The sequence below is a fragment of the Mytilus trossulus genome, chromosome 3 (assembly GCF_036588685.1).
Source record: "Mytilus trossulus isolate FHL-02 chromosome 3, PNRI_Mtr1.1.1.hap1, whole genome shotgun sequence".
NCBI lineage: Eukaryota > Metazoa > Mollusca > Bivalvia > Mytilida > Mytilidae > Mytilus > Mytilus trossulus.
Genome location: NC_086375.1, coordinates 9,190,032 through 9,299,620, shown reverse-complemented (window position 1 = coordinate 9,299,620; position 109,589 = coordinate 9,190,032). Strand labels below are relative to the sequence as shown.

The window sequence follows — 109,589 nt, the reverse complement described above, 5'->3', positions numbered from 1 at the left end:
AAGAATCTGTTACGAACTAAAACGACTTCGTTCAGACCATTCCAGATAATTGAGGATACTAATCCTACTTTTACACTTTTCGTGTCGTATTGCTGTCTGATCTCAAACGGGAGCAATAATCGGCAATGTGTGAACCCCGCGTTAGCTGTATTTGGCAACACTTTTTGAATGTTGGTCCTCAACGTTCTTTATTGGGTCTTAATTCGAGCATCACTGATGAGTCCTATACAGACGAAACGCGCGTCTGGCGTAAATTTGAGGAGCTAAAAATTTCTAGAATTAAACTTTTTTTATCAACCTGATTTTTGGGTTAATATGACTGAAAAAAAATAATTGGTGAAGAACAAAGCATATGATGGTGCACTTCTGTTTTTGCTACGGCCCTTCGAAAATACCAAATTTTGATGATTTTCCAATTTTTCATTAATTTTTACCTATTTTGGGGTTATTTTCATGAAAAAAAATCACAGTTTCACTATTTAATTTTTGTTCATACTTGCTATACAGATGAAGTGGGCCAATCTGGATTTGTTTTTCATTAATTTATACTTTTGGGTTATTTTCATGAAAAAAAATCACAGTTTCACTATTTAACTTTTATTAATACTTGCAATACAGATGAAGTGGGCCAATCTGGATTAATTCAACTTAAAAAAAATATAGTTAGGTGTTAATATAAGACAGATTTATCATATTTTGATACGTTTTGTGTCAAATTTACCATGCTGTTAATTTTGTAAGTTTGATTAGAATTTTTTTTTTAAATCATCGATATTTTCCACTTGTATCACATATTTTGGAAATAATTCCAGAACGAGATTTCAACGAGACTGAAACGTCAGAAGAATACCTTAAGGCTTAGCTATTTTTGTGGACTGTCCTACACTTATTTTACTTATTCGTTGTTATTCTGTGGTTAACCTGTCGAAATGTTTTATTATATTATTTATTTCTCTGTCTTGTGTGTTCGTCCATTTATTTGCGTTGTGTTCCCGTTATGTAGTGTTGTCGTTTTAGCGGTATATTTAACATTGACATATAATGCAGAGGTTTGGCTAGCCACATCACTTCTTAAAATGTCATGTACTAAGTCAGGAATATGGCATTTGTTATCTTATAGTTCGTTTCTATGTATGTTGCATTGTCGTTTGTTTATGTTGCACTTCCGTGTTTTGTTGATTTGTTGTTTCGTTGTTTTCATCTTATATTTGATTCGTTTCCCTCAATTTCAGGTTGTTATCCGGATTTGTTTTCTCTCAATCGATATGTGACTTTTGATCAGTGGTATACTTTTGTTGCCTTTCTTAATGCTTTTGATAATGTATTTGCTGTTAACTGTTATTGAAAATTGGAATGTTAGCATTTTTTTTACAGTCAATATTCGGTATAAATTGAAGATCATTGGACATTGGGGTCTTCCACTTCTTATATGTTTGTCCCGTATTCAGAGAAGGATTCCATTAACATATACCCATCCCAGATGTGAGGTCAAGTATATAAAAGAGGGACGAAAGATACCAAAGGGACAGTCAAACTCATAAATCTAAAACAAACTGACAACGCCATGGCTAAAAATGAAAACGACAAAACAGAAAAACAATAGTACACATGACACAACATAGAAAACTAAAGAATAAACAACACGAACCATCGAGAAATAAGACCCTGTAAAGAGTAAGGCAGCAACTATTTGATTTTCGGGGGGGGGGGGGGGCTATGGGTTTTTTTTGGAAAAAAAAGTTTGTTCCCAGTTTTGGGAGAACAAAATAATTTGTTTCTGATCCTGAAAAAAAAATAATTGTTTGTTTCACCCTCAGCTACCACTATATGTTATGCTAAAATTGAAAGAAAAAAAATGTTTTCGACTTCTCGCCAAAAAAATAGATTGTTTTTCGCCGAAACGTTTGTCCAGAAAAAAATCCATAGCTCCCCCCCCTCCCCCCCCCCAAGTAAATCAAATGGTTGCTGCCTTATATATTGGTTATTTGCTCGATCTAGAATGAAAAAAGCTGAACTTATTGTTTCTGTTTTTAATTATTTTTTTTTACTCCTCAACCTGACACATCTTTTTTGGAATACTCATTTATCCCATGTCCATGTGTCCTGTACAAAATGTTAATCCAAGGTCGAAAACGTTGCGTATTTGATCACTTGGACAGCACAGTCAGAAATGTACTGTATTATACTTTTAAGATTGTCAGATATATAACTTGGAACTGCAATAAAAAAAAAATACGTTAGACAGAGAGTAACGAACATAATAAGAAAACAAACCAAACAAACCAAAAATTTGCTCATTAATGGCCAAAACACATTAGCCATTTCTCTTTGAAAAGCATGTTCAATTATATTTCCTTCTTCTTCATTCATTTTTACGATTGTTTGTTCACGCTGTAACATCCCAGAAGGTTTTGAAATGCTTTCACTAGGAATGTTTATCACAAGCTTGAGTTTGGACGTTTCTTTTCTTCTCTTAACATCATGCAAAGAAATATATAGACTTTTTGTAAACAATGAAACATTGTTCCAGGGAATGTAAAACTCGATGACATTTTTAATAACCTTTGGTGTAACTTCAACTGGAGAATTATTTACAGTATCCCATATCATGACTTTAATATCTGATTCATCTGGTATGTAAGAATCTTCTGTCAAAACGATGACACATGGGTCGCTTTTTGATATTACCATTTTTGATGTTGACGAAATTTTGTATACATCTAACGTTTCACACTCCATTTTTAAACCGACAGAGCCTTTGGTATTAATTTCTCTAGGCTCCCGATCGAACACTAAGTGTGAATCCTTCGATACCGTATTTTTTAAGACGTAAACTTCCTTTTCTGTAAGTGGGCTACAAAACTTTAGTTGGACAACTATAGTAGATGCTTTCTCCGTATCAATCTTTCCAGCTTCAACAATATCGCACAAAATTGATTTTAAAGCGAACTGCAGAGATTGTTCATCTTTTAACACATTTGGTGAGCATACAAGATTTAAAATAATGCAGCTCTGATTAGCCGATAACACTTCAAATGTGTCTGTGTTTTTACCGGTTTGTGTATTTTTCATTATGTTTTCAACAATTAATGCATCATCTATTCCGTCGTCATCGATTCGAAGAACTGCAGCAATCGATCTCTCTGTGGGTCCTCTCTCGTGATTTTTTGTGACGTGATTATTTTCAGCATACAAATGAATTTCTGATAAAAAAGCGTCTATACGTTGAACTACAATTCCAAGTTTATCCAGTTTATCATCAGTTTTTTTCAGATCACTAGAAAGAGCCATCTGTCCCTCTTTCAAAACTTCCACTCCATCTTTAACACATATTCTTGTATCATCAGAGCTAGCAATTATTCGTTCTTCTGTTTCCTTTATGAAGTCCTTTGTTATACTATTTTGATTGATAAATTCGTATATTTCTTCTAGCATCTTTTCCTCGTGTTCCAACTTTTCTTTCAATATTTTGATATCACTATCGTCAAATTCAACTTTTTTTAACATTTTGATCTGTTCACTCAAAAGATTCCTATATGGCAAATCAATCAGGGTTAAAGACGCGGCACTTAACAATATCCACATATTTTCAAGTTCTTTAGAATCAAAGCAACTTGTTTTCTGTGCATGGCATATCGAATTCCTTGTAGAAACAATGTCTTTAAAGGCGGATGTTTCTATAGACGAGAGGCTGGCAAAATGTTCTATAAGAAACGAAAGACTTGTAATATCTAAATTATCAACCTTCAAATTCGAATTGGCTACAAAGCAATGAAGGCAATATTCTGATATTCTGTGCCCGTGTTTTTTAAGATGGCCTTTAATTGGAGTACCGTTGTCTGAAAACATTTTTTTAAATAACCAAGCTTTCAGTTTTTTTGATTTTACCAAAGTACAGCCAGCTGGTCGACATTCACAACATGGTACGCTTCCTTGCCATTGGTGGAATAGAAAATGTTTGTTGTCGTCTAAGAATTTCTCCAGAGAACCCCCATAAAGTGTTAGTAACCTCGAATCCACAACTCTCCTTAACACTTCCGTAGATATGTCCATCGATAGTTTCATTAACTGAAGAAATTTACGACTCTCTGTATTACTCTCTGTTTTATCTGTTCTTCTGCGGTGTGTCCATGAGTGTCTGGTCAGATGGAATAAAAGAAAAAAAGCCCCTAATAAGGCTATTATCAATGTCGTTGTTACGGGAGGAAGTTCCACAAAATTACATACAGTACCAATGATAACAGCAGATACTAGTAATAAAAGAACAGAACATGATACTAAATTTGTTCTCATACTTGCAAGTTGTCCTGTGAAAATGTGCACAAGTCCTTCAAAAATGTTCGCCAGTTGCATCGTTTTGAACATAGGTCAAAATGGTTATCGAAGACAATACACATTATCGCTCATCCCGGCTGACCCGGCCGCTTGAACTTTTGACGTCAACAACAATCATTTTTCCATTGTGGCGTCAACTATTTTGTTTTATGACGTCAATATTTTACTAGAACCTGTGTGATATCCAGCAATGGCGGACAAATAGCGATAAGGTGTATACGAAATAGGTAATTCCCAATTCCAAAAATAACTTTCTTCCTTGTTTGTCTTGTTTTGACCTAACTGAACATGAACAGGATTATACGAATTTAAAGTGGCTTGTAGTCTAATACCACCTTGGTGATTTTTATTATTTTTTGCTGTTGTTGTTACCATTAACCATTTATTTTCTTCTTCTTTGCCTTTGCTTGCTTTGTTTTTTCGAAGAAACCATAGTGAAAATGTGAATTACAAATCAATGCCAGACTTAAATTCCGGATTCACCTTTAATTATTTAAAAAAATTAAAATACTTTGTGTGTCTGAATGATGAGTGTTTTCTCAAATGAACAACGAAATCAATAGTTGAATGAAAACAACTTGAAGGTATAATATTTGTTCATTCATACCCAAATTTTAATATAGGATTAAACACATTTTTTCTACAGGTTATTGATGTGTAAACCGGGGTGATTAACTCACAAACTGAATAAAAGTCCGAACTTTTATGTCGAGTTAGAGAACCGGTTTACACATCAATAACCTCTAGAAAAAAATGTGTTTAATCCTTATAATTCTTCAGCAAAACATACGTGATCAGGGGCGGATCCAGCTATTTTAAAAAAGGGGGGGTCCTAACCCAGGACAAAAGGGGGGTTCCAGTTACATGTCCCCATACAAATGCAATGATCGTCCAAAACAAAGGGAGGGTTCCAACCCCCGGAACCCCACCTCTCTGGATCTGCGCCTGGTGATTATTAATTTACATTATTACTTTGATGGCTACTATATGTACCATCAGAAGCACATTAGCATGTCGTAACTAAGGAGAACGTCGCCATCTTGACTTTCTAAAAAAACTTAAATGTTCGATAATAACAGCAGAATCTAAAATGAACCAGCATCTACCTCAAAAACTTCGTTTTAATTATAAACTATCCGAATTTGAAGCGTACAAGTAACGAAATAATCTTCCGTCTGAAAGTTTCAATCGTATGACGTCGTGTTTTGCAATGACGTAAATTTCGGCGCCAAATTATTCGTGAAATTTCCCGGAATTTTATTTAAATTTAAATTCTATACATTAATTTTCGAAGCTTTAGTGCATTTATTTTGTTTATTTTGGTTTTTGTTATATATGCATTATAATAGAAACAACTGTTATGCAATTGTTTTATAATCTCAAATTCCTAAAAATCCCAGTAACTCTGCAAGAATGTGTATCGCGCATGAATAGATTTACAAAAGTAGTTTCGGAAACATGGTTTATCGAAGTGAAAACCTAGAGAAAAATTCTAATTGACCAATCCAATTCAAGTATTTATAGATATGCAAATGATATAAGAATTATTGTTCAATAATGACCAAGGTAATCTAAAATGAAACATAATTGTGAGTATATATATATTTCCCAACTTATTTAATATTCAAATCTAATTAAAATATTGATCTATGATTACGTTATACTACATATGAGCTCATATGTAGTATTACGTAATCAGAGACCAATATTTTAATTAGATTGTTAATATTCAAGAGCTTGCAGCTCCTACTCAGACTTTGTAAAACTTCATCAGTGTCTGAGTAGAAATTTGATGAACCAGGGGTAAGAACGTCTCATCCTTTTTCTAAAAAAGTTCATCGGAAGGTACAAAGACCTTGTTGATAAATATTCCGTATCAACTTCACAAATAATACATGCTGGTCTTGATGTATAGATTTTGCGTACTGATGTTGTTTATCATCTTAACAACGTGTTTTATTAGGTCTTTCCACCTTTCCGTGGAAAGACCTATTGAATTTGTTCTGATTATTAGGTCTTTCCACCTTTCCGTGGAAAGACCTATTGTATTTGTTCTGATTATTAGGTCTTTCCACCTTTCCGTGGAAAGACCTATTGAATTTGTTCTGATTATTATTATTATTATTTTTTTTTTTTTTCTTCCGCCTAATTTTTTTTCTTGCGTAGTATTGATGTTTCAAAAGATGTCGCTTAGATATTTGGAATATGGTATCGTATAGTTTATACGCTTTAAAATTTACAACTGCGTAACAAAATACTTAACATTGTAAGAGTTATCTCCCCAAACACTGTTTTTCTTGTGGCCACTACTTCTTCGTAACCGTAAAAGATTACGACAAATTTATTTTACCAAATTGCTCGTTATATCTTAAGGATTAGGATACTCATTTGGACCGAAGCTTTACGGAGACTCCATATGAGAGTTATTCCCCCTTTTCCATTGAATTAAGTGATATGCATTTCTAAATGGTAAACCATAAGTGATAGAGACCTAGGGTCTTCAGATTTGAGGTCCTTGGTCCAAAAAAATGAATATGAGGTCAAGGTCAAAGGTCAAGGTTATATTCTAAATTTTGATTTTGGCTTATTTTCACTTATTTCCAAAAACCGTATGACATATCGACAAATAATTTTTCATAAATTGTTAGTTGCGACATGTCCTTACTTGTATATTTTGGTTGAAAGGGTGCGCAGACAATAAATGGGATTTTTTGCCAATCTTACATTTAGAATTATGCGTAAAGTGATATTACTCATTAACCAAACATATTAAAGACCTAGGGTCTTTTGATTTAAGGTCCTTGGTTTGTGACCTTGAAATTGAGGTCAAGGTCATAGGTTAATAGGACGTTCTAAATTTTCACCTTTGCTTTAAATTCACATTAATACATCATAAAGCCATAGGAATTAACATTTTAAACTGATTTTTCATATTTCAATATCAAAATAGATCTTTACTAGTGGAAAGACCTTCAATTGTTCTCTGAACAATTGGTTTTTAATTATTATTATTATTATTATTATTTTTTTTTTTTTTTTTCTTCCGCCCAATTTTTTTCTTGCGTAGTATTGTTGTTTCATAAGATGTCGCTTAAATATTTAGATTATGATATCATGTAGTTTAAACGCTTTAAAAACTGACAACGGCGTAACAAAATACTTTACGTTGGAAGAGTTATCTCCCCAAACACTGTTTTTCTTGTGGCCACTACTCCTTCGCAACCGTATAAGAAACCGACAAATTTATTTTTCCAAATTGCTCGTTATATCCTTAGGATGTTCTGTTTCATTTCAACCGAAGCTATCCAGAGACTCCATATGAGAGTTATCCCCCCTTTTATATATGATATCAGTGATATGCATTTCTAACTGGTAAACTATAAGTGATAGAGACCTAGGGTCTTTTGATTTAAGATCCTTGGTCCAAAAAAATGAAAATTAGGTCAAGGTCAAAGGTCAAGGTCAAATTCTAAATTTTGATTTTGGCTTATTTTCACCTTTTTTCATTAACCTTATAAGATATCGACAATTTTTTTTTACTAAATTGTTAGTTGCGACATGTTGTAACTTATAGATTTGGTTCCAAGGGTGCGTAAACAATAAAAGGGAGTTTTCGCCCCTCTTATATTAAGAATTATGCGTAAAGTGATTTTACTCATGAACCATACATATTAAGGAACTAGTGTCTTTTTATTTGAGATGTTTAGTCTATGACCTTGAAATTGAGGTCAAGGTCATAGGTCAATTAGACGTTCTAGATTTTGACCTTTGCTTAAAATTCATATTTATACATCATTAAACCATAGGAACTGACATTTTCATCTGAATTTTAATATTTTCATATCTAAATAGATCCTTATTGGTTGAAAGACCTTCAATTGTTCTTTGAACAATTGGTTTTTAATTATTAGGTCTTTCCACCTTTCCGTGGAAAGACCTATTGAATTTGTTCTGATTATTATTATTTTTTTTTTTTTTTTTCTTCCGCCTAAATTTTTTTCTTGCGTAGTATTGATGTTTCAAAAGATGTCGCTTAGATATTTGGAATATGATGTCGTATAGTTTATACGCTTTAAAAATTTACAACTGTGTAACAAAATACTTTACGTTGTAAGAGTTATCTCCCCAAACACTGTTTTTCTTGTGGCCACTACTCCTTCGCAACCGTAAAAGATTACGACAAATTTATTTTACAAAATTGCTCGTTACTTCTTCAGGATTAGGATATTCATTTGGACCGAAGTTATCTGGAGACTCCATATGAGAGTTATTTCCCCTTATGCATTTGATATAAGTGATATGCATTTCTAACTGGTAAACCATCAGTGATATAGGCCTAGGGTCTTTAGATTTGAGGTCCTTGGTCCAAAAAAATAAAAATAAGGTCAAGGTCAAAGGTCAAGGTCATATTCTAGATTTTGATTTTGGCTTATTTTCTCTTATTTTCAACAACCGTGAAAGATATTGACAAATTCTTTTGACTAAATTGTGAGTTGCGACATGTTGTAACTTATAAATTTTGGTTGGAAGGGTGCGTAAACAACAAATGAGAGTTTTCGCCCATCTTATATTTAAAATCATGCCTATAGTGATATAACTCATTAACCATACATATTACAGACCTAGGGTCTTTTTGTTTGAGGTCCTTGGTTGGAAACCTTGAAATTGAGGTCAAGGTCAAAGGTTAATAGGATGTTCTATATTTTGACCTTTGCTTTAAATTCATATTTATACATTATAAAGTCATATGAACTGACATTTTAGATTGATTTTTAGTATTTTGATAATAAAATAGATCTTTACCTGTGGAAAGACCTTCAATTGTTCTTTGAACAATTGGTTTTTAATTATTATTATTTTTTTATTTTTTTTTCTTCCGCCTAATTTTTTTTCTTGCGTATTATTGATGTTTCAAAAGATGTCGCTTAGATATTTGGAATATGGTATCGTATAGTTTATACGCTTTAAAACTTTACAACTGTGTAACAAAATACTTTACGTTGTAAGAGTTATCTCCCCAAACACTGTTTTTCTTGTGGCCACTACTCCTTCGCAACCGTTAAAGATTACGACAAATTTATTTTACCAAATTGCTCCTTACATCTTCAGGATTAGGATATTCCTTTGGATCGAAGCTATCCGGCGACTCCATATGAGAGTTATTTCCCCTGATGCATTTGATATAAGTGATATGCGTTTCTTACTGGTAAACCATCAGTTAAATAGGCCTAGGGTCTTTAAATTTGAGGCCCTTGGTACAAAAAAATGAAAATAAGGTCAAGGTCAAAGGTCAAGGTCATATTCTAAATTTTGATTTTGGCTTATTTTCTCTTATTTTCAACAACCATGAAAGATATTGACAATTTTTTTTTACTAAATTGTGAGTTGCGACATGTTGTAACTTATAAATTTTGGTTGGAAGGGTGCGTAAACAATAGATGAGAGTTTTCGCCCATCTTATATTTAAAATCATGCCTATAGTGATATAACTCATTAACCATACATATTACAGACCTAGGGTATTTTTGTTTGAGGTCCTTGGTTGCTGACCTTGAAATTGAGGTCAAGGTCAAAGGTTAATAGGACGTTCTATATTTTGACCTTTGCTTAAAGTTCATATTTATACATTATAAAGTCATAGGAACTGACATTTTAGATTGATTTTTAATATTTTGATAATTAAATAGATCTTTACTTGTGGAAAGACCTACAATAAAAGAACAATTGGTTTTTAATTAGGTCTTTCCACTTTTCCGTGGAAAGACCTATTGAATTTGTTCTGATTATTATTATTATTAGGTCTTTCAACCTTTTCGGTTGAAAGACCTATAGGTTTTGTTCTGATTATTAGGTCTTTCACCTTTCGGATGAAAGACCTATTGTTTTTGTTCTGATTATTATTATTATTATTTTTTTTTTTTTTTCTTCCGCCTAAATTTTTTTCTTGCGTAATATTGATGTTTCAAAAAATGTCGCTTAGAAATTTGGAATATGATGTCGTATAGTTTATACGCTTTAAAATTTTACAACTGCGTAACAAAATACTTTACGTTGTAAGAGTTATCTCCCCAAACACTGTTTTTCTTGTGGCCACTATTCCTTCGCAACCGTAAAAAGGTACGCCAAATTTATTTTACCAAATTGCTCGTTACTTCTTCAGGATTAGGATATTCATTTGGACCGAAGCCGTATAGAGATTCCATATGAGAGTTATTCCCCCTTTTGTATTTGAAATTTTGAAAAGTATTTTAAACTGGAAAACCATAAGTGATAGGGACCAAGGGTCTTTTGATTTGAGATCCTTGGTCCAAAAAAATGAAATTTAGGTCAAGGTCAAAGGTCAAGGTCGTATTTTAAATTTTTATTTGTCTTTGATTTCCCTATAACTTTAGAATTGTTATAGATACAGAAAATTTAGATAGTGAAAAATGCTTGGTACTCCAAGGGGCAACTTTGTTACATTATGACTGTATTGATTTTACCATTGTGTAAGGGACATAATCCCCATTAATGGTTTATATAAAGCCATTTTTAGGCAAAACTTTTAACCAAATGTCCTTGACCCATAAGATCTTTTGCAATGACATTGTGAAGCAATGACCTTGACAAAGGTCACAATGTCAAAGGTCAAGGTCATGTACATATGTGATTTGGGGCACTACTTGAAGAGTTTTATGTGTTTGCCAACCAACCAACCAACCAATCAATCAATCAATCATGATCTTGATCAATCAACCAATCATGATCATGATCAATCAACCAATAATGATCATGATCAATCAATCATGTTTCCGTCTCATGTGTTTATTATAGGGTTCAAGATCTTCTTTGTTTCTTTTTCGCTGTTTCAATTGACCCTATCCAACGTGTTTAACTAACCAACCAACCAACCAACCAACCAACTAATCAATCAATCAATCAATCAATCAATCAATCAATCAAACAATCAAACAATCAATCAATCAATCAATCAATCATGATCAAGCAATCATGTTTCATGAAAAATTGAAATTTAATATTGTTCTTGCGTCACTTCTGAAAAAAAAAATCCACATGTACTCTGAAACTACGAGTACAATCGACCTCAAAATTTGCAGTCAGCAGGGCATACATGTACTAAAAGTTTATAAAAAAACTTGATGCAGATATCTTTTAAAGCTTTTCCTGGAGAAAAGAAATGGCAATGCCGTAAAAATCGCTTGCTAGGTCCGTAAATCTGAGTAAAAACCTACAATAAAATGTCCGCTCCGAGATTGAAATACTAATCTGTGTTACAAACAGGTGCTGAAAAATGTACAACACAGAAAATAATCAATAAATGTGTTTTAAAGTTACACCGGATCAATTAAATCCAAAACATGCACTGCCCGTGAACTGTCATCAAGATGTCAATTTCCTACAATTACAAAAGAAATTACATTGTGTACATTCCATCTCTATACATGTTGTCTGTTCAACGTCCCGACCTAAAAAGAAATAAAAAGACTAAGTTTTCGTTATTATAAACCCGTGTCACGTGATGTCTCGTCAATCTGGCGCGCGCGCTGTACCTAAAATAAAATAAAAACTTTCCAAACTAAACATGAAACTTCTCCGGTAACACAATAATATAGACCCCATACCGAAACAAACAAACGAACAAACAAATAAACAACACCCCCCACCCCCACCCCCCTAAAATCAATTTCAAAGGGGGAAAGACCATGCACAATTGCTTTTCTAAAGCAATTGATTTATATTTATTATTCTTTTTTTTTTTTTTCTTCCGCCTAACTTTTTTCTTGCGTATTATTGATGTTTCAAAAGATGTCGCTTACATATTTGGAACATGATATCGTATAGTTTATACGCTTTAAAAATTTACAACTGCGTAACAAAATACTTTACGTTGTAAGAGTTATCTCCCCAAACACTGTTTTTCTTGTGGCCACTACTCCTTCGCAACCGTAAAAGGTAGCAACAAATTTATTTTACCAAATTGCTTGTTATATCTTAAGGATAAGGATTTTAACTTTAACCGAAACTATCCGGAGACTCCATATGAGAGTTATCCCCCCTTTTGTATATGATATAAGTGATATGCATTTCTAACTGGTAAACCATAAGTGATAGAGACCTAGGGTCTTTTGATTTAAGGTCCTTGGTCCCAAAAAATGAAAATGAGGTCAAGGTCAAAGGTCAAGGTCAAATTCTAAATTTTGATTTTGGGCTTATTTTTACTTATTTTCATTAACTTAATAAGATTTCGACAATTTTTTTTACTAAATTGTTAGTTGCGACATGTCGTAACCTATGAATTTTGATTGGAAGGGTGCGTAGACAATAAATGGGAGTTTTTGCCCCTTATATATTTAGAATTATGTGTAAAGTGATATTACTCATGAACCATACATAATACAGACCTAGGGTCTTTTGATTTGGGATCCTTGGTTTATGACCTTGAAATTGAGGTCAAGGTCATAGGTTAATTGGACGTTCTAGATTTTGACCTTTGCTCGAAATTCATATTTTTATATCATAAAGCCATAGCAACTGACATTTTCAACTGAATCTTAATATTTTCATATCGAAATAGATCCTTCTTGGTTGAAAGACCTTCAATTGTTCTTTGAACAATTGGTTTTTAATTATTTATTTTTTTTTTTTTCTTCCGCCTAATTTTTTTTCTTGCGTATTATTGATGTTTCAAAAGATGTCGCTTAGATATTTGGAATATGGTATCGTATAGTTTATACGCTTTAAAAATTTACAACTGCGTAACAAAATACTTTACGTTGTAAGAGTTATCTCCCCAAACACTGTTTTTCTTGTGGCCACTACTCCTTCGCAACCGTTAAAGATTACGACAAATTTATTTTACCAAATTGCTCGTTACATCTTCAGGATTAGGATATTCATTTGGACCGAAGCTTTACGGAGACTCCATATGAGAGTTATTTCCCCTTATGCATTTGATATAAGTGATATGCGTTTCTAACTGGTAAACCATCAGTGATATAGGCCTAGGGTCTTTGGATTAAAGTTCCTTGTTTCAAAAAAATAAAAATAAGGTCAAGGTCAAAGGTCAAGGTCATATTCTAAATTTTGATTTTGGCTTATTTTCTCTATTTTCAACAACCGTGAAAGATATTGACAAATAATTTTAACTAAATTGTGAGTTGCGACATGTTGTAACTTATAAATTTTGGTTGGAAGGGTGCGTAAACAATAAATGAGAGTCTTCGCCCATCTTATATTTAAAATCATGCCTAAAGTGATATAACTCATTAACCATACATATTACAGACTTAGGAACTTTTTATTTGAGGTCCTTGGTCGGTGACATTGAAATTGAGGTCAAGGTCAAAGGACGTTCTAGATTTTGACCTTTGCTTTAAATTCATATTTATACATTATAAAGTCATAGGAACTGACATTTTAGATTGATTTTTAATATTTTGAAAAAAAAATAGATCGTGACTTGTGGAAAGACCTTCAATTGTTCTCTGAACAATTGGTTTTTAATTATTATTATTATTTTTTTTTTTCTTCCGCCTAATTTTTTTTCTTGCATTTTCTTGATGTTTCAAAAGATGTCACTTAGATATTTGGAATATGGTATCGTATAGTTTATACGCTTTAAAAATTAACAACTGCGTAACAAAATACTTAACGTTGTAAGAGTTATCTCCCCAAACACTGTTTTTCTTGTGGCCACTACTCCTTCGCAACCGTTAAAGATAACGACAAATTTATTTTACCAAATTGCTCGTTACATCTTCAGGATTAGGATATTCATTTGGACCGAAGCTTTACGGAGACTCCATATGAGAGTTATTCCCCCTTTTCCATTTAATTAAGTGATATGCATTTCTAAATGGTAAACCATAAGTGATAAAGACATAGGGTCTTTAGATTTGTGGTCCTTGGTCCAAAAAAATAAAAATGAGGTCAAGGTCAAAGGTCAAGGTCATATTCTAAATTTTGATTTTGGCTTATTTTCATTCATTTTCAAATACCTTATGACATATCGACAAATAATTTTTCATAAATTGTTAGTTGCAACAAGTCCTTACATGTATATTTTGGGTGAAAGGGTGCGCAGACAATAAATGGAAGTTTTTGCCCATCTTACATTTAGAATTACGCGTAAAGTGATATTAGTAATAAACCAAACATATTGAAGACCTAGGGTTTTTTGATTTAAGGACCTTGGTTTGTGAACTTGAAATTGAGGTCAAGGTCATAGGTTAAGATGACGTTCTAGATTTTGACCTTTGCTTCAAATTCATATAAATACATCATAAAGCCATAGGAACTAACATTTTAAACTGATTTTTCATTTTTCAATATCAAAATCGATCTTTACTAGTGGAAAGACCTACAATTGTTCTCTGAACAATTGGTTTTTAATTATTATTATTTTTTTTTTTTTTCTTCCGCCTAATTTTTTTTCTTGCGTAGTATTGATGTTTCAAAAGATGTCGCTTAGATATTTGGAATATGGTATCGTATAGTTTATACGCTTTAAAATTTACAACTGCGTAACAAAATACTTAACATTGTAAGAGTTATCTCCCCAAACACTGTTTTTCTTGTGGCCACTACTCCTTCGCAACCGTCAAAGATTACGACAAATTTATTTTACCAAATTGCTCATTATATCTTAAGGATTAGGATATTCATTTGGACCGAAGCTTTACGGAGACTCCATATGAGAGTTATTCCCCCTTTTCCATTGAATTAAGTGATATGCATTTCTAAATGGTAAACCATAAGTGATAGAGACCTAGGGTCTTCAGATTTGAGGTCCTTGGTCCAAAAAAATGAAAATGAGGTCAAGGTCAAAGGTCAAGGTCATATTCTAAATTTTGATTTTGGCTTATTTTCACTTATTTCCAAAAACCGTATGACATATCTACAAATAATTTTTCATAAATTGTTAGTTGTGACATGTCCTTACTTGTATATTTTGGTTGAAAGGGTGCGCAGACAATAAATGGGAGTTTTTGCCCATCTTCAATTTAGAATTATGCGTAAAGTGATATTACTCATTAACCAAACATATTAAAGACCTAGGGTCTTTTGATTTAAGGTCCTTGGTTTGTGACCTTGAAATTGAGGTCAAGGTCATAGGTTAATAGGACGTTCTAAATTTTCACCTTTGCTTTAAATTCACATTAATACATCATAAAGCCATAGGAATTAACATTTTAAACTGATTTTTCATATTTCAATATCAAAATAGATCTTTACTAGTGGAAAGACCTTCAATTGTTCTCTGAACAATTGGTTTTTAATTATTATTAGTAATTTTTTTTTTTTTTTCTTCCGCCTAATTTTTTTACTTGCGTATTATTGATGTTTCAAAAGATGTCGCTTAGATATTTGGAATATGGTATCGTATAGTTTATACGCTTTAAAAATTTACAACTGCGTAACAAAATACTTTACGTTATAAGAGTTATCTCCCCAAACACTGTTTTTCTTGTGGCCACTACTCCTTCGCAACTGTTAAAGATTACGACAAATTTATTTTACCCAAATTGCTAGTTACATCTTCAGGATTAGGATATTCATTTGGACCGAAGCTTTATGGAGACTCCATATGAGAGTTATTCCCCCTTTTCCATTTAATTAAGTGATATGCATTTCTAATTGGTAAACCATAAGTGATAAAGACATAGGGTCTTTAGATTTGAGGTCCTTGGTCCAAAATAATAAAAATGAGGTCAAGGTCAAAGGTCAAGGTCATATTCTAAATTTTGATTTTGGCTAATTTTCATTTATTTTCAAATACCTTATGACATATCGACAAATAATTTTTCATAAATTGTTAGTTGCTACATGTCCTTACTTGTTTATTTTGGTTGAAAGGGTGTGCAGACAATAAATGGGAGTTTTTGCCAATCTTACATTTAGAATTACGCGTAAAGTGATATTACTAATAAACCAAACATATTAAAGACCTAGGGTCTTTTGATTTAAGGTCCTTGGTTTGTGAACTTGAAATTGAGGTCAAGGTCATAGGTAAATATGACGTTCTAGATTTTGACCTTTGCTTTAAATTCATATAAATACATCATAAAGCCATAGGAACTACCATTTTAAACTGATTTTTCATATTTCAATATCAAAATAGATCTTTACTAGTGGAAAGACCTACAATTGTTCTCTGAACAATTGGTTTTTAATTGTTCTTTCATTTGTTTTTTGGTTCTGTTGTTAGGGATTTTAGTTGTGACGTTATTTAAGTTATGACGCCATATTTTATACTAGACTGATAAATAATATATATTTTACTCAAAGTTTCATACAAACGACACCGGAAAAACGACGTGCATTGTAGATTTCTGCATTAGTACAATGAAAAATTCGGGATATTTTCCCGAATTTTTTTTTATTGAATTTTCTACTGTTATTAGGGACTTTGTATATGAGGCAGGCATTACCTGTAAATGGGGACGAAGTCTATATGAATTATTGTTTGTAATTTTTAAAACAAAGAAACGGAAATACCGTGACGTTTCCGATTTTGGTTCTGTTGTTAGGGATTTTAGTTGTGACGTTATTTAACTATGACGTCATATGCAATGTAAACAAAGAAACGCTTTCATCAGGTCATCAGGTTACGTTTTTTCATATCAAGGAATTATTTAAAAAAAATGAAATTGGTATTGCATTCCTTCCTATTTATACTAGACTGATAAATATATATTTTGCTCAAAGACCGGAAAAAGGAAGTGCATTGTAGATTTCTGCGCAGGTCCGGGATTTCAAAACATGACATAAAAAAAATTGAACGATTTTGAGTTCATTAGTACAATGAAAAATTCGGGAAATTTTCCCGATTTTTTTTTTTTATTGAATTTTCTACTGTTATTGGGGACTTCGTCCCCATATTAGGGACTTTGTCCCCATATTATTGATTTTTCTACCGTAATTGGGGACTTCGTTCGTCCCCATAATATGAGGCAGGCATAACCTGTGAATGGGGACGAAGTCTGTATGTATTATTTTCTTAATTCAATCATGTTGATAAAAAGAAACCGAAATACCGTACGTAACGTTCCCAATTTTGGTTCTGTTGTTAGGGAATTAGCTGTGACGTTCTTTAAGTTATGACGTCATATTAGATGTAAACAAAAGAAACGCTTTCATCAGGTAACGTAACGTTTTTTTTCATATCAAACAATTATTAAAATTGAATTTGTATTGAGATCCAATCTTATGTTTTACTAGACTGATAAATATAAAAAAAAAATCAAAGTCTCATGCAAACAAGACAGATTTCTGCGCAAATGCGGGAAAACCGGAACAGGAACTAGATCTGAAAAAAAAGTGAACGATTTTGAGTTCATTAGTACAATGAAAAATTCGGGGAAATTTCCCAGAATTTTTTTTTTTTTTTTTTTCATTGATTTTTATACCGTAATTGGGGACTTCGTCCCCATAATATGAGGCAGGCATAACCTGTGAATGGGGACGAAGTCTATATGTATTATATCTTTAATTCAAAATGTTGATAAAAGAAAACGAAATACCGTGCGTAACGTTCCCGATTTTGGTTCTGTTGTTAGGGAATTAGCTGTGACGTTCTTTAAGTTATGACGTCATATTCGATGTAAACAAAAGAAACGCTTTCATCAGGTAACGTTTTTTTTTCATATCAAACAATTATTTAAATTGAATTTGTATTGAGATCCAATCTTATGTTTCACTAGACTGGTAAATATAAAAAAAAATCGAAGTCTCATGCAAACAAGACAGATTTCTGCGCAAATGCGGGAAAACCGGAACAGGAACTAGATCTGAAAAAAAAAGTTAACGATTTTGAGTTCATTAGTACAATGAAAAATTCGGGAAATTTTCCCGATTTTTTTTTTTATTTTTTTTTATTGAATTTTCTACCGTAATTGGGGACTTCGTCCCCATATTACGTTTTCTGTTGATTGTTTTATGTAATAGTTGATGTGGCTCGGTACTTATTTATACATCCCGTCAATGTGTTTGTATTGTCTTTAATTTTTTTGTGATGTGTTTTGTATATGCAACTTTTTGTGTTTCTTTGTTTCTTATAACGTGACTCTGTACTTTATAAGATCCCGTCAGTATGATATTGTTATATTTCATGTCATTATGATATATTTCTATTATGAATTACAAAATGCGTTGTACCATAAACGTCAAAATCTTTCAATAGCGTAGTGGAATAGCTATTTGTGGATACTTATAAATTCTATACATAACTTTCGAACTATATTAAATTTCGGTGTATTTCTGAAATTTATTCTTACAAACTTTTGATTTTATAACCCTGTATGCTAACATTGCCTTTGTGAAAATTTAAAATTGTTTGTATGTACATTGAACGAAAAATATATGTGACGTATACAATTTTCTGACGTCAGACACGGAAATCAATGAATGTGTTTGTAGATAGATGTTTTTGTGTTCTGTTAAATTGTTCCTTTTAAAATTGTTACACGATGATGACTGCTGTTCCCATATTTTGACTATTTTATTTATTGTGTCTGTTTAGTTAACGCATCATTGTAAGTATAACGGAAGTTGATGAGACTGTCATCAAAGTGAGAGGGTTAGCGCTATAGGTTTAATCACCCATTTTCTACATTTGAAAATGCCTGTACCAAGTCAGAAATATTACAGTTCTTGTCCATTCGTTTTTGATGCGTTTTATATTTTAACTTTGCTATGTCATTATGGACTTTCCGAATTGATTTTCCTGTAAGTTCAGTATTTTTGTGATTTTACTTTTTGATAAACACATTATATTCGTAGTTTTTGGCTTATGGAAGATTCATTTAGAAATAAGTATGAATTGGTAATATCCAGAGGATTTCAATAGCTGTGGAACATCTGTTTGGATATAAGTTTGTGTTTATACTATCCAGAGGATTTCACTAGCATTAAAACTTTTATTTATAAATAAGTTTGTGATATTACTGCCCAAAGGATTTTACCAGCAGTAAAACTTCTGTTTAGAAGTAAGTATGTATTAATACTATCCAACGAATTTTACCAGCTGTAGAACTTCTATTTAGAAGTTAGTATGCATTGATACTGTCTAAAGGATTTCACCAGCAGTGGAAATGCTGTATGGAAATAAATATGTATTGATACTTTATATAAATTAACTGAAAATGTTGTTTAATAATTCGAAAAAATGACTTTTTCTACACCCTAGATAGACTAAGGTATATATGGTGAAACTTCTCGAAAATTTTGGTTTGATGCATTTTAACTTTGTTCGTAATTTTAGTAGTAGAGCCCCATATATGAGATATATCCTTTCAAATACAGGTTTTTAGCTATTGCATGTCTACGTGAAACACGGTAAACCCACCGCTAATTCCATTATCAATTATTATCAGCATGTCTGTCAGGTAATTTACTTTCAGTGCTGCATCGTTGGGCTAAACCCTTAAGTACCAGGCGAAGTCGGTTTTATGATTCTCTAGAAATATGTTCCATACATATCAATTTTCAATCACACTCATGGTAATCCCACATGGTGGTTGTCTTTTTTCTTTCCATACTTGACGTATCTTTGGTACTCTGCACTGGTGTTTTTATTAGTGAGCTTGTTGTAGAACTCCTCCTTCTGTGGGAGTTTGATCTCTTTTCACTTGTCAAAACTGTTTATGTAATGATAAGGGTACACTGCTGTTCACAGAAGATAGCTCAATAAGTATTTTCTTTGTTTACTTGGAACAGGTTGGTATGCCAAAACATGTGATATGTGTTCAATACTGAATGTGACCATTAAGGATGTCTGCTTGTCATGTTTAGAGTTTTTGTCAGATTTTCGGAATTCTCTGGTTTTATCCTTTTAAATGCCTTTAAAAAAAAATCCCCATGTACCCCCATTTTTCTTTTTATTAATCTTTTACATGTATAATTATAAGTCATTTGTAAAAGTCCTATAATTTTTTTTTATAGTATTTGAGAACTTTAACTGGTCAATGATAAAGCTATGAAAATTCAAGAGAGAACATTTTCCCGCCAAAATTCCAATGGCTATTATCTCGAAAACAAGCACATTGACCCCTAATTTTTTGGCTTTTTGATTCCTCAATTTATTCCCTATCAATACATACTAGTTTTATGAAAAGATATTTATTTTGAAACTGAGCAGCAAACATCCTTAACTACTATGTAATCTTTTACTCTCATGGAATCTGTTGTGTGATAAATATTCTTAACAAATCATTAATCATTCGAAAACCAAGGATACTACTTCACTCTTTTCCTAAGTAAGATAATCAAACACCGATTTCAAGTTTACAGTATTCTACAGCAGTTCCAACAATATTGTAGGTCTTTTGTATTCTTCTCTTTCGAAAATAAAAAGCAAGTTGAAATAAATCTTGGTTAAATTTTATAACTTTCTGTATGTTTAGAAACACACAGGCTGTGACATTATCTAAAAGTTTCTGTCTTGCACTAATGCGTTCACTTTAAAACTGTAAATGAAGATTGAGCGATGTTAACCGTCTCATCTTCTCATCCAAGCTCGTTGATAGATTAATTTGGTTTTTCTTCTCATTATATTCTGAAAATATACCAGAAATGCAATCCCTCCAAATTTTAAAATGTCTTCCAACTGGTATTTGACCCTAATATTGGTTCTGGTTTATATTCTCATGGTGTAGATCCTTTAAAATCACCCACTTTGAACATTGCTCCTCATGGTTTGTGATTGAATGTATCAGTTGATACAACAATAAACTTAATAGTCAATAATCCATGCAATTGATTTCATTGTCACTTTATCCCATCAATGCAGATATGTACAACTTGCAATCATTCCATGCACTAAATACAGTTGATATATTGCTTACTAGTAACTGATAGACAAACTTCACCTCAAACACTTAAAAGTTGAACCACCATGATAAGGTCAAGGTCAGGTGAAAAATGCAACACTCTACAATGATTATTTACATCAAACCATCTGCTTCAAGTATCCAAGAAAAGGACCTAATCACGATATTTTTACTTTGATAACTGATCCATGAAATGAGGGTGCAGTCGGGTAAACAACGTATGATTGGCATTCAAGAAGTTTTATGACATTTTGAAGTTATAACCTTTTAAACCAAATGCATGATACTGTTGCCATAGCGACATTATTTTGATAGAACTTTTTTTAAATTAGATTAGATTATGCAGAAGTTTTAATGCCAATAGACTTTTTTTCAGGGAACCTACACCTTATACTAAAATGAGATGTGAAAATGCTATAACAACTGCATTACAAATATTATAGTTGTCAAACTGATGTGAACTAATAGAAATATTCATACAAATTATCATTGATATATCACAAATAGATCCTATCAAACTATTTTAAGCAGAAAACTTAACATTGAAAATTGCTTTTTTATTTAAAGTCATTGAACCTTGTCTTAGGGGGTAGGGCTTCAAAATAGTTGTCAACCTGGTATAAACTGATAGTAATGCAACTTTATATTAAATATCAATGATCTATCACAAGTAGTTCCTATCAAGCCAGTTTCAGCAGAACAAGACACATAATTCATGTGGCCATCACCACAACCAGGAAAGCAATCCCCAAGTCTTGCTTTCCATCATTTTCATATTCCGGTAGACAAAATATCTTCAATGTCATAATATTTTATTTGTATTCAATCAACTGAATGTAAATGCATAATGAAGGTAGACAAATTAAGCCATTAGGAAGTTCTGCTACATACAGTGCATGAACAATAATTGATCAGAAGTAAAAAAGCTATAATGAGATCTGAACATAAAATGTATAAAAGTTTTATATGATAATGAACATACAGGTCTGTATACTTTATATATAATGCTGATATATACAAAATAACCCCCCATAAAATACACCCATCAACATTTCTAGCCCATTCCTGAAAATATCGAGATATTATATTTAATGTTTTGTGGTCCATTCCTGAAGATATCTGGTTTAACGTCTACTGGATTATTTCTTTCAACTATTTGTTAAGTAACTAAGAAAGCCAAACATGTTGACCCTGACCTTTTATTACAAATGTTCTGAAACTACAGAAGAGTTCAAATTCATCTGTTAAATACTCAACTCTATTTACTGAAATAACTTGGTCCTTAGATAGCTTGTTTCCGCTGATCATTGAACCAAACATATAGTAAAATATTTAATACTAAACCCATTTCCATTACATGTGATAAAATGTTGATAGGTGTCTACTTTCAACACAACTTATCATGAACTCTGATTATATGTTTCGGATGCAAGTTTTCAGTTTATTTCTTATTGTAGTACTCTGTACAAATTTTGCAATTAATTTGGGTGAAAAATGGTACTTTTATTGATAGATATGTTAAAAACTTGAACACCATTAAAGGTATGACTGATTCCTGATTATCAAAAACTAGAAATGTTTAGTAAATTAAGCTAGATAAACTAATGATTTCACCAATGGTGTCACAAAATCCACTGATGCTTTAAGTCAAAATTAATTATTTACTTTCCAAGAATCCTTTCTAATTTTTTTGAATCAGCTTTAATTTGTATTACTTTTATGGCCACAAATTGAGGAAGGGCAATGCGTTTGAGCTAACACTAAATCCTTGGTTGAAACACCAAATAACAATATACATCCATATACGTTTGGTTTCATTTTATGTAATCACCATTTGGTATTTTTGAAATGTATATTTAAATAAAACAAAATCTGATGATAAAGAAAACAGTGGTTTTAATTTTGAAAAGTTTTTATAGGTTATTTGGTTCATGTTTTATTACAGTTACCAACCCCTTTGAGTAGACCTTAGACCTTTCAATAACTCTCCCTTAAAATTTCAATTATTTCTAAGTTATGCAACTATGGTTACTATGGTAACTTATAAAAGAAATAACATGTATGATATTTGCAACCGCAAATTTGTCAAATGAATACATTAAACAAAAATAAATAAATATTCAACAATAACAAACATTTAATGTTTATACCATGATAAAATGTCAGTAGGACAGCATCTCTCAAAGAGTACATGTTATTTGTATAGTCAACTAACATCTTAGAATTAGCTTTAAAAAAAAGCTACACTATCTTGTGCTTGAGATAACAGCGCTAGCTTGTAAATAGAATGAGAAATGTCATTTTTGAGTTGAAAGAGAGGCATTTCCAGAATTTATTATTTTCTGCCAAACATTTACTAAATTCCTCATACCCAATAAACACATTAACCCTGCAGATGTTTAGTTATAGAATTTTCAGAGATAGTTATGTGAAATTCATATTTATTTTAAATTGACGAAAAAATGCAGTGTTGATGTGTACATCATTTTGCACTTAAAAATTAATTCATTGTTGATAAGTGTATAATATATTGATAAAAACAGACCTGTGTAGAACCAATTTTATTAAAATAGTATGAAAGTTGTTTTCCCATAATATTTTAAAAAGGGAGATAATTTGTAATATTATTGTAGATATTATTTTATTCATACTGTAAACGATTTCACAGAACAATTTGTGAAGTTGTTTATAGTGTGAATATGTTGTTTTTCTGGATAAAATTTGAAAAACTATTGTTGCTAAACATTGAAATTTAGAAACCAAAACTTAGAGAAAAAAGGCCAAACACAAGTCAAACATAAGAACAAAATTATATAAAATATTTATGGTATTTATCTATGGTATAGTATAAGGAACATGTTTTACAATTTAACTTCTATCACAGTACAACATTTAAATCTGTAGTCATCAAGGACATCTGTAGGTTGTGTATCAATGTTCAAATTATTACTTCCTGGTTGGGTAAAGGCTCCAGCAATGGACCAGCAGCAGATAAATAAAAACAAAAATATTTTTACTCTTTAATGAATATCTTCAAGAATGAATGTACAGACACTGCAGAAAAATATTTGGCTCAGTTGTCTTTTTTTACAAGAGAATATACTGCAAAGTTTTGACTACCAAAAACATTAATCGTTAAAGAAACAAGATTAATAAATTAAAACATTTTCACAAAAAAAAGTTAATAAAACAATTTGTTTGGAGAACAATTCTGATTTTTTTTTTTCGTCAATAATTTTTATTAATTTATATATGGTAGTTTTTATGACATTTTTTGGCAATTGCAATGCCTGGTTTTAACAAAAATCCATCCTTGACCTTGACATAAAATTCAAATAGCTGATCCTATCTGTCAATATCAGACCACAACACAGGATGTATAATTAGAACAATGATACACAAATTAATAATTTCCTGACAATCTGTAAAATATTTTCATTCCAAATTCAGCTAACAAACATCACAACGGTACCGTCTATAAACTCCTCTCTACAGCTGCATGCAATATCAAAAATCTTTTACACATTTGATGTGATTGTTTGTATGATAAATAGTGAATAATGATTTATATCTTATATAGTCATTTTAATAATTTTATTGTCAAAATTTAAAACTTCCAGACCTAACTTAGCAAGTCCTTTCCTTTTCCTGAATGCCCTGCATTTTTCCAATATGGCTGAACGACCTTCAACTGAGGCACTAAGGTCAAACATTTAAAATTTTTACTTTCAGTTCCATCCTCCTGTTAATTTTAAGAATAATTCTTCGTTTAATGTCTGATTTTTGTCTGAGGATCTCATAGAAAGGAATATATAACCACCAATAAATTCATGAACTGTCTTACAGCTAGCACTTTGTGTTGAAAAGTTTAATGTTTCTTCCTCAAACTCAAGAACTACGTGTCGTATTTCCCAGTTAACCCGCCATGATTTTAAAGTATTGTATCTCCACGTTTTTACTACATCACCAGAATTCATGTCTACTCTCATAATACGGTTGTATGCTACACCAAGTATTTCCTGAAAAATTAAAAATTAAATTACTAAGTGTGAATGATATATCTTCTATACTGAAACAACATAAAGTATAAAAGTTTCATTAAAATCCAGTCAATGGTTTAGACATCAGAAAATGCTTGTACCAAGTCAGAAATATGACAGTTGCTATCCATTCTTTCGATGTGTTTTCTTGAGCTTTTGATTTTGCAATTTGATTACCTAATTACTGTTAAGAATTTTCCTCTGATTTTTTTTTTTTTTGTAATTTTCTTTTGAGAAAAGTTGTGCATTCAAGATACATTCTCCATTGTTTATATGTATCCATGTTCTTATAAAATTCATTTAAATCTAGTCAATGGTTCAGAAAAAGTTGAATATTTGGCCTTATGTATATCAATATACTTATGTATCTTAAAGTTTTAAATAAAATCCAGTATATATCTTGCTCACTTGTAAATCATTTATCAATTTTCTCCAATTTTCACTGAAAACTAGTCACTTTTTAAGGCAGAGTTGCAGATGCAAATTGCAGAAGGAGAGCAAACCTTTTGACAATGATCAATCTCAGATAGCAGGGGTATTGTAAAAGTATGAAGAGTTTGTGTGGAATTTTCTCCTCATTTATCACAAGGGTGTTCCTTTACATTCAATTTCTCAAAGAATGGTCTTTAAGGTTGTACCTAACACTACAGGGAGATAACTCTATAAAATCAGGTAAATGTTTTAATCACGTTGTGTTGTTTAGGAAATATTAAACTTTTCAATGATCAAAATTAGTGTTTTTCAAACTGTTATATAACCAGTGTAATATTTCTGATAAAATGCTTGGTTCTATTTTTTTGAAATTTTTGTATTTTTGTCAAAGGGTCAACATAAATACTTTTGTCAAAATTTTATGAAAATTAAACGAGACAAATTAATTTTAGTGAATGTGTTGGGTACCACCTTAAACCAGACTGAAATTTTAACTTCTGTTTTCAAGATTTTGATTTTTACGATCAAATCTTTAGTGATAAATTTATACATGAGAGGTGGTAATAGGGACTCCCATCTCGAATTCATGAAAAGAAATAAACCATTCTTTCCAAGATCCAGAGAAATTCATCTTTAATTCATGAGTTCTGATAAGGGTTAAATCTGATTATCCTGTGAAAATAAAGACCCAATATGGAATTCCCACAAGAAAATTAACACCTCATCCTGAAGTCCTTCAACCCATTGTATATGCTTTATCCATGTTTTTTTTTAAAAAAATCTATATCTTGTTTATAACTGTACATGCTTATTTTTATGAATCAGAAAATAATTCATGTAAATCATACTTACTTCTTTTTTACTGTTCTTTTGTTTAATAACAAAATAAGTAATACCAAAGTCTGGTAAAGCTTGCCATGCTTTTATGTACGCCATCTTGGACTCAATTAAATTTAAATTCTGTACATTTGAATGAGCTTCCATTATTCTTTGTACTAACTGAAAATATAAATATTATATAAAAAATCTTGAATTTAAAATTGATACAACAAGTCTGAAAAGCGATACAATACAATATTTTTAGTTTCTAAATTAAAGGGCCCATTATGAGAATAACATTAATTACAACATGCCATAAACATTCTAGAGTGATAAAAGAAACATAAAATAATAATTTAAATGCACGAGGAAAGAATCAGTGGTCAAGGGGAGATCATTTTGATATCTATTAAAGTATTTAAGTTAACTATTTTTTTTATTTTCCAAGTTGCAGGCCTTTATCGAGGTATGCACATAAAATAGATAAAAAAAACCTGCTATCTTCATTAATCATGATCCATGAAAAAAGATCTTTTCTGTTTAAATTATACGGAAACAGAACAAAATAAGCTAAATACATAGATAGGTTAGGGAGCTTGTTTTCTAGATATTTTTGATTTTTTAAATATTTTAGTCTGTATCCTAAAAAGAACACCATCAAAAGTCAGAACATTTGACACAGTTTCCTAAACCTGATCTCAGTACATCCTTAACAATAGACAGTATCTTGATCAAGTCAAGCTTTCTAAACTGAATGAGGTTTAAAAAATATTTAATTTCCCTATATGCAATTGAAAGGTAATCTGATAGTATTATATAACATGACATTATTTTAGCTTTTTCAATCTTCTTTGTCAATAATATGGTTATCCTCTTGTTCAAATGTGATAATATCAAATAAAAGAATTTGGAACAAATGAAATTGATATTTAAGTTTCAGTTCAGATATCAGTTCAAAATCAGACAAAAAAAAAGATTATAGAAATTCTACATTTATACTGTGCTTTGAATAAATTAGCTGGCTTTTTAAATTATTGACAGAATGATTTTCAAGCAAACATCTCTTACATTGTTAAAAGTATTTGGAAAACCTGTATATTTTTTTTAACAAAGATGATTTTTACTCATGGTTGAATGACGTATAGTGACCTATATTGTATGTAATCATGAAAAGATTTTTTTTATTAAACTTTTGAATTCTTTATAAGGGTTAAACAAACACCAACTATTGAATAAAATAAAACTTTGATATGACCTGTGAAACCTTCATACAAAAACTCCCCCCAAAAAAGTTGCATCAAATTATCAATATTGAATCAAATTTTAAATTAAACAAATCTGAAAAAATATATATATTTCTTACAGTTTTATTTTTTATCCTTTTATGGTATCGAGGTGCGACAAAGTCTTCAGCATTGACGTTGACATCAAACTGTAATTGTACTGGAGCTGGCGACTGTGACGGCTGTTGTCGACTTAGTAACGTCTTTATAGATTCTACTTCTGTAACATACGAACTGTCAGCCATCGTCTTCCCCTGAGATGCTAGTTTACAAGCTGCCATCCACTTGCAGTATTGTTCCTCCTGTGAAAAATAAATGAACATTGTTGATGGGAAGAAATGTGGGGTATAGCCCAATAGACAGCAACTTGTGGATAGAGGGAGGTGTCTACCTAATATTTCAAGCTCTTAATTGCCCAGGCTATATAAACTGTGTGTCTATTTACTTTAAATTTGAAAATTATTGTGATTTCGTTATTTTTTTAGAGTAAAATTCAATTTTTATTTTTGCGATATTGAGATAAATCCTGTTTAATTCAGCTTTTCATCAAGTCACTGAAATAACCCTGAAAAGATTGCTTCAAGGTTTCTTTGGTTGGCATAGAGTTTAACACACTAAACAAATGTTTTAAAAATCCAATTCCAATCAGAGGCGATCAGTTTTATAAATGATTGTTTTCTTACATTTCGAAGCAAACAGCCTGGTGTTTCTGAAGACAACAAGTTTTGGATTTAATTCTCTTGTTATTTTTTTTGTGTGTTATCATACCTGCCAAATGTCACTATTTGCAGGGGATTTCCCTGATAAAGGCTTCAAAATTGAAATTTTGAAAGAGCATTTTTGTCCACAATTTAAACAAAACAATTAATTTTACAATGACTTCAGGCTTGTAATAGTATGAAGAAGCAAATAAACAACATTAAAAAGTATTTGCAGGCCCCCTTGAAGGTTTTTTTCCCCCATGGGCAGTTTGAAAAGTTGGCAGATATGTGTTATTAGTATGTTTTTAATAGAAGCACTTTCTATTGTGTATGTTATCACTAATAACTAATCAAAAAATCTTTACTAAGAAAAAGTCCATTTTCTTCTTTACACTATTAATGTTTGGGACATAATTTATAGTACTTACACTGTCGAACCTCAGCCATATTTCTGACATGCCGTCTGAACCAGGAACAAATAATTTAATTCCATATTTCTGAGATGCCAGGTTAAGATCTGGATGGGCTTCACATCCTACAAAAAAAAATGGTAAAATAAAATCAAGTTTTTTATTCAAATTATCTGAAAAAATGCCTGAGATTTATATTCAAGTAGTATGGATTTGTTTGTATTTAAGTAGTATGGGTTTGTTTGCAATTAATGTTTTTCATACCATCTTTCTCATATCCTTTTTATTAATTTGCACGATTTTTGGGTATGAGAAACAATTCCGTTCAATTGTTCCTATAACAAGATTTCATATTACTAAACAGTTTTTAATCAAGAAAACTTAAAATATATACTGTGTACCTTTCTCAAGGTTTAAATATGGCATTAAGTACTTATTTCTACTTTTATGAGAATAAAAGACGTCTGAACTCATATTGAGTCTGTTTTATGAGTGTAATTTCATACTTTACAAACAAACATAAAATACAAGTAGGCGTCACAGTCATTTATCAAAGCAAATTATAACAATTATTGTTTTTTTCTAGCTACAATTCTTCAAATGGATTAAAAGTACTTTCTGCTATTTTGTATCCAAACGCATGAAACTAATATGGTATTTATCTGTTATTATATAATCACAAAGTACATCAAAGGAATGTACTTATATGCGGGTATTACAGAAAAGTACATGTTATTAAGTAATTACATTACAAAGTGCACCAGAAAAACATATCTACCTTCTATTACTCTTGGTAACTGAGGAAAGTATGTGTAATTAAGTAATTTTTAACTTTCAGTATTTATAACATTACGAGAGTACTAGAAAGACATATTTACTTTCTATTGTTATTGAAATGTGAGGAAAGTTTGTGTAATTAAGTAATTTTAAATATCATCATAAAATACAGGAGAGAAGCATATTCCCCATTTCCATTCACAAATTTTATTATCTCTTTTGGTTATTGTATTTGAGAAAAGTATATGAAACAAGGTTATTTTTACCTTAGTGTAGGAGAAAGGCATATTCACTTTCTATTTTTATTGGCATTTGAGAAAAGTATGTGTAATTTTAAAGTAATTTTACAGTAATGTATTTAAAAATATTGTAAAGCGTAGGAGAGAAACATTTTAATTGTTATTGATAGTGAGGTAAGTACATGCCATTTAGTACGGATTTATAATATCACTAAGTGCAAGTAGAAAACATATTAACATTCTATTGTTATTTGAGGAAAGTACATGTATGTAATCAAGTACATTTTTTATCTATCTTTACTTATATTAGAGAATGGTATAAGAAAGACATATTTACCTTCTATTGTTTTTTTTGGTATTTGAGGAAAGTACATGTTATTTAGTATTTTTTACAAATCATTACGTAAAATAGAATGTATTTCAAAGATCATGGGAAAGATATAATTATTTTCTATTTTTTTTGGGGGGAATTTGAGGAAATATATTTTTTGTATCTTTATTTAATCATTTTACAAAGTGTACCAGAAAGACATATTTACCTTCTGTTGGTATTTGGTATTTAAGGATAAGTACATGTAATTTAACCCTTGACAAGGAGCGTTATGTGAGGTATGACAAATAAGAGGCAATTGAAACCATCATGTGTCACATTATTGTTATTTTAACAGGATCAACCGTAATTTGATATCATAATTAAACGTTGAACGTAGGTATACAACAATGCTGAACTGAATCTTTTCCTGTTTATATCTGACATGTATCAATGGTGCACTTAGAGTGACCTTTTTATATCCGCTCGTAAATATGACCTGTATTTTAATAACAGACTTCTTTTTATTGCAGAAATTAATTTTATGTCCTTTTTATAGATGTTTTAAATGTTTCACATATAAATGAACTGATAAAACAGGTATGTAAGTTTGTAATTGTTACAGGGTCAAAGATCATTAGTTGTAAAATAGTGTGTTACAAAAATCCTGAACTCAAAGGTAAATTAATATATGGAAAAGTCCATAAAACCTGATGAATAAAAACCTCAACTCTACCAACAAACAGATAGAAAGAAAAATAAATGTCTTATTCCTGACTTTGTGCTGGCATTTTTCAAAAATAGTGGGTTAAACCTGATTTTATAGCTAGTTAAACTTCCTACTTGTATGACAAAAGTTTGATGTCTGCTATTTTAACAAAAATATTCGTATTTGATTGTTTTTGGTATCATTTCCTTAAATGTATTTTATCATATCCTTATGTATTTTTTCTACATGCATGTCTTTTTATCATATCCTAATATATTTTTTAAAGTATCCTTATGCCTTTATTTATCATTTCCTTTTGTCTTTTTTTTATGTCTTTTTTTCATATCCTTAAATGTCATTTGGGCCAGGAGAATACACAGTTCAATTGATTCACAACTATACTGAGGACAACTACTTTTTTGATATTTTGCCAATATAATGGAGAGAAACACAAGATATTTTAAATAAGTATTTTTTGTATCAATTCCTTAAATGAATTTTTATCATATCCCTCTGTCTTTTTTTTTACTTATCCTTATGGTTTTTCTTATCATGTCTTTTTTTTTATCATATCCTTATGTTTTTATTTTATATATGAATATCAGAATATAATTTGGAGAATTCTCAGTTCAATTTATTCACAACTTTTAAACAGGACAAGTTCTTTTTTGATATTTTGTCAATTTAACAAACAGAAACACAATTAGTTATTTTATATACTAACTGGGGGACTCCAGTTGGGTACCCTCCCCCTTTAGGTCATTACGACTACATTAAAAATATCCTCAGGTCACCAGGTCACTTGGTGGAATTTGACTATGTTGCAGCTGGTATCTATACAAATGGAAGTTTTTGACGACCTCGACTGGCTATACAGCCCTTGCACAGTCGGTTGATATCTATAACTGTATCCTACCTTTTATATTGACTTTCATGGCAGGTGTGCCGTTAGAATCTTCCTCTGTTTTATAGAAGGCTATGTGAGTATCCTTACATCTACAAAATGCTTTTTTATAACTCTTCAATGTTAATTTCTTTGGTCTGAAATGAAACAAAAGTTTTATTATCAATAATAAAGCAAAACTGGATTGATTGCATACTTCAAAGTGATTATTAGCCGAATTCATAACAGAACATGTTTGATTTCTTTGCCAGATTTGTTTTTTGTGATATTGATTCAATTCACCATAACGTTGCGATCTTCGGTTTGCAAAGAATCCAGCTGAAACAGGTGCTAGGTACCCTCAGATAAGTTTTTTTTGTTGCATTGTGGGCCTTGCTATCACTGTGACTTTAATATGAAGAACAGCAAGGAAAGCACTGTTTCTTTGCATTTTGTGTTTTTTGTAGTGCATGTACTAATCTTGTGTAATTGATTGATACCCACATCTTTTCTTTTATTGCAATTTTAAATCTGTTTTTTTTTTTGTGTTCTATAATCGTTACTTCTATTTCTTTCCATTATAAACTTTGTTTATCAGGGTGGATTTGTCACTTTTTTTTTTTTTTTTTACTAAATTCAGAAAGTCATGCATGCATGCATTTATAATAGCTAATCACTGATTACTATTGAAAATGATGAGATCTAATTAATGGGATTTCACAAATTCTAGGAATGAAAATCACTGAAAATTTTACATAGTCATACTTTTCATATTTTTTAAAGCCTCATACCTATTTCTGAATTTAGTAGTATTTTTGCTGCTGTTGTGAATTTACAATGATGCATATCTATTTAAGTACGTGTATATCTATGCAAATTTCTTTTGTGACTATAAATGTGCCAACTTTTTTCTTGCATGACTTTCTGTTTTGGAAATTTCCAACATTACAGTTTTTGAACAAATTTCTCAAGCTTACTTAAAATATCTGACATTTCCACTGAGTTCGGGAATGGAGGTAATATCTCCCGCTGATGATAACACTGTACTGTCTAATGATTCCTCTAAATTTGTTAAATCAGCATCAATGTCATCATTTGGTAGATGATTGGACATCGTAGATGAATCCATCATGGATTCACTAGGCTGTGGCTGTCCTGCCTGCATCTGGACCTGTAGCTGTAAAAGAACAACAATTCTTTTATTATTTTGAATTTATGTAAATTTATAAATAGTGAATCAAATATGGTACAGCATAATTCAAATACAACATGGTGACAAATTTTTCTATACCAGTTTATAAGTACTATTGCACTCTACATTGTACATTACACTGTTAAAAAAATTGGATCCAGAATTTTAAAGGAAAGTAGTGATTTGGTCCAGCTGAAAAGGTTAAAAATTAGCACTTCAAAAGCTGTCAAAAGATTTCAAGACGCCCTAAACATAAAATTGACCATATTTTGAGTTAGAACCAATGAAGTTTTCTATAATTTTGATATAATTAGTCCCAAAAGTATTACAACACACTGTAAAATTTTCATTGAGAAAGCGCAGGTGGGATTTTTTTTTGATTTTTGATTTATGTTCTAAAAGAAATGCACTAAGTAATAATTGTGGTCTAGGACCTTCATACAGTTTAATGCCTATTTTCAAATTTTAGAAATTAACTCTATTTGGTCTCTAGTGGAAAGTTGTATCATTGGCTATCATACCACATCATTTTTTTTTGTATTCGTTTCACTCCATATCTTAACACAATGGCTTTCCAAAGTTTTGGAAATTTTGGTTTTAAGTACAACTATTCCAGACAAAATCAAAAGCAAACTCTGAAACTGCCATAGCATTACATGTGATTCCCTCTAGAGCATTCAAGTAAAAAGTACTCAGAAAAGCAACAAGTTTGCGTTAGCTATATATCATGTATATCAATTCCTTAAATCATCATATAACAACGGTACTGACATACCTGAAAAGCTGCAAACATCATCATTTCTTCATCTGTACAATCTACATCTTCTGACAGCAGTGACCACTTGGCTTGTTCATATATCTGGTTAATTCTGACACCATCATACTGAAAAATAAAATGTTAATGGTTGCAATAAAATATTGTGATTTCCCTGTAAAATAAAGTTTATTTTTAGGTGTTATAAATCTAATAAATTAAATTCCCTTGACTACTTTATTTCCGTATATAGTACATGTTTAATGTTATGAAAAGGATAAGTTATCCAAAGACTGCTGACTGAACATTACAATGCAGATGTTCGTTAATAACATAGTTGCACTAGAATTCACTGAAACACTTTTTTAATTTACATCATAAAATATCACAAAAATATCTTTTTAATATGTGCTTAATGGGGCACCTGTCATAAATTCTAAGCAATTAAAATTTTGATATGTTAAATCCTGAACTTCTGCAATCTGAAAGTTAGGAAAAATGGAGAATGTAGATTTGTAGAAAGGGGATATTTTCTTCAAAATAAATAACTTGACGGACACAAATATTGTTTGACAGGGGAAACGCCAGGAGGGAGGATTTCAAAAGTATGTCACAGAGATAAATTCATTGAGAATTGAGGATTGAGGGAAAAAAATATTCATTGATATGCTTGGATTTCATGAGTTGGATAATTATTCATACAAGATCATACAAGCCTATAGGAAATTCACAGTTTATTCAAATCTTAAAAGTTGTGGTTCAACCCACTAAATCCACAAAAATTAGTGCCCTACCAATTTCATTAAATCCTCAGTATTTTGTTACCATGAGGATAATCCCTTAATCATCTCCCCTTCTTATCTCACCTAAATTATGTATACAGGGTTACAGATAAGACAGAGATTTACAAAATATAGCTATTAATTTGTAAATTATGATAGAGTGGTTTCTAGGCAATTTGGTAATTAAGATAGGGATAATTTATAGATAACCAGTTATATACAAATCACGCTCTTCACAACATTTGCCAGATATTTGGTTCTATTTTTAGAACAGTTAAGATCCTGCGGGGTTATCATAAGCTTCAAAAGAAATTTTATCAAACTATAGACAAAAAGCATCTCTGCATTCTTTAAATAAATTCCATCTTTACATAATTAACCAATTAAATTAAGTAAAAAAATTTCACATCCTGTGGCTGTCCTTTGACCGACTGCTGCTTTTTTTCATTTTAATAATGTGTTTATAGATACACAAGGCTAGGAATTTAAAAATTGTTCTGTAGTGAAAAAAATCTGTAAAACACATTAATTACAAGTTGTATTTAATATACCTGGAGAAGTTGTAAAATTCCTAAGCTTTCGCATGAATATGTAATTTAGTAAATAAGTGTTGCATGAAAAAATGTAAATTTTTTAGCTGACATAGCAATTTTTGGTAATCAATATTTAGTGTATACCAGACTCCCAATAGTGAGGAAGGGTGATGTAATTAAACAGATAAGATTAGGCTATAGCTATTATTCTCAAATTCCTTACTTTTATTGATTGTTTTAGAATAACAATATACTTTCCGAGAATATTATAGGAACGTAATTTTCATGACCAAATAAGTATCTATCTTGATTGTAAAAGAACAACAATATGTTTTACAAGAGTACATTACATATTCAAGACCAAATAAGTAACTACCATATAATCTTATTATACTTGGTTCAATGAAATGGTGATCACTAAAAGCTTAAGTAAATGGAAGATAGTCTTGTATATCAAAAAGTCTATATCAATATGCCTTTGATGAGAGAAATTTAAGTGTGAAATATTATATTCTTTGCTAAGGACCTAATTTTTGTAGACATATTAAAAAAACATGATAAAAAATTTAATACTGGGTAACTTCATTCAGTTTATTGATACAGAAATACATTTACACATTTTTTCCTACCTCCTAGCACTGTTGTTAGCAAATTGGCAGAAGCATGTTAGATTTTTTTTTTTGGTTAAAATTTAGATACAAGTTATCGCCTACTGGTATCGCTCCTGATGAAAAACTAATTAACTAAGAGGTATGAAGTCAAATATAGGGGATTATATTCCTATAAAAGTAATTAATTCATTGATCGGATTGAACTATAGAAAGACCTGAAGAGGCTTAATCCCCTGACCTGACGCTGACTTCTCTTATGTCTATTATCTGTGTCTCTATACAACTTTATACTCAAATCTGAACTCAAAGACTATACCACAGGAATTATACTATTTCAGATTTTCCAAATTTATTTTCATTTCAATTGCCTCGATCAGACCACATTTATTATAAGAATATATAGATTTTAATTTTAAATTTCATCAAGAGGAATTTCAATTGTCTTATCAGACGACATCCATTTACAACTTATATACTAATTTTTGAACTCCAGGACTATAGCGCAGGAAACCTGTACTCAAAAGGTTTTAAAGACTTTCTAATTTCAATTTCATTAAGAGGGATTTCAATTGTCTTTTTCAAAGGACATCTATTGATAACTTTTATACTAATTTCTGAACTCTAGAACTATAGCGCAGGAAACCTGTACTCATAACAATTTAAAGACATTCCAATTTTATTTTCATTAAGAGGGATTTAATTGTCTAGTTTAAAGACTTTCTAAATTTATTTTCATTAAGAGGGATTTTAATAGTCTAGTTTAAAGACTTTCTAAATTTATTTTCATTAAGAGGGATTTTAATTGTCTGATCAGACGACATCTATTTACAACTTTTATACTAATTTCTTAACTCCAGGACTATAGCGCAGGAAACCTGTACTCATAACAATTTAAAGACATTCTAATTTTATTTTCATTAAGAGGGATTTCAATTGTCTTATTCAAAGGCCATCTATTGACAACTTTTATACTAATTTACGAACTCTAGAACTATAACGCAGGAAACCTGTACTCATAACAATTTAAAGACATTCCAATTTTATTTTCATTAAGAGGGATTTTAATTGTTTAGTTTAAAGACTTTCTAAATTTTTTTTCATTAAGAGGGATTTTAATTGTCTAGTTTAAAGACTTTCTAAATTTATTTTCATTAAGAGGGATTTTAATTGTCTAGTTTAAAGACTTTCTAAATTTATTTTCATTAAGAGGGATTTTAATTGTCTGATCAGACGACATCTATTTACAACTTTTATACTAATTTCTTAACTCCAGGACTATAGCACAGGAAACCTGTACTCATAACAATTTAAAAACTTTCTAATTTTATTTTCATTAAGAGGGATTTCAATTGTCTAATTCAAAGGCCATCTATTAATAACTTTTATACTAATTTCTGAACTCCAGGACTATAGCACAGGAAACCTGTACTCATAACAAATTAAAGACATTCCAATTTTATTTTCATTAAGAGGGATTTTAATTGTTTAGTTTAAAGACTTTCTAAATTTATTTTCATTAAGAGGGATTTTAATTGTCTAGTTTAAAGACTTTCTAAATTTATTTTCATTAAGAGGGATTTTAATTGTCTGATCAGACGACATCTATTTACAACTTTTATACTAATTTCTTAACTCCAGGACTATAGCGCAGGAAACCTGTACTCATAACAATTTAAAGACATTCTAATTTTATTTTCATTAAGAGGGATTTCAATTGTCTTATTCAAAGGCCATCTATTGACAACTTTTATACTAATTTCTGAACTCTAGAACTATAACGCAGGAAACTTGTACTCAACAATTTAAAGACTTTCTAATTATATTTTCATTAAGAGGGAATTCAATTGTCTAGTTTAGAGACTTTCTAATTTTATTTTCATTAAGAGGGATTTTAATTGTCTAGTTTAAAGACTTTCTAATTTTATTTTCATTAAGAGGGATTTTAATTGTCTGATCAGATGACATCTATTGACATTTATTCATTTCAGAAGTACATTGTTTGTATATCAATTGACCTGAATACATTCCCTGTAAGTTTATATGTAACATTCTACAAACATTTACTTGTCAATGATCTTTATTGTAAGAGAAAGGTAAATACCTTTAAACCATTTAAAACATACAGAATACACAATTATGAGTGACAATGATTATTAATTATATATGTTATCATATTCTCATCTTTGGTGATGAAATTCTTCATAGTTACCGCATTTGTCCTAATGTAAATGATACATTTCAATATTAAAGTAGATTTTTGATTTTTTTTTGTTATTCTCGACTTCTATAGACATTTTGATTTTTTTTATACGAGTTACCAAGATTTTTCTAATTATTGAATACATTAAAGAGGGGTGAAAGTACCTTTATCTGGACTCCTGGTCAGGATCGGGTGTTTTTAAGCTTGGGATTTTGGGATTGGGATTGACCCTTTCTGGAGCAGGGAATTCTTTATTCGGATTTCGGGACCTCTGGATTTTGTGTTTTTAAGTCTGGGATTTCAGGATTTCGTGTTTTTCAGTCTGAGATTTTGTGATTTCGTGTTTTTAAGTCAGGGATTTCGGGATCAGGACCCCTCTTATCCCCCCTCATTAAAATCAAATAAATTGACGAGTATAAAACTTCGCCAAACTTGAAACTACTATTATCTCCTACTAATTGTATATATAATATATATTTGTGAAAGATTTTCAAACTATTATGTATGAAACCTGATATGTGAGATCTGGTATATAATTTAAAACCAAAAATAACAAGAAAATCACAAGGAATGCTTGCTACAGTATGGAATGTTCAGTTCACAATTATTTTTTTTATAAAAGCATTTGTTTGTGGCCAAATAATAACATTTATCATAAACTTTTATTTTGCTGCACTAAGTGAAGGTGACTTTAATATACAGAGCTTTTACTGGGATATATAAGGTAGCTATTATTCTTTAAGCTTAAGGCAAAGGTATGAAAAGATATTTTGTTTTAAATGTTTAGGTCATGAGACACCTGTTTTTCTTCCTTCGTTAATTGATGATAAATTGTGTATTTGTTTTTACCTAGGTAGTAAATATACATTGTCTGATTTATAGCGTAAACAACCAGAGATGAGGGTACGATAAGTTCCAGAACGTAACTTGTGAGCGGATGTTACGAGGCTGAAGTAGAGGCTTGGCCTTCCTCCAATCTTTTACAACAGCCTTGCCAAGTATTTCCTCCCCACACACTTGTAGAGCATATTTATAAATGAAGAACAACATCTTTAAAGAACAATTAAGACATCCTCGTATTAGTCATCTTATTAACATATTTATCTGTTAATATCATAACCGTTAAGTACATCTATGTAGTTGATTATTCCATCTAATTGATCAGCTTTATAAAAACACCTGTAGATCGCTGAATTGTGGAGACTTGAAGATTTCGTACATCTCAAATGATGCCAGGGAAGTATGCTAACTATGTGATGAAATGGTGGTAGCTTCTGTTACAGAAACAATTTATAGCATTGAAAACACGTCTGCTTCTAAATTTATATTTTTACAGTTTCATTGTATATAATGATGAAAACATTTGCAACCATCAATCAGTGATTTTTATTCCTAAGAAAAGTACAATGTATTTATAATTACAGATGAAAAATGCTGATTCATCTGAATTCTTGGAAGAGAATGTATTTTAGAGGGGAAAAAATTACCAGGATGTACAATTTAATGCATTTTCATCATAAAGCATCCTTTATAATGATACAATGTCATAGCCTATAAAACAACTACACAACAAGAATAAATGGCAAAAATGTGAACATCTCATGTTATATTTTGCCAAGTTATCTTGTCTAAAACTTTACTATTGTTTCTTAATTGGTCAAGGCAAAAAATAGCTTAATATCTTAGATGCTTTACCCTGAATATATGTGCCTTAATGCACAGCTGTAGTCTATTCCAATCTATTCGGGTTAAGAATTTAATCAAAACTGTGATATCAGCTATCTTGAATTTCAAGTGAAGCATAAACTGCACATTGAGTGCCTTACTTGAACTGCAAGATGAACAGGGGAAAAAAGTTCATCATTTGCTTAAAACAAAGATGTAGAGGTTTCCTGTCATGAATGAAGTCACTTTATTCCTTATTTTCTTTGTTTTTTTCCCAAATCTGTAGTTTGTGACATATAGTTTGGTTTATCATTTCATTTTAAAGTTTCAGAGAAACACAAATCATGAAGATTGACCTGTCCATTCAAACTAATGTGAATATAATTTAATAAATTTTCATTTTTTTTGCTTTTTCCCACACAGTATGTTCTTTAGAAATCTTAATTTACACTATCAATATGTTAAGTACAGATATAACATGCACAAGTCAACGCCCAGCTGTATGATACTATTCTTTACAAAAATAGTAAATTCATGAATGAATACAAAGAAAACAATGTACCCAAACCTTGTATTTTCTATTGAATGAAAGTTTTACCCCGAGACCAACTGTGACGCTGAGGACAATCAGTCTTGACCACAAAAACCACAGGTATGAGATTCAATCTTACCTTAGGATTCAGGTCATAGAATGAGAAGTATTTAAACTTGACGACAACAAATTCATTTTCTCTCACACCCTGTTCCATCAGCGATTTGGATGAGTCTAACCATCTGTAATAAAAATAAAATATTTTATATTTATTTTAAAAAAAAAAATTGAGAGAAAGAGGATTTGTTCATGTTCAGTTTGGAATATGACATGCTCTCTTCATGTAACAGAACACTTTTCATGTTTTCAGACGACCTGTACACGGCTTAATTTTGACCTAATTTTTAAAGAATGCTTGATTTATATTCTTAGTATTTTGTAGGTACACCATAAAGATCTTAGACTACGTGATATGAGTATTTAAGCATATACATACAAATCTACATTTTAGTTTAACTCAAGACCATGAAGTTAAAAGTAACACTCTTGCTGATGGTATACATGTATCTATATAGCTGTGCAAGACATACAAATATACATTAATGTCCAATCAAAGACTTTACATCTTACAACAGTAGGAACATTGTGTAACCTTTAAATAAAATACTATGTAGTACAGTAACTATTTTTTTATAACCATGTCTACACCCTATCAGATCTCATCTACAGGAACAAAAGGCCTCATTATCATATATGTAATACTCTGCCGATTTAAAGTACCGATTTCATGATGCATGTAAAATCAGTAATTTTACCAGTCACTGCACATAGCTGCAGATTAATCTACAACCAACACGTTTTTTTTTAAACTCAATCTGTCACACCAATGTATTTATTGATCGTGAGGAATTTTGGGAGGTGATATCATTATGCAACAAGATTTTGACGTGCATAACATTCATTATTCCCTAGAATAGTTAGATCAATTTCAGTTATGAATACCAATATCATATTTCTACTTAATTTGGCTCGGATGTAAATCTGAATGACATTTTTGTATTACATAATATGAAATACATGTAAAGTAAAAGTCAAGGTCGTCTCGATAGTATGTTTTGAGGCCATAAACAAAAGATATAATGCAAAACATTGGGACAATAGTGGAGTTATATGAAAAATATGAATATATGTCTAATTTCATCAATGTTTAAATTTGAAATGAATCTAGTCATATATTTCCAGAAAAAATAGACCAAAGGGTTAAATTTGTGTTTTCATTTGATGAATAACAATATAATCACAATATTTCATTGCATTACTTCCGAATAATGATGTATTGCTATTAGTATTGTTTGTGAACCATAGCTTTAACCATGTTAACCATGTATTGTTATATATATTCCATCCCACATCTTGATGGATATGTATAAGATGACAGAATGAATTCAATTAGACATCCATGTAAAAAGGGGGGATTATAAGAGGCTGAAATTTGGTAGAATCCATTTTATTTACCCAAAGGTTCAAAGCTTATCAAGAATTTGGAATTTTGCAGACAGCAACCAATGAAAAACACTGGATTACATGTTCTTGGCTAAGGACATGCATACCAAGCTGCTATTTGTATAATTCATCAGAAAAACTATGTTACATCAACTTACATGAACTACTGTTGATTTTATAATTAACTCTAACAGATGTAGAGACTATGATAGTAAATATGCTTTTCTGTTACTAAAAGAATAATCTAATGTGAACAATTCTCCAATACATTAGAGTTCAAAGTTGTAAACTCAATTGGTAATATTTTTATCTCTCTAAACAGACTTCATTCAGTTATTGGATCAAATTGTCCACTTGGTCACTTAATATGGACATTGTTCTACTAGTCTCCTGACAGAAGTGTTCATTTAACTGCTATTAACTACTTGTCCACAGAGATGACAGACCATATGTATATGCTACTAAAGCGACACTTGATGTGACAATCATTGAACGGTCAATCTGTGGTGTACAGAAATAGAATTATGAAAGTTTCTACAATACTTCTTTCTTCCTTCCCTTGTTAAAAGAAATATGTATATACTGTAAGGTTCGTTTAAAAAAAAAAATCTTTTGAATTAGTTAACGTGAATATGGCCTCAAATCCCCTCAATTTGACAAAACATGTATATAGCAAAGAGTGCTGGAGAACTGCTGTTTGTTTTCGCATGACAAATCAATGCATTTCGTTTCTTAACAAGCAAAATGTTTTTTGGAAGAGCTTTCTCAAAATACAAATTATGCATAAAAAGATACCAAAATCTCGTTACCAAGTGCCTATATAATACATCCAATAAACACTTTAAGACAGTAATTAGAAACACATGTATTACAACAGTTAGCTACTTTAACAATGTGAGGTTCTTATCTCCTACTCATTATATAATGTCAGGTATTTGTTATTCTGTACTTTTAAATGTTTTTTGAGTTGATCATTACAGAAATAATTCTCAAATAGATCTCTTCTACTCTTGAGGGTTTTGACTTTTTATACTTCCAGCTCTATGCTATATGAATGGGACAGCCTAACTTGACCTATCACATGGTAGATTTATGCTATTGAGATACCATAAGAATAGGAGAAATAATTGGGTGTTATTTCATTGACTAGGCCTTTAGACATTTATGCAGCATTCACAACTGAAAGAATTGAACATATATAAGATACCCAGTGTTTGCAGAGCAGTTAAAAACAAACAGTCAGGGTTTGGTCATACAATTTCCTGTTTTTAAAGCAACTAAAACTATATTCTTAAAAATGCTTGGTAAATTTTGAGTCATTCCAATACTTTGTTAACCCAGAGTTATTCAAAAGAGTCTGTAAAAAAATGTTTATAAGTAGAAATTCATGTCCTCTACTATTAAGGTCTAGACTGGCTTGCCAATGGTTAACCATGACAAGTAAAGTTTGACGAGAAACTGATGACATTTAGAAAATATTTTCTCATATTTACAAAATTATTTTTCCGTCTGTATTTTAATTTGAAATTTAATATATTCATCCCCAAAGGATTGAAATAAATATTTTAGAACACTTGTCAGATAAAGTCTTATAAACCAGTACATGATTTACTTCAACTAGACTAAGATAGCTAAGTAATGTCAGAATTTCTTATCAAAACATATGGTTACATAATCATATCAGATAAGTTCCCGTCAGTATATATACAATCACTAACATTATCTATTACAGTTCCAGCTTTTGAACACAAAAACAGAATTACGTAGAAAACATGTAATCAGACATGTAGAAATGTTTTGATTGCTTTCAGGAAATACAAACATACCTAAATTGTTATAAGTACAAAATGTATCATACTACTCAAATAGATTATGTCATTTCCACCTAATCACAGAGGGAGTTGGCACAAAGTTGACAAAACTTTTAGAAGGGTTTACTCTGTTCTTCCAATGAAGTGGCCATTCCATTTCTGTTTCTGTCTCCCAAGATGAATGGGGAATAAAAATATGATTTTCGTCTTTTTCTGACCAGCTAGATGTAGAGTGTGCAGTCATGTCTGGTCAGAATGGGGATGTTTAACCTGAAGCCTTATGTAATATAGTGCCAAACTCTCTTTAATAAACCTTGCAAAAACTTGTTAATGTGTCCATTAAGATAGGGGGAAGAGGGTGTTACAATGCAAGACTTCTATACCTGTCCATAGAACACATTTAACAGGTGGCAGTCAGAATTCCCCCCAATCTTTATCACAGCATCCTCTAACTAATGCAGAACCTTCTTAATGTATTAATTGTTCAATTTGTTTTGTCCTAAACATGCATGTAATATTTGACACTGGACATAAAGCAACCAACAACAATTAATCAGTCTTTTTCTTTAGACAAATTACTTGGAAAAATTAATAAATCTTTTTCACAAAATCTGTGGTAAGATTTGAGAGTGGGTAGCTAGATATTACAACATCCACTTAAGTTATAAGTGTAAATATTTGAGGAATTTATATGCCATTTATTTATAGATAGTTTTGGAGAATTCAATCACAAAACATTATTCTTTGGAACACAGCTTGGTTCTTGGTAATATACATGTATATGTGCACATACAACAGCCATTAACAAATCTCCATTAAAGTACATGTATTGCCTGAACAACTTTCTGACACACTTTAGGATACCTGAAAGGCTCATTTTGTCAACCACAAATGTTTCCATGTACCATACATGTATTTGCAAAAATAACATTTAGGCCAAAATTTCAACAATAGAACTACATTATAATATTACTGACAGGTATATGACCATTTTGGAAATTTGTAATAAGTTGTCTCAGGGGTGTAAATTTTTAGATGCTCACCGCAATGATTTGGAACCTTTGACTTCTTCATTTGCAATACATGTACTAAGGTACATCATGTACATAGAGCACTATTTTTTTAAATTATGTAATGCATGGAAATCATTTAGATAGCATTGAATTATTGGCTTCAGGATTATATTGACCAACATTTGTCAATTTGCATTCTCAGGCAATCTACCACACAGAGAGAATTTCAACATTTATATCTAACATGTCTTTTGATTCCCTGTGTAACTTTCAATTAATTTGTTATTACATGCAGTAAAACCAAGTTAAATTCATTTATCTGGTAATTAGACATACCATAAACTATGATCTAATTGTTTATTACCTGTATTTACCTAATTAGATACATGTTTGCGTAATACACTGGCTTATCATCTCCCAATGGGGTTCACCACTTTTAAGTAGTGAAATGGCACATTTTAGAAGTGCATCTCACAGCATATAAATCTTTGATTTGGCAATTCTTCCAATTTCAACTGACATTCAAGAATCAAAATTTGCCAAAAAGTAGAATAAAGTAGCCAATAAAGGGTTACATAACAATGACTCAGATGTAAAACCTCCTAACTCTACCTCAGATTCCAATAGATTTATTTGCCCTTTGCTAGAAACAGACACTATATGTCTGTGCATAAACAGTTAAGAATGGACTTTGCCAATTTTTCACAAAAATATATCAACATGCAACTATATAGTAATTGAGCAGGTACATGTACTTCAGCTTCATTTATTTCCCAGGGTACCAATATTCATTGATTGAGGAAAAAGTTTATTTTTGCAGAAATTTGATTTTGATGTTTTTTTCATGGATACCACTTTTCAAGCATAGAAGAAATATTGTATTTTCACAGATATGAATTTGTGGTTTTGCTTAGATAACAGATCAAGCTTATCAAATAATTGTACCTAGTTGAACATTTAACTTTGTGGTTCATGTATACCTACGACATCCACCATAATTGGTATTCCACCAATAACATGGAACCCAGAGTATTATATTGTGAACTCTGCTATACTTTGCCAACATTAGATTCTGCATTAAATAAATAAGATTACTTACGCATAGTTTTGTCTTGCTTTTTCAATCAGATTTTTTGGTTTTTGTAAGTACTGTGCAGCGTCCTTGACACTGATCTGTGGACTATTTGCCAGGGCATTTTCCATGACACTTTCAAACGATAAACTGTACATAGATCCTGGGGATAATGTTCCATTTGCATTTAATGTATTGTAAGGTGAAACTGAATTAGCAGTATAATTAGCATTATATCCTGGTGTTCTTCCTATAGTATTCTGAAAGGGAAAAAGAATTACATATATAAGTTGCTGACCTCAAATGGCATCTCCCTGTATAAGTATGCAGTTACAATAACTGATATATTTATAGACAGCTTTTGACCTCAAATGGCATCTCCCTGTATAAGTATGCAGTAACAATATCATATATATTTATATACAGCTGCTGGCCTTAAATGGCATCTTTCTATACTTTTCAAGAATATAACATCCAGAGTTATGCATAAAACTGTAATATTTCAATACATTTAAAAACTTTCCATCTAAACAATGCTAAATAAAACTTACTCAATTAACCATTTCCTGACCTGTTGATTATTTATTACTTAATCAACATGTGGTTCATCATATTGGTCCCTGAGAGAGATGTACTTACTGTAGGTGAGGGTCCCGCAGGACTTCTACTGAATGGACTCAGTCTTTCCATGCTCCCTGAAGGAGAATGATACTGTACTCCATTGCCATTTACACCCAGGTTTTCTGTTGATCCCTGTTTCTTTTTCTTATGGTTTAAATTCTCCTTAATATTCTTTTTTAAATCATCCTTATCCATATATTTCATTACAGACATTTCTTCTGAATGTCTTATACCTGAAATTTTAATAATAGCTATAGATGTTGTGTGGTTTGTCAAAACTATGATTCCCTATTTAGCAGAGATGGTCACAATTGGATGCAAATATGTGGAAACTTGACAAAATAAAAGCCATGCAATATTTCTCTCTCAACAATTTCTAAATAAAATGACCATAACCATGATTACAAAGTCATCTTAATCCAGTTTTCCCTACAGTTTTTTTTTCATGCAAGTCTTGTAAATATTTTGATATTATAGTGAAAATCTACCCTAATCTCAAACATAGAATACACAAAATTCTTCTTCTATGATTATATTTTTTGTTGTAAGAGGACAATAACCTGAAAAATTATTTTGTAAACTTTTTTTGATTTGGTACAAAGTCCATACGAACTCTACAAAATGAGTATAAAATATAATAAGTCTCACGCCTTTCCCTGTTTAGTAAGTAGTGACTAAGCAGTATATAAAGAATCTAATGAAGACTTGATATCTTTAACATCGATGCATGAGATTATTTGAAATCATGACATCTTGATGATGGTATTTTTAGCATGGAGCATAATTTTAGAAAGTATGGCAACATTACATACAAAGTGAATCAGTTAATATTATTCATCACTCATTGTGCCAATTATCTAAAATATATATATACTGGTTTGTTTGATTTTTTTTTTTGTATAATTTTTTTAACCTGACATCGTTCAAAATCAGACCATTTCCACAAGAGGATATCCCTAGTATGATTGATGGAAGTTAATTGTCTGTAATATCATACAAAAAGAATCAACAATGAATTGATGCCAAAATATTTTGTTTTTTTCTAACCAAGGGATCTCTATCATGTCTAAATTGGTCACTGATTACTCTAAATTGACAGGAACTACTTTTAAATATATTTTAGTCTGACAACATCGGACAGCATTTTTTGATGATTTGATGCCAAGATGTTCCTCATCTATAAATTTCGATTCTACATAAATAAGAATAGGTACAGTGAGTGTGGAATGAGATTAATTAGCTATTAACCCAGTCTCCATCTTAATATTTACTGGTAAAAGCCAATGTTTGTTTTTAATACACTTCAACTATGCCAGAACTATTCGGAAGTATGAAGCAATTATTGTTTTTGGCCGGTGATCATAGTAATCCATTATCATACTGTATGATAAACGATAATTACCTAATTCTTTACAGAGCTGAACCACAGCGGAGAAAACTTTACATGAAAAGTCCATTCTCAGCTCGAGGATTTGTAAATCTGGGATTTGTACTTTCAGTACTTTGTGCATAGGTGTGAACAAAAGGCGTGCATCAGCCCCTACTCCGTACTGATCTAATGTTGTACGAGGCCTGGATAACCACACATTTTTATCTGGCCACCAGAGGGCATGATCTGACCAGTCCATAGCAATATCTGTAAAATAAAGTTTGATAAATATTCAAAATGCATTTAAAACATGGCATATATACACCTTGGTATCTTGGTATCTAATATCATACTATCTTATCTACAACTTGATGAAAATTAAATTATTACTATGGTTTGCACATAAATACAGAACAGTACACTCCGCTTAAGCTTTGATTGGGACTCTTCAAGATATTTCATGAGAAGTCAGTTCATTGGTGTTTATTTATTGCTCTTTCTCATATTTTGAAAAAATTATCATATATAAATTAATATATCAATAGTTTTCTGATTATACAAATGAAACAAACTTTACATCCATTTCATGTACATGATGTACAGTACTAGTAGTAACAGTGGGTAGGTTGGAATACCATAAAATCTTGTCTAGTTTTGTGGTCAATTCATACTAAGGACAATTGATCACCAAAATAAAACCAACATCTGCATGGCTAGTCATGATAGTGTAGTTGCTGCGTGCAAACAACTTTGTCTCTAATATCTTTATCAATAAACGCAAAACTTGAAATGCAGCACATTATATCATCAACTTAGAGAACATTTAAAACAATTTTACATGATTCAAATGCAACTTTAATCTAAGGCAGGCTGCAATAATGAATGAATCATGTCTTTGACACCTGTATGGACTTATTCTAAGACACCAAAACAAGATTCCAGTGCAAATGTATATCTATAAATTTAGAATAAATATGTAAATACTATCTTTTAAATCAGATAAGTTTCATCTGTCCTTTTATTACATGTATTATGTCATGTACATGTACATGTACATTGTATGTGCACTTAATTTACTAAACTTTAATATTGGAGTATTAGTTGTTTGTTCTTTTTAGTGATGTTCATTTTTTACAGGACAGTGTCAGATTTTCTAAGTCTGACTTCAAGTTTTATTAGTCCCTTTCATGCCCTATGATTTTTTGGGGGGTTAATATACATTCGTGATCCATTGTACATTGTACATGGAAAAACTATCATGCAAATTGGTGTATTGAAAATTTAAATGAGATTGCAGATGTGGTATGTTTGCTGCTTATCACACAACTGTAGCTATATCTTACAGAGACAGACCAATGCAAGTCTCCTTTGAAGATGAAAGCCATTCTTGGACAACATGGTACTTTAACCTCATTCAGAGTATCAACAACAAAAACACACTAAAGAATATGATAACATCTTGAGATGAACTCATTTAGAAAAATGATAATACTGATAGCTTTATTTCTAGATCTGAAGTAATCTTTCAAATTGCTCCTCTTTATTAGAGATGTTCTATTAATGCCCATCATTTTTAATAATCTTTTGCTCCTCTTCACAAGAGAGGTTCTTAAAATATTGATTTGCAGATTAAAAACTGTTGACTATAAATCTTAAAACAGACAAAACAGCAGTCCTTCCTGTTGATAATGTTGCGATAAGGGAGATTTGATAATCTGAAATAATCTTTGTATAACATTCATCCTCCCCCGCTATGTTGACATAATAAGGTTAAAATATTGAGGCCAAATTTCTATAACCAATATTTTTAAATACTCTTTTTAACTAGATTAGAATACATGTACATCTATAATTGTGAATTTTGGCATTTCCACACCCACTTACAATGTATTGTGATGAGTGGCCAATCGATGTTTGCCCAAATTCTAATTTTAATTCTGTTGAAATATTGAATAAGCAAACAAGATTCTCAAAAATGAACCCATGACTGCTACTTTATGACCTACATGTATGAGCACATACATGTATATGACAGCATTTGTTTGTACATTCATGATTGTTGATGCATTCAGTAATCATCACTTCTTTGAAATGGCAGATCCACTGACTTAACGGCTATGTAATCTTTACATAATGAACTTTTAACTCCTACATTGTAAGCCTGCAGAAAGTGTTTATCTTCTTGCAATGGCCCAATTTACATTAAACTGGTTTTTACCAACTTTAAAATATCCTACAATAATGTATATTTGCTGAATAAATATAAATGCTATGTAATACACAGATTTTTAAAGCTGATTGTATGGGAGATCTGGCATTTGCAATAGTTACAATGATACAACAGTACTAGTTTGTAATACATTTTCAAACATCCAGATTTAAAATTTCAAGGACATTTGGCAAATGAAACTTATAAACGCCACCCAATATTACATTGTACATGTATTTTTTGTCTGGTTATCTAGCAGGAATCAATGTTCAATAATGAATTATCGTTTTAAGTACAGGAATAAATGAATAGAAAACAATGTTAAGCTGTGTAATTGATTGTCGGAGGAAATTAGATCATATCAAATGCTTGCTATTAATCTAATCAATAGAATTTGATATGAATGAAATTGATTTTTAATCGCAAAAATCAGTACTAATACTATGTTTAATTGGATTCTGTGTAAAACATTTCTATCATATTCTATAAATGAGGATAAACAATCGAATCAGAAATATCAAATTTCATCCTTTTATAATATTTATATTCTAACTTTTTGGGGACATAAAAGTCATATGGACTGCGACAACATGTGTCTTTGAAAACACTAGCCCAAATGATGACCATCATGTACATGACCAGATGATGTACAATGTAACCTTCCATAGTGAGCAACCTCATACAATTAGGTAATAAAATAAGTAAGCTAAAAGAGGCCCAGCCATGACAAAATGTGAATCAGTTAAAAATAGTTGGCCTAAATCATGACGTATAAAAAAACAAACAAATATTATTGTCAGCAAAAAGGAATAAAATTTGAAGCGAATTTAAGTTGATAATTGAAGGAAGTCACAAAATGTACTGCACTATCCTACATGGAAATACATCAAAGAAACTGTTACTTAAAATAAACAAATGTACCAAGAGCATCCATTGTACACAAATGTATTTAAAAATATTAATATGCATTTATGTAAATCTCTAATGCATTTAGAATTTTAACTAGTATACAAATATTTCTGAAATGCATTTGTGCATATTAATATTACGTTTTACAATTACATGTTTTTATGCTTGAGCATAAGCTGCACATAACACTTATTGTATAAATTTGGTTTTGAACTTGAGTTTCCTACATCATATTGTACCTGTCCATCCAACATTAAAAAAAATTAAATCGTGAAATATTTGTTCACCTCCGTGAAACATTTGTTCACCTCATTAAATCATAAGAACGTTGGAAGTTCAACTCAAATAATAGACATACAAGAATATAATGTATATTATTTGACCTATAAATCATAACTAAACATTTTTATTTGTTTAAACTTCTTGGTCCATTACACATAAATAGGCCAAGATAGGTAACTACCAAATTCCATATCCTTTATAAATAGTTTATCTAATGGGCGTCATTTAATGGGTCACTGAGTTATTGTAAACTAAAATATCCCACTATCATTGCGAATGGTTGATAACACTATCTTGTATATATCTCATGATTGGGCTAATTATCAGCTTGAAATTAGCAATTAAATTTATCCATACTATTAGGTCCTATACAATGACCTTTAAATGATGTAAAATTTTTAGAATAACATATCATTAAACATTGAATGCTGGGCACCATATATTTATCAGGAAATTAAACAAATTTAATGAAACAATATACATGTTTTATGTACATTTATACATGTATATAACACATGTAGAAATTTCTAGTACCTACTTTTTTGGGTATATTTGTTTATGCAAAAAAACAAATTCGTTATTGACAATTTTGGTAAAGCTAAATATTCTATTTAATTTAGGCAGTGTTGTACATATATAAAGCCAAATATTTGTCAAGTAAAAAAGATGAGAAAAATAGAGATAAAATAAAATGCTACATTGTAAATTTGTAATCAATGTATGATGATATACACATTTTGTACAAAGTATACATTGAAATTAATAGATTTTAATTTATATATCTATTTACATGTATATCAATTGACAATATTTTATAGATAAGTTCAAACCAAATTCAAATTAGAAACTTCCTGCAGGAAGAGATACAAGGCAAAGCTTCTGTTCATATTTTTTATTTTTCTGTTTTGCTTCCTGCATCAAACTTTCCATGCATGCATTTCTTATCTACTGCCTTAAAGCTTGCTATGGTTATCATGGTTATGTTTGAGGTATTTTTGACTCTTTTATATTAGAATCCTTTTCCGCGGGGGGGGGGGGGGGGGGGGATAGGATGGGTCCTGATCTTGAAATCCCGGGTTTAAAAAAGAATTTCCGGATCCTGAAGTCCCGAGCTTAAAAACACCCGATCCCGGAGTCCCGATAAAGGTCATATCCCCCCTCTTTTCCCTTATTCTAGAATTGTGTCAAAAATTTACCCTTCCTCCATTCAGAATTTGTAAATGTAATACATGTAATGTATGAAAACACGAAAACTTGTCTTATCAGGGCCTTTTATAGCTGACTATGCAGTATGGGCTTTGCTCATTGTTGAAGGCTGTACGGTGACCTATAGTTGTTAATGTTTGTTTTATTTTGGTCTTTTGTGGATAGTTGTCTCATTGACCATTTTTTGACAATCATATACATGTAAACCACATCTTCTTTTTTATAGTAAATATATACATTGTACATGAATTATACATGTATTGTTAACATGTAAGCTTTGACTCTAAAAACAAATACATATGTAAAACTACAGTTTTTGTACATTAGAAGGACAGGTTTGTCTTAATCCTGACACCTTTTTAACTTTACATCACATCTACAATGTACATGTACTTTGAGATTTGATAAGAATCAAAGATAGATATGGTTACCCATAACATTTTACAATTAATCCTCACACATGGAGTATCCCGCTCCTGCTTTCATTTACGTTAGGAGACCCTTTACCATGTTAACTATATTGGGTTTTGTTTATGTTTATATTATTACGGTTTGATTAACTCTTGATTATGTTAAAGGATAGTGTTGGGTTAGATCTACAGTGCATGTAAGGTAAATATAGCCATACATTTGTACAGGGCCGTGTGGGTCCCCTTAAATAACTGGTATCCCACCCAGGACCCCCACTCAACCTGACATGTACATATGTATAAAGATAGAAAATAACTCTAGTGGAAAGGGGGGTAGGAGGGGTCCTGAACCAGAAATCCAGGGCTTAAAAACACCTGAACCCGGAGTCCTGATTAAGGTACTATCCCCCTCTCTAGTGGACTGGTACTAGAGCTACATTCTTTTCATGGACATTTATATGTATAAAATTGTAACTACTTTAACGTGTACCATGTGTGTATTTTACAACTGGTACCCAAACTTACCTAAAGCTTCAACTAACTTCACCATAACACCTCCCATGTGAAGGTCACCAGTCACCCTCAGGGTCCGTTCTACAGCCAAGTCAGTCACATTTATATTTAATTCCCAAGAACCATCCATAGCCATTTTGTTGATGGTTTTGAATATAGAAATAAATCACACTAATCCGGAAATATTTTAGGCTGGGTCAAAACGGATGTGTATAAACTTTTTACTACATAATCCACAGTAGGCTTTTTCTTTGATTTTCAGCTACCCATCTGTTCCAATATAAAAACGAAAGTATATCGATTTCCAATTAAAAACGAAACTATATCTTATATGTGAGAAATCAGATAAATAGTTCAACAGCACACATAGAGCGATTGTATTACAACTTTTTATAGGTCAAACTTCTGGCAATGGCCGATCCCGTACTTTATTACTAAAGAACTGATTGTGTTGTCTACTCACCATTACATTTGTACTTGACAAAAGTTGATTTGATTTCCGGTTGTTATTCCAGATAATGATGATATAAAAAGCACTCAAGCAAGTCCAAAGTTAAAAGTAAACAATACAATGTTCGTAATTCATTTCGCAGTTTATGACTCAAACTTTATCAACTTCCCTATTTGGAGCGCACTTACCATGTACATGAAACTTTTTTGTAAGATTGGATCTGATTGGATGATATTTTTATCTGCACTTGGGGTGTCCCAGATTTTCTATTTCCATTTAATTTTCTTTCCCAAAAATCTATCAAATCGTTGTTTATATTTACCTTAGAAGTTTAATTGAAACCATATTCCGAAATAGAATAATAACTCAGATAAAGTTAAACTAGACATTGGTAATTAGAATAGAAGCTTTATTTACTGGGATAGCCCAACATTCCATTGCGGCAGTTGTCCAATCAAAAGATATTTTGTTTTGTAATAGGAATTCCAACCTCAAGTGCCTTCTTCGACGTCCGCGCAGGGAACTTTTGCTATTAGTTTTCATTTGCTTTTAAAATAAGCATTTGTATAGTATTACATGTATTAAGAACTGTACAAATCAAAGGCATTATTATTTTTAATTTAAGTAAAACATTACCATACTGGATAAATTACTGTATGCCATAACCATTTAATGTAAATGTGTTTGTGCTAATTAAATATTGTCTATTGTATAAAGAGGACAATATAATAGATATAGTAAAATAAAATATGAAAAGAAGAGGGACATTAGTTTTGCCAGTCAACATCTCTTGAGAAGTGACCCCTATAATATATATGTGTTGTTGTTTTTTGGTTTTTTTGTTTTTTTTTTAAATAAAATAGATTTTTTTACTGTGCCGATCTATCTAGATATGTCATTTGCACTACATGTGGCTTTACAGAAAAGCTTACTGATACACTATTGTTCCAACATTTATTCTGAACGTCTTAATTTGTGTTAAGACTACTGTAACACAGCTGTAGTAATTTCAGGTGCATCATATTTCAAAAACTAAAACTTTCATTGATATAAAGTATTTTGTAGATTCTTTCATTCTTCCTACAGCTTAAAACTGTATGGGGTATCTTAAATTTTCTATAGATGGTATGTGAAGCATGACTGCTCATGATTGTCACACTATATCATTCATATTGATCCATTCAATTTTGTTTTTACTACAAAGTATTGACTCAAAAAATTTGAATATCATTTTACAATTTAAAACTGGTTGCAAGAATTGTCACCCACTCACAAATAACATGGTTTGGAGTAACTTAAACCCTCATTAACAAAAATCTTCAATTGACAATCCTTCAGAAGAAGGAAGGAAAGAGACTAGGTCATTCATAAAAATTGTCCTGCATCATTTAATAAGCATACTCATATCAACAGAATCTTAAATATTCCATGGTTAGTTCACACTACTTATAATTTAATGATTTATGTCATTACTGTGCATTACCTGTTGCAGAAAAAAAGCAAAATAATTTTACATAATTTCTGCAGTGAAAATAAAACTTTTACATCTCTGATGTTGTGTACTGAATGCAGTCCTTTCAAATGATAATAGCTTATTGATGCTTTTTGTTTATAACTTGGTATAAAAGACTGAAGCTTGAATAAAAATAAATGTGTTTCTGCTAACCAGACATATTTTTAGTAGAGATTTTTCTTCATTTTTGAAAATGTTTGCCTTAATCCTACCTACCCTATTTTTGGGGACAGGTTAGTAGAAAAATAAGTATATTTTTTTGAAAGCTTTTTATTCTAGTTTATATCAAACCTTGATATAATTATCATTTGTGGGTTCAAAATCCATAGGTATTACTAACACTGCAGAAAAAAGATAAAGATAAAGATGACCTCACAAGATAGTTTTCACTTAATATAGGGGGGACTTTAAAGCTGGTTTCACTATATTCTAGTTTTTGCTGGAGGTTGGAGTTGGAGGGGTTGACAATTGTCTAAATCTAAAGCTAACGGGCTATTATTTGAACTTGAAATTATTTTTTCATTATGGAATTTGCAAAATTTCTTGTGCTTGAAATTTTCATATAGATTCCATGTTTATTTGGTATTATAATGTTTTGAGAGGTTCATAACACTTTTCATACAATGCATTTTGTATAGATAGTGTTGTGCGCGTCACAGTTCATTATATTGAAAATGTACTATCTTCTTTGTAATAGAATGTGTTGTGCGCAGCACAGAACATTAAAGTACAGAATAAACATGAATTTTATTAAAAATATCAAGCACAAGAAATTATGCAAATTCCATAATTAATAATAATTCCAAGTTTAAATAATAGCCTGTTAGCTCCTGATACATTATGAGTGCTTATAGTTATCCTGAATACATGTACCATAGGATGAAATCTAGATGTCCATCATTTTTATGATTTTCTGTAGTCAGGATGCTGTCTATCTAATAGTTACTGCACAGGCGCGGATCCAGAGGGGGGGGGGGGGGTTCCAGGGGTTGGAACCCCCCCTTTTTTTTTTGACGATTAATGCATTTGAATGGGGAAATATAATTGGAACCCCTCTTTGTCCTGGGTTAGGAACACCTATTTATTTATAACTATACTGAATTAGTAGCTGTATTTTTTCATGGACATAAGTGATAGTGACAAACAGCAAATAAATTTATGTCTGCCTTCTCATAACTACTCATGTAAACAAGATATGGATTGGCACACTTTACAAGACAGTATGAATAAATTATAGAGTATATTTGGTAAACTGACAAATGTTTAAATACCTACTTATAAATAATGTATATGTTATTGTTTTTATCTATATAGATTTAGGCCATGTGATAAATTTCATCAAAAAAGACAACTGTAATCCAAGTTTATTGCTTGAGTGCCTACAAACAATGCAAAATATTTCTACATGCATAAAAATAGGATCTTTTATTAAAAGTTTTTTTTAACCAAATATTGGTCATTATCCTTTTGGCACAATTTTAAATGTGTGTCTGCTCATGCTTCACTCTGGATCAATACATGTGAATTCTGTTTGAAATCTATTTCTACATGTGCTTGTAGAAGAGTTAGTGTTCTGTGTAAATGGCCTTTACTCTCTTGTTAATCCCTCACACTTTTTGTAATACAGAAAGTGTTATCTCATTTTTTCCCAGCAGAGTAAAATTTGTGGATCAAACTTTATTTTTATGACTGCTCATTATTCAAGACTATAAAAGACATTAATCAAATATAGGCAACAAACATGAAGATGTAGAATTTCATTATGAATTGTACTGGGACATACTTGAAACTCAACTTCCAATTTTCTTGGGATTACAGAAAAATGGGAGACTCAAATTCTTCAGATATTTGAAGAACTAACAATTTACTTTTTTATGATCTTTTTTTAGTAACAGAGACATATAGCAGTTCCTATTTATCTAACTTGGTAAAAGTACATTTAAGGAGAACAAGACACAAACCTAATTGTCAACTTCTTAAAAGTTACATACAAATATTATCTCATTAATTAAAATGTGTGGACAAAATGTTACAATTCAGAAAATTAAATAAAAGACAAGCCACCCATCTGTGTTTCTATATAAAAATCTGACCAAATTATATTACTTTTTATCACTTATAAAATTAGTGCATTATCATTTTTTATAAAAAGAATCAAATTTATAATATATTATAAAAGGTATTAAGATATATATACAGACTAAATCTGTACCTTTATCAAGAATTATTCATATACTATTTCTGGATAGACTCTTGAGTATGCATGATAAGCTGGCTAAAATGAGAACAAGAATTGAAATTTCTTTTAAACAAGATTTAAATTAAACTTGAAAGGTACAAATATAAAAAGTTTTGCAGAAATATAAAAATAACAAACACTTGCGTAATGTACAGTAAAACTTATTTATACAAGACCACTTTACGACTGAAGATTTTTGTCCACATTAGATATCTTCTCATACTGGTGTTTTATTTGCACAGTTTAAATTACTAAAGAATATTTACAGTGGGTTCCAATAAAGAGATAAATTAATGAGGTTTCTGTTTAAAAATTGGTTCAGATAAGACAGCTTCTACTGTATATCATCAAACATATTTTAACTTCAAGTATTTACATAAGGATATTTAACAAGAAATATGCAATTTGATAATGTTTCCCCTTACCTGAAATCTGTAGGCGAGTTCTCAACTATTTTTACAACATATAAATTCCCAATTATGGTGTGTCAGGGACGGATAAATAACAATATATAGAAAGAGGTGATTTAATTTAATACTACAACAAGTACAAAAAACATACATAACAATTGTAAACCAAGTCTGTCATTTCCATTTCATAAACTTATTAAATATATCACAGTAGAAGATTATTCTGACACTAATGTTACAGTAATGAAAAATGATGTTTCAGTTGCTTTAATAAATCTTTTGAGTCAACATGGTCTTGGAACGCATCCACCGCTCTCTTAGCTGCATTATAACTGCTCTGTAGATCACCCAACTAAAAAATAAAAAAAAAAAGAATTTAGAAATAAAGATACTTTGAGATTTCTTTATAAATTAAAGTAGATTTGTATTATACCTTGAACAGTGCTCTTAAGATTTATACCCTCTGCTCCTCGTATCTGAAAATCAAGTTAATAGTTCAGAAACTACATTTTCTCTAGATAGCCAAGGGTTATGATGAAGAGAAACAAGCAAGATAGTAACCTTTGACTAGCAAATATGTTGTACAAGGCCTTTTACCATTTACAGGAATGATTAGGGTTAATGTTATGCTATGGGAAACAAACAAAAATGAGTCAACAAAAAAGAATTAAAAAAATAATAGTTGCAATACGGTTTCATGAAATAAATATTTTTCAAATTTTACAAAGAAATATACCCTGTTGTCTATGGACATTGACATTAAGCATTATTATTATGTCATAACCGAACGTGCTTTAACAGTTTAGTCACAAAATCAAGATGAATGTGTTCATGGAATTTAAGTATAAATACCCAATCTGATTGCTTTTAAACAGAACAGCCAGAGAAGGCATACCTGTAGTTCACTTGACATACTTCGATATAAATCAACGGTGAACTTTAACTGCTAATAGAGGCTTCACTTTGAATTTGAGATGAAGAACAGCAATGTCAGTGCTAAACCTTTGCTTGGACTTTTATTAAGTGATTATAGGGATCTTTAGTCCTAAATTGTTAATTTTCATGCCCTACAGTACCCCCATTTTCTGTTACAATGTAACTCAAGGTTTTATCAAGTGTGTTAGTGGGTTTTTGAGTACTAAATTTACAATCCAATTCGACATTTTTTTCTCTACAATGTTACTTTAGGTGTTTAAAATTTATAGTTTTGCTTTTAAAAAAAGTAAGCAATGCACTTGCATTTTCATAACAGCAAACAAGAAAAGTGAACATTTTAATTGCAGTATGAATTATGAATGTTTTGAACAAATAAACAAGCCCCTTTTTCTGTTTCAATGTTTCTCAAGGTGTTATAAAAAAAATTACACTGTAAATGCTGTAATGCCTTTGCATTTTCTATGGAGCAAACAAGGCACAAGTTTCCCAGAATGATGCAGAAGGACTGTAGTTTGAGTCATCAATAGTAAGAACAAACAATACTTAATGCAATTCTTCAAATTAATGCATTTAACTGTTTGATTTGATGGATTATTATAACTTGTAATCTTGACAAACAGGATTTACGAAGAATAATTTTATATTTACTAAGAGATATCATAATCAATAGACACTCTCAGTTTTGAAAGACTTCAATGAATTCATTTTTGAAAAGAGCATCTTTTTTATTGATCAAATTCATACAAGAGTTGATAAACATTCTTTCAAATTCTCATCCCGTGAAAAAAATCTATCGATTAATGAAGTATATTTAAAGACAAGATTTTCCTCCCATTCATTTGATTCAGTGATTTTACCGATTGATCACATTTAGATAAAAAAGACTATTTAATGTAATTATTCAAAAGAAAGCAATGGTGTGCTATAATGAGGCAATTTTCAAGTAAATGCTTAATTAACCTTAAGAAAATAGGCATCACTGGGCAATCACTACTTATAAATTTTGTTCTACAAAATAGAATGTTAGGTGATCCGTGAACACAAGTTAACGTTAAAGGCCAACATAAAGTGACTTGTAGATGTATACGACTACATCATTTGATTTGGTCTGTGATAGAGAGTTGTCTCATTGGCAGTCATACCAAATCTTCTTATTTCTATATAGACATTTGGATTGGAATTTGATATTCATAAGTTGTTTGAATGACAATATTCAAGTGCAGAACATGCTAAGGGGCAAGCCTCCAGGTTGCAAAATTTTCCTGTGTGTAGAAGAGCCTTCTGGTTTTTTCTGCTCTTTAATTAGGTTGTTGTCTCTTAAACTCATTTCAGGTTTCAATTCTCAATTTTAAAAGGTTAGTTGTCATTGGTCCCTACTGTGATGATGTGATCTTTATATACAGGTTTTCTGATAAGGCTATTTCTCTTTGTTAAAGACTGTACAAGTGCTTATTATTGCTTGCATCCACTTCATTAGAACTTTTGTGGATAGTTGTCTTGTTGACAATCATATCACATCTCCTTAATTTTATATTGACTGTATTTCTATGGATAACTACCAGGAGATATAAATGGGTGCTTAGGAAGGGTTAACTTATAATGGATAAAATTGAGAATGGAAATGGGGAATGTGCCAAAGAGACAACAACCCGACCATAGCGCAGACAACAGCAGACGGTCACCAACAGATCTTCAATGCAACCATATATGTAACTTATAATGGAACTCATTTCTCTTAGGGAATCGTCTTTTAAAACAACATGCATAAATGTTTGACACTGGAAAGTAAGCAACCAACAATCAATGAATCTAATAGTCTAGGACATAGTAAGGTGAGAGTTCAACTTCTTACATTTTTGCAAGCTACTGGCAAACTCAATCACATATAAGTCAATCAACTTCAATTTGCTATTTTTGGTTTGATTGACAGGTAAACAACACCATTTTGATTTTGGCTTATTAAATGCTGTGAAAAGTAAACTGGTCTTATTACTAATATAAGGCTTCATTAAATATACAGAAAGAATAAAACATCCATTAGGCTAAGATGAGAAAAAATCAGTAGTTTTATGTAATTTAATAGTAGTTTTTGAAGTTATTTATTTTCAAACTGAAAAAAAAAGAATAAAAACCTTTTATCTTGATTAAAAAATAAGACTAAACACAGAGCTTTTATTCTTTAATGGTCATTTTATGTCCAATAAATTTGATTTAATGTTTTAAGTGAAATTGCTTCCTTTTATTTGTACATTTTCTTTGATAAAACTTGGTCACCAATAATTCTAATAAATATTTTGATAATAATTTTCAGTTTTATTGCAATAATTGAATATTTTTCAAGAATGTTGTAACTCAGAAAATCCAATAATTATCAATTTATTTTTACCAAGACATGTGGCCATTTTCAGCTTTAATAGCCTTAGATCTTTGTTAATGCCTGGTAAATTCACTTATATTGCATAATGTGTATTCCCCAGATAATTTGTATTAATGAAGTATAAACGATGACAATCAACCCCGCCAACCCCATTATTACAATTTTTCCGTCACAGGGAGAGAGGAAGTTGTTTTCTGTTTGATTATGGCAATTTAAAACTTGACACCAAATTTAGTTGTAAATACTCGATATCACAAAGTAAAAACAATAACAGATGTCATGTGACAAGGATATCAAATGGATCAAAGTATAAACAGCACTTTAATACAATGGTCAATACATTGATTAAATTCTGTGAATATTTCACAATCTTTTATCACTTACACCCAAAAGAACCAACATTATATCTCAATTAGCATGGCTGTGAAGAATTTCATCTATTTCACTATAAACCCAAGGGAACAAAAATTTGGTCCCTTCGAAAATGTTATTTTTGCTTGCTTCTTAGCATGGCTGTTTCAGACATTCCAACAGGAAAATTGCTTATTGTAAGTTTACAGTTGTGTTGTACTTTCCTGGAAACTTAAATTGCACTTTTCATCTTGTTTTTAATCTAATAAGCTTGTTCCTTTGCAGTGAATTTCTAAAACCTAACACTCACTTCTTGCAGTTGGTCAGATGCTTTTAATCATTATTTTCACTATACAGCCCTTATGGAATTAAACAAACCAAGACTAAAAGTGATATTAATTTAAATCCTGTATCTCAGCTCAACAGTTTACAAAAACAAAACATTGGCAAAAAAGTATGTGTCCAAAGTATGCCCAACTCCCACTATCATTTTCTATGTTCAATTGACTGTGAAATTGGTGTCAAAAATCTCATTTGCTTTAAAATTAGAAAGATCCTATCATAGGGAACATGTGTACCAAGTTTCAAGTTGTTTGGGACTTCAACTGCATCAAAAACTACCTTGACCAAAAACTTTAACCTGAAGAGGGACAGAAGGATGAACAGATGGACACATGCACAGACAATAAACACATAATGCTCCTAGGTGAGGTATAAAGAGAGTGACTGGTACATAGATGACAGGGGATAGAGAACAACCAAATTGATGTAATTTTTAAAGGAGACCAGTTTTTCTTCAATATGACGTCAATCATATTGGTAAGCAAACATAGGCTAATAAGCACAATTAGGAGAGCAGTTTACCACAAAATCAATGTAGGGAATATAAAATGCCCTGTATTTGCAAACTAATTATAAAAAAGAAGATGTGGTATGATTGTCAATGCTACAACTAAGTTGGCATTAATATTTTTCCCCCTCTTCCTGCCCCTGTTGGTGTTTCATAAGCATTTAATAAACATATTTTGACCCTCAAAGGTTTTGGCTATTATTTTTAAGACACTTTTGATCATTTTTCTTTTCATGTGTTTCATTTCTTAAACATCCTTGGCTTTCAAATTTTTGGCTATGGACGTTCAATGAAGGTTATTCTACAAAAACACTTTCTGACACATAAAAATTATTAAGTTGTTAAAAAAAATCTTTCTAATAATTGACACTCAGAGTTCATGACAAATGAAAATCTAAAAAAAACAACACATACAACTTATAAAGTATCGTTTTCATCATTAATTGACACTACAAAGGAGTAGGGGCATTAAGGCCTAGTTTTGGCCCAAGAAAATCAAATGTTTGATAACCATTTCAAATTGGCACATAATGTTTAGAAATGTATAGGGTCAAGAAATATAAATGAAACACATTATGATTTATATCTGATGACGTCAAAATTACGTCATAATATGTACTATTTTCACTAAAACGATGAAAAATACAGAATTTATGCAGTTTTCTGACTTTATTTCCGTTGTGGAAACAACCTGCGCAGCCGAGAAACAACATCATAATTTGACCAAAGCTTTATTATAACTATTGGCATTATCTCACCAAATATAAAGTTGTTTCTTGGGTGCGCACATACTTTTTCAGTCTAAAATATACTTAAAATTTGATGAAAAAACAAGGAAAATCACGAAATTTAACAAAATATGCAAATTAGGTTATGATTTGTTGTCATGGTAACTTGTTTGAGGTCAAATTTGTTTTGTTTTTCTTAGTACCTTATACCTTAGACAAGTTTTCAGTAATTTAAGAATATGTATGATAACTTTAAAATTTGTAGTAATTTTTGGGCCAAATAAGGGACTTTGCCCCTACTCCTTTGAGAAAACTAAATCATACTTGTATTATATTTGTGACTTGCACTAAATCTGTTGTGTCACAATGTCTTAAAAGTGCTGTAAATTGTTATTTCAGATATGTGGTTTATATCTGTCTACATCATTTGGTTTGACCACCATGGTTTATATCTTAAATTTCTACACATTTTGTGGTAATTAAGAAAATTATGCGGTTAAGACGAGGATGTCACTTGCAGTATTTTTTAGTGAAAAATGTCTATATACGTATTTGGACAGATGAATCCAGGTGTGGCTGCTAAGATGTGATGTTTTCCATTTATTTGTATATCAGCCACGTAATTTATAGTTTTCCTTTTGACCCTCAGGCTCTATGTGTTTGTCATTTGTTTGTTTGTTTATTTTAACTTCACCTACATTTGTAATATATTTCATGCAGTAAGAAAGAAGATACATTGACAATGCACTACATATTATAATCCTATGTAATTATTAAAATTGAGAAAAAACATGCTTGATTTTTTAACGATATAATTACTAATTACACTTGGCATAAAACACATCTCTCAAACATTTAACCTCATTATATTTTGGAAAGCTTTTCAATGCTGTGCTATTGAGAACATTAATTTAAGCCAATTTTTAGATTATTTTTTTAATTGTGTGAGTAGGGGGGGAGGACCTTCAGACTGGAAGGCAAAATACTTCAAACTTTTTTTTCTTTTATATAATCAGAACATTGTTTTGAATATCACAATATTTCCAATTATTTATCAGATGGACAACTGAACAAGGCTTGCTTGTTAGTGTCATGCAGGGCTATGGTTGAGGACTTGAGAAAATGTAAAACATAATTGTCCTAGTCAATAGTAGATTATCTGGCTTCCAACGTGCATTTCTCTAAAAAAAAACCTGCTTTCTCTGTTATAAGAGACCAAAAAAGATAACAAAATTAATGCACTGAAATATCATACATACCTGATCTGCTAAAGCGGCCCAATTATAATGTGGTTCATACATATGTGGAGATATTATAAAAGCTGCCTGGAAAAATGATCTTGCCTAAAAAACACAGAATATTCATTACTACATGGTTAAACTTTTAAGTATTATTAGCTGGTTGGGTTCAATGACATTTCTGTTCATTAGAAGACATGTCGTGGTAAGATTTAGCTTGAAAGGTAATGTGGATCCATAAGTATTTGTTGGATACCACTTTTCATAGATCTCATGGGTAAGGGACGACATCAAAAGTTCAATGTAGGATAAAAAACTTAATTCACATAGTTTTTTCACTGATCTTTTGATGTCGTCCTTAAAGGTTAACTTCAAATTTAAATTTTCAACAAATAATAAATTACAGAATTACAGACTTTGGCCAGACCCCCAAAATCAAGTATCACGAAAATATATTTGTTCCTTAATCCATGAAAACAAATAAACCTTTAGTAATGTAGAGTATGCTGACAAATCTGTATATTAAATGTAATAAATATATGGCTTTCACCAAGAGTCATACATTTATGTAGGTCACAATAACTTTACATGCAATGTATAAAAAAACAAATAAAAAGCTATTTTATCTCATGTGTTATACTTTACTGTACAGTTTCAACTTTTATTTCAAATAGGAAAAAAACCATGCATTTCTCTTTCATTATTTCTATCAGAAAGATATTACCAATTAAAATTGAAAAGCGAGCTGTTATTTTGAAAAAGAACCTCTCAAGATTTTAAATGAATTGTATAATATTTCAAATTAATGTTTACTTTTCATGATAAGACTACCATTTTACACCTTGCACCAATTGTAATTTGGACAAGAAAAATGTTAACTATTAACTTGGTATACTTTTTTTGTATAAAATAAGTCATACTCTGTATTCAATAAATAACAGTATCAAGCCTTAAGGTGCATTTTTGACATAAACAATTAATAATATCTGTGTATTAAATGTACAATAAATCTTTCACCTGTACACTTGTTACCAAAAGAGTAATGTACCATGCTACACTTTGTATGGGTCGTGATGTAACGTCATACCAACATTATGTTCTTTAATTTCAAAAGAGACAGCGTTTATAGTTTAGTAATGTCGTCATTACGATCTTTGATGTCACCTTGAACTTGTCTGACAGGAGTTTAAGGTTCGGTCTGATATTTAATGCTTTATTATGAATCAACATCCTTTAATGGTGTAACATGCATTGTGTAATCATACGTTTTTTGATTGAGTTAAGTCTGCCAATTGATATTTTATCGTATGTTTTTATATGTTGTGATGTTATGCTATTGTTTCAGAAAAAGGGAGAAGGTTTGGGCCCATTAAAACGTTTAATCCCGCTGCAAATGTTTGCACCTGTCCTAAGTCAGGAATCTGATGTACAGTAGTTGTCGTTTGTTTATGTAATATATACGTGTTTCTCGTTTCTCGTTTTGTTTATATAGATTAGACCGTTGGTTTTCCGGTTTGAATGGTTTTACACTAGTTATTTTGGGGCCCTTTATAGCTTGTTGTTCGGTGTGAGCCAAGGCTCCGTGTTGAAGGCCGTACTTTAACCTATAATGGTTTAATTTTTTAATTGTTGTTTGGATGGAGAGTTCTCTCATTGGCACTCACACCATATCTTCCTATATCTATTACATGTATACAGATAATACATGTAACTGTTTGAATTACATGTTTGTAACAAGAGTCTTTGGTGTTTTAAACTTGACCTCACTTTAAAAAGGTCATAAGGTTAAAAAAAATGAATACTCAATTGAAGAAGACAAACATACTTAGAACTTGAGCCTTAGAACTGGAAAGAAACAATTTGCTGCAACAATTTTTTTTTAACTTCATAACCCAACTTAAATAAAAAGTCAAACGGTTATTTTTTTTTATATCAAATGGAAAGAGCATTTTTGAATCATGATATATATACAGGAAGACTAAAAACTGGGAACTTAAGCGATATAAATTGACAGAAAACATTTAATGCCATCTATGTTTTCAATTCAATCCGTCTTAAACAAAAAAGGTCAAAGGGTTAAAAAAAAAATATCAAATAGAAAGAGCATTTTTGAACAATAGATATACAAAAGACATAAAAACTGGGAACTTAGGACATTTAAGTGGACACAAAACATTTGATAAATAGTTCTGTTACAAACTTAGACAAAGATTTATTAAAATTCTAATCAAATTAGCATATTTGAGAAAAAGGCCTGAGGATAATAATGACTCACAATGGAAGAAATATAACACACAAAATAAAAAAATCACAATAAAAAAAAACGTTATAAGAGCTAGGCAAATAGCTTCACGATTAAACATAAAAGATTTTATAATAATTCTATAATTTTTATCAAAATTGATTTAATAAATTGCACAAAAGGTCAAATTGGAGAACCACTTTTAAAATTATATGCAAATTTTTAGTAATCTAACTAATTTTATTTGATTAAGGTAAAACGGTTTCTGGTCATTAAAACTTGTTCTGAAGATGTATGGGAAAACTTTTTTTCGACTTATAAAAAGATTGTTGATTTCATTTCTTGTTGACTGTCAGTTAACCAAAAATATTTCAACAAGCAACAAAAATTAATAAAGTTGAAGGTTACAATACACCATTGTGGCTTATCCTGATTGGTTGATATGTGAGCCCTTAATTTTTTATTATTAGAGACTCGATCTTGCTTTCTGCAATATATCATAGGCCAAAAAAAAATTTCTTAGCCCTAATGGAAATGAGTTGTCTTCTCAACGCTAGGACGAGACATGTTTTTTTTAAGTGCAAAAGTGATAGCCATGGGAGATAAGTACAAGATACATTAAAAAAAGCAACGCAAACCTATTTTTTTGGACCAAAAAATACTGATCCAATAACTTTTCTGTAATTCTAGCAAGGTTTCTTAAAAAAAACACTTTCTAAAGTCTGTATCTCAAAAAAAGGCTATCATTGTCGCAAAATGAGGAAATTAATTGTTTATTTCAATCTATAGAAAAGTACCATCACAGTTTTTGTTTTTTGGCACTGTTACAAAACAAAAGTTTTAAAATGTGCATGCGGTGCATCCACTTAGCTATGATATCATGCTATATCATCTTGTACAAGCTAAAGCCAGAATGCCATTTGTATTTTTAAGTTCTGTAAATACAGAAATCATTGTGATTTTTGAAGAATGGACCCAAATGAAAGATTAATTATTGCAATTTCAGGAAAATCTGAATACAGATATATATATATATATATATATATCATAATGATTGCAATACTTACCTAAATAAAAATCTTGCAATAATTTCTGAATTTACAGTATTTATTACGGGCCTAATTGTATCACTAGCCTGTCAAAACTGAGATTGCGCGCCAAGAGAAAGCCAATAGAAGTAAAAGTTATACCATACCATTGATAAAGAATACAATTTAAAACAACAGGATAAAAAAATTATAATTTTAATCTGTTCCTTTTTCCTTTTTCAGGAATTAATCAAATTCAAATTCAAAATAATATAGGAAAAAGAACCCTTTAAAAAGAGATACCATTCTTTTGATTAAATACTGAATATTCAAAAATAAAGGTGGCCATAAGCTTGCAATTTTATGGGGACCCTTTGAAGAATGTACCAAAAAAAATCTGTTGTCCCTTGATAAAACACAAGTAAATAATACTCTTTAATCTAAAATTCAAAGAAAACAATACAGAAATCACAATCACAATCAACCTATCCTACTTGTGAAGGCTTTTATATCATGGTAAGCTGCACACTTGCGGATCTAGAAATTTCATAAGTGGGGGCCCACTGACTGCTTAAGAGGGGGCCCCACTCTAGTCACACTTCTGTGATTCCTAATATAAGCAACCAAATGTTTTCCCAAAAGGGGGGGGGGGGCAGGGCCCCTCCCCCTAAATCTGCCTCTGAAGCATAATATAACAAATAACTTATTTGAGTTACTGACATCATGTAATCCAAACTCAATCTATGCAACTTTAAAAATGACTTAGCCTAAAATAAAAATAGTGTTTACTCTTCAATATGTGCAAATGAAATACATAAATGCCTTGATATAGATTATCCTTATATTTACCTGAGTTGACTATTAAATGAATAAGCGCAAATATATTAAAAAAGTTTTGCTCACAATCGTAAAAAAATATCAATTTTTAAATGCTTCCCTAAAATGAAGAGTAAGGGTACCAGTGTTCTCCCTATAATTTTTGGATAGCGCTGTGGTAAGCACGTAATTTTTAACAATTCTCAGTAACTTTATCAAGCACGCGGTTGTTTGTAATTGATTTGTTATGTGTTTTTATTATAGTATGCTGTTGATGTTTCCTCTTGTTATGATGTCCTTGTCATGCTCATGGAAGTTACAGTGTACCCCTTAATGAGGCTTTGTTTGTTAATGTTATTGTCTGGATATAGTAGAAGAGTCTTTTTTTCTGCATTGTAAATTCATATATTAAATCATATATGTACTGTACAATTCCTGCAAGTTCAACCCCTGACAATTTTCTCAATCTTTCTCTGAAGTTCAAGGCAATAAATTACAATGTCTATTCAGAGCAATCACATTTGACTCTACACTAATCATACATTGACATTTATTGTAAAAACAATCACTTTGTACAAATTAGATAATTACTTTAGATGTATTTACTTGTTATTTGAGAATAATTTATTACGGCAGTTTTTATGTGATTTTGTACATGCAGTACTGAAGAAGGTTGTCACTTAAGTTTACATCAAGTGTCAATCATTTTAAAATATTTTAAGTGTTTATTCCTGTAAATCATGATTTGTGGTCAGTAGTTCAACATCAATAATATGCAGAGTGTTTCATCTCGTAAATCATGATTTCTGGTCAGTGGCCGGTACAACATCAATAAAATGCAAATTGTTTGATCCTGAATTCATGATTTTTTGTCACCAAAACAGTCAACAAAGTTGTGTCATCTGTCATGTGATAAAGTCATGAAACAACTTAACGGTATATGTTTTATATCACGTTAAGTATCAGTGGATACACTAGATACCAAATATACCCGATCGTACACTGACTAAACATCAAATAAGTAAAAATATCAAAAACTATGTAGTGATCTTACCAAATCTATGTGCCCTTTCCTCAGTTCTAAAACACCTAAATTGTTATAGGCTTCTGCATGATCATTATTATTGGCTAAAGTCAGACGAAAACATTGGTAGGCAAGATTCATATCTCCTATACCCTATAATAAAAATACAACTAGCGTCAGGCGAAAACATTGGTAGGCAAGATTTATATCTCCTATACCCTATAATAAAAATACAACTAAAGTCAGAGAAAAACATTGGTAGACAAGATTCATATCTCCTATACCCTATAAAAAAATACAACTAAAGTCAGAGAAAACATTGGTAGGCAAGATTCATATCTCCTATACCCTGTAATGGAAATAAAACTAAAGTCAGGCGAAAACATTGGTAGGCAAGATTTATATCTCCTATACCCTGTTATAAAAATACAACTAAAGTCAGGCGAAAACATTGGTAGGCAAGATTCATATCTCCTATACCCTATAATAAAAATACAACTAAAGTCAGAGAAAACATTGGTAGGCAAGATTTATATCTCCTATACCCTGTAATAAAAATACAACTAAAATCTGGGAAACATGGTAGGCAAGATTCATCTCTCCTATACACTTTTTTTTTAAAATACAACTAAAGTCTGGTGGAAACATTGGAAGGCAAGATTCATATCTCCTATACCCTGTAATGAAAATACAACTAAAGTCAGACAAAAACATTGGTAGGCAAGATTTATGTCTCTTATACCCTATAAGGTAATAACAAGAATGTGTCCATAGTACACGGATGCCCCACTCACACTATCATTTTACATGTTCACTGGACAGTGAAATTGGGGTCAATACTTTAATTTGACATTAAAATTAGAGATCATATCATAGGGAACATGTGTACTAAGTTTCAAATTGATTGGACTTCAACTTTATCAAAAACTACCTCGACCAACTTTAACCTGAAGCAGGACGAATGAAAGGACGAACGAACGGACGAACAGAGGCACAGACCAGAAAACATAATGCCCCTCTACTATTGTAGGTGGGGCATAAAAATACAACTAAAATCAGGCGAAAACATTGGTAGGCAAGATTCATCTCTCCTATACACTATTTTTAAAAATACAACTAAAGTCAGTCTAAAACATTGACAAGCAAGATTTGTTTCTCCTAAACTCTCTAACACAAAACAAGTATCTCTTGCAAGGCATTTTCATTAGTTGGGGAGGGTTGAGATCTCATACAATGTTTTTAACCCCACCACATTTTGCTCCTATTCCTGGCCTTTATAAGTCTTGTATGTTGTTTTTTTAATTTTTGGTTCATTTATCATGTTTTGGAGTTTGTTATGATGTCCATTTTCGCTGAACAAGTATATATTTTTTTTAAGTGGCCAGCCATAGCCGACATCATGGTGTGGGATTTTTTTACTGTGTTGAAGACTCATTGTTGGCCTTGGACTGTTGTCTGCTCTTTGGTTTGATTGTTGTCTTTTTCACACATTCTCCATTTCCATTCTCAATATTTTGTTTAATATTAACAACAATGATTTTATATTTCTCCCTATAGCTTACCAGTGCAATATGTCCAATATTAAACCAAACATCAGCCATCGTCTGTTCCTCTGCTAAAGACAAGGCCCTCTCAAAACATGTTAGTGTCATATCATATTGCTGAGCATAAAAACAACATAGTCCTAAATTACTGAACAATTCTGCATTATATACACCCATCTGTAGTAATCGTCTGAAAAATAAATAAAATAATAAAAATTATTTAATATATCTATATTTGTTGACTTTTTTTCAAGCAGACAAAATGTATTTGAAACATATTATTCATTAACCTAAACCTTCATTTACTTGAAACTATAGTTTTTTCACACAACCATCCAGTTTAAATCAGAACTTTCATTCAGACCCAATTTGTTTTGGAGAGAGTCATTCTTTAGGTACATAATAGATTGATAGATTTATTGATTGTTGTGTTAAGCACCACTTCAGGACTCTCTGCCAAATCATTGCAGCTTTCGGTGGTGAAGGACGCTGCAGTTCACAGAGAAAACCACCTACTTTTTGCCAGCAGACTAGTAATACTTTTCAATTAAGAAATCAAACACACCTTACCACAGAAGATGTTCCAAATCACAACCTCATTATGACAGGCTAGTCATCACTGAAGGTGAACTACCTTAACCAAATGGTCACCCAGACTCTGTTACATTTTGGAAGTATTATACTTTTTAGTGATATTTTTACATTTTATTGCAGCTTTTCAGAAGTGCAAAACATTCAGAAATTCTGGAGCACAATCAATAATTTAAAAACAAGTCAACATGTGCAAGTTTATTTGAAAATAAATAAATACAGATGTAACCTTACTTGTGATTGGACAGAAGAACATATCAGTTTGTTTTTTTTAATACAAAGAGTTCAACCAATGAGAAAAATAACCCAATTTGGTTTGTGCTTCATTTCACAGACAACAGCAAAACCAGACTGCTCCAGAAATTGTTGCTGAATAAAGTCAGACACATTACTGAGACTATACAATTCAATATAGACTGTGTTACAACATTCCCTACTTTTGTTATCACAGAGGAATACTAATATGTATCAATTTATTTCTCTCTTTCGAATAATCAATTTTTCAAACAATACACAATACATAATTCTCTTTCTGCTTTTAAAAATAATAGAAAAAAAATCATATCCAATTTCATTTCGCAGTTTGAAATGATTCATGATGGTGTTTTGAGTGACAACAATGACTACAAGAGTACAGTCTGATATAATTACATCAGTATGTGGGAATCAAAAGTACAATTTATACAGTCAGTATTATCAAACATAACAGCAAGCGATTTTGTTTTGTTATTAAACAAAACCTGCATCATTTAATTGCATATGTCATTTTTTTAATTGTGTCTGGTAAATATTAATACTGCTTCCTGGAAGAATAAATACAATTTCTGATGAGGTTTGAATTTGAATACAATGATAATTTCTAGTAATGTATTGGTGGTATGCATTTCAGTCATGCATTAACACCTGCAAAAGGTGGCAAAAACCTTAATTAAAGTTAAACATCATTTAAATTTTAAGCATTAATTTATTCATTAACAAATATAACAGCTTTGATTAATATTTAAATTTTTCAAACATCATCGAAACCTTAATTGATGTTTGTGCAATCCAGTCCTAATCATTGTATGGCCTACATTCGCCAGGAAACAACAATATGCAATAGAGTTTAAGATTTTTTCATAGCAATTAGAAATAAGCTTTTAGAATAGAAAATCATGATCTATTCTCCCTATTTTAAAATGGCAATGAATAATTTCCAGCCTAAATTTCCATTAGAACAAAAATGTTTGCTTTTATCTGTGAGTAGGTGAAAGCCTGATTAAGTACATTGTTATACAACAAGAGTGGTTTTGCTGCAACCCCACACTTCCAAGGTACCAGATTTCATAATCAAAAGGAACAAAGACATTTTAGAATTTGATTGGAATTTGGAGCAAATATTCTTGTTTCTGTATCAAGTGGTTTCTAACCATGTTTTTATAATATGGGCAATAAATGCTTTTCAAACTCCCTAATTTTCACAATGTTTCATTCAATTCCTATCGCATTCTAAGAGAATAGAAATATTTTAAAAGTTTTTTTCATAAATGAGATGGATAGACAAAATTACAAACAAAATCACCATTTAAAGTATTATGGTCCAAATCAGTTTAATTGGTTCCACCCTGATGACCTTTAATAACTTTATTGTTATAATATCACTGGTACTTAATATAATGTTAGAGATAAGGTCAGCAATCATTCCTCAATTTACATGTATAGTGACATTTAACGACCCGTTATCTATGTCAATATGGGGACAACCCTCCTATAGATTCACTTATCTATCCAACACTCTCACCTTAATACCCTTAAGATATAGTCCGATAGCATCAAATATTTCATTATTAAGCTATAAATTAAAGTTTGTAAACAGTTATGGTTTAGTTATAGAGTATAGAAATCTATAGATTTTTGGGGGGTATCAATTTGAGCTTAATAGTTTTATCCATATTATTGAGTAAATGTATTAATAATAGGAAATTTGTGTCTTTAATGTATCGCTTATAAAATTTTCAAAAGAGCAACATGGATGGAAAGACATTATTTACAAACAAAAAATTAGGAAAAATGAACGAGATGAAAAGACAGATCCACAAGTGTCCGTTTAAAGATCTTTAAAAAAAGAGAAGGAAGATACCAAAGGTCAAAGAGAGACAGACAAAATCATACCAAAAAAGAACAAACTTCAATTCTCCTCATAAAAAAGGTAAAGACAAAACAACATGAATGCCAACCTTGTAAATGTCTATCAATATAACAGTCTTTGCAACAATATGTGAGATATTAGACTGAAACCAAGACATCTAAAGGTCAATATACAGTCTCTAACAACAAAAAAAGGTGTCTAAATCAATAGGTCAAGCTCTAAATTGTCCAAAGTCTAATAAGTGTTTTTCAACAATGGAATAAAAAGATTTTTTTTTATGAAAGGTCTTTTCACTCCTGTTTTGATTACTTATGAAATGTTGGATTCCAAGTGATAGCTATTAAAAATTTGAGATTTAAAACAGGGATTTTGTCAAAGGGACAACTACCTGACCAAAAAGCATAAAACAAACCAAGGTCAAAAACACAGTGAGAAAGACCTTCACCAAGAGTTTACATTGGTCCAGGTGAGCTCAAATTGTATACCATAGTTTTAACTCAGACTTTAGCTTACTTGGTATGGCTTTTTCTAGTTCATGGTAAAATTACAATGAGAATCTTAAACACAGTCTTTACCATTTGACCCCTTGACATATCCATAAATTAAGACTTTTTCAAAAATCAGTTACAATAGCAATAAATCATTACTGTAGCTAAAAAAAATTAACTTCTAACATGTTTTTTTAATTTTCATTAGACAATAAAGCAAACCTCATTGGTTATTTAAATTGAGGAAGACTTTAAGAAACATTTTTGTACTAAAATGTAGTATGAACAACAAGTGTTACGTGTAAATACTTGGGTGTTTGTGCAATTGACAGGCTATCAACTTCCGCTCACTTGTAATTATAGGAAATGGGTTGTAAGTGCTTTACAAATTGATGCTTTGATAATAAATATTTCTCTTTTAAACTGAACTCTTAATTATTTAAAATATAAAAAGTAACTGGTAGTGCTGTACAAAACCACAATTTCCCCTTCCTTATTTGTCTAAACTTAAATCCTACAACTTTAGACCAAATGGTGCATAATTATATATAACTCATTTATCTCTATACTGGAAGCCTGTCTGAAATGAAACCTGCATGGACTAAAGAAAATACTGTCTAGATTAAACTCTGTTATCATAACCTAAAATAGATATTCCTTTATCAGTAATCTATTTACCTTTTTACACCTAGCTTACACCCTTCTTATCCAACCAAAACTTTAAGTACAGCAAAGGTTCAAATGTGCAATTTTAATCTATCAATTAAATCAGTTCTTTGGTGTTTGTTTCATAATCTTAAGACTTAAAAATTTGCTGATTTTCATTCTCAGTATGTATGGTGGGCTTATTGGCACTCACACCACATCTTCCTATATCTATTATGTTATAGTGTGTAAGAGAGAGAGTTGTTTCCCTTTTGCCTGTAATTTGTATTTTTGTTTGTGACTTCATCTATGTCATTCAGCCGTAACCTATATTTGACTCTTTTAAAAACATAATTATATTGACTGTTTTTGGAGATAACTGTATCGCCATGGTTTTGAAGAGTCCCAAGAAGACCTATTTTAAAGAAAAGCTGATGAATTTATTCTGTACGAGAACATTTTATTTTTAACTATGTTGATTTTAAGAATACAAATACTTTTCATGTTAATTTGATCTATGTTATTTGTTTACTTTTAAATTAAGCTAATGTGAATGTGTTTATCATTTAGCGGTGTGATATTTATCATAAATAAAACCTTATTAAATATCAGAGTTTAAGGTCTCTGATGATACTATCAAATTTGTATTCAGCTATTTATAATGATATTAGTTTGTCTAGTAGAAAATGCCATTTTAATGTGTATCACTGTAATTGTTTGTGCGAAAGTAATGCGTGCATAAGGTCATCCGAGGGAGGAGCCCAAGATGCCAGACTTTCGGTTTTGCAGAGTTGGTACGTTTGTTTTTAAATGGTTACTAGAGTGTGCAGAGATTAACTTTATTCATGTTAACTTTCAATTTTGGAATTTATTATATATTGGATTTTTTTTTATAACACATAAATATATTGACCATTGTAAATATTTAGTAAATTTTTGTTTTGTGGGCAGGATGTAATATATCAGTATGTATAGTTGGATTATGTTTCTGTGTGAAAGAGAGAGTTGTTCCCCTTTTGCCTGTAATTTGTAATTTTGTTTGCGACGTCATCTTTGTCTGATTAAAATGTAGAAATGGAAGCTGATGTGTTTTTATGTGTCCTTATGTAATCGCCTCCATCCATGCTACCAAAGCTATTCCCCTAGTCTGTAATACCAGAGTACGGTAAATGAATTCATCTTGATGTGTAAGAACATTTGTTACCAATATATACCAGACAAATTCTACTGTAAATAATTAAATTGAACATCATATGAAAAATTGTTGAAGCTACAAATTACTTAGAAATATAGCCTACTCTAACCATAGATAAAGTTCAAGGTTCTGTATTCAGAATAATTATAAGTACTGGTACTTAGTCAGACCATATGGTAAACCAACTAGACCATTATCCTGATAATTAACACTGAAGGCTACAGCATTAAGTGACTATTGAAGTCTTCATTTGAGTGAAGAGCAAACATAATTTATAGAATTTTCTAACACTGTTGAACAGCAAGTTACAGGTATAAAAAATAAATCAATATCATTGGAATCATTAACAAAGGAAGATAACTCAAACATATTTAGGTAGCTATTTTTGCAGTGAACAGTGGAGCAAAAACAATTTCTAACTGAGTTCCAATAAGTTATCAAAGGTACCCGGATTTTAATTAAGTATGCCAGACGTGTATTTCGTCTACATTAGACTAATCAGTGATCCAATAACACAGCCATTTCTGAACTCTTTTCTGAAGTTTGTACACCAAATGAACAAGAGTGCACATGCTGAAATATCTTTCCTTCTTTACTAACTGAAATATCATGTTGATAGTCCTAAATTTGAAGCTTTACTACAACTATCACATAAACTTAATTTTCAATAGAATGTACTATGGAGCCCACAACACCATCTATGCAAAATACATTGAATGGAGAGTGTAATGCACTGGTAACAAAATATAATTAAAAGTAAACATGGTATTTATTAAAAATTTCAAGCACAATAAATTATGCAAATTCCATAATTGATAATAATTCCAAGTTCAAATAATAGCCTGTTTTATGTAGAAAATGGTAGATTAAACTGTGTTTTACAGCTAGCTAAACCTATAACTTGTATGACAGTTGCATAAAAATTCCATTATATTGACAAAAAAGTAAAATCACAAAAATACTGAACTCAGAGGAAAATCAATTAGGAAAGTCCATAACCACATGGCAAAATCAAATAACAAAACGCATCAAAAACGAATGGACAAGAACTGTCATATTTCTGACTTGGTACAGGCATTTTCAAATGTAGAAAATGGTGGATTAAACCTGGTTCTTTAGCGCTAACCCTCTCACTTTAATAACAGTCTCATCAAATTCCGTTATATTTACATGATGCGTTAAATAAACAGTCACAATTAATAAAATAGTCAAAATATGGGTACATCAGTCATCATCGTATCACAATTTTAAAAGGGGACAATTTAACCGAACACAAAAACATCTTCTATCTACGAACACATTAATTGATTTGAGTGTCTGACGTCAGAAAATTTTATACGTCACATAAATTTGTCGTTCAATGTGCATACAAACAGTTTTAAAATTTACATAGGCAATGTAAGCATGCAGGGTTAAAAAATCAAAAGTATGTAAGAATAAATTACAGAAATAGACCGATATTCAAACTAGTCCAAAAGTTATAGGTAGAATTTATGAGAATCCAGAAATAGTTAATACCACTACGCGATTGAATGATTTTCGACGTTTATGGTTCAACGTATATAGTAATTCATAATAGAAATATATCATAATGACATATAATAGACCAATGTAATACTGACGGGATCTTTTGAATTACATAGTCACGTAATAAGAACAAAAGAAATACAAAAAGTCGCATATACAAAACAAACCACAAAAAAAATTGTAAGGGTTCCGCAGAACCCAGTGTCTCGCCTATTTTTGCTGTAAATCGCAGGCTCAACAACAATGAGGAAAAAAATCAATAAAAATATTCCTCTTGTTACTATTTTATGATTGTAAGAAAATCTAAGTCCATTTAAAAGTAAATTACAGAAAAAACGGAGTAATCTTTTTACAAACTTTACTTCTGGATATAATCTTATGATCATAAATAAGCTTCGGTCCAAGTTTGGTACAAACCCAGGATAGTTTAAGAAAGTTATTAAAATTTTAAAAACTTTAACCACAGAGTGAATGTAATGGTTCCCCGCAGAAAAAGTCCATTTAAAAGTAAAATATGGAAAAAATGGATTTATTTATTTACAAAATTTACTTCTGGATACTATCGTATGATCATAAACAAACTTCTGTCGAAGTTTGGTAGAAATCCAGTATAGTTTAAGAAAGTTATTAAAATTTCAAAAACTTTAACCACAGAGTGAATATTTGTTGACGCCGCCGCCGCCGCCGACGGAATGTAGGATCGCTTAGTCTCGCTTTTTCGACTTAAGTCGAAGGCTCGACAAAAATGAAAGCCAATACAAACACATTGATGAGATGTATAAGTACCGAGCCATGTCAAACTGATATCACATATGCAACAAAGTGTGAATAAAACAGACAGACACAATTGTTAAGAAAGAAGATTTAATTTTAATATATTGTTAGTATGGACAGTATATAACTTTGAAATATTTTTCATAACCCTTCCCCCATTTATTTCTTCATGTTTTAAGCCTCAAATAGCAAGCGAAAAGTACTCTGTGAAGCAATATTATCTGAGTCATGAATTTAAAGTTACCTAGTGATTTGTCAAAGTTGATAAAGTTTACAAATTAGTAAGTCTGAAGCTATCTAACAGTATTCAAAATCCCTTTGACATAACTTGTACATACTTTGAATGAGAACAGATGAAATTTTCTATATTTCTTTCAAAATTTTCTACGACAATCCCTTATTTTTATGTCTACTGTAAAATCAGAAATTATTGTAAATTCTAAACAGGAAGGTGTCCATAGTACGGTACACGGATGCTGCACTTTCACTATCATTTTCAATGTGCAATGGACTGTGAAATTAGGGTCAAAACTCTAATTTGGCATTAAATTTATAAAGATCATATCATAGAGAACATGAGTACTAAGTTTCAAGTTGATTGACCTTGACCAAAAACTTTAACCTAAAGTGGGACGAACGTACAAACAGACAAACAAACAGACACACAGACCAGAAAACATAACACATATGGTCTAATCTGTATAAAAACCTTGCAATAATTTCAGAATTTACAATAAAATTATATAGATTAAAAGTAGCCATCTGATTAAGTCCACAAAAATATTTGAAAGCAATTTGACGGTCAGTTACCTTTCTTATCAGTGGGTGGCTGGATGATTGATTCTTTTTTTTATAAATAGAAGAACTAATGCATTTGAATATCAAGCAGACAGCAATCAAAAAATACAACAGGTTTCATAAATTTACATTAGCTTTGATTCTTGTTTTATTTCATTTTTATTTATAATTACATAGATATAAGAAGTTGTAGTATGAGTGCCAATGAGACAACTCTCCATCCAAGTCACAATTTGTAAAAGTAAACCATAATAGGTCAAAGTACGGTCTTCAACACAGAGCCTTGGCTCAAATGGAACAGCAAGCTATAAAAGGCCCCAAAATGAATAGTGCAAATCCATTCAAATGGAAAAACCAACAGTCTTATTTGTGTAACACAAGTTTCAAAGATTATCAAGACAGAAGTAATCATGATGAAAAAATATTGTCATTGCCAAAATAAATTTCTTCATATCCACACCTGTCATTTGCCCTGTATTCAGACAAACAACCAATGTCAATGTCTGTAAAATCTACTTTCTCTCCAAATAATCTTGAAATAAATTTAACAAAAACTTTCATATAGGAGCACCTAACATGACTTTTTTCTACTGTTATGTTATTCACACCTCTGAAAGTGAAAATGTTCTGCCATGGAAATATGAAAGATGGCAAGTTTTCCTCATTTAGAAATTCAAGCAAAGTATGAAATATCTGTCCCACAAACTTATACAGTTCTATGTCTTTGTATGGCTTTGTGCTAATATCATGAAAATCAGCTCTATGATATTTTTCTAATACATGAAACATGCAATTTTTCAGCATGTAACTTGATAATATGTCTTTGACATCGACAGTGTGGTTAACAACTAAACCAGGACAGATCCCGCTATCACAGCATATTTTACAAATTCTATATGCATCCTTAGCAATGTCTGGAATGGAAACCATGTGTTTTATTTCAGCATTAAGTGATGAGACACTGACATTTTGTGGAAAATTTAACCGATTCTCTAATTCTGTTTGTATCAATAGTAATGCTCCTTCTTCTCTTAATTGCTGGACGTCACATGCAAGTTTGTCAATATTTGCATTTTTTGGCCAATATCCTTTGATACAACATGCAAGTGCTAGGTCAATTGTTATACTGAAATCTTTGTAAAAACATCCATTCCAAAATAACACACACACACATGTTGGACTGGTAACATAGTTAAGGGTTGCACAATCCTCAACATATCTTATGTTTGTATGACAATAAAATTTTGGACTTTTGAAAACATCTTTCATTAAAGAATTAAATCTTTCCCAAACATGGCTAATGACAAGATGTCCACTCTCAGCAAACAGAGACTGGTTTTCTTGACGACTAAATTCTGTCTTTAATTTTAGAACTGCAAATCCACTTTCATCAGTAGTATTTAAATAATCTATTTCACATTTCTCACTTAGTTTTTCAAGACTACATACAAAATCATATTCATTCGGAAGACCAACTTTTGTATTTTCACGAATGCTACCAGAATGAACAAGTGATACAGTAAACAATTCATCTCTGATTGATATTTCATGGCATAAATTCATAACAAGATCATTAACTGCTAATCTAATCATTTCAGCTTCGTGTTCAAATACAACAGATCCAATTCTAGGTAACTCCAGCAATTTTGAGATGCCACTTCCTAGATAACATTGAAAATCATTAACAAATTGGTTAATATCTTCCAAGTCTGCCAGTTTCACTCTTTTCTTTCGAAACTTGAAATTGTCACTGCTTCCATGGACAACCTTGTCACATTTACAGAGTAGTTCAAACATTTCTTTATTTCTACTTTCATATGCTTTGTGACATGGGAGATGTCCCAATGCATCATGGGAAATTGCACAATCATTAAGTAGAAAATACGGAACAATATGTCTTAGTATTCTAAAGTCAACCCAGGCAGCGTAATGTAAGACTGTACTGCCATGGTGATCTTTAATATTAACATCAGCACCTGCTGCAATAAGTTTACTAAAGACTTTGACGTGTTTATATGGGTACAAAGCATGCTTAGTTAGAGGTGTTTGTCCAAATTTGTTTTGAATATTGACATTAGCTCCTAACTTTATCAACATACCAATACTTTTAACATCATAGGCTAAAAACAGAGGGGTATCTCCATAGCAATCTTGTGCATCAATATCTGCCCCACATTTAACAAGGTATTCGGTATTTTTGTCTTCTTCATCCTTAGTTTGAGTTCTAGGATCTGTCGTGGACATGTACCTAAAAATACCATGTAGGACTGATCTTCCAAAAGTGTTACAACTATTAACGTCTGCTCCTGCATCTATAAACAGCTGAAGCAAATAAACTTTTAAAGGGATTGTATTTCTTAAAAATCTATGGAATGGTGCGTCTTTTTCATAGTTTTTGTGAATTTAAAAGCTTTTTGACGACCAGTTTTGGACAATACTTTGTTTTTCCTTGAAGAAGAGTGGTAAAAAAATCTATATCCAAACCAACAGTCAAATGCATGTATACATGAAGAAATGTGTCACCATTAGAATCCATCACAAAAAGATCAAGATTATCCACATTGTCTAGAACATATTTTAAGTTTTTTTCTTCAAAGTCTTGACCAGCTACCATCAATGGTGTAGTCCCAGATTTATTTTGAGAATTGAAGTCTATATTCAGATGTTCATATTCAGTAACAATCATCTTCCAAAAATCTTCTTTATCAAACTTAATATCCCTTCCCATGAATACATGCATCAAAGCATTGTTGTTACTATCCCTAAAATCAAAACACTTTTCTAACTTTAACAAATTAGATACTGTTTGTAAACTTGTTGGTTTCAGACATTGTACTGGTGTTTTGTTGTCATTGTTTTCTACCGCTACCGTTGCACCATTTTCCATTAACGTTCTCAATATGTCTATACCAGCATCTTCAGAGACAGCTATGTGTAGAGCAGTATTGCCATCACAGTTTTGCCAGTTTACATTAGCCCCTTTTAGAAGAACTTCTTGTAACAATATCAAATTGTTTGACCTTATTGCAAGTTGAAAGTCCATTTCACTTTTGTCTATAGAACTACTATCATTAGTTAATTCCATGTCTATGAGATATACAGCACATACACTCCATGTAACAATAAGATCAAATCAAAATGAAGATATTATATTTAAATTGTTTATACCTTAAAAGTGATTTATCATTAACCTATTATAAGACAAATATTTGGTCTACCAGGAAGAAGATGCATCCAAAAAATAAACCCTATGTAAAAAGGAAGTAAGTAATTGTCTTAAAATAGACATATCATAGGAAACTTTAGTATTGCATAAATGAACACAAAGATAACAGTTCATTGTAAATAACCAGAATGTGAATAGAGTATATATTATTTATTACATTTGCATTATCAATGTAAACAATAAAATTGAGCATTTAAAATCAGTAAATCCAATACCCACTATATGATCAAGGTCTACTGTCTATTTTAGACAGTTTATTTAAGCTTTATTGCAGATTCCTGAACTAATTTTGGAGATAATAAAACGATTTTATATTTTCCATTTTTAAAGGGACATAAGTCAAAGACAAACCAGATGCTCTGCAGGGCGTAGCTTTATACGACCGCAGAGGTTGAACCCTGAACGGTTGGGGCAAGTATGGACACAACATTCAAGCTGGATTCAGCTCTAAATTTGGATTGTGATTAAATAGTTGACACAGCATAGATTTCTGACACAGAATGAATGTGTTCTAATGAACTTAAAATTTTTGTTTTCTCTTACAGCAATTCACTATGCTGTTGAATATTAATCCTCTCAAAAAAATGTTTGAAGAAATTTTCTTTTTATTTATGAAATTTCAAATGAGAAAATTGAACCCAATTTTTTTAATCACATCCCCCTTTCCCTTATTCCAAAACTAATCTCAATTAAAATTTCTAATGTAGTTTGCAACAATAACTACTCATTTAAATACATCATAAAATAATAAGATGTAAAAAAACTGCTTGTTATCACTGAATGGTAAAGATTATTTTAATTTATCAGTTGGTAGTAAAAAGTGAATATACATTGTATATTGTATATAACAAAGATTTAAGTTGATTCTGGACAAAGAAAGATAACTCCAATTAAAAAAAATTCTTGCAATTGCACAATATTGTGCAATTAGATATTTCTTGCTTTCTATTCTGGACAAAGAAAGATAACTCTAATTAAAAAAAAAATGCTATTTCACAATATTGTGTAATTAGATATTTCTTGCCATTGCGCAATACTGTGCAATTAAAAGACTTGCTATTGCACAATACTTAATATAATAATTTATTAGATCCTGATTTGGACCAACTTGAAAACTTGGCCCATAATCAAAAATCTAAGTACATGTTTGGATTCAGCATATCAAAGAACCCCAAGATTTCAATTTTTGTTAAAATCAAACTAAGTTTAATTTTGGACCCTTTGGACCTTAATGTAAACCAATTTGAAAACGGGACCAAAAGTTAAGAATCTACATACACAGTTAGATTCGGCATATCAAAGAACCCCAATTATTCAATTTTGATGAAATCAAACAAAGTTTAATTTTGGACCCTTTTGGCCCCTTATTCCTAAACTGTTCGGACCAAAACTCCGAAAATCAATACCAACCTTCCTTTTATGGTCATAAACCTTGTGTTTAAATTTCATAGATTTCTATTTACTTATACTAACGTTATGGTGCGAAAACCAAGAAAAATGCTTTTTTGGGTCCCTTTTTGGCCCCTAATTCCTAAACTGTTGGGACCTTAACTCCCAAAATCAATACCAACCTTCCTTTTGTGGTCCTAGACATTGTGTTTAAATTTCATTGATTTCTATTTACTTAAACTAAAGTTATTGTGCGAAAACCAAGAATAATGCTTATTTTGGCCCTTTTTTGTCCCCTAATTCCTAATATGTTGAAACCAAAACTCCCAAAATCAATCCCAACCTTTCTTTTGTTGTCATAAACCTTGTTTCAAAATTTCATAGATTTCTATTAACTTAAACTACAGTTATAGTGCGAAAACCAAGAAAATGCTTATTTGGGCCCTTTTTGGCCCCTAATTCCTAAAATGTTGGGACCAAAACTCCCAAAATCAATACCAACCTTTCTTGTGTGGTCATAAACCTTGTGTTAAATTTCATAGATTTCTATTCAATTTTACTAAAGTTAGAGTGCGAAAACTAAAAGTATTCGGATGACGACGACGACAACGCAGACAACGACGCCAACGTGATAGCAATATACGACGAAAATTTTTTCAAATTTTGCGGTCGTATAAAAAAATGAAGCCACCAAATTTTAAACTTGACCCGAGTTTTGTGGTTCTAAGCATTGTGTAAATGTTTCATAACATTTGGTTATGGCAAACTTAAAAAGGAGAATAGAAAGAAAGAGAAGGTGTGAGCTACTGCTCACTGATGATACGACTGCCCAAATATTTCAGTAAACACGAAGATGATGAATGATGAATATAAAAACGCATCACATGGTGTAGCTGACTTATATATGTAGGAATCAAATCTATGGTGGGTTCCAACTCTATGGCAGATTCCTAATCTATGTCAAATGTGACGTCATGCCGTCCCATATCTATGGTGAATTTTTGTTGTTTCCAAAATCTATGGCAGATTCTGTGCAAATGTAGAACAAGGCAGTACATATACGATCAATGACTTATCGTAAACAAGTGGAAATGAATGACAATGGGAGTATGTCTATAAAAATTTGTGAAAAAAAAACATTTTGTAATGGTCCACCAAATTGTGATGGCAAACAAAAAATTTTGTAAATGATGAAATCAATTTCATATACCCTAATACAGACTTCAAGATTATTTGTCCCGTAAAAATAAAGCACTTTCTTTTGGTGCATTGTATCATTAACGGTTTAACCCATCAATTAACATAACTATTAAATCTCTTAACAATAAAAAAGTGGCAGTTTTTTCTTTTTTTTTATATCAAATATTTATTATGCTTAAAAATGAATAGTTTGAATTTTGAAATGATATTTATTTCATTGTAAACACATCTTTTTTATTTGATGATGATTCAAATTAAATTAATATATAATTTTATCTTTCACCTGATTAACTTTACCAGTCATAGACAGTAAAATAATTACTATAACACCTTTTCTAAAATATTAGGGACTTGAAAAAACGATGCCCTAGTTCACCATGGGCTTCGGCCGGTGCAGAACATTTTGTCCCTCTTTCGGTTAATATAATATATTTCACATCTAATATATCCTTTAAACCATACACAAATTGTTATTGAGGGTGCTACCTTTATTTGGAATAGTACTGTTCAAATCTATTGATTTCAGAATCGTTAGAAGCAGCGATGATGAAAAATTGCGCTATTCAATTGTGACAATATATGTTACTCTTTCATCCCAGAAAACTACACAAATTAAAGATCTGCTATAGATTTGGAGAAAACAAAAAATCTGTCATAGATTTGATTTGATTGACTTTTGTAACGTCACATTTGCCAAAGATTAGGAATCTGCCATAGATTTGGAACCGGCCATAGATTTGAGTCCTACATATATACCCTGAAATCAATTTTCAGAAATCATTGTATTGTAGGTCCTTAGATAAATGTGATGATTTTTTTAACTTGGCTATCATGTGTAAAATGATACAAGTGTGTAGTAAACAGGAAGTTGTTGAGTGATGAATCTGAAACACATTTCACGATATAGCTGACTTATATAAACTCTGAAACCAAATTACATAACTCCTTATGATGTAGATCGTGAGAAAGATGTGACAAAAATATTCATGTGAAGGACATACAAATTAAAAACAAATAGAGACAAATGTCCAATGGTAAAAAAAATAGGATGAAGATACCCATTGGTCAAACAAATAGAGAGAATGTGTATATTGTTCAAAAAATTTGAGAACAGATTGCTAATGGCCAAATAATGACAAGATGAACATCTATCCACAAAACACAATATGAAATCAACACAAAAATGGAAACTTTTCAGAATCATTGGAATACATTAATTATCTAGAAGAATCACAATAGAATTCAAACTACAATTCTTCACTAAGTATCAAACCCATAAAATCTTATAAGAAAATCATAAATAACAAAATTTGGTGTGAGAAAGTATTTTTTATTAAAAAATAATATAGCACTACATGTATTAAATTAACAAATCTACATAAAATTTCACTTTACTAGTCAGATTTCAGTGTTATCATATCACTTTAATTTAGTTATAGACAGAAGCACATCAAGTTCAACATTAACATCTTCACAAATTCGCAGCAACATTACACAGCACGGTCAAAACTACACTGAGCAACCATCTGTGATTTGGCAAACAGCTCCATCTGCTGTCCTTCGTACCCTGGGTTTGTGTCAGGTTCTGTAGGTTGTACTGTAACCTGGTTTGGTCTCAAGGTGCTGAGCATGCTCACTACAAGAACTTGTGACTGGTACCATTTTCTGAGACGAAACTGACGATAGGTGTTCTTTAGGCCAATGGCTACTGACTTCCTGTTTAGCAGATGTAAGGCTCTGGATTTGTTACCTCTCTGAACTTGATGTACTGCTTTTTCTTTTACTCTCTCAATATAACGATCTAAAAATAAGATAACATTTTAAAAATATGTCATCATTGTTTATTCATTGTATATGCAAAAAGTTAAATCTTCCAAAACAAAGTCTACTTTAACATGTTTTTAAAAATTTATAAAAAAAAATCTAAGATGTAAAAAAGTTGATAATTTCATCCTACACTAGTTTTCAACAGTTTTGATTTTCTCAAAATATAATTGTCAATAGATGCTTTTTTTTAGAATTCATACTAATCTCATTCATACCAAATGTTTTTTAGGTATAATCCAAGAAAAGAAGAGAGCATCTTTTTTACATTCTTATTCTATCATAAAACTAGCAAGACTAGTTTCAAACAAAAAACAGATTCACTTTTTTTTCAAATGAAAAATAGATGCTACAAAAATTAAATTGATAAGCAGAAGTTAAGTCTTAAGGCTTCAACACTCCCAAACCTAAACTTTTAAATTTAAAAACAGATGCTACAAAAAATTAAAACAAAAAAGAGGAAGTCTGAAAGTTGAGCGTTAAGACTACAGGACTTACCAAGTACAATAATTTGTTGTACAGCTCTGTCATGGATCAGAAGGTGCTTCCTCAGTAATACTGTATCATCCATAACTATGCTGTCATTAAGTGGTGCAGATTCAGCCATTGCAATATTGTCACTAACTGGTGTGGGTTCAGTTACTGTCTGAGGTTTGATGATGTTTCAAGCTGTCACATTTATTTATTAAATCTATTTTGAGTCTGTTTTCACAGTATACATTTGAGAAACTTTGAGATCAAAAGACAAATTCTTCTACTCAAAAAGATTTAGGAGACTATTTAGGATTAATAGGGGATTGTTAAAAAGATCAAAGTAAACAATTAAAGAAAGATATTATAAATGATAATTAAATATATAATTTTGGAGATATTTCAGTAGTAATTGGCTTGCATTGTCTTACAATCATATATAATTGTAATTTAATAATTAGATGAATGTCTTTGATCATTATAAAAACAATGGTTTAATCAAAATTTGATTGGCTTGTTGTTTTAATATTTTTTAACTAAATATATAATTATTTGCTGCAGAATGACAAAAAATAGACAAGATTTTCAGTTCCATATAACTTTTCAAATAACACCGTAATAAAATATCTTAAATGAATTTTAAGGAAAAACATGCACAAAATATTTAATTCTGTAAATTTAAACAATATTTCTATGTTTGAAAAGGTTTTTATAACTATAAAAATAGAGATCATTTGCGTGTAGTATCTGAGAAAGGGATGAAATCATGAATACTTAAAGCTGACCAATAAACCATACAAATGAGGTCAAGGTCAGATGAACATTGTTAGATTTTGTATGGCTATGTTTCTAAGCAAAATTAAAGTTTTATGACAAAAGAATGATAAAATAATATTACCATGAATCTTAACTTCTTCCATTTCAAGGGAAGATCTAAAAGTTGGTTTATAGTGGTCCTGTCTTTCATTGGTGTAAAAAGCATCTACATTTTGTTCAATATGATCTTAATGTCATATACATAAAGTGAAGAATAAGACAATACCTGTAAAATTTCAGTGCAACTTCTGGTTGATCTGTGTAAAAATGGTGTGTCGCTATGCAAGCTATGGCTTCTACATGCATACTATCATACATTAAAACATCTTTATAAAATTTAACGGCATTTTCCATCTCATTTAAACCCTGAAAAAAGGAAAAAAGTCAATAAACTCATTGATAAAAGGTGAAAAGGGGATAATGTTAATGTGACAGTAACCTAACAAAATAGATGCATGTGTATGTGTTTCAAAAACCGAATGTTATATTTGATAGATCATTTCTAAACTGACAAATGTTTATTGAATTTAGTACTGTGGATTCTTTTTTACCCTGAGTATCAATTTATGAGGACGAAGAAAACTTGTCATTTACATGATTTAAGGTTTTATCAAAGTCTGCAATGAACCCTTTGGAAAATTTGTAATTCTTTGAGCTTCTTAATTTCTTGTTCAAATGTAAAAACTTTAATCCAAGAACAATAAAGAATTCAAGGTCTATTTAAGATCTCTTCATGACAGGAATAAGATTAATTTTGCCTAACTGAGATTCTGAAATGAAGAACAGAAATTAAAGTATTTTTCATATCCTTGGAGTTTTTTCAAGTGCAATAACGATTTTGTGTCAAAAAGAACCATGTAATTCAGTAGTTGTCTTTTTTAGTTGTGTTACATACTGTATTTGTTTTTTATTTATTATTTTGTACACAAATTAAGTTGTTAATTTCTTTGAAGAGTTTTACATTTGTCATTCTGAGGCCTTTTATAGCTGAACTTTGCTCATCATGATAGCTGTATGTTGACCAATAGTTGTTAATTTCTGTGTCGTTTTGTCTCTTGATAGTAGTTATTTTCATAGGCATCATACCACATTGTCTTTTATATATATATATATATATCTTATCCATTCAATTAAATTTCAATTTTACTAGCAGTTTCATTATTCTGAAATCTCTGGCTATTCTTGTTTGAAATTTCCAAATTCTGTGAAACTCATCTCAGAGTGTTTCAGAAAAATTCACATGTTCATAGGTACAATTTATAGCAAAAATAACTGCATTAATTTTTAACCATATAAAATATAGCTATACCTGTCAAGAGTTGTCTCCCCTATAAATTTATCTTATTTGTGTTTATAAACTTCTACAGCTGTAAGAGGTTGATCAAGCCTGAGATACACTTTACATAGATACAGATAGGGATCTTCATACAGTTAGGGGTATTACCTCATAAATTCTAGCTATTCCTGTTAATAGAGTTGTCTCCCCTTGGAATTTATCCAATCCTTGTTTATAAACTTCCACAGCAGTAAGAGGTTGATCAAGCCTTAGATATACTTTACATAGATACAGATAGGGATCTACCATGTCTTGTTGTTTTAATGCTGATTTTAATTGCTGTTCTGAATCTCTAAACATTCCTAATCTGAAACAAAGAAAAAAAGTGAGGTCTAATTCATACATTGAAACTAAATTTAAAAGTACTGTAAATTCAGAAATTATTGCACGGTTTTTATTATTGCGAAAAATGCGACAGAGTTGTAAACACAATAATTTTGAACTCCCATTTTGGAATATTTTATATGGAATATTTTATATGAATTAAACAGGATTTTTCTCAAAATCATAAATAGTAAAATTGCATTTAAGTCAAAAATGACAAAATCGCAATAATAAATGCAGTCAATAATTTCTGAATTTACAGTATAAAATTAATTTAGTTTCTTGAAAATCTTCCATTGCAGTTTTTTGAGTTTTAATAAATGTTTGCACAGAAATTTATCAAACATTGAATAAATTAAACTGCCCTTAAACTGAATGATTTATACAAAAGAAAAATCGTTTACCTGTAATAACATTTAGCTAGCTGTACTTTCCACCACCAATCTTTAAACTGACACGCTTCTGTAGCCAAAGCTGCCAATTCTAGTGCCTATAAATAGAGGGTGTAGGAAAGAATGAGCATACATATACATATAATACATGTAAGTCACAAGTCTCAAGTACTTCTTAACCTATTGCTGTAAACTCTAGTTCACGAAGGGAACTGTAACCCAATTTATTTTCATGGATAATTAATTTGGGGTTTTAGCCCTTTTCTGGCCACTTTGAAGTGATTTAATTTCGTGTTTTTCAAATTTACTTGATGTAGTTATATAAGGAAAGATACAACTTTGACATATAAATCACAGATTTATATTCACATTATTTTTCAACTTGGTTTACTGTATATTATGTATATGCCACTTCAAGAAAGAGAATGTAATTCAGTGGTTGTCGTTTGTATATGTGTTACATATTTGATTTTCTTTCATTTTTTTGTACACAAATTAGGCCGTTAATTTTCTCATTGAATTAGTTTAAATTGTCATTTTGAGGCCTTTTATAACTGACTATGCGATATGGGGTTTGCTCATTGTTAAAGAACTTACAGTGACCTATATTTGTTAAATTCTGTGTCATTTTGGTCTCTTGTGGAGAGTTGTCTCTTTGGCAATTAAACCAAATCTTCTTTTTTGAGTGTATTGATTAATTGGCTGTTGGTGGTTAAAATCTCTATCAGCACATATTTCTATATTGTGTTTGTCAGTTTATATTGATTGAGGCATCTGGAGGGAACTACCAACTTCAGATGGGTAACTGTCAATCCTAGTCAATTAAGGTTGGAATCTCGTCAACTAAGATCCAAATCTAACATACCTGCCATGTGCAAGGATTTGAACTCACAACCTTATAGTGTTTGTTGACAACCCAAATTTTTGCTGCTCTGTTTAGGCTATGTACATATGTTTTGTTTGTTTATATTATTCATTTTATTTGTGCATATATATGTGTTTTCATAGATATAGGAAGATGTGGTATAAGTGTACATGAGACAACTCACAATTTATAAAAGTAAACCATTATAGATCAAGGTACAGTCTTCAACACAGAATATTGTTTAGTTCATGTTTATATTATTCATTTTGCTTTGCAATCTTTTGTCTCCTGTATACATATTAAAGGTATAATTATCTAATGCTGCTGAAACAGGCACTCTGAAATCTTAATCTTAACTTCATTTTACATATAATCGTGTGTGACTTAGAAAACCTAGACAACATATCACTTACATTTCTGACATCATTTTCATGATGAAATATATACTCAAACAATGATTTGGCTAAGTTCTGTCTTGATGCATACTTTGTAAAATTCAATCTACCCAGGTTAATAAAAGGTCCGTCTGGTGTTGACAACATAGAAGCCTACAATACAAAATATTTCAATAACATTTCTTTCTACATGTATATAAATGCTGTTATAGTTTAATGCCTAAAGCATGCAGTCCACTTATCCTAAGCAAATCCAATATTACCATCTTAAACCATACTCAAAAATTGAATCTCATATTTATTTTTTTTTTGTCCATTGTTTTGTTATAAACTAGACATTTTGTTTTCTCAATTGAATTGTTTCATATTTTCCATGTCAAGGCCTTTTAGAGCCAAATATACTGTATGGGTTTTCTAATTATTGAAGGCTGTATGGATGCATATAATTGCTTACATCCACTTTGTTTCCAACTTTGGTTGACAGTTGTTCTCATGACAATAACTCCTCCTCTTTATTATTTAAAAAGAGCAACAACTGAGATTTATTCAAGTACCATAATACTTTTGAGAAAAAAAACAATTAGTAAAATAATGTTTGTTTTACATAAAGAATAACAATTTTTTGCACTTAAATTGTTGAAATATTTTTATTATAAATTAATCTTTAAACAGATAGACAAAACTATGTAGTAATATAACAATCGACTTGGGAGTAGCTGTCTGTGTACTTATTCCTAATAAAAGACTAATAACATGTGTAAATGTATAATTTAAAGCAACACAGGAGGAAAAACCATTTTTTAAATGTTAACTCACAAAGAATTGAACCTACATCTCCCTTATCATGCTTATCTCAAAATAAGGGATCAAGCATATGCAACCACAGATGATCAGAGCTGTACACAAATAAGAAAATAACAGTTTTAATACATACTGTTCCTAATCTGACATATCTCCCAGAGGCACTTGTGACAGGTCTGGCAGTATGTGCTGTACGTGGAGTCCTAATGGCCTGTTCCATTGTACCTGGTCTCCCACCCTGTGTACCAGGACGGGTAAATCCTGACAATGGTCTTCCTGACTGGGACATTGGTCTGTAAAATATCACAGTTATTTCAAAAATATATGGAGTTGCTAATTGGCATTTCTTATTATGGTTATCATGAATGCTTTTCTGTCATTGTTTAAGATTAGACTATCTTATCAAATTATAAATCTTTAAAATCTTTATTACAATGCAACACTCATTGTGGATTCATCATTTTTCGTGGGATACAAATTTTCAAAGACTTTTTTATAAAAGGTAGAATGGTAGAGGACTTCAATAATCTTGTTATAGCTTGTGTCCAATTTCTTGGTGAATAAATATATGATGGATTGATTTTTCCTTATTAATCTCTGCAAAAATAGCACTTTTGAAAATATTGTGCAGAAATTATTTTTGCATATTTTTACATTATTTTTTAAATAAAGAAACACTAGGCATGAATAAAGTTTTATTCTGTTCAGTACTACAATGAAAAGTTTGCATAACATTTCATTGCGTTCTTTTCAGTATGAAACCAGATATGACATACTATGTTTTAGTGGTACATGTATCACACCTTTAACTCTGCTAAACATAGAAAATAGATGAAACTTTGGATATATACATTACCCATTAAAAGTCACTTAGTCATTTATATTTCCTTGATATTATCTTTTATTGTAGATAAACAGGTTGGGAACAAACCCTCTAGATGGTAATTATACCTGTATAGAGGGATAATCCTTCTATAGAGGGGTAAAATTATCCCTTTATAGAGGATTTTTTTTTGTTTAGACTGGATTTAAATTGAAATAGGGCAGAATGGCATTCTCTACTTATTATGGCAGTAACCTGGAATGTTTGATGCACCAATTGATGTACTTTATCTAATATGCACATGCCCAGTTTGATGCTTATCTGACTAAATATAAAATCCAGTGGAGGATCCAGAAAAAAATTTGGGGGTGGTCCCAAATGAATATTGAATGGTATGAAAAAGGTTAAAAAATACCTTCGACATTATGGAAGATCATGAATTTGGACAACACCATGCAATACACATATTCCTAGGTAAAGGAATTAAAAGACATGTAAAACTGATTTTAATCTAAGCCTCTATACAATATCTTGCAATCTAAAATAGCACGTTACATACAACTGTCGTCTGAATTAGGCAAGCTGTAAAAAAAGTTTAGCTAAAATGTCAGTCATAATCGGTAAAAACAGTTCTACGTAAAATTGTTCAAAATGTATTAATTTAACAAAGAGTCGTTTATCAGGTCATTCAACATCATGCGTTGTGGGTTTTTTCTTGCAAAGTTATCTATAATTTGTTTCATGTTTAGTTCCAAACTGTAGTGCACATGCATCAACGCAAGTCTGTTTAAACGCGATTGTCCCATACTTGTTCTCAGGTAGGTTTTTAAAAGTGATAACTCACTGTTGGATCGCTCACATTCGCAGCTCGTCACCCCCATGGTAGCTATGATTTTTAAGATAACAGAAATATTTGGGAAGTCTGTTTTGCAACATACTTTCGGAGCACCGGCTACAGTTTCTGGTTTTGAAAGCATTGACTCGCAAGTCTTTTGCCACAAACGCAGTTCTGATGGCATTGTAGATGGACTCGGCAAATCAGTATGATTAAAGTCTACAAAATGTTTAATTTCATCAAATGTTGCGCTTTGTACAAATGGCGGTACCAACTTCAGTGCTTGAATTGCTGTTGATGTAAGGTGCGAAAATCTTGCTTCCATGCCACTCAATACATCGTCAAGATGTGGGATACCTATGACACGTCTGTAGTACATTTCTGGTGTGTCTGCAGAACAGTTTTCCTGTTGATTTTTTCGACCGCACCGTCTAGGTATTGAGGGCTCTACAGCGACGGTCTTTGCAAGTTCTTCGGTCTCTGCAAACCATTCACTAAACCATTCTTCGATAGTTTTGCGTACATCGGTTAGAGCTTCTTTGACAGCTGAGACAGATTTATAAGCTGCTACGATGTCTAAAGTCTGTCCCTGAAGTTTTGTGCTCAAGCCTCTGGTGAACACCATACAGTTTTTCACTATGACCAGTGCAATTATAAATGGAAATTTCACTTAAAACTACAAAAATAATTTGTATTTACCTTTCAAAAGAAGAAGTCAACTTCTTCATATTGACAAGCTGTTTTGACAATTACATGAATACAGGTGAAACACATTGATCCGTATTCTATCATTGTGCCACCTCCAGGTATCCAGGTTATCCCTAACCAATTAGTGCGATGAAAGGATTAATCTTAAGTATTAATTTGTTGATTAGCTAGTTATTGAAAAAATAGAAACTTTAAAAAAATTGAGGTTCGTCATGGGGGTGGTCCGGTGCGCCGTGGGACCACCCCCTGGATCCGCCACTGAAATCTTTTGTTTACCATGATTGAAAGCTGTGATGATCAGGTAAATTCTACTCACTTATGCCTCACTGAACAGAATTTCTATTGGTAGATTTAACATGAAATTTAAAAGTCAACTATTCTTTTTGTTGTTGATCAGGTGTTCAGATAGGTATACAATAGATTTTAAGTTTTGTCACTTTAGCAGAAAACTGGTTATCCCAATTTTTAGTAAAGTGCATATATGTTGATGCATATAATGCTAGAGGTTATAGCCAATATAACTGGAAAATGCCATTTTGCCCCAACTTGCTTTAAATCCAGTGCAAACAAACATACCCCTCTACTATTTTATACCTCTGAAGAAGGATTATCCCTCTATAGAGGTACAATCACCATACAGGGGGTTTGATCCCTACCTGATAAAGGGAATTCAAAGATTTAATAGTACCTACCTTACTCCTTGACTAGGACCACCATGGCCTGTCCCTGGTTGTTTGAGGGATGTTCCAGGTCTGGACACCTGTGCTATGGAATTGTCATCCATCAACATCTCTGCAATACCTTCTTCATCCACATCAACTTCGTCTACATAAACCTGTGCTGTTAAAGCTCTAGTCTTTAATGTCCAAGAAGCCTGAAATATTCATTAAGAAACTTGAAAACATTTTCATTTTGGAATTTGAAATATTTGTTATATAAATTTAAAATAAATGAAATGTTGTATCTCACAAGCACTCATAATTTCACCAGTGTCTTAGTAAGACAAAAAATAAAGACTCTAAAACAGCAGATCCCCTCTGCCTTTTCTGTGCACTCCTGTGACCTAGCTGATGAAAAAAAAAAAAAATGCATAATTTAAAAACAACTACATGTACTTACATTCAATTTGTAGAATAAATCATAGAAAAACACATTAATTTATTCAATTATATATACATGTATAAAAATAATAAACATACATGTATGGGGAGGGGGAGATCTCACAAAACATGTTGAACTTCAATCATATCAAATTTGTGTACCTCTCAAGTCTTGAGTCTCTTGCCTTTGTTATTTTTGTATGAGTTTAAATTCTATAGCTAGTTCATTGAAATGTATTGGGGTTTAGAGTATATGTAACATCCATTTTCTTTGAACATGTACACATTTGGTTAAGGGGCATCCTGCCTCTTGGTGCAGGATTTTCCTACTGTGTTAAAGATCAATTGGTGTCTCTCAGCTGATTCTGCTCTTTGGTTGTTGTCTCTTTCACCAATTTTCATTCTCAATATTATAATAAAGTTTAATACAACATTTACAAGGGATGGTGCCATTCATCTTAAAACAGTGCCCTCTGCAAAATTCCATCTAAAATACTGTCAAAGACTTTTTAAAATCTGACTGACTAATAAGTAGATTTAGTTCAACCATTTTCATGTTTTTAAACAGCTTAAAAAGGTAAAAGGTAGTATTTTAAGTGCTTTGCTCTGTGCATATTTGGAAATTAGTATGGCGTTCATTATCACTGAACTAGTATATATTTGTTTAGGGGCCAGCTGAAGGACACCTCCGGGTGCGAAAATTTCTCGCTACATTGAAGACCTGTTGGTGACCTTCTGCTGTTGTTGTTTTTCATTTGGTCGGGTTGTTGTCTCTTTGACACATTCCCCATTTCCATTCTCAATTTCATAAATAAAAAGGTGTTGATAGACAATGATCAGATGATGGAAAACAGCTATTATTTTATAAGTCTGCACTTTCCATTTTTCTTCCAAATCTGCAAATTTTGTCAGCAAATGATCTGTTAGTCTTATATATTGATCCATATATATTACCGGGAAATATAAGAATCTTCTACTTCTTCTTTGTAGTGAAGCCATTATAAATAATAGGTCTGTTTGCCCAAACGCTACCTACCCAGAAAAAAGCTGCCTACTCAAATTCTTTTATTGTCCTGATTTGAAGAAGTTTTTTTTTTAATCAAATAGGCAAGAAGACTAATAAACATCTTACAATTTCTTTTATTGAAAAGAAAAAAAAAGAAAATGCCTACCTACCTACCCACTGTCTCAACCTTTGGGTAGGGTTTGGGCAAACCAAAATATTTTTAAGTGTGGCTTGACAGCCTTCATCACGTTGAAGTTTGTGTCACTTGTACTGTGTATTGCTTTGTGGAGACGAATATACAGTGATAAATTTAACATTTTTATAATTAATATATCAGTATTATATATTTCCATTTTTTGCGCAGTCAGGATTTAAAGCAAAAAAAAATAATAGCCTTTCAAGAAATCTTAAAATTTACTATTAAGACCATTTCATTTCTTGTCCTATTTGCTGGTTATCTTATACTGCCAAGGAGACAACTATCCACAAAAGACCAAAATGACACAAACATTAACAACTATAGGTCACCATACAGGATAATATTTTGATAGGCAGGATAAATATAGATTATCGGGTTTTCTACATATTGATATGGTAAAATATCAGCCTTAGCCACATTGTGTCGAGCAGCTGATATTTTACGATATCTATCAAAGAAAACCCGTTTATCATTCTATTTCTGGTCTTTGTTTAACATAATGATAAATATGGGTTAATATTTATATAAAAGATCAACTTGTCAGTACAGGGACAGGCAGGATAAGTATAGATTCCACTGTCAAGGATTTGTATAGTAAGACACTTACTATTTACACTTACACTTACAGAATACAGACTTATAAAGACTAAAGACTTGTACTAAGTGATATCGTAAAATATCAGCTGCGAGCCACATTGTATCGACCTGCTGATATTTTACCATATATATACAAAAAAAGCGTATTATCTGTTTATCGTTTTATTACTGGTCTTTTCCTTTTTCCTAAGACAGTTTTACACTTGACGAAAGCAAGCTTGATAACTTCTCCTCTAGCATTGTGACGTTGTTGATAACTTCTCCTCTCACATTGTGATGTCACTGATAATGCCTGGTCTCGTTTTGAAGCCTTGATACCAGAATTACGGAGCGACAGAGCAGGGTGATATAGGTGTATGGAAGGACGATAAGTCAAGTTTATACTAAATCATAGTAAATGCATGAATGCCAGTGCCATTGGCACTGACAGTGACAGGGTGTAACAGTTATCAACCTGTATACATGTTTTAGCTTTATACCTGGTCATATGGATTCTTTTCTAATAACTCTGTACATATATCTGTACATTCTTGGTATTTCTTCCTTCTGTAACAACTGTAGGCTAGAAAAAGTGGATCCATTTTTAGTTGCCAAGAATGCTATGTGAGGGGAGATAACCCTTTATGATCTTCATGAAAAATGATTTGTAAATATGATCTGTCTTCGACAATTGAATATACACGCTAAATGAAAGTAAATTGGGAAATTTTATTAACAACTGATAACTTTGGTAAAGTTGTTCATATGTTGATATCGGACATTATAGAGAAAAAGAGACATATTGTAAGTACTAGGATAAACAATGGTTTTTACAGTGTTCACCGGCTTTAATCGGCCTGGTTCCCTGTCGAATATCGTCCCTTCCTGCTTCCTGACCCTATCGTTATCGTAAAGTGACCAGATAGAGAATTTAAACAAAAACTCAAAAGAAAACCAAAGCATGGGTGTGGATTCCTGGTTATTCATCTTCTCTGTGATAGATGAGGGAGCTTTATTGTTCCTTGTTGTTTATTTTGTATCCTTAAACTGTCCATTAATTTTTTTTATTAAATAAATCAGTCAAAAGACAAAAGGCACAAGTTATTGATTGATAGTCCAAAATAGTGCCTTGTTTGGTTAAAACTATAAAGAAACGTTTGATGATCAACTTTGCTACATTATGAGTTTGTAGGCATGTCATCTAATTTCCCTTAATATAGCTCTTTGGAATCTGTGCCACTTGATTATTTCTACTGTATTCTGTTGACAGTCTACAACATTTGTAAAACAATCGCTTTTCCTTTATGAAGTCCGATATTTTCTATAAATGTAATAACACTTTTGGTATTTAGCTGAATTTTGTCTCCAAATGACCTTTGGTCGCCTTCGAATACCTTTTGACGTCAAACAACAATAACTTTTTATACGCCCGTCAAAATTTTGACGGGAATTATTATGGTATACTAATGTCCGTCTGTCTGTCTGTCCGTCCGTCCGTCTGTCTGTCCAAATTTCATGAAACTTAAAATAGTTGTTTCTTATGATGGTCAAATGATCTGTATACTTTTTGGTGAAAATAAGATTAAAACTTTTTGAGTTTCGGCACTTTGTAACTAAAACAGGAGGTCCGAGAACACAATTAATTCGTAGTGCATTTCTTTTAGAACATAAATGAAAATAAAAAAAATCCCACCTGCGCTTTCTCAAAGAAACTTTTACAGTGTGTTGTACTACTTTTGGGACAAATTATATCAAATTTATAGAAAACTTCATCGCCTCTAACTCAAAATATGGACAATTTTATGTTTAGGGCGTCTTGAAATCTTTTTACAGCTTCCAAAGTGATAATTTTCAACCTTTTTCAGCTGGACCAAATCACTACTTTCCTTTAAAATTCTGAACCCAAATTTTTTTACAGTGTAATTTCATCCCCCTACTTTCAATTTGAGGCATTGAACATGGAGAAATAAATTTGGAAGGGGTATAAAAATTAATGGCAAGTAACCCACTGTCAACACTAGGGACTATATTTGTGAACAACGAAAATCAAGGGACGACAATGGTGGTCTCGGAGAAAGAGTTGACAAATCTTAAAAAAACTTGGTATGAACAAAGCTTAATGAATTATAACACTGCTTACAAAGTTTCATGACAATAGGATGTATATTATAGACATTAAGTTAAGTTCTATACTCATCTTTGCGTGTAAAATTTTGACGTTAAAATTGAAAAATTTCAACTATCAACATTTGGGGCTTTAAAAATTTAAATATTGCAAAAAAATACTTTTTAAATGCCTTAATATATAACTTATCATGTACTAAAAGCAATAGAGTACTCATTTGATTTATCAGCCTTGGCATAATTATTCAAAAGTCAAATTTATATGAGCCTGCGCCTAAAAATTTAGGTTTTTTAATGAAGGGGGGGGCCTTACATAAAGATGTAATATTTTCCAGCAATTTTAAATTTGTAAAGCTTTTTGGTTATAAATAATCCTTACATATGTATTGAAAGTAATTTAAATGGAAAGAAAAGTTACTAATAACATATCATATTAGTTTAAAAGAGTCTTAGGCCAAGTAAGACTGGAAAAAATTTAGGGTCAATTTAGGCTGTGCCACATATTTACTTGTTTAAATAAACCAATTTTTCAAGACGTTTCGGCCAATGGCCTTCTTCAGTTCTTTATTTTTCCACATATTTACATTAAAAAATGCATATTGAGGCTATAAGAAATGAAAATTTGTGTCTTTTTTATCATTTCTATACTCGTGTGACATGATACAACAAATCTGAGCACAAAAAGACTCTTGCAATTAACTTTTCTTACAAGTAGTATGGGCTGATACAAAGATTTTTGCCTTTTTAGGGAAAAACTTGCATGCAATTTATTCTCAACAGGCTTATATTTAAACCACTTGCTATCCTACAGAAGAAAAGAAATATATTATGTGAAATGGAACAGGTACAATAGACATTGTAAAGTGCATTTGATACAAATTTAGTGAGGTCTCTAATATGGACATCAAATTTTATATACCAAGCTCCCCACTGTTGACTTCATCCAAACAAGGCGTTAGACAAGGGTCATTTATACAACACATTTTGCACATTTTGTCTGAGATAAACTTCTTTTATGTAGATTCAGAGTTCATAAATAAGTAAAAGAAGCAGATAAAGGCATAGAAACACAAATATTTACACATGAAAACCTGTCAGATAGAAAGAATATTGAAAAAGTTATAAAATGCCTATTTTGACCATAAAATGCCAAAATTGGTCATTTTTGCAGAAATTCTATAAAATAAAAGTTTAAATCCTTTAGTTTTATGCTATTTGACAAGTTGACACCATCAAATCATTTAGGGAAGTTGCCAGAGTACAAATTCTATATTTACAGATTTCACCTCTTAGGTCCGAGAACACAATTAATTCGTAGTGCATTTCTTTTAGAACATGAATGAAAATAAAAAAAATCCCACCTGCGCTTTCTCAAAGAAACTTTTACAGTGTGTTGTACTACTTTTGGGACAAATTATATCAAATTTATAGAAAACTTCATCGCCTCTAACTCAAAATATGGACAATTTTATGTTTAGGGCGTCTTGAAATCTTTTTACAGCTTTCAAAGTGATAATTTTCAACCTTTTTCAGCTGGACCAAATCACTACTTTCCTTTAAAATTCTGGACCCAAATTTTTTTTCAGTGTAATTTCATCCCCCTACTTTCAATTTGAGGCATTGGACATGGAGAAATAAATTTGGAAGGGGTATAAAAATTAATGGCAAGTAACCCACTGTCAACACTAGGGACTATATTTGTGAACAACGAAAATCAAGGGACGACAATGGTGGTCTCGGACCAGGAGTGTGTTTTTTCACATGTCGCACTGTATCTCAAAAACGATTCTTGATTATGGCTTAAAACTTTAAACACTTCTTAGTTATATTAATCTTAATATCTGTATACTTTTTGGTGATGATTCAAAATTTAATTTTGAGTTATTGAGTATTTTGTAAGAAAGGGGGAGTTTTTTTTTACATGTCGCACCATATCTCAAAAATGATATATGATTATTGCTTGAAACTTTACACATGTCTTTGTTATATTAATCTAAAGATCTGTATACTTTTTGGTGATGATTCAAAACTTTATTTTGGAGTTATTGAGTATTTTGTTAAACAGAGGAGGATTTTTTACATGTCGTGCCGTATCTCAAAAATAATTTATGATTATTGCTTAAAACTTTACACACTTCTTTGTTATATTAATCTAAAGATCTGTATACTTTTTGGTTTTGATTCAAAATTTTATTTTAGTGATATTTAGTTTTTTGTAAAAAAAAAACAGGGTTGGGGGTTTCACATGTACAGCCATGTCTCAAAAACAATATATGGTTATTGCTTAAAACTTTCTCAGAAACTATTTATGATTATTGCATAAAACTTCCACACAAGACGTCGGGCGTATCATGCGCTCATGGCGCAGCTGTTTATTTATTTTGACGTCAAATTTTTTTAACTATGATGTCAAAGTTTACCGGAACCTGTGTGATTCTACGTAATGGCGGACAAATCTGCATACAAGTGTAAATACATCTATTGTGACATCAAAATTTTACATGTACAGGAACTTTTGTGGATGTTAAATAATTTTATGACCGTGATGGTGGTGTAGTTGTCTGCATCATCAATGTTCGTCCGAATACGCATTTGGTTTTCCGACAATAACTTTTAGTTTAAGAAAATTTACTATTCTACCTTTGTAGGTCCAATACCACAAATGGAAGATTGTTTTATTGTTTTGAGGCTTATGGTACTGACAGTTTATAATGTAGGAATAAGGGTCCTAAAAATAAGCATTTTTAGTAGTTTCCTGATAATATCTAGTGTGCAAGTGTATTATACACTTACACACAAGTTATTGTCAGTATGAAACTTTAAAGTATAGATCTTGCTAAAATTGTACTTAAAGTTTCATACTACAAAGGTTTTGAATTGCAATGGAGTTCTTCAGGTTCTATTTTTCAGTTCAAAGCTGTGAACATGAGATAAAGAACATTTAGAAAGGAAATGTAAAGCTAAATAAATTAATGTTTCATGATTTAGGAGAATAATATCATGCATTTTCTCAAATTGATTTCCTTGACAGAATTCAGGTTATAACATTATCAGATTTAGAATGTGACTATTTAAATGCTACAAATTGTTGTGATAAACTTAATAAGGTATGTATTAAGGTATATATTATCATTGTTTAAACTTTTAAACTTTTACAACACTACTGCTTTAAAATAATAATGTATTATGTCATTAATGCTAGGATCGAGCACAGACTGGTTGGCTCTTCTCTTAACATGTTTTACATCTTTTAAACTAAGGGACATTATATTTGTTCCAAATAACTTGTTTTCCAAACATTATAGATATTCATCATTTTCATACATGTATGTTTGACAGCTACAGAATATTTTAATTATGGTGTGGAAAATTTATTTCAAACTCCTTCATTTTGTCCCAGTATTATTCTACGAGGAAAATTTAAACTTTTGTTACAAGTTCAGATTTAAGTACAAAAAAATTTTGTAGGAATAAATTTCATATAATAATTGTGAATAATTTGTCTTTTTGCAGTGGGTTTTAGTGGAGGCTATAGCTCAGTGTGTTTTAGCAGTTCTGTTATTATTAACAGGGCATTGGATATTGTTTCTAATGTATGCTCCTGTAACAGCTTGGTTAGTTTATAAGTAAGTAGCTATATATAGAAGTTTTTTGTACTATTATTGGACTTTTATGGGCATTATATATGTTTTCTGGTCTGTGCGTTCGTCCGTCCGTCTGCCCCGCTTCAGGAAAAAGTTTTAGGTCAAGGTAGTTTTTGATGAAGTTTAAGTTAAATCAACTTTAGAATTAGTACATGTGTGCCCTATGATATGATCTTTCTAATTTAAATGCCAAATTAGAGTTTGTACTCGAATTTTAAGGTTCACTAAACATAGAAAATGATAGTGTGAATGGGGCATCCATGTACTATGAACATATTCTTCTTTTAAAATGAAAAAAAATAATTGTTGCAGTTATTTAATAGACCACTTTCGAGTTCATCTGTCACTAAAAAAAAAACTCAATTGTATACGCCTTTATGAAGTCATTTACCAGATAGAGAGGGTCGCCTGTATCCCTGCACTTTTATGTTCATCAAGCGTCTTAGTGATCATCATTGTGCAGGATAAACTAGAAATAATTGTTGTGCTCTAGGTCCTTAATGACAACTCTTTAATGACAGCAGTGCTGATTGTCAGTTTTAATAATTCAATTTGCCGAATAATTCGTACAATATAGAATTACAGTTTTCCATCCACTTGCTCAACATTTGAATGAAGTGACAGTGCTCTAGCTAGAAATCAAAAGGGGCAGGGTGCCAGTGGAGGGCAGGGCACTTTTTATGATATGAAAAGGCACTACTCATTTTTTTGTCTACGTTTCTGTGTGTATCACGAGTTAACAAATCTCTCTTTTTTTTTTACTGTATATGTTGTTGTTTTTTAAAATAAAGATGCTTTTCAACAATAGTCAATGTTTGTTAATTATACTACATCAACATAATATGTTTTAACAGTTTAACTTCACTTTAACCATTATCCAAGAATATATAGATAGAAATTTCAGCTTTAAATTCCTCATTCACACTAAGTTGAATAGCATCACTTATTTAACAATGTTTAGAATATGGATTGCAGCAATGCTAAAAGTATAATTATTAAGTAGAAATTGCAATATATTTTTTTTAATATGTTCAAAGACAGTTAATATCTTTAAGGTTACATTATTATGTTATTATATATTCAATTGGTAATTTGTTCCTTTTTTTGATATTAGATAATATTTTTAGAGCACAAATTTATAATAAGCTAAAACAGGGGAAGTAACTTCAAAATCAATTTCCACCACGTTTGCGTTAATTAAAAACTGTGCTTTTGTTGAGATGGCAGGCATTTCTGTAAAGGCATAGTTTTATTTAGATGACTTAAATTCAATTCTAAAGTAATGAAAGTCTTCATTTATACACTCTTCCATTGTGACTTGGAAATCGAAAATGCCGACCCAAGCTAAACACACTCGCTGACGCATTCATCAAAAGTATGACAAAAAGATACATTGTCCTAATTAAATTACCTAGTTATTAACACCTTTGAAGTCTTTGTCATTGTAATTGATTGTAATGACATGATTAAGCTGGGGGCAATCACACAGGTGTCATATATGTAATTAACTTAGAGATCAGAAATCGATGAAACAAAATTTTACCAAAACGGCACAAGACAATTTCGGAAAAAGACGTCAGGGCAGAAGGGCGCGGATGAAGGCACTCAGGGCGCGGCTGAGGGCACCCAGGGCGCGGCGCCCTTCTATTTTGGGCTAGCGAGACCACTGAGTGATGACGCCCCTAAATGCACAAATTATATTCACTAAAACAAGAGTTTATGACGGAAATGCATCAAACTCTAAAGTTGTCTATTAGAAAAAATATTTATGTTTCTATTTAAAGATCAATTGATGAATTCCCTTTTCTATTTATAGATTAGTAAATAAACCATCAGGAGATATTGGAATGTATGATCCTACAGAGATTCACAATAGACAGCAACTAAAGACTTACATGAAAGAAAACCTCATTAAAATGGGATCCCATCTCATATTCTTCTTTATATTTTTATACTGGTATGTATATTCAAATATAAATATATGTTGGCCTTGGTATATGTCAATAAGATAGCAATCCAACAAAAAGGTAAAAAAAAAAGGACAGCATGTGGATTTGATAAATAGGCAAGTGCCTTAACTGTGCAAATGCTGAATGAGCTTAACATAAAAAAGAAGATATGGTATGATTGCCAATGAGACAACTATCGAAAAAGACCAAAATGACACAAACATTAACAATTATAGGTCACAGTACGGCCTTCAACAATGAGCAAAGCCCATACCGCATATAGTCAGCTATAAAAGGCCCAGATAAGACAATGTAAAAGGTGGTACCTAACACTGCAGGGAGATAACTCTGTAAAATCAGCTAAACTTTTTAATGACGTTGTGTTGTTAAGGGAATATTAAGCTTCTCAATGAGCAAAATAAGTGTTTGTCAAACTGCTATATATAACCAGTGTATTTTTCCTTAAAAAAACGGTTGGTCCAAATTTTTTTGATTTTTTTCATATTTTTGTTATTGAGTCAAAGTAAATACTTTGTCAAAATTTTATGAAAATTAAACGAGCCAGATTAATTTTAGTGAAGGTGTTGGGTACCACCTTAAGTCAATGTTATAATCTGTATCCATGAAATCAACAAAATTGGTATCCAATGATTGACAAAGAACAATAATGAATCCACAGTATTTCAATTTTGTAATTAATCTATATTTCATTTTGGGAGGCATTCATGACATTTGTGGCACATATAAATATGTCAGAATAAAGCATTTAAAAAATCTACTACATGAACAAAAAAAGATTTATCATGGGGACATGCAACTAAAGATATTAAAATCAAGATTATGCTCAACTTTTCTATTATAAACAAATTCAACTTACAGGGATATAAACTAATACTAACTTTTTGATTTCTAAACTTAATTTTGTGTGAACCTGATTATAGCCTAACATGTGACTTGGGAAGGGAAATTTGATGTGTGTATTTTCTAAACATACATGTATTGTGAATTCATCATTGTTCATACAAAGATGTTATTTTATAAATTGTGTTGTGAAAACTTTATGTATGCAGTATTTTCTAGATGTAGCTAATAGAAGTTTTCAATTTTACATGTATTGAATTCCAATTTGGTATCTGCAATGTTGTCAGTTTTCAACTAATAATTTGTCTTTAACATAGTAGACTTATGAAGCATAGGTTTTCACAAACAGTTTGATTCTAAGAATAACTGTGTTTGTTGTAGTTCAATAACAAATTCTTTATCTGATAGAACCATAAAAGCTGTCCCAGAATAAAATGCAAATGGAAAGGGTAGTTTAGAAATCATTTTCAAATTTAAATAGCTTAAACAATTATAGGAAAAAATAAATTAAAATTTTACACATGGTAATCATAAAAAGATTTGAATTTATTTTTTACCTATAATTGTTCAAGCTATTTTTGTAAACTTACCGCCACAGTGGCGGATCCTAACCTTATTATAAAGAGGGCCCACTGACTGGCTTAAGAGGTGGAAGGGGGGCTCCAGTCATGCTTCAGTGATTACTCATATAATTTTTGCCTATGCACCATCATTTAAATTGATTTTAAAGGAAGTGCCTTCTGATACTGCACCATACTACAATTATTAAATACTGGAGCAGTTCTTACCAATAAGTAAAATCACAAAAATACTGAACTTATAGGAAAATCAATTCGGAAAGTCCCTAATCACATGGCAAAATCAAAAAACAAAACGCATCAAAAACGCATGGACAAGAACTGTCATATTCCTGACTTGGTATAGGCATTTTCAAATGTAGAAAATGGTGGATTGAACCTGGTTCTATAGCGCTAACCCTCTCACTTTGATGACAGTCTCATCAAATTCCGTGATACCAAGTTTACGCTTTCTGCTAAAACAACTAACTAAGCATGTATGTGGGTGTTTCTTTTCCAGGATGATTTATTCACTTATTAAAGGACTGTAACGTTACTTACAGGATGACAATATCGTTGCTGGGTTTGACGAAGAGCGCAAATGCAGTAGAAGTAATGTTTCCACCTGTCGAAGTTAGTGACCTTTGAACTTGACACGCAAAAAGATCAAGAACGAAACAGACTACTTAATGATAATATGCATGTTTAATATTATAGAGATTTTTTTTCAATTGAGTGTAACACATTTTTTCGTCTTTTAATTTATTTTTAGATATACATGTATAACACAACCAAGATGTTTAACATCTTTTGAATATGTGACAATTTATACGCATTTGTAAATTCATTAATTCTGGAATGTATATGAGAGTATTGCTTCTTACTTATGATTATGACAGCAAATGTGTACAAGTTTAAAACTTGCAGTATGCAACTCACATGCTATAAATTGATGATTGGAAGGGTAACATTTATAGTGATATTGAGGGCTTTTTTCAAAACTACCTTTCCTCTTTTTTATTGGGAAAATAAGTGTAATTTTTATCAAATTAGGGAATTTAGAATAAACCATGAATTTGACTGAAACTTCAATTTGCAGACCCTCTTTATAGAGTCAAACCCTGCTTTGAAATAATACCCCTTATTGTCAGTGATGATACATAAATAGACCCTCAAATCTGCACATATAGTCATTTTAGGCATGAAAAATGAATAAATGAGTGTTTTACGGTTTGTATTCATGCACAATTACTACTGAGACTGCATTGTTTGGGTAAAAAGTTGTCTTTTGGGGAATAATTTTTAGCCATGTTTTTTTTACAAATTGGGATTCTTCTCCAGGGGGAAAAAGCCTTTATTCTCAGGTGATTTAAGGCAAACAATTTAGTGTGGAGGGGGATTTAGAACGAGATTGGAACTAAGGAAATACTGCTTACATTTTGTTGTGAGACTTTTTATGCCTTGTACGATTAAGTTGGAATATTTTTATATTGTGTATTATTGGTTAAGTTGTCGTTGTATGTGCTTTTGCAGTTGATTTCATTCTATTTTCTTTAGATAATACATTTCATTGTATTTAAGTGTGCTGAGTTTTGTATTAAAGTATGAATGAGCTTTGATGAACAAGTAAACGGAAATTGTATAATGCTTCTATTAATTAATATAAATAATACAATGATTTGTATTTCCATTTCATTTTAGTGTACTAATTCAAGTTAGTTAAAAAAAAACATACAAAAAAAACACTCCTACAAGCCTTTTTCCGATCTTGCTCAAATTTGCACTATTCAGTGAACTTATATATTATGTATATTTTTTGTAAAATACTTGTGAAAATAGGGAGGCTCTTATTGTTGTAAAATTCCTTCGTTATTTTTATTCAAGAGCTATGCTTACTTATAGAAAGCCTCTTTTGGAAATTCTGTAATTTATTCAGGGAAAAAAATATATATTAGAAGTCACAATATGCATTTAGGTCACAAATTGGTGCAGATTTTGTTGTTGCATAATTAATATTGGTGCATATAAAATGTGTTTATTCAGATTTTTATTTCATGTTTGTATAATGTATTGATAAGTCCCAAGTGATAATGTTTGCCTATTGATTGTTTCATTACCAAGTTTAAGTCCAGTTTGTTTAGGGCTATGCCAGAAAAAAATGTATGGGGGGTGGGGGGGGTGAAAGGCAGTTTTTATCAGCACCCGCCACCCAGACAATTTTAATTGAGAATTATAGTGCATTATAATGTGAAAAGTTGCTCTGATACCTATCACCCATGTATTATTAATACAATGTGCCTTCCAACCCCCATCCCCTTCATTTTTTCCCTGAATAGCCCTTAGGAAAATGCTATGTAATAACGTTAGTACATGTTAACGATTTGGAGGTCCTCCGTTTTCATAAAGTTCTGTTTTTTTCATTTTTAAACACAACAGAACTATGTAAAAGAACAAATGGAAAAAAAATTAATATCTCATCCTCATTTTCTGAATAAAATTTAAAATACCTATTACCTCGATGAAACATTAATTCTCAATATCTCACAATTCCAATCGTAATCATTCCATCAAAGTATTTGGTTTTCAACCGTGTAAGCTTTCGTGACATCAATTTATGTTTGTTGGGCATAAAATACTTGTTTGTACATTGGCTATATATATTGCATTCATAAAAGATAAATGTAAATAATGATAAAATACAACACTTTTCTGCAGTTAAGGTTGAATATTGTACATAAGAATCAGTGATGCTTGGTCAACTTTGAGCTGGCATAATTATTTTGTCATTTGAAGCATGAAGACACCCAATTGCCAATATAAGACCTAACTGATGTCATTAATCAATGTAGAGTTAAAAAAGTTTTTTTATACACCTACAAAATGTAGGAACCAAAGAAGTTACCATTTCCCATTTTTAGCTCACCTGGCCCAAAGGGCCAAGTGAGCTTTTCTCATCACTTTGCGTCCGGCGTCCGTCGTCGTCGTCCGTCGTCGTCCGGCGTTAACTTTTACAAAAATCTTCTCCTCTGAAACTACTGGGCCAAATTAAACCAAACTTGGCCACAATCATCATTGGGGTATCTAGTTTAAAAATTGTGTCCGGTGACCCGGTCAACCAACCAAGATGGCCGCCATGGCTAAAAATAGAACATAGGGGTAAAATGCAGTTTTTGGCTTATAACTCAAAAACCAAAGCATTTAGAGCAATTCTGACATGGGGTAAAATTGTTTATAAGGTCAAGATCTATCTGCTCTGAAAATTTCAGATGAATCGAACAACCTGTTGTTGGGTTGCTACCCCTAAATTGGTAATTTTAAGGA

The 109,589-nt window shown here is 31.1% G+C and overlaps 4 protein-coding genes across 6 annotated transcripts; 1 reads left to right on the top strand and 3 right to left on the bottom strand.

Annotated features, from left to right (window-relative positions):
* Positions 1-21,959: 21,959 nt before the first annotated feature.
* LOC134710107 (fermitin family homolog 2-like) lies at positions 21,960-57,604 on the bottom strand. Of its 2 annotated transcripts, none has more exons than XM_063570305.1 (13): positions 57,583-57,604; positions 52,967-53,224; positions 47,459-47,692; positions 46,075-46,289; positions 45,463-45,695; positions 40,176-40,278; positions 33,735-33,842; positions 32,745-32,944; positions 31,801-31,925; positions 28,868-28,974; positions 27,819-28,040; positions 26,489-26,635; positions 21,960-25,183 (listed from the first exon to the last, which is right to left on the bottom strand). In XM_063570305.1, the coding sequence occupies exons 2-13, from the start codon at positions 53,088-53,090 to the stop codon at positions 24,893-24,895; spliced, it is 2,109 nt and encodes a 702-aa protein (XP_063426375.1). In that variant the 5' UTR covers positions 53,091-53,224; positions 57,583-57,604; the 3' UTR covers positions 21,960-24,892. The 2 variants fall into 2 exon arrangements, with proteins under 2 accessions (XP_063426375.1, XP_063426374.1); XM_063570304.1 differs by lacking the exon at positions 57,583-57,604 and adding an exon at positions 53,418-53,608.
* A 69-nt stretch (positions 57,605-57,673) lies between these two features.
* LOC134710109 (tetratricopeptide repeat protein 8-like) lies at positions 57,674-97,970 on the bottom strand. The gene is made up of 11 exons (XM_063570308.1): positions 97,634-97,970; positions 94,945-95,126; positions 92,020-92,179; positions 91,104-91,238; positions 89,838-89,923; positions 89,218-89,416; positions 88,000-88,139; positions 70,720-70,891; positions 69,188-69,310; positions 64,069-64,152; positions 57,674-57,919 (listed from the first exon to the last, which is right to left on the bottom strand). Exons 1-11 carry the CDS (start codon positions 97,733-97,735, stop codon positions 57,803-57,805), a joined length of 1,500 nt encoding a protein of 499 aa, XP_063426378.1. The 5' UTR covers positions 97,736-97,970; the 3' UTR covers positions 57,674-57,802.
* On the bottom strand, positions 86,153-87,334 carry LOC134709326 (uncharacterized). Its single transcript, XM_063569493.1, has 2 exons — positions 86,985-87,334; positions 86,153-86,463 (listed from the first exon to the last, which is right to left on the bottom strand). The coding sequence occupies exons 1-2, from the start codon at positions 87,091-87,093 to the stop codon at positions 86,153-86,155; spliced, it is 420 nt and encodes a 139-aa protein (XP_063425563.1). The 5' UTR covers positions 87,094-87,334.
* Positions 97,971-98,012: 42 nt separating the features above from the next.
* On the top strand, positions 98,013-109,178 carry LOC134710108 (protein cornichon homolog 4-like). Of its 2 annotated transcripts, none has more exons than XM_063570306.1 (5): positions 98,013-98,169; positions 102,296-102,364; positions 102,771-102,883; positions 104,718-104,858; positions 106,832-109,178. In XM_063570306.1, exons 1-5 carry the CDS (start codon positions 98,095-98,097, stop codon positions 106,914-106,916), a joined length of 483 nt encoding a protein of 160 aa, XP_063426376.1. In that variant the 5' UTR covers positions 98,013-98,094; the 3' UTR covers positions 106,917-109,178. The 2 variants fall into 2 exon arrangements, with proteins under 2 accessions (XP_063426376.1, XP_063426377.1); XM_063570307.1 differs by having other exon boundaries at positions 106,789-109,178.
* Positions 109,179-109,589: the final 411 nt, after the last annotated feature.

Coding starts and splice junctions, on each gene's coding strand:
- LOC134710107 (XM_063570305.1), bottom strand. CDS start 53,090: ATGGCTATGGATGGTTCTTGGGAATTAAATATAAATGTGACTGACTTG. Junction 40,279..45,462: donor AAAGCAAGACAAAACTATGC/GTAAGTAATCTT, acceptor TTTTTATTACAG/ATGGTTAGACTCATCCAAAT. Junction 26,636..27,818: donor AAAGGATAAAAAATAAAACT/GTAAGAAATATA, acceptor TTATATTTTCAG/TTAGTACAAAGAATAATGGA.
- LOC134710109 (XM_063570308.1), bottom strand. CDS start 97,735: ATGGATCCACTTTTTCTAGCCTACAGTTGTTACAGAAGGAAGAAATAC. Junction 91,239..92,019: donor GATATGTCAGATTAGGAACA/GTATGTATTAAA, acceptor TTTGTATTGTAG/GCTTCTATGTTGTCAACACC. Junction 69,311..70,719: donor ATATTGGACATATTGCACTG/GTAAGCTATAGG, acceptor TTTTTATTATAG/GGTATAGGAGATATGAATCT.
- LOC134710108 (XM_063570306.1), top strand. CDS start 98,095: ATGGGTGTGGATTCCTGGTTATTCATCTTCTCTGTGATAGATGAGGGA. Junction 102,365..102,770: donor GTTGTGATAAACTTAATAAG/GTATGTATTAAG, acceptor GTCTTTTTGCAG/TGGGTTTTAGTGGAGGCTAT. Junction 104,859..106,831: donor TTCTTTATATTTTTATACTG/GTATGTATATTC, acceptor CGTTACTTACAG/GATGACAATATCGTTGCTGG.
- LOC134709326 (XM_063569493.1), bottom strand. CDS start 87,093: ATGGCTGAATCTGCACCACTTAATGACAGCATAGTTATGGATGATACA. Junction 86,464..86,984: donor ACAACAAATTATTGTACTTG/GTAAGTCCTGTA, acceptor TCTTATTTTTAG/ATCGTTATATTGAGAGAGTA.